At 47.4% G+C, this 138,398-nt stretch overlaps 7 protein-coding genes and 1 long non-coding RNA gene across 34 annotated transcripts in view; 5 read left to right on the top strand and 3 right to left on the bottom strand.

Annotated features, from left to right (window-relative positions):
- Eif4b (eukaryotic translation initiation factor 4B) overlaps positions 1-8,847 on the top strand; it is a 31,475-nt gene extending 22,628 nt beyond the window's left edge. Inside the window, exons 9-15 of one of the 2 annotated variants that reach the window (XM_087209733.1) lie at positions 1,263-1,491; positions 2,065-2,162; positions 4,026-4,239; positions 4,809-4,864; positions 5,681-5,786; positions 6,079-6,151; positions 6,626-8,847. In XM_087209733.1, coding sequence (XP_087065859.1) covers positions 1,263-1,491; positions 2,065-2,162; positions 4,026-4,239; positions 4,809-4,864; positions 5,681-5,786; positions 6,079-6,151; positions 6,626-6,694 — 845 coding nt within the window. In that variant the 3' untranslated portion in view covers positions 6,695-8,847. Of the gene's footprint in view, positions 1-1,262; positions 1,492-2,064; positions 2,178-4,025; positions 4,240-4,808; positions 4,865-5,680; positions 5,787-6,078; positions 6,152-6,625 lie in introns of both variants that reach the window. The other variant, XM_087209732.1, reaches the window with a different exon arrangement.
- On the bottom strand, positions 2,266-6,626 carry LOC147828495 (uncharacterized). The gene is made up of 2 exons (XR_015450697.1): positions 6,175-6,626; positions 2,266-2,812 (listed from the first exon to the last, which is right to left on the bottom strand). It is a non-coding gene; the product is annotated as an uncharacterized LOC147828495 (long non-coding RNA).
- Positions 8,848-10,345: 1,498 nt separating the features above from the next.
- Tns2 (tensin 2) lies at positions 10,346-29,206 on the top strand. 6 transcript variants are annotated; one of them, XM_087209730.1, is made up of 30 exons: positions 12,701-12,846; positions 15,493-15,714; positions 17,260-17,368; positions 17,756-17,793; positions 18,676-18,714; positions 18,980-19,018; positions 19,171-19,220; positions 19,471-19,642; positions 19,929-19,979; positions 20,357-20,479; positions 20,563-20,627; positions 21,527-21,610; positions 22,384-22,496; positions 22,588-22,648; positions 22,927-23,002; positions 23,251-23,380; positions 23,463-23,558; positions 23,633-23,746; positions 23,914-25,113; positions 25,260-25,410; positions 25,520-26,109; positions 26,221-26,310; positions 27,013-27,138; positions 27,289-27,381; positions 27,504-27,581; positions 27,738-27,815; positions 27,958-28,126; positions 28,216-28,284; positions 28,395-28,424; positions 28,576-29,206. In XM_087209730.1, the coding sequence occupies exons 1-30, from the start codon at positions 12,772-12,774 to the stop codon at positions 28,712-28,714; spliced, it is 4,470 nt and encodes a 1,489-aa protein (XP_087065856.1). In that variant the 5' UTR covers positions 12,701-12,771; the 3' UTR covers positions 28,715-29,206. The 6 variants fall into 6 exon arrangements, with proteins under 6 accessions (XP_021106290.1, XP_087065857.1, XP_021106288.1 ...); XM_013068478.2 differs by having other exon boundaries at positions 12,703-12,846; positions 23,493-23,558; XM_021250631.2 differs by lacking the exons at positions 12,701-12,846; positions 15,493-15,714 and adding an exon at positions 10,346-10,517.
- A 230-nt stretch (positions 29,207-29,436) lies between these two features.
- Positions 29,437-45,820, bottom strand: Spryd3 (SPRY domain containing 3). Of its 7 annotated transcripts, none has more exons than XM_004872711.4 (11): positions 45,584-45,814; positions 44,091-44,237; positions 42,899-42,974; positions 42,132-42,256; positions 41,713-41,848; positions 40,580-40,765; positions 32,837-32,986; positions 31,999-32,056; positions 31,366-31,485; positions 31,111-31,283; positions 29,437-30,662 (listed from the first exon to the last, which is right to left on the bottom strand). In XM_004872711.4, exons 1-11 carry the CDS (start codon positions 45,604-45,606, stop codon positions 30,642-30,644), a joined length of 1,215 nt encoding a protein of 404 aa, XP_004872768.1. In that variant the 5' UTR covers positions 45,607-45,814; the 3' UTR covers positions 29,437-30,641. The 7 variants fall into 7 exon arrangements, with proteins under 7 accessions (XP_004872768.1, XP_004872766.1, XP_087065862.1 ...); XM_004872709.4 differs by having other exon boundaries at positions 29,437-30,835; positions 45,584-45,801; XM_087209736.1 differs by lacking the exon at positions 45,584-45,814 and adding an exon at positions 45,250-45,518 and having other exon boundaries at positions 29,437-30,835.
- An 8,224-nt stretch (positions 45,821-54,044) lies between these two features.
- Igfbp6 (insulin like growth factor binding protein 6) lies at positions 54,045-59,263 on the top strand. The gene is made up of 4 exons (XM_004872712.3): positions 54,045-55,377; positions 58,077-58,213; positions 58,334-58,453; positions 58,946-59,263. Exons 1-4 carry the CDS (start codon positions 55,047-55,049, stop codon positions 59,066-59,068), a joined length of 711 nt encoding a protein of 236 aa, XP_004872769.1. The 5' UTR covers positions 54,045-55,046; the 3' UTR covers positions 59,069-59,263.
- Positions 59,264-60,416: 1,153 nt separating this feature from the next.
- Positions 60,417-70,411, top strand: Soat2 (sterol O-acyltransferase 2). Of its 3 annotated transcripts, none has more exons than XM_004872714.3 (15): positions 60,417-60,800; positions 61,450-61,505; positions 62,229-62,365; positions 62,646-62,705; positions 63,018-63,125; positions 64,636-64,912; positions 65,328-65,397; positions 66,111-66,195; positions 66,655-66,700; positions 66,919-67,048; positions 68,100-68,197; positions 68,603-68,701; positions 69,164-69,299; positions 69,549-69,694; positions 69,875-70,411. In XM_004872714.3, the coding sequence occupies exons 1-15, from the start codon at positions 60,707-60,709 to the stop codon at positions 69,926-69,928; spliced, it is 1,596 nt and encodes a 531-aa protein (XP_004872771.2). In that variant the 5' UTR covers positions 60,417-60,706; the 3' UTR covers positions 69,929-70,411. The 3 variants fall into 3 exon arrangements, with proteins under 3 accessions (XP_004872771.2, XP_004872772.2, XP_087065855.1); XM_004872715.3 differs by having other exon boundaries at positions 60,563-60,800; positions 69,878-70,411; XM_087209729.1 differs by lacking the exon at positions 63,018-63,125 and having other exon boundaries at positions 60,564-60,800.
- Positions 70,412-90,591: 20,180 nt separating this feature from the next.
- On the bottom strand, positions 90,592-129,050 carry Csad (cysteine sulfinic acid decarboxylase). Of its 12 annotated transcripts, none has more exons than XM_087209726.1 (16): positions 128,858-128,966; positions 104,154-104,203; positions 103,438-103,574; positions 103,012-103,138; positions 102,837-102,927; positions 102,015-102,121; positions 101,510-101,625; positions 100,956-101,035; positions 100,594-100,648; positions 93,995-94,111; positions 93,855-93,919; positions 93,445-93,526; positions 92,847-93,046; positions 92,672-92,723; positions 92,449-92,538; positions 90,592-91,332 (listed from the first exon to the last, which is right to left on the bottom strand). In XM_087209726.1, exons 3-16 carry the CDS (start codon positions 103,561-103,563, stop codon positions 91,159-91,161), a joined length of 1,482 nt encoding a protein of 493 aa, XP_087065852.1. In that variant the 5' UTR covers positions 103,564-103,574; positions 104,154-104,203; positions 128,858-128,966; the 3' UTR covers positions 90,592-91,158. The 12 variants fall into 12 exon arrangements, with proteins under 12 accessions (XP_087065852.1, XP_021106227.1, XP_004872780.3 ...); XM_021250568.2 differs by having other exon boundaries at positions 128,712-128,957; XM_004872723.4 differs by lacking the exon at positions 104,154-104,203 and having other exon boundaries at positions 128,858-129,048.
- Positions 128,324-137,349, top strand: Znf740 (zinc finger protein 740). Of its 2 annotated transcripts, XM_004872721.4 has the most exons (7): positions 128,324-128,460; positions 129,300-129,613; positions 133,009-133,158; positions 133,574-133,663; positions 134,131-134,254; positions 134,532-134,650; positions 135,687-137,349. In XM_004872721.4, the coding sequence occupies exons 2-7, from the start codon at positions 129,605-129,607 to the stop codon at positions 135,774-135,776; spliced, it is 582 nt and encodes a 193-aa protein (XP_004872778.1). In that variant the 5' UTR covers positions 128,324-128,460; positions 129,300-129,604; the 3' UTR covers positions 135,777-137,349. The 2 variants fall into 2 exon arrangements, with proteins under 2 accessions (XP_004872778.1, XP_004872779.1); XM_004872722.4 differs by lacking the exons at positions 128,324-128,460; positions 129,300-129,613 and adding an exon at positions 129,622-129,809 and having other exon boundaries at positions 135,687-135,960.
- Positions 137,350-138,398: the final 1,049 nt, after the last annotated feature.

Genomic DNA, 138,398 nt, shown 5'->3' with positions numbered 1-138,398 from the left:
ACCAGAGATTGAACTCAGGACCCTGCACTTGGAAGGCAGGCACAGTGCCACTGAGCCCAATCCCTGGCTTTACCTTTCATTCTTTTTTTTTTTTTTACCTTTCATTCTTAAAAGCGTGACTTACCTATTTCTTCAGTAAAGACAACAACAGAAAAATTGGTTTATTGAGCATTTACTACTCTGTACAGGCAATAAGCTGAGTTCTTGTACAAATACTGTATAATATTAAAAATTTTATAATTGTTCATTCAGTCACTGCTGCTACCTTTGTTTGGGCCTTACGGCAGCTGCCTCCTAATGCTTTTCCTGCCCCCAGTTGTGTTGGTTTGTTTTTTGTTTTTTTTTTTGGTACCAGAGATTGAACTCAGGACCTTGCACTTGCCAGGCAGGCTTGGCACCACTGAGCTAAATCCCTGGCAAGTTGTCTTTCTGGAATAAGATCTAATGAAATTGTTCCCCACCTTTTAGACCTTCTTAGTGTCCCCTGTCCTAAAAGGTCTCCTTTTGCCTGTCACACACTGGGGTCTTCACTCTTTGTTTACAGTTTACTTCACCATCCTCTTCTATATCTACCCTTCTGCGTGTACACTCAACTCTCAGAACTGCTCAAGTGTTACTGCTTGGAAGCCTTCACACCTTCACTGAACACAGTCCTAGTCGTGTATCTTTCATATGAATAAATCTGTTTTGTACAACCTAGCTTAAGCAATCTTTACTGGACTGTCCCACCAAATTGGGCTTGTTTTTGTTGTTGCTGTTTTTTGAGATGTGGTCTCGCTGTGTAGTTTAGTTCAAGCTAGCCTTGAACTCAACTGTGTAGCCCAAGCTGGCCTCAAACTTATGGCGAGTCTCCTGCCTCAGCCTTCTAAGTGCTGGGATTACAAGCATGCTCCACTATGCCTGTTGAGACTAGATTCTTGAGCAAAATAATTTTGTTCAGTAATTTATCATAGTTGAAAATTTTTTCCCAAGTAAAAGTAATTGTGATAAAATGATTAATTTACCACTTAAGTGATTATCATTTTTAGTCTTTCTCGACAGTCTGGTTCTGTACTGTGGTTGTGGTAGAAAAGGAAGGAATAACGGAGCTTGATTATTTAAGCTACCCATTTTCTAAGAATCTCCTCTACCTTCTCTGGTGGATCGGATAACCTGAATCCCATGTAGCATTTCCTAAGCACCATGTCTGGAAATAATCAGGCTTTCACCCATCAGCTTCTGATGATTTAGAAAACTATTACTTAGAGTTTCATTTAACTTAGGTCCCCCCCAAAGACCCAAACTGAACCTAAAGCCTCGGAGTACTCCTAAGGAAGATGATTCCTCTGCTAGCACCTCCCAGTCCAGTCGAGCAGCTTCTATCTTTGGAGGGGCAAAGCCTGTTGACACAGCGGCTAGAGAAAGAGAAGTGGAGGAACGGCTACAGAAGGAGCAGGAGAAATTGCAGCGTCAGCTGGATGAGCCAAAACTAGAACGACGGCCTCGGGAGAGGTAAGGTTATTTCATCTGTGGATTGTCTATCTGCAGTTTCAGTGTGTTTAGTGGGGGCATTTGGGAGCTTTGTGTGAGACAGTTTCACACAACAGAATTTTATCTCTGACTTGCAATTTTCAAAAGGCCTACTGTGCTATATCTGTCACCACTATAATTAATACAAAAGTGAGCAAATTAGGGTCTGTGCATGTTTTTGTTAATAAAATTCAGCCCTTCAAGAAGAATTTGCTAGCTCTTAGCTGTAGTATAGAGAAAAGGACCCTACTGTGGTGAGATGAATGGAATCAAACTTGTTGCATCGGTTATTTAACAAAATTAATTTAAAACTACATTTATTTCTTTTCATATTACTGGGGTAAAATAGAAAACGTTTTATGTTATATGTAGGCTAAGAAATTATTTTGTACTTGTTTACCTGTGTATATGCTCATTGTATTATCTAAGTGTTAGTTCAGTGTAGAAGTGTGATAAAATATTCATGTGATGGTTTTTAGGGGATCATCATCATACTGAAGTATCCTTCATTGAGCAGAACACAATTTACTTATTGTTAAGTCTCTTTCTGTGCAGACACCCAAGCTGGCGAAGTGAAGAAACTCAGGAACGGGAAAGGTCAAGGACAGGAAGTGAATCATCACAGACTGGGACCTCAGCCCCATCTGGCAGAAGTAAGTCAGACCAGGGTGGGTATCATATTGCTGTTTTCTATAATAAGCAAAGAATTCAGAGACCTTACAGTATTTCTCAATTATAAACTCTTGAGTTAGTATGAATTGATCTGAGTTTTCAATCATTTATTCCAAAAGTGTCTGAGGAATGGGTACCCAAGTAGACTTAGATGATCTGTTTACTCCAGTAAAGAGTGTACTTGACTGTTAATTTTTTCCCTTCATTTTATGTCTTATTTATTCAGCGGTTAGAAGTAGGCCTGGAGTCTGAGCTATTCCCAGGGCAAGGCTTTTTTGATGTTGTAAATGACTAGAGCAGTGTTCTCAAGTGATGTTACTCTAGTCTGCATTGTTTCTCACTGATTACTGATTGCTTACAAGCACTTCTAGGGTTTTGAAAACCTTAATGTTTTCAGCTATAGTATCTCACTTAGGTTACTGTGATCCAGTGTTTTTTAAGAGCTCTTCCTCCCACCTTTAAATGATTGGTACTTGAACATTTCAAAATAGGAATCAAGAGCCAGGGATTTAGCTCAGTGGTTCCGCCGTCTGCCTTCCAAAGTCCCAAGTTCGATCCCCAGTACCGAGAGGGCAGGTCGGTTTCAAGGCCAGAGTGATTTGGAAATCCATCCAAGTGTTGCAGGAGTTTTCTAGAAATAATTCATACCAGAGTAGTCTCAGTAACAGGCTATAATGCCCCTTTTTGTAGTTGGGTTGATTTTAATGCCTACTTTTGTAGAGCTTCCACTTAAAATGTAGGGAGATTCTGGGCTGGGGATTTAGCTCAGTGGTTCCACCTCCTGCCTCACAAGCGCAAGGACTCGAGTTCGATCTCCGGTAGCAAAAAAAAAAAAATGTAGGAAGATTCTGATAGATAATAGGCTTCTCTTTTCTTTTTCTTTTTCTTCCTTTTTTATGGTACCGGGAATCAAACTCAGGCTTCTCATTTTAAGGAAACACTTACTGCCCTTTAAACTACACACACACCCCTGTATGTTTTTGTTATTGTGTAAGTGTGGTTGTATCACATGTGTGTTGAGCTGGGTTGAAATTGAACATGGTTACTGGAGTTTGGGGTTTCACCATAGGACTCTTCCCACATGCGTGCATACCATTTTCCAGGTAAGGACATTGGCAATATAGATAGGAAGGCTGTAATTCTAAAATAAGAATACTCATTCTTTTCTAGGACAAACCAGATAGTTATCCTTTAAGATATACACTCAACTTATTGTTTTTTGTATTTTTTTGTGTGCTAATGAAGCATTTTTCTCAAAATAACACGTGGAAAACACTGGGTTAGTGATAATTCATTCTGTTGGGAGCCAAAGTAGGGTCTCCATTTAAAAATAATGATAGGGCTTGGGGATTTAGCTCAGTAGTTTCGCTGTCTGCTGCGCAAGTGCAAGGACCCGAGTTCGAGCCCTGGTACCAAAAAATGAAAAATAAAATAATTATAATCCAGGCATGGTGGCACATGCCTGTAATCCCAGGATGAGGAAGGCTGAGGCAGGAGGATTGCTTTAAGTTCAAGGCTACATAGTAAATTTAACACCAGCCTGAACTAAGTAGGGAGACCTTGTCTCAAAAAACAACCAAACAAAAAATAAAAATAATGAGAGAGCCAGGCATGGTGGTGCACACCTATAATCCCAGCACTCAGGAGACTGGGCCAAGAGGATCACTGCAAGTTCAAGGCTGCCGTGGACTGCTTAGTGAGTTGTAACACCAGTCTGAACTAAATGGGGAGAGCCTGTCTGAAAACAAGAATTTTCCACTCCTTTATGATCTGATAGATTATCATGTTATAATGTCTTTGTTTTTTCCCCCTGATAATTTCACCTTCCCATTCTGACTTCACAGATGCCCGAAGGAGAGAGAGTGAGAAGTCTCTAGAAAATGAAACACTCAATAAGGAGGAAGACTGTCACTCTCCAACTTCTAAGCCTCCCAAACCTGATCAGCCTCTAAAGGTAATGCCAGCCCCTCCACCAAAGGAGAATGCATGGGTGAAGCGAAGTTCTAACCCTCCTGCTCGATCTCAGAGCTCAGACACAGAGCAGCAATCCCCTACAAGGTGAGTCGGCTTGGAACAGCAGCTTGTTAGCTCAGAAATATAGATCTCATGTTAGGATGGAAAGCGCCCTGTGGGATGTTGACTTTATACAGCGTGTTATTATAGTTACCTATATTCTTAGTTTACATTCAGTGCTATACTAGAGCTGGTTCATTTAGAGGCAGTCATCAGTTTTCTAGAATTTTGATAGCCAGTTGACATCACTGGTGGATTCAAATTGGCTATTGTGAGAGTATTTGTGCCACCAGAATCTGCAATAAGTCTTCTCTCCAGCATCCATTGGCAGTGGAGGTCACTTCATTTCTCTTAAGTCTCAGATCTCTAAGTCTTCTCTTATTTATAAAAGGATACTGCTATTTAACTTGCACAGTTATGGTGATTGTAAAAATATATGGCACTTGCAAGTGTACAAATTGCTGCTTTTATTACCGTCTTATATTTTAATATTCCAGAACATTAAATATGGGGTTTCGTGTTTGTTTTCTGTAATGCTTACTGCAATTGGTGAATGATTATAAGTTTCTTACCTGTTTTCTCTCTGAAACAACTGATGAATATTTTCTTTCTAGTGGTGGGGGGAAAGTAGTTCCAGCTCAGCCTTCTGAGGAAGGACTGGCAAGGAAAGGTAAGACCATGCTAAGGGAAGTAAGTTTTCATCTAGTTAGGAGGTCTAAATGAAAAGATAGGACCGGGGCCAGGGGTTTATCTCAGTGGTTCCGCCACCTGCCTTGTAAGCCCAAGGTCCCAAGTTTGATCCTCTGTACCAAAAACTAAAATAGTTAACTGGAATCTAAAATTTCTCTTTCCTGCAGTGCTGCAGTTGAACCCAGGACCTTGTCATGATGTAGGAAAGGGTTCTTCCCAACAATTAAGAAATCTAGTGGGCAGGGGATTTAGCTCAGTGCTGCCACATCTGCCTCATAAGCACAAGGTCCTGAGTTTGATCCCTGGTACTGCAAAAAAAAAAAAAAAATCTAATCAATCCTTATATCTTGCACCTGATTTTGTTTTGACCATGCTTTGATTATCTACCTTTTTCTGCCAGTAGAGGGCAGGAGTGGCCTCTTTGGAGAAAGTATGGAATTACTGCCCTATCCTAATAGAGCAAATTTGGAAGGAAATTAGCATGTTCTGTCAAAATTAGAAATGTCACCATCAGTATACCAAAGTTACTATCGAACATCATAGTCCTTATTTCCAGTCTGCTTTTTAAGATAACAATCCTCCAGGGGAACTTTTTATGGGACCTTTTTGGTTTAAGGGTGCTGTGTGATATAGAGGATATGGGAAGAGGGGCTTTGGAGGAAAGTTGCATTGGTGTGAGTCTTAATTTCTGTCAACATGTGTGGGCCCAGTATTGTTTAGCTTAAAGCAAATCTGAAACATAAAGATTGATCATTTTATTTGCCTTTGATTTCTTTTTGCATTTCTGCTCAAACAGATGAAAATAAAATAGATGGGATGAGTGTCCAAAAAGGCCAAACTGGGAACTCCAGCCGTGGTCCAGGAGATGGAGGGAACAAAGACCATTGGAAGGAGTCAGATAGGTATGTATGGATTCTTTATTTGTAAGTCTTTTAGCTAATGTTAGATGCATGGTTCTTTGTAATTACGAATTTTTTTGGTTCTCTAAGCACCACCAAATCTTTTACTGTAAGCAAACTGAAGTCAACCAATACAGAGAGTTATATTGGAGAATCTGGAAATAATGCAATGGCTGGAGAGCAGAGACTTTTGACTGGAGGGGATGTTCCTGTCCAGTGCCTCAAAAGTGCACCTGGGCCTGTGTAAATTGGAGGAGCCCTCCAGTGATGCAGTTTTACATTTTTAAATCTCCAGGAAAGATGGCAAAAAGGATCAAGACTCTAGATCTGCACCTGAGCCAAAGAAACCTGAGGAAAATCCATCCTCTGTGAGTGTTAAAGGCTTACTTACCCTCAACTTCTCTTGTTCACTTTTGCTCTTGGACTCCCCTTCACATTTGGGACTGCAGAGTGGCTGGAAATAAAGTGTAGATGTTTCTTCAAACCAGTGAAGGAAGTTTAGGTAGGGTTTTTTTCCCAATGCCACCTTTCTTCACTCTTACTCCTCCTGCAAGGTAAGAAGTACCATATGGCTGACCCTCTCCGTGGCTGCTCTGGAAGACGCTGTGAGCAAGCACATGGGCATAGTCTGAACTGTCGTCCCTCTTCTGCCAAAGTTTTGACATCCTTTGTTTTGGTTTTTTGAGGCAAGGTCTGGCTATGTAGTCCAGGCTGGCCTCAAACTCTGACCATTCCTCCCAGGTGCTGGGATCACAGGCGTGCACCACCACACCCAGCTATTTCATGATTTTTGACATGAGAATTCAGAGGCTTTATTATCTTGTCACTCTCATCTTTCATAGAAGTTCAGTTCTGCAAGCAAGTATGCTGCTCTCTCCGTGGATGGTGAAGATGAAAATGAAGGAGATTAGACCTCAACATCCTGTGTTTTCTCCTAGTCTTTCTCCACCCTGGGAACATTCGAGAGCAAATCAAACCTCTATCCAGACAAGGCAAAATAAAACTCACCATCTCCTGGAGACCTTTCTTAACTTTTTTTTAAAAAAATGAAATTCTTTTGCATGCTGCTGCAGCCTTTAAAGTATTGAAGTAACTGGATCGCCAGAACAGCCAGAGAGACAGAGACTACAGCTTTTTAATGGGAAAGTTGTGGTGTGTTCTTAGGATACCATGCAGTTGCCTGTGCCTAGGGGCCTCCATTTAGCAGAAATGGGAATGACAGTGATACGATGTCTGGAGTGGTTGGGCAGTAGGGGAGGGATAAGGAACAGTGAGATTTCTGCCTTTTCATTCTTATCCTATTGTGGCATATATGAATTCTCAAGCATTATCTGAATAAATTTTCTATCCTTGGAAAGGTAGAGTTAGCTTCTCAAATTGTTTATCTCCAGGAGGCTGCCAGCCCTGCCTTTTATTTTAATTCTGATCGTCGGGGCCAGCCTAGGGGAAATTTCTGTATTTTTTACCCCCCAGGGGGGTAGGTGGGAGTGTGTCTACAGGCCACTAAAGAATAGGACTGGTTGGGACCAAAATAATGGGGAAATCGTGCTTGGAAAGGAGGCTTTTGGGAGGTGATGGATTATTTTGCACCAGGTATAGGAGGAAATGATAAGACCTCTAGTAAACATGTGAATGGTTATTTCTTCGAGCAGGAAGCACTTAGGGGTCATGGGAATTCCTGGTCTTGTGTCCTGGTTTTGCCCTTTCTCTTACCCTTTCTGAAAGTTGAAATATATTCACATTTTTTTAAACCTTGAAGCTTTAACAAATTCAGACTCTTAGGGCCGGGTGTTGTGGCACACACCTGTAATCCCAGCACTCGGGAGGCAGAGGCAGGAGGATCTGCACGAGTTTGAGGCCAGCCTGGACTACATAGCAAATTTTGAGGCCAGTTTGGACTACATAGTGAGACCCTGTCTCAAAAAACCAAAAAATAATAATAATGCCAGTCTTAGCCATCTCTCATGTTCTTCATGCTACTCTCACCTCCCAAAGACTAGTCTCTAGATAAGTCACAGACGTGACCTCTTGAGCATTTTATATGTCAGCCACTGGATGCTGTGACATCATGAATCAATGCTTTTCACAAACAAATCAGCTCTTTGAGGTCTTGATTCTCATTCCTCCCCTCCATGCATGCTTGCTTCTGCTGCTCTGACCCCTTCTTTTGATCAGAAAACTCTTAGGTTGATCTTTGGTGATGGATTAGGGACAGTTACATTGGAAGCTTTTCTTGTGATCTTGACTGTGGGGTATGGGGTTTTTTGTTTCTTCCAAGTTTCCAGTGAAATCCCACACCAATGCTTGCTTGGGTTTATAATGTGGCCTAGACCAGTGTGGTTTTTTGCTTGGGGGAGGAAGTATGATTTTTAGCTTCCCTTGAAAGAAAAAATGATAAAAGATCTATTTAACAAGGCCCTGGTTTCTCTTGCAACACAATAGCTTCACTTTTATATGCACCTTTGTCTCGGGGGTCAGCCTGGTAGATGGGATCTGTTCCCACTGTAGGCAGCACTGGTGCTGCCCACAGGTATAGCTTGGTCTCTATTTACAAGTCCTTCTCCCATTGGTCCTAGGGTAGAGCCTCTCTGGTCTGCAGGGGGTGGGTGTATGAGAGCTGCAGCAGTGGGCATAATGAGCCATTTATCCAGTGGACTAAAGGTATACCCAGAGAATTACCCTTAAGTGGTGGGGCTGGCTAGTAGCTAGGCAGTGGGCTTTTAGACATACCCTGAGTTGAATGGGTTTGCTTTTTAAACCATTGGTTGTAGATAATGAAAAGGTACAGTTTGCCCTCGTGTCTGCTCTCCTTCCAAATAGTTGCATCAAAAAGGCTATTTTGTCCCACTCCCCTTCCTTGCCCCCACTAAACAGAAACAGGGATTGGTTTATGTCCCACTCCTGAATACATGTAAAATTTGTACAAAAAATATCTTCTATGAAAATGATTTGTAATCTGTAGACTTAACTACCTGGGAGATGTCTTGAGATGTAAAATCCCATCCTTTGGGTTGTGGGGTTTTTTGTTTTGTTTTCTCCAAATAAATCTGATGTTTAAAATTCATTTTAATGCTGGAATTCTTTTGACATACTCCACACTCCAGTGTGTTTTGTTTGACCCTCCAGTGACAGCACTGGGTATGATCTGTGCAAAATCAGAAGGCGGAGCTAAAGAAATTCAGTGCTTAGAAGGCCCAAGAACTAGGTGGGAATCATGGCAGCTCCCCCTCTAGCATATCTGGCATATGCTCATTTTAGTCACCTGCAGGAGCCTGGGGTCCTGTATGTGATGAGATGAGCACAACATTGGTGTGGTGCCTCAAGCCCCCATCCTGGCTTAGGAGCGCATGAGATCATGAACTCCACACTGCTGGCTGCAGTCTGGATGGCAGGCCACTCTGGGTTACCAGGACAGAGGCTTTGTGAATCATGCCCCAGGTTTAATAGGAATTTTCCAGACAGCTGCGGACAGACTGGTCATTGTTGCAAGGCAGGAAAGGGGCTAAGACTGGCAGAGAATCCTTTAGGTCACTGGGAGTGGAGGACAGATCCCTAGGATACCACAATTTGGGGACTTTGAGCCAAAGGGAGGGGGTTTTGTGAGAAGAGGTAGGAATAGTGACTGATGCTTTGCTAGCCAATTAAAGCAGCTCCTTTTCTAGTTTTTACCAAGTCCATTGATTTCCAGAATTGGCAGAGCTGAGTGATCAGAGGCTTAGTGAATTGGGATATGAGAAGCTTTCAGTGTTGCTGAGTGGGGAAAAAAGCTGCCTGTTGCCCAGGTGTCTGTAGTACCCACAAGGCAAAGCTTGCTTGGGGCAGCTACACCCCAGGAGCTGGTCTAGGGCTCAGTCACATCCTCCAGCTTTCCTTTCAAAGCCATTTATAGTGGAGGACAAATTGGGAAAGGCTTATTGAAAGCTTATGTTTGGTGCACAGAAAGGGCAAGCAGGAACAAATTTCCCTATTGTGTCCCAAGAGGGTGCTCTAAAATCGGGAAAAGTTAGGCTCTGGCATGGCTGAGGGCTCAGCAGTGACCACGTGTGGACCCTTTCTTTAGTCCAGCTGCAGGAAGGGTCTGGGGCGGTCAGCCTTCACTGCCAGCCTCCTGGAAATCTTGAGGTACCAGAGATGGGGCAGAGTACAGACAGAGCTGGCTGGCCTGTGTTCTCCAGGCCATGCAGCCTGGCTTAGCAGAATCAAGCTCTGCTCTGGATCCCAAGGGAATGAGGGTCCCAGTTCATGGTAAGGGCGTCACCAAGTGCTATACAAGCTCACATCTGGTTTCTCAGGAAGTGAGCTACACATCTGCTTTTGGGAAGCAGTTATTTGCCAAATAAGCCTCGTTTCTCAGCAACCATTGTAGCCCCCAGGGCCACAAGTAATGGGGAGCCTTTCCTAACCCTCCCTGCCTCCCCAGAAGTTTGGAAGAAACTGCTGCTCCTTGCTCAGCAGCAGCAGCCTTCTGGTTGGACAATACACTCTCTGTCCTGAGCCAGGGGATCCGCCTCTGGAGTCAGCTGTGCCCCTTCCCCCACTCTTCCTGGTTTCCAGTGCCCAAACCCTCCACGAAGTTCTCCTGACCCAGTGGTCCAGCCAGGGCAGCCCCACACTCAAAGCTCCTTCTCCAGTCCTTTTCACTCCAGCAACCTGAGTGCACTGTTTCTGGCATGGGATCATCCCAGGCCATGGAAGAGGGGGTTCTGCATTTGGGCCTCCCTCTGCATAGTCAAGGTAAGAAAACCTGCATGGAGGGAGGTCAGAGGGTGTTTCTGAAATTTGGTTTCACTTTTTATCAATAGCAGCCTGGCTTTCTCCCCTTCCCTTCCCTTCCCTTCCCCTTCTGAAGCTCCCACTGCTCTGAGCTGGTAAACATGATGCCTGGCTGGCTCCTGAACCCCTATTTTTATTCCACCCCACCAAGCTTTTTCCTGTATAATCTACTCTCAATCTTTCTCATCAGGTTCCTGCAGAATTCTTCTCAATACCAACCCTGAGGGTAGAAATTAAGCCTGGAGTGGAAGTTGAGCCACCCATCTTGTGAGCCACTTCTGACTCCTTGGAACCTCAAAAGTTCCTCTTCTTGGTTGGCCAGGCAGAGCAGTGGTACCGGCAGGGGCATGCGCTTCTAGCCCTGCCCACCTCTCTGGGATCCAATCAAGTCCCTCTGTGCCTTTAGATTAGAACCTACTTCCATGGCATGCATCCCAGGGCCCAGCCACAGCCCTGAGAAGTACTGTGAAGGGCCAGGTGTTAGCTGCAGAGTCCAAAGAAATGAACAAATTTCCCCATCTCATGTTGCAGAAATACACACAACGACCTTCAGCCTTGCCCTTTCCCAGTAGCCTCCAATCCCTGCCACTCCTCTGGCTTTCCCTAACTCCTACCTCTCCCAGGGCACCTCCCATGCTTTCCCAGTTCCTCGCTGATCCCTTCCTGCAGGGCCGGGTAACTCCAGCTGCTCTATTGATCCTCTGAAGCTGCCTACTGAGCGCTAACTCAGCCAAGAGCAGTAAAATCAAGGCTTCCTGTCTTGACCATATCCACCCCTCCCAGATCCCAGTCTGGGGGGATCCACACTGGCACCATGCCCTGCCTCTTTCCTGCACCCAGATTAGAATCCAGTCCTCCGCCCCCTTTAAATCAGAACCAGACTTCCCAGCTTTTGCCAAAGACGAGCACAGAAGGGATTCAGCTGAGACAAGGAGGCCCAGAGGGCCTTAGAGCCAGCAGTGCTGGCTGCTTTGGGCAGGTACTGGGCATGGAGCCCTGGGCACTGGCTTCACAGATTCCTCCCCCACCCCTCCAGTTTTCATCATGGAAACTGCAGTGGGGAGGGAAGCATCAGGAGAGTTTCAGTAAATGCTCTCTGCTATCCTGGGAACACAGCTCAGTGGCAGAGCACTTGCCTAGCATGGGCAAAGCCCTGGGTTCAACCCCCACTACTGCCCCCAGAAAAGAAATGCTCAATATTAAAGAACGCTGGGAAATCAGGAAGGGCAATAGGTTCAGAGCTTCTAAGACATCCGATTTCATCCTCTCCCCACCACCTTCCCCTCCAGAGTAGCACAAACCAGCCCTATGGCCCATTAGCTCAATTCCAGAAGTTCCTATCCAGACGCAGACACTGCAAAAGAAAGGCATGAGGTCAAATCATATAAGAACTCCCAGTGGGACTTCAGTTAAAAGTAAGACCTTAGTGATGGCCCAACTCCAAAGCAGGAGACGGGGGAAAGGGGAGTACTGGAGTTGCTTTGGGGTGGAGGTGTGGGCTTGAACCTGCTGTGCAGTCTTGGCTCTGAGTCCTCTTGGGAGAAGAGATGGCACAGAAGTCTCTCATGAGGTAGAGCGAATCAGGAGCGGTGTTCAGCGACCAAGTGTCCTCACCTGCCCCCGACGCCCCCACTAGGTCGGGCCAGATCTCACATACACCCTTGAGGAGGGGCTGCAGGAAGAGGCTGAGGCTTCCAAGCGATTTTCTGCCCCCTTTCTTTTCTCTTTTGGACTAATGTCCTCCTTTCCTTATGTATCTATCTACTGGCTCACGCGTTTCTTCCCGCCTATCCGCCGCCGGTCGGTCAGTCTCTTCCTCGACTGTCGGTCAACCGTCTCCGGGTCTCCCCGTCTCCAACGTTTTCCCATCCCGTGTGCCCTGGGCCCGTCTTTCTCCGTATCTGCCCAGCTCTATTCCCTGGCTTCGAGGTTCTGCCTGACTCAGCGGACTCTGCCAGTCTGCGAGGTCTTTTCCTCCCTGCTCGGCGAGCGCGGCTTCACCGGCAGAAGGTGGGGAGAAGACGGAGAAAGGAGGCGGCCGTGGGCGGGGAACTGCGGAACGGGATTGGAGCCGGGGAAGGAGGGAGCCGCGAGGGCGGGCGGGCGGAGGCGACGGCCGCGGGCGCAGCGCGCGGCGGGGGCGGGAGGCAGCCTGCCGAAAGCCCGCTCCCGCCGCCCCGCGCCTCCTGCGCGTCCCGCGGTTCGGCTGGCCGGGATGGGATGGCCCGGGGGCGCCCCCTGCTGCTGCCCTGCCCCACCGCGCCCCCGCCCCGCAGGGCGCCCCCCGAAGGTGAGTGGCCGCGCCTCCCGGGGAGGAAGGAAGGAAGGAAGGGCGGACGGCGACAGCCTCTGCGTCACACCGCACGGGGAGTGCCTGGGGCGAGCGCCAGGGGGCGCCGGGGATTGAGGGGCACGGGGGGCATGGGGGGCGGGGTCCTCCAGGGCTGAGCCCGGCCCAGGGAGGCTGCAGCGAGCTGGGGGCAGTTGGAGGCTGGGAAGATGACCGGGCGGGGCCGGGGCACGGCCCGGTGCCACTCGCTGGGGCTGTCCCACCTTCCTGCGTCCCGGGCGCACACCCAGTCGGGCTCAGCTGCACTCTCGCACCACGCACTGCGCCGCCACCCCCTTCGCCAGGCGCCGGTCGCATGTTGTACACAGCCTGCTGCAGCTGGCAGCGGCTCCCAGGCCCTGGACTGGCAGAGTGTATGCCAGCATTTTCCTGTGCTCCTTCGTGTCTGGGGACACTGAGGCCGAAACAAGGCACCAATGTGTCTAATCTCAGCCCACACACCAGTCCCCTTCTGCTTCTGCCGTCAAACCCCTAGACCTCTCTGGGCCCACCCGCTTGTACTGCCCTCTTTCTTCCTCTCCTCTGGGCCTCACCCCTCCTCCGTGGCCAGGCTCCCAGCCTCTTATCCAACCACAGCTATTTCTAGGAAGGGGGGTGTGGGCGGGAGGGTTTCTCCAAACAAACCCAAGGCTTGGGCTTCAGAGGGGGCCCAGCTGGGGGAAAGGCTAACAGACTTCAGAATGTTCCTAGCCCTGGCTGGCAGAATGTGAAGGTCTAAGGGGGTCTGATGATGCCTTCCCATCCATCTGCCAGTAGCTACTTTTTCTTCCAGGCTCATGGGGATCCTTTCCCCACCTCCCCTGAGGTGCTCCACAGGGTGGGAAGAGACTCCAAGCCACAGGGATGGTGGCCACCCAGCACCTGACTTAGCCCCATCCTCACTGCAGTCACTGCTTGGGCCTTGCTGGGCCTGGATGGCCAGGGTCTGAGACCAGTGAAGGTCAGAGGATGTTTGGGGACTTCTTCCAGGGGAGAAAACCTTCAGCTCCTTTGGAGACAGCAGGGATAGGAAGCAGCATGCTGCAAAGGTCCTGGTCAAGGTTATGTGCCGGGAGAACAGGAGGAATGGGGGGGTGGGAGCCACCCTCACCCACTGCAGTGCTCTGTTCTCCCCAGCAGGGCTGGGTGCTGGACCAGGCCAGACCCAGTCGCCCACCTGACCTGGGGCCTGGAGTGTCCTGGGGCACAGCCAGGACAAGGTGGTTGGGTGTGTGGAGGTCAGTCGCAGAACCAGCATCCCTCTCTAGTGACAGGCTGGAGGCTCGGATCTTGCCACACAAATGCCACCTCCTGGCCAAAGTACCATGGGGACAGACTTCCTGACCTAGAGAAGTGGAACTTCCAAGAAGAAACTGCAATCTAGGCCCCGTCCAGGCAGGTCCCGAGGAGTGTCTGAACAGGAATCCCAAACCGGGGCTCATCCCAGAAAATGCAGGATTAGACCAGTCCTCCATTGGGACGGACATGAGGAAGGAGGAGGGAAGTAAAAGAACCCGTGGGAGAAGTCAGATCTGAGGGAGCTGCCTAAAACTGGGACATTCAGTAAATACTATGCAAATGCAGGGGCCCATCTGCACATTCTCTCAAGTGACAGCTTCAGCCAGTCCAAAAGGCTGTTGACCAGGACTTGGGGCTGAGGACCCCCTGCCCCAGGTCACTAATCTCTATGCTTTAGGAAGATTACTGCCCCTCTCCAAGGCCCCATCCACCTCTTTCCCTTGACTCCTGGGACAGGAAGTTGGCCATGTTCCCAGGAGGCAGGCAGGAGGCCCTGGAGGGGGTACTCAGGGAGGAAGCCTCCTGTCCAGTGCTCAGGGTCCCGAGGAAAGCAAGCAGAGCCAAGGAGAGCCATGAAGGTAGACTCAGGCTTGGGGGATCAGCCAGCCCTGGGGCCTGGGGTGCAGGGTTAGGGATCTATGAGGTATAGCTGAAACAAAGCCAAGGAACGAGGGGGTAGGGACTGTGGAACAGAGGGGGGGGGGGCAGACCTCAGGAGAAAGGCCTCAAAGGCCTTGGGCTGCAGGAGGAGAATGGATCCTTCTTGTGAGTACAGCAGTTTTCTGGCTGGAACTGGGCCTTGAAGAGTGCATGGGGGTGAGGGCAGGCAGTGCTCTTTTTCCTACTTCACAACCAGCACAACTAAGACAGGAAACTGCCTCTCAGCCCCATATTCCCTGATCCTCAGGACACTGGCTTCTGGAGCACTGTGGGTAGTAGTTCCCAGCTTCCCTCCCTCCTGGGAAGTCCCCGGGGAGCCTGAGAGTTCAAACTCAGGCTGGCTGGGACATAGTGTTCCCCACTGGCCCTTGAGCCCTGCCCTGAGACCTGAATTTCCACCCAGTCCCCATAGGGGCTGATCTCAGGACCAAGGATCCCTGCAGATCCCTGGGTAGGGTGGATTACTGAGTGCAGGACAGCTCCAAGACAGGACTGGGAAGCAAAAGATCCTGGGCTGACACTCCCAGCAGGGTAGATCCTGGGAATCTGATCTCCTGGCCTCCCCCACATCCTCCCCCCCCCCCCACACACACACTTCCTGGAGCAGCGACCTGCCCCCTTCCCGCCTGCACTTCCCTCCACTTCCAGGGCCAGGCTTCTTCTCACACCAGCCAGACAGCCTACCCTCAGCCCAGGGGAAGCGGCTGCCTCCTACCAAGCAGCTTCCAGGAAGCCCCAGGCCAGGCCCCAGCATTGTTCAGGCACCACAGCCAGCACCCCAACCAGCCGGTCACCATGAAGTCCAGCAGCCCTGTGGAGAGGCTGCTCAGAGCCCTGGGGCGGAGGGACAGCAGCCGAGCCACCAGCAGGGTAGGAGTGCCTGGTGACTGGGCAAAGACGGGTGGGTGGAGGTGCGGGCAGTGGGGGAGGGAGGGGCCAGACAGGCCAGACCCTTTCCCAGTTCCAGCTTCCTCAGCCCACTCCCCTTGCGCTGCAGCCCCTCCGTCGGGCCCCTGGGTGGCAGGGCTGCAGGGTGAGCAGATGTTTGGATTGGAGTAGATCCTCCTATCTGTTTTGGTTTCTCTATCCCTTTCCTGGCTGGAGCTCAGGCCAGTCCTTGGGGTCCTGATCCCCCAAACCTGAGCCAAGGACTATCCTAGAGCCCAAGAGCTGGACTAAGAGATTGGGCCCCTTCCCTAGCCAGGGAAGCTCGTGGGGAAATGGCTTGGGAGGGTGGCAAGAAAAGCAGGAAGGAGGCCAGGTCTGCAGAATGCTTTAAACTGGAGGTTGGGTTCCCACTAACATCTGTATATGCTGGTCTGTATACGCTGTTAACTCCTAGCGCACCCAAGTATCCTAGGGGGTCCTACAAGGCTGGCCTAGCCCAGAAAAGGTCCAAGGGCAGTCAGAGACTAGAGGTGCTCCGAGTCCCTGTCGCTCCCTTTCCCCACTTCTTCCCAGCCTTACCCAGAAGCCACTCAGGACAACATGAGATAAAACTCCCAACAGAGCATTAATAATACTGCGCAAAGGAGCTGGCCGGCAGGAGAAAAATGGAAAGGAGAGAGAGCTATTAAGGAAGCAAAGTGTTCCCAGCCAGGATGGGAAAACGGACCTGTGATGGGAGTCCACGAGGGAACCTTCAGTGGGATGATGGGACTGAGCTAGGTCTGGGCAGTGCCAGGATCCCAGCCCCTTGCCTCACTGCCTCTGGCTGGGCAGGGAGTCTGTCACGCCCTCCTCATGGAATCCCACTTGAGAAGTGACTGGGAACTACATCCAGAGGCCGCAAAGCAACTAAACATCTCTTCTGAATGTCATTCCTTACTCTCCAGCACTACAAACCCCCATGCACACATATACACAACTGCTATCTGCCGCCTCAATGCACAAAGAGTAAACATGTTGTTCTGACCATGGGGGAGGGGGCATGTCAGCTGCCTAGAGCATGGGGACAGCAGGAGCCAGAGCAGGGCTGCCTGAGGCCACTCCTGCCTTGGGCTGGCTGGGCTCAGTCTGGGGTTGTATGGCTGCTATCCTGTATGTCTGGACCCCCTGCTCACTCTGCACACAGCCCTCCATCGGGGGAGGCCGAGACCATAGTGTCAGAGCGCAGCACACTCCCACCCAGTGACAAAGGCATCACACAGCAGGGCCACGTGAGGGGCCTAAGTGATCCCTTGGGGAGGAGCTGACCCAGCAAAGGTGATGCAAGGGTCACATTCCAAGCACTGTTGAGGACAGGCCTCATGACTGCCCTGGAATGGCTGTGGCCAAGTGTGTCCCATGAGTCTGGGAGCTAGAAGGGAACAGAGGAAGGAGAGTGCTGCAGAGATAAGGCAAGGCCCCTGCCCAGGCCTGAAGATGGGCCTGCTGGGAACTCATGCCTCTGCCTGTCTGTCCCCCCACCCACAGCCTAGGAAAGCCGAGCCACATAGCTTCCGGGAGAAGGTTTTCCGGAAGAAAGCTCCAGTGTGCGCAGTGTGTAAGGTGACCATCGATGGGACAGGCGTCTCATGCAGAGGTGAGGCTCTCAGCCCTGTGGCTCTAAGACCCTCTGCCCAGCACCACTATGCTGCACAACTCCTGGGGCCAACTCACGTGACAGAAACTATAGTGTGCGCTGCTCCTCCAGCAGACACCAGGGTAGCGGGGAGACAGCCAGGAGACCCAAGACTCTCCACCACTTCCCATCCTGACTTGTGACTGGGGAGCTTCCCTTTCTCTTCCCCTCACTGCTGTCCTTCTGGGCAGTTGTACCCACTGCTACACTTCCCTCAAACCCCAGCCCTGCTCATCTACCCTTGCTGAAATGGGGTTCTGCTTCTAGGGCCTGGGGAGATGGAAGAGGGCGCCTTCCACTACCCCCATGGGCCTCTGTTAACCTCTCTCCTCCCCTTCTCCCCTCTAGTTTGCAAGGTGGCCACACACAGAAAATGTGAATCAAAGGTAGGTATCTGCTTCTTCTGCCTGATTTGTGAGGCCTAGAGTTCCTTCCACCTCCCCAAATAGGCCTCCCCAGCCTGGCATTGACCTTCCAGGGCTCTCTGCTCATCATTGGGCACCCCCTCCTAGGTGGCAGGGGATGCTGTGCTGGGCCCTTTAAGAGCCACCCTACTCCACCTCTGGAGGGTGGACAGTGAGACGGCAGCGTTTGTCTTGGTGCTGTGCCCAGGCTGCAGCTGGCGAGAGAATGGGGGTGGGGGAAGAGGAGGAGAACAAGGAGGAGGAAGGGCGGGGTGGGTGGGGAGAGAGCAGGATTTCAGAGACTGGGCAGCCGGATGGGCTGTGCCTTCCCTCTGGGGAAGGAAGGTCCTCAGGATGCTTGGGAAGGTCTTGGCCTAGGCCCTCCCACCATGTCAGGTAGATGGCACCCATGTCCACTGGGGACTTGAGACAGCCTCATCTCTGAGGAAGTTTCCTGGCCCTCCTCCTGTTGTGTATGTGGTGGTGGGGGGGGGGGTCCCCAGTCCTTGGAGCTGGCTTTGGGGAGCTGTGTGCCTAGGGGTGGGGTCTCCCACTAAAAGAGGCCAGTGTCCGGCCCGGCCGTGGCCTGCCTGTATGGCTCTATATATAACTCCTGTCCTGAGGCTGAATGAATGAGGGTCTGTATGGGCAGGAGGCTGAGAGCCAAGAGCAACAAGTGGGGGCCCAAGGGGTGGGGGACTGAGAGGCCAGAGGGAAGGCTCCCTTAAATAGAGGAACCTCAGCTGGAGCCTGTGCCCATCCGCTGACAGCCCCTCCACCTTCTTGCTGAAACTGAGGAGTTGCCCATCCTCAAGTCCAGGAGAGCTCATTTCTCAGGAGCTCAGCCCCTCCGTCTCCTTCCAGGTGACTTCATCCTGTCAGGCCTTGCCCCCTGCGGAACTGGTGAGTGTGCTGGATGGGGCAGGGAAGGCAGGGAACCCCTGCCCGCGTGTCCAAAGGTCTGGTGGCCTCATAGAGGGCCCCTGGAGGTTACCTAAAACTGTGTGCCATGGGTAGTCATCATCCTGGCCAGAAAAAAATAGCTGAACCCTCTGCTGTTCTTGTCCCCTCTCCCAGGGGGTGGAGGGACCTGCCCTCCCAAGTACCCCCCCCCATTTGTCCTTGCCCGGCCCTAACCACTCCCCTTTTCCCTCCCATTACCCTCTAGCGGCGAAACACGGCCCCAGTAAGGCGCATAGAGCATCTGGTAAGGTGATGCTGGGGGAGGGGGGACAGGTGGCTTTAGGATTAGGGACTTAGGTTTCCTGAGGACAAAAGTACTGTAGATGGAATTCGGGATGGGGAGCCTAGAATACGGGCACCCAAAGAGAAGTCCAGTCACGGCCTCTCACCCCTCAGGGATCCACCAAGTCCCTGAACCACTCAAAGCAGCGCAGCACTCTGCCAAGGTGAGTGCGGCGGGGGTGGCCCCATGTGACCCCTTTCCACCGGCCCCATACCTCTGCCCAGAGCAGTGCCCTCTCCAAAGCTCCCAGGGCAGCCCCCCCCCCCCCGCCTAGAGTGGCACCCTCCCTCTGGACCCACCCACCCGCAGCACTCAGCGGGCCTAATCGCCGGCTGAGATACCCTCCCATCATACTGGCCACCTCCGGGTGCCCTGCTCCTGCGTCCCCTACGGTGGCTTCGTCCCCTCCCCAGGAGTTTCAGCCTGGACCCGCTCATGGAGCGGCGCTGGGACTTGGACCTCACCTACGTGACGGAGCGCATCTTGGCCGCGGCCTTCCCAGCGCGGCCAGACGAGCAGAGACACCGGGGCCACCTGCGAGAGCTGGCCCACGTGCTGCAATCCAAGCACCGGGACAAGTACCTGGTGAGGGGCGCGACCAGCCGGAGTCAGCCAATGAAAGGGCTGGGCGGTGCGTAGGTGGGCGAGGCTACTCCTGCGGAAGGGAAGGACAGGGCCGGGGGCGCGGGCGTGACTGGAGCGCGGCAGGGAGCTGCCGAAACGCGGGTCGTGGTCCGCAGTCTACTGTGCCAACACCTGGACCATGCCTTAGCTACTTCCTTATTTCAGAGGACTCTTACGGAGGGTCCACCTCCAGCGTGCCTCGCTGTCTTGAGATCACTTCCATCTAAAGCCCTCCTCTTCCTTTCAGCTCTTCAACCTTTCTGAGAAAAGGCATGACCTAAACCGCCTAAATCCCAAGGTAGGGAGAATGGCCTGCCCAGCTACCAAAGCAAACCACCCTGGCCCAAGAGCACCCCAGGATCCTCGTTATTAATAGTAGCAGTTGGCATCCATTTCACTCTAAAGCGCTCTTCCACATGACTCCTAAATTACTTGAAACACCACAAAACAAGGGAACAGGTATCAGCCAAACTGTATGTGTAAAGAAAGCGGGCGGGGGGGGGGGGCGTTAAATAGACCAAAAACGAAAGAAAAACCGTTTAAACAGAAAGTGCTGGGACTATTGTGGACAACTAGCAGGCCCTGACCTTACCCTAGACCCCTGCCTCTTGTCCCTTTTGCATCCCCACCGGTCTCTCTGTTCATGTCCCCCTCCTTGCACCCATATGTCTGCAGGTCCAGGACTTCGGCTGGCCTGAGCTGCATGCCCCACCCCTGGACAAACTGTGCTCCATCTGCAAAGCCATGGAGACGTGGCTCAGTGCTGACACACAGAATGTGGTTGTGCTGTACTGCAAGGTGGGCTGGGACCTTGGGTCACAACTGGGACCCCTTAGCCTGCGGTCCCACAACCTCTCCATCCCTGTTTCTCTATCTCTCAGGGGAGCAAGGGCAAGCTCGGGGTCATCGTCTCTGCCTATATGCACTACAGCAAGATCTCTGCAGGGTGAGGCCCCATCGCCTGAGCTCCGCTTTCTCAGTGGTCGTCCTGAGCTCCTGTAGGAGCCTGCCTCTATGTTCAGAGAGCGCCTCACTGTAAACTTGGTGTCTCACCTCCTTTTATGGCTTGTACTTCCCCATAGTCTCCAGCAGGTGGCTTGTATTAGTTTCCTAGGGGTGCCATGACAGAGCACCACAAACTGGGTTGTTTAAAATAATAGAATTCATGATTCTAGAGACCACAAGTCCAAGCATCAAGGGTCAGCAGGCCTTGCTTTCTCTGACTCTGGGTAGAACTGTTTCTTGCCTCTAGCTTCCAGTGGGGGAAGCAACCTTTGGTGCTCCTCGGCTTACAGCTGTCTCACTCCAGCCTCTGCCTCTGTTGTGATGCTCTCTCTGTGTGTCTTCTCTTCCCTTCTACACTTGATCTTAGCCAAAAGGCCAAGAAGCAATACCTCTTCTCTTCTTTCAGTAGTGGGGATTCAACCCAGGGCCTCCTGCATGCTAAGCAAGCACTCTACCACTGAGCCACATTCCCAGCCTCCTCTTCTCTTATAAGGACCAATCGAATTGGATTAAGGGTCCACCCTACTCCTGCATGATCTCGTCTTAACTAATTACGTCTTCAAGACCCTATTTCCACATAAGGTCACATTCTGAGGTACATATCTTTTGGGGGGGGCCATAATTTGACCCATAACCTAGTTTCACTGCCCCATTTTTCAGGTGAGGATGGTAAAGTCCAGGGAACAATTGCCTGAAGCCCAAAAACTAGTCAAGTGACTGTTTTGTGGTGCTTCTAGTTCTCCTATCACCACTCTGGGCTTCCTCCTTCCCTGCATCTTTCGGATGGGTGGCCAAGACAAAGCTACCCATAAACCCCCAATCTGGCCCCACACTCCCCAGGGCAGACCAGGCACTGGCTACTCTCACCATGAGAAAATTCTGCGAGGACAAGGTGGCCACAGAACTGCAACCCTCTCAGCGCCGGTGAGTAGCCTGACCAGGGAGAAGATTGAGTTCTCTCTTCATGCAGCACACCTTAACTGGGCCACTCTTATGTACAGGCACTGTGTCCAGTGCTGAGAAGTTAGAACAGACCATATCCCTGCTCTCATGAAGCTTATATGTTAACAGAGTAGAAGGCAACAAGCCTGGGAATTAGTAGATCATTCTGGATAATGATAAATTCTGTGAAGCTAAGCCTGGTGCAGTGGCTCATGTCTGTAATCCCAGCTACTTGGGAGGCTCAGGCAGGGAGATTACAAGTTCAAGCTTAGCCTGGGCAATTTAGTGAGACCCTGTCTCAAAATTAAAAAGTAGAAAGGGCTAGAGATGTAGCTCAGTGATGCAGTGCTTGCCTAGCATATACAATGTCCTTAGTTCAATCCCTAGTACAGAGAGAGAGGGAGAGAGAGGGAAGAAGGAGGAGAAGGAGGAGGAGGAAGAAGAAAGAAAAGCTAAGCCTTGTGATAAAGACAGACTCTCGGGGTAGGCAAGGCATGCCAGTATAACATGAAGCAGAGATCTAGGAGACCTAGCATTCCAGTTAGAGGGAATGCAAGTACAAACAAAACCTTTAAGGTAACAAGAGAGATTGAAGTCAATGCAAGGAAGAACTTTCCAGTGAGTGGGAAGATGGGAGGAAGAGCTGAGAAGAGCAGGCCCTCCAAGCTTGAGTGGAGAATATGGGTGGTTGAAGTGATTCAAGGAGCCTTCTAGAACCCTCTAGGCTTATGTTCTCCTGGATATTCTCCTACCAGGTATATCAGCTATTTCAGTGGGCTGCTGTCTGGCTCCATTAGGATGAACAGCAGCCCTCTCTTCCTACACTCTGTGCTTGTGCCCATGCTGCCAGCCTTTGAACCCAGCACAGGTGAGCCCACCTGAGAAGTACTCCATAGGGAGGGACCCTCCCATCCCCTCCACTCAGTTCCCATCATACACCTTCTCCTCTGCCCCTCCAGGCTTCCAGCCCTTCCTCAAAATATACCAGTCCATGCAGCTCGTCTACACTTCTGGAGTCTAGTGAGTCCTCTGCTCCCAAGCTCCTGACCCTCCATGGCCTTCCTTCCTCAGCTTCCTGGATGCCTGCTTTTCTGGCCTTCCCAGACCTGGGCTTCTGGCTCTAGCCACTGCACCTGAAAATTAATACCACTACCATAGAACCCATTTTACAGATGGGCAGGCTGAGGCTCAGCTGACCATCTTTCCTGGAGGGTTCACTCTGATCCCCCAGCTCCCTCCTGACTGCATAGCCACCTCTGCTTTACCCAGTAGCTCTGACTTGGTTCTCTCTGCCCCAGTCACATCACAGGCCCTGGTCCCCAACAGATCTGCATCAGCCTGGAACCAGCCCTGCTCCTCAAAGGCGATGTTATGGTGAGAGGATCCTAGCAATAAGCAAAGCCCAGGAATGGGTGGGGGTGGGGTGTGTCCTGCTGGCCACATAGTCACCTGGCAACTCATTAATTCAAGGCAGACTAGAGAGGGAAAGGGGAATCCCCCAGTTGGAATGGTCACCTTGAGGTTGAGGCAGGGCAGAAGCTGTAACCAAGCAGTCCCAGGGCAGAGGCACAGAAGAGTAACGTAGACATGAAGGCCTGACTGTCCAGCTCACCTTCCCCCAGGTAACCTGCTATCACAAGGGAAGCCGGGGGACGGACCGGACTCTCGTGTTCCGAGTTCAGTTCCACACATGTACCATCCATGGACCACGGCTCACCTTCCCCAAGGACCAGCTGGACGAGGCCTGGGCAGGTGGGTGAGGCCAGTGGTATGGGAGCCGGAGCTCTGTGAGGGTGGCCAGGTGGCAGCAGGTAGGAAAGGGTGGTGTGGGCAGGGCCCACACTTCATTGTCCCCTCCCCACAGATGAGAGGTTCCCCTTCCAGGCCTCTGTGGAGTTTGTCTTCTCCTCTAGCCCTGAGAAGATCAAAGGTAAGAGTGAGGACTTGGATGGGGGACTGAAGGTTGTACGTCCCAGCTCCTCAACCCTTTGGTTGCCCTTATAGGAAACACCCCACAGAATGACCCCTCGGTCTCTGTGGACTACAATACCTCGGAGCCCGCTGTGCGTTGGGACTCCTATGAGAACTTCAACCAACACCATGAGGACAGCATGGACAGTATGTGGGGGGGCCCTGAGGCAGGCGGGTGTGCAGGGTCATGGCAGGGAGGGGTAGCACACACCTTTCTCCCCAGAAAGAACTCCCCCGAGACAGCAGGGAGCTCCCACTGGAACCTCCAGGGCGGGCATCCCTGCTCATTAACCGTCCCCGAATTACCCACTCAGGCTCCTTGACCCACACTCGAGGACCCCTGGATGGTAGTCCTTATGCCCAGGTGCAGCGGCCTCCCCATCAGACTCCACCAGCTCCCTCTCCAGAGCCACCGCCGCCCCCCATGCTCTCTGTCAGCAGCGACTCTGGCCACTCATCCACACTGACCACAGAGCCAGCTGCCGAATCCCCTGGCCGGCCACCCCCGACAGCTGCTGAGCGGCTGGAGCTAGATCGCCTTCTGGGAGGCTGTGGAGCGGCCAGTGGGAGCCGGGGAGCCGGGCGTGAGACAGCCATCCTAGACGACGAAGAACAGCCCTCTGTGGGCGGTGTCCCCCACCTCGGAATGTATTCAGCCCACAGGCCTGGCCTCAGCCGACACTGCTCCTGCCGCCAGGCCTACCGGGAACCCTGTGGGGTCCCCAATGGGGCCTACTACCGGGCAGAGGGAACCCTGGAGAGGCGGCGGCTGCCCTACAGGGGCTATGAGGGTCCTCCCCAGAGCTATTCTGAGGCCTCTATGGAGAAGAGGCGCCTCTGCAGATCGCTGTCTGAGGGGCCATACCCCTACCCACCTGAGCTGGCAAAGCCAGCCAATGGGGACTTTGGCTACCGTGCCCCAGGCTACCGAGAGGTGGTGATCCTGGAGGACCCTGGGGTGTCTGCCTTATGCTCATGCCCAGCCTGTGAGGAGAAGCTGGCACTACCCACAGCAGCCCTTTATGGACTGCGGCTGGAGAGGGAAGCTGGGGAGGGGTGGGCCAGCGAGGCTGGCAAGCCTCTCCTGCATCCAGTGCGGCCTGGGCACACACTGCCTCTCCTAGTGCCAACCTATGGGCATCACCATGCCCCAGTGCCTGACTACAGCTGCCTGAAGCCACCTAAGGCAGCTGAGGAAGCACATGAAGGCTGCTCCTATGCCTTGTGCCCTGAAAGCAGGTATGGGCATTCAGGGTACCCTTCCCTGGTGACCTGTGGCTATGGAGGAGCAGTTCCCAGTTACTGCCCAGCATATGGCCGGCTGCCTCATAGATGTGGATCTCCAGGTGAGGGCAGAGGGCATCCTAGCCCTGGTGCACACTCACCACAGGCTGGCTCCATTTCCCCGGGGAGCCCATCCTACCCACAATCCAGGAAGCTGAGCTACGAGATCCCTGTGGAGGAAAGAGGGGACAAATACCCACTGGCTTCAGCAGGACCCTTGGCGTCTACAGGTGAGGGTCACTGGAATGGACATACCTAAGGCAGAGGAAGGTTCTAGAAGACCATGGGGAAGCCAAGAAAGAAGGTACAGGGTACAAAATACTCAGCCAATACAAGAGCCAGTTCCTGCTCACAGTCCCTCCTCTTCCTTCACCAGAGTCACCTGAGCCACTGTCCTGGAGGGAGGGCCCCAGTGGGCACAGCACACTGCCTCGGTCCCCCCGAGATGCACAGTGCAGCGCCTCTTCAGAGTTGTCTGGTCCCTCCACGCCTCTGCACACCAGCAGCCCAGTCCAGGGCAAGGAGAGGTACACAGAGGGCCTGGGCTAAGCTGCCACTTCTGTTTCCAAGCAGGCAGTGCTCGGGTGGGGAGCTCCAAGCAGGGCTCTGCTGACTATTTGTTCTTCCGCCCTGCAGCACCCGACAACAGGACACCAGGTCCCTCACCTTGGCACCCACTCAGAGACTGAGTCCCAGTGAGGCCTTGCCCCCTATTTCCCAGGGAGGCCCTGAAAAGGCTCCTGAGCAGCCAGCAAGAAGTGCCCTAGAGCCTCGGGGCCCCAGCCCCTTCTCCTTACCCTGTTCTCCCAGCTCACCCAAGGATTGGCCTCAGGAAAGGAGCCCAGGGCGTTACTCAGACAGTGCCAGTCCTCGGGGCCCTGTGCCCACCACGCTGCCTGGCCTTCGCCATGCCCCCTGGAAGGGACCTCGAGGCCCCCCAGACAGCCCAGATGGGTCCCCCCTCACCCCTGTGCCTACACAGATGCCTTGGCTTGTGGCCAGCCCAGAGCCACCTCCGAGCTCACCCACACCTGCCTTTCCCCTGGCCACATCCTATGATACCAATGGCCCGACTCAGCCTCCACTTCCTGAAAAACGCCATCTGCCTGGCCCTGGGCAACAGCCAGGACCCTGGGGCCTAGAGCAGGCATCACCACCAGCCAGAGGCACCAGTCACCATGTCACTTTTGCACCTCTGCTTCCAGATAATGCCACCCAACCCCCAGGTATGAGGCCTTGAGAGAGGGTGGGGCAACTTTGAGAGAATCCATTCTATCAGAGAGGGGAACTGGGGACTGGTGAATTCTGGGATCTGAACTCACTCCTTACTGTTCTAGAGCCCCCTGCACAAGAAAGCCAAAACAATGTCAAGTTCGTCCAGGATACATCTAAATTTTGGTACAAGCCACACCTGTCCCGTGACCAAGGTAAGAAGCCAGCTTTTTCCCATCCTGCCCTAACTTCCAGGGCTTCTGTCTTGGCTTGTAAATCCAATCATACTTGAAGCCCTTGGCTCCTCCTGTCTCAGCTTGTTTACCTTGGCCAAATCTCTCACCAGCAGGTGATTCTGGGCTTTGGGCCCAAGAAGGTTAGACTCAACATTGTCAAAGCTCCTGCCTGGCCAGGCATGGCAGTACATGCTTGTAATCCCAGCATTCAGGAGTTTGAGGCAGAAGGATCACAAGTTTTTTGTTTGTTTGTTTTGTTTTGTTTTTGGACCAGGGATCAAACTTAGGACCTTGCACTTTTGAGGCAGGTACCAGCACCACTGAGATAAATCCCTGGCCCCTATTTTTTGTTTTTGGTTTGTTTTTTGGGGGGTACCCAGGATCAAACTCAGGACCTTGCACTTGCAAGGTAGGCTTGGTGCCACTGAGCTAAATCCCCGGCCCCATGGAGGATCACAAGTTTGAGGCCAGCCTAGACTATGTAGCATGACTCTGTCTCAAATAAATAAATAAATAAACAAACAAACAAATAATAATAAAGTTCTGTCTCCAGACTCCTCCCACACTTATAGCCATCAGGGCCAGAGAGGCCTAGAAATTTGTTAGCAGAAGGATGCATGCGGCTCAGCCAGCCACTGTGCCAACTTCTCTTCCCTTTGATCCGTCTCTACTACCCTACAGCCATTGCCCTGCTGAAGGACAAGGACCCTGGAGCCTTCCTGATCAGAGACAGTCATTCATTCCAAGGAGCTTACGGGCTGGCCCTCAAGGTGGCTACACCTCCACCCAGTGCCCAGCCCTGGAAAGGTACAGAATGCCCAAGCCCCAAGGAGGCAGGAGGAGGTGGGAAGAAGTTGCAGAGGCAAGATGCGGGGCTACTCAGAAGAGTCCCATCAAGGGAGAAGCTAAAGAACCTGGGACCTGGTAAAGCCTTACTCTCCTCTCCCCTCCCCTCAGGGGACCCCTTGGAACAGTTGGTCCGCCATTTCCTCATTGAGACTGGGCCCAAAGGGGTGAAGATCAAAGGCTGTCCCAGTGAGCCCTACTTTGGTGAGAAGCCCGAACATGGGGAAGCTTCCACCAGGCTGGCTGCGGCAGAAGCCAAAGGAATTTGGAAGGGTGGAAGAGAACACTGGAGGCACCCAGGACTTTTCTTACCTCCTCTCCCACAGGCAGCCTGTCCGCCTTGGTCTCTCAGCACTCCATCTCCCCCATCTCCCTGCCCTGCTGCCTGTGCATTCCCAATAAAGGTGGGTAATTTGTCTTCCTCACCTCGCCCAGCCCCTCCAGCCAAGGAAGAATCCAGAGCCTGGCTCCAAACTTTCCCTTGACAGAGGGAGTTCTCTAGCTCCTAGGGAACGCTGTTCTTCCTTCTCACCTTCCTTGTTGGCCTTCATTTCCCCCAGATCCTCTGGAAGAGGCCCCAGAGGCTCCAGTGCCCAGCAACATGAGCACAGCAGCAGACCTCTTGCGTCAAGGTGCAGGTAGAGGCACTCTTGTGACTTCTGTGCATTCTGACATCACTGGCTGGGGAAAGTGCAAGAGCTGATGGGGGGTGGGGGAAAAATGAGCACCTGGAAGTCCACAGGGCCATGCCCCCTCAATGACCACTTCCTGGCCCTCTAGCCTGCAGTGTGCTCTACCTGACCTCAGTGGAGACAGAGTCACTGACAGGTCCTCAAGCCGTGGCCAAGGCCAGCTCTGCAGCTCTGAGCTGCAGCCCTCGCCCAACACCAGCCATGGTCCACTTCAAGGTCTCAGCCCAGGGGATTACACTAACAGATAACCAAAGAAAGTGAGTCTGGGCACCTGCCCCAAGGAACCGGGCCTCTGGGGGCCCAGGTCTCTGAGAGTGAGCTTTCTACCCATCATGCCTCCTCACAGGCTCTTCTTCCGCCGCCATTACCCAGTGAGCAGCATCACCTTCTCTAGCACTGACCCTCAGGACCACAGGTGAGCCTCCTTCCAAGCCTCCCCCAGCCCTGAATCCTGCTGGCCCCGGCTCAACTCCTTCAGTAGCCGTGGCTGGGCTGCCCTCCCTCACAGCCCTTCTCCTTTTGCAGATGGACCAACCCAGATGGCACCACCTCCAAGTAAGCATCCTCCATGAGGCCAGCCCTTCCCTCCCAGGACCCTGACACCTCCATCTTCCTCTGCCCTCGCATGAGTCAACCTAGCCATGGCCAGTCAGTCCCCAGTGAAAGGATGCAAAGGCCCCACCCCGTCTTGGATTTGTTCCTCTAGGATCTTTGGTTTTGTGGCCAAGAAGCCAGGAAGCCCCTGGGAGAATGTGTGCCACCTCTTTGCGGAGCTTGACCCAGACCAACCTGCAGGTGCCATTGTCACCTTCATCACCAAAGTTCTACTGGGCCAGAGAAAATGAAGGAAGGCCACAAGCTCAGAGCCAAGTCAACACTGCACCATTCTCAGCACCCCACTGCCCTCACTTTCCCTGGCCTGGACCCAGGTGCCCCGGAGCCAGCACTCTCCCTAAAGAAAAGGGAGCAGGCATCGACCTGGGCCATTGCTCTTCCCCCACCCAGCCTGCTAAGCTAAGTGGATGGGCCCATGAGATGATCTGGTATGTGAGCAGATGGCAGAGACAGGCACGTGAAGGGTGAGGAGGCATCAGCGGTTAAGCCCTGAAGCGGGGTAAGGACAGCCTCACCTGCAGAGCATCAGCCCTGCAGGGGAGCCAGGCCCTGTCAGCTCCACCCAGCTGCAGGTCCCAGCATGGCGGACAGAGGGGAGAGGTAGGGGAGCAAGTCAGTCCCTCCTCTACCTCCCTTTTGAGCAGAGATCAGAGTGGGACCACAAAGATAAGGTGAAAAAAAGAGAGTCTATTTTTGTCTAATAAAGAATTTCTATAAACTTTCATCGGAGCTGAGATCTTACTCATAGAAGGGTCAAAGCCTCCATTGCCCAGGAGCATACCTAGGCTTCCTGGGAGCATCCCAGCCCATGGAACATGTATCCTCCATCCCTGCCCTAGCAGTGTCCACATCTGGAGCAAGCTGCCCTCAGCTGCCCCCCACCTTCTGGCTCTGGCTCTGGCCCTGGCCCTGGCCCCCAAACTGGAAATAATTCCCATTCTGGCCATACTGATAAATATGCAAACTCTGTCTTTATTGGTCTATAAACATCTCTCATCTGTACATACATTTCATACATCATAGTGCAGGGCCTGAAGGGACAGCCACGGGCGCTCCAGCAGCACCGTGGCACACCCACTGGCTCTACCCACTCTGTGCAAACTGAGGCCAACAGCTCCTGCTCCCTCTTCCTCCCTGCAGAAGTCACTGTTACAAGGAGGGCTCAGGGGTTAAGGGGTACAAGGAGAAACGAGTCTATGTAAGTGCTAGCATCAAACACTGAAGCAAACAGGCAACTGGAACAAGCAGCAAGCTGGAGTGCAGGGTGGGTAGAGATAGGACAGGAAAAGAGGAGCGAGGGGCCGAGCTGCCTCTTTGGGCCAGCTCACCACAGCATGAGACATGCCCCAGAGCCTCAGCATCACCCCAGGGAGTTAGGGACAACAGTGCCACGGCTGGACAGAGAGATAGGAGCAAAGGCCCCAGTCCCACACCACCTCACAGAAACAGCCCTCCCTTTGCAAACACACTGGGAAGGGCCAGGGATTTAGCTCAGTGGTTTCGCCGCCTGCTACTCAAGCGCAAGGACCCGAGTTCGATCCCCGGTACCAAAAAACAAAACAAAACAAAAAACACACTGGGAAACCATCGGTGTGTGTTGGTGGCAGGGAGCCAGAGACTTGGGCTCTCTGTGGGATGATGGTGCCTGACTGGGCGGGGGTTGGGGAAGCCAGCTCTCAAGGGAAAGAATAGAGACCCTGAAGGACTGGGGCAGCAGCCAGTAAAGGAGAAAGATGGCCCAAGGGTGGCCCCCTAGTCCGGCCAGGGGGAAGGACAGCAGCAACTGGTTCACACGATGAACAAAAGAGAGGAGAGTTCAGGGAAAAATACTGTGGTGAGGGGACAGAGAAGACTCTCCTCCAGCCTCTGCAAAGCTGATGCCCAAATAGCAGCTGGGGGTGGGGAGCTCACTCCTCTCCACTTACATGGGGCCAGTGAGAAAAAGAGGCATCCAGGTGCCCATGGCAAAGCAAGGGAGATGCACCAATATATCAACACCATTCTTTGGGTCCATTCCTGTCCAACCAGGGACTCAGGCTCAGGAACTGATGATGAAGGTGGCACCAGGTCAGAAAGGCAGAGTTTGACAGGGCCTGGGCTGGTAGGGGCAGAGCACGCACCCTCCAGGACCCACTGGGTAACCAATCCTGGGGGAAGTCAGGAACTGGGCACCTGGCCCTGCAGAGGAAGAAGGGGAGGTTCTGAAGGGGAAGCCCCTAGCCACTCAAGGGATGCAGGTCTACTTTGACTTTCTCCCCGCAGCTCAACATTCCAATGGTGGGGAAGAAGCCTCCAGAAGGTACAACAGCATCCTTCTTCCCAATGATCTTGCCATTCCGGGTGAAAAAAACCTGGAGATGGAGGCAAGAAAAATGGAGGCGGCTCCAGCCTCTCCTCTGAGGATTACACAGGCCGGAGACCTCTCACCCCCCAACCCCTAGCATGGACTTGAGAAGATATTTAGGGTGATATGGGAAGTGACCACGAGAGGGAGACTTGAGCCTGAGAAACAGCCTCCCACCAGACCCTGCCCTTGCCTGCCCTGTCCCAGAGTCCTGCTCCTACTAGCTGTCAGCCCCTGCCCACCTAGGAGCTCTAGAACAAGCCCCATCATCTGCTTACTCACCACCACCTTCTTGCCCTCATGCTCCTGTTCTATCTCTTCCCCATCTTCTTCCTCTTCCTCTTCTTCCTCTTCCTCTTCCCCTTCCTGGTGCAGGTACATGACATTCCGAACATTCCGGACAGCCCGGGCCGTTGGGGACAGGATCACTGTGTCACAACTGTCATCACTATCCCCTAGAAAACCAGAAACCTGAGTTCCTGTGTTGCCCCCCACTCTATGCCCCTGAGCAGCCTAGCTGCCCCAGACCCCACTCACCCTCACTGTCCAGGATATAGTCTCGGGGGAACATGATTCCGCAGCCCATAATGTCCCCTTTGTAACAGCGTGGTCCAAAGGGGTCCCCCACACCACTGCCATGAAAGATCTTCCCATCATCTGTTGGAGGGAGGGGAGAAGACACTTGAAGGAGAGCTGACAATGTAACCCCCGAGTTTGGAGACAGATGTGGGAAGAGGGCACCAGATTAAAAAGGGGGAAGGACACAATCCCCATCAGCCCAAGGGAAAACTGGCCAGAAGAAAGGAGATGTGGAGGGAGTATGCAAGAGAGGGGAGGGGTGGTACCAGAAGCCAAAGCTCAGTCCTCCTCTCAAGGAAGCCCTAAAGGAAACCAAGCAGACCAAAAAAAGAAAATGAAGAATCTCCAAATCTGCAGGAAGGGCGTACAAGGAGCCAGCTCAGAGGCCTGAAATGTCCAGTTTGGACCCAGTTCTCCCACCCCTGTCCTGCTCCCCTAACTTTCAAGGCTGGGAGGAAAACAAAGATGAGGAGAAAGCACAAGAAACCTGGGACGGGGAAAGAAGAGGCTGTTTATGAGGGACCAGGAAAATGGTCTCTGTGTCTCTTTCCTCTCCTACAACTCACTCTCCTGGGGCAGCCGTCTACTCACCTGCATGATAAGCCACAGACCCTCTGCTCCAGCCAGGGTGCCTGTTTTTGGGATAATCCTATGCCAAGAAGAAAAAAGAAAATCTATAGGACCACACATACAAAAAGAAGACAGGCCAGGCTTGGTAGTGCACTATACTCTTGGCCCTTGGGAGCTGGGGCTGAAACAGGAGGATCACAAGTTCAAGGCCAGCCAAGGCTACAAAGCCAGTTCAAGGGTGGCCTGGACTACACAGTGAGACCATCTCAACAAAACAAAACAAAACAAAAGACAGGAAATGGGGCATAGTGGTGCATGCCTGCAATCCCAACACTAGGGAGGCTGAAGCACAGGAAAATGGCAAGTTTAAGGCCATACTCGGTAATTTAGTGAGATCCTGTCTTAAAATAAAAAATAAAAGGGCTGGGAATGTAGCTTAGGGTAGAGCACCACTGGGTTTGACCCTTTGTACCACACACACACACACACACACACACACACACACACACACACAGGCATCCGAATCTGTGATCTTTTGGAACAGACAGCTGTATATGAGCCTCTCACATCTCGAGGGCACTGGGGTGATACAAGTGGGGAAGGTTAGGAAGTTGCTCAGCTTTGAAGGCCAGGACTCCAGGGTGCCCTGCACACACCCAGACCTCAATGTGTGGTATAATGTCTTGGGTAACAGGTACTCTTCCACAGCATATTATATGTACAGCTATTTTCTGTCTCAGCCTCAGAGCCTCCACAGCTTGTGTCCCTACTCCAGGTTCCCCAGGTGCTTCCTGGCCCCATCCCTACAGCCCCAGAGCTGAGGAGCTCTGCAGCAAAAAAGCCCAGCACTCATGCTCACCTTTCGGGCCAGGCCCAAGGCAATGTAGCATTTCTCTCCAGGGTCCACAATCTCTACCTCAAAGTAGTGGCTGCGGGTGCTCAGCGGGTGGCGGGCCTGGGCCAGCCCCACATCCACGATGCTCTTGCCCTTGCCCAAGTACTCCAGCAGCTGTGGGAGAAGAGCCAGGTGGGGTGAGGAGCAGGCTAACACCAGCATGGAAACCTGGTCCCAAGGCAGTTTGGGCATTAGTTTCCCTGGCTAAAAGGGAAAGGATTCTAGAGGCACAATATGGCTTCAAAGTTCTAGGCAGGCATGGAAGAACAGGGATGCAGTGGAGACGCAAAGTTGGCAGCATCATCAAAAGGAGCCCCTTGCTAGATGCCTCCTTGCCTTCCTACTGAGTCAAGACATCCATCTGCTCTCTGGGAGACATGAGAAAGCAGCAAAATGGTGCACCGATCCTGACAGCAGGGAGTGCCAGGAACCACACTGGGGTCTCGAGGCAGGGCATCCCTTTCCTGATGAGCCCACCACCTTCTCTGCTAGCAAAGGGAGGAAGAGCAGTGAAGACTAGGCTGTGAGGAAACCAGACTACCTTCTCAGGGGCTTCATGAGGACTGGAGGATGCAGAAGTCAGGTGCCAACCCCAGATATTTAGGGGAAAGATATGAATGAGCTCAGAAACTTATCTGTCTCGGACTGGGACTGATGTAATTCCTCAAAGTCTTTGTTTTAGTTGGCTGTGAACAGAACTGTTCATCACTGGGTCAGGAGTTGTTAAGGAACCCAGAATGACCAGCTCTACCCCTCATTTAATGTGGGGGGAGAGGTTAAAATGAAGCAGACTTCACAGCTCCCAGCCCCTGGCTGCTCTTTCAGTCTGGAGCAGAGGTGGGGAGCTAGGAGAGAGGAGATGACTGATGCGTTCTCGGGGCTCTTCGGCTCATAATGGTCCTGCCTGGGCATGATGGGGCAGCAAACCCCAATCTGGGAGGATTTATTTATCAGTTGTCATGGTAATCGTGGGGCTATGACTCAACCCTATCCCCTCTTCCCCCCCACCTTCAGCATCACCTGGGATTCCTTAATCCCCTTGTAATTATCCCAACTGCCCCTCAAGACTTTCTCCTACAATCCCACCCCAGAAGCTCTGCAAAAATTATGCTCCCTGGGGACCTCTTCCATTGATCCCTGGCAAGCCTTGGGGCACTGGCCTCTCCCACCCACCTCAGGACTCCTGCCTGAACAGGAAAGGAATTATGCTTGCCGGCACCAGCATGGAAGCCTGTATGTGTATCCAGCAAAGGCTGGTCCTGCCTGCTCATCACCAAAAGAAAGGGGGTTCCCCTGCTTAGCCCTGGCTCCCCATGAAGTCCATCCTCCCCTCATCTCCAAAGAGAGGTGGGGAACATGGTAGGGGTGTCTGAGGTACACAGGAGGTCAACTAAGTCCATGGCCAGTCGCACTCTGCACTTTGTCCCTGGCCCTCAGTGAGCTCCCTTAGCCTGGACTCCGGCTCCGTCTTCTCAGCAGGCAGGGAGGGGTGTGGCTTGGTGCAGATTAGCTTGATTATACTCCACCCAGCCCAAGCAGCCCCCAGCCCATCCTCTCCACCCAGCATTGCAGAACTGGGTGGGGGATCCCACAGCTGCCCTTGACCCACGCTGTCCAACTGGCCTCAGCGTAGGAAACACAGTGTTCTCCAGTCCTACAGCCAAAAGGCAGTTGATCCAGATTCTGATCCTTGGGAAAAAACCAAAGGCAGCTACAGTTTTGTCTATGATAGGGTGGGGATGCTTCCTAAGGCTAAAAGGCCAAGAAGACCTGCACTGACATGGAACTCCAAAACCCATCCCATCCATACCCGAAGAGCACTCAGGCCCACTGCTGACACCCTGGATGACTGGGGTTCTGTGCAAGGTGTGTTCTTCCAGAGTAGATCCACCCTCCCCTGGGGAGAAGCCACCGAAATCACCTGCTCTACTCCAGATCCTAGGTGAGCCCTCTGGTGCCTTCTCAGGACACAGAGAGGGTGGAGTAGGGTTAGCCTCCTAGGCAAATCCTTCCCTGAGCACAGCCAGTTCCTACCCTCCTTCAACTACCTTTAGGGCTAACCTTTAGGGCCTGAGTTGCTAGGACTTGATGCTGGTCCCTCAATCTGTGATCAGATGCCTCTTGGTTTTTTTGATAGACAATCCAAAAGATCTGGGTTCAAATTGTAATTCTTATTACTTAGGAAGCAATAACTTGAGCAAATTAATTTACCTCATTAAAGCTCAGTTTCTTCATCAGTAAAACAGGGTAGTATTGCTTGTATCTCCAAAAACAGGTGAAAGACTAAAATGAAGTGAGTGCTACATGCTTGGCATGGAATCTACAACCCAGTAGGTGATGCACATTCTGCCTCTCTTTAAATCAAAAAATAGAGAAGGCTGGGGATTTAGCTCAGTGGTGCCGCACCTGCCTCGAAAGTACAAGGTCGAGTTGGATGCCCAGTACAGGAAAAAAAAAAATAGGGATGACCCAGGAACTACCAATTATAAGAGAGGACATCTCTCTTATCAGCCTCTAACTCTAACCACAATGACTCTTAGTCCAACAAGGACAGGTGAGCCCTCCCCGTTATTCTACGTCAAACTTCCTTGCGCGCCGCATACACATACACACACACACACACACACACACACACACACACACACACACACACCCCTGGGGTCCAGTCAACAAGAACATCCCTCTGCATTGTTTGGTGGAGGCAGCGGGAACCTTCTCCTTGGGGCCCTAACATAGCCCCACCTCCTCTCATCAGTGGACTAGATACCAGGAAGCAGAGGCTGCAGATCAGAGTGCAGAGCCTCCATACCCCATACCCTCCCTTACCTCTCCTCCCTGTGGTACTTGCCCTCCTCCCTTTGCCAGCAGAGACCCTAATCCTTTTTTGGGGGGGGGGGGTTTCCAGGGATCGAACTCGGGTCCTTGCGCTTGTGGGGCAGGCGGTGGAACCACTGAGCTAAACCCCAGGCCCCCCTAATCCTTTTTGACAGGAGCCAAGGAGGGCTCTTTTGCCAGAGGGCCAAAAGCAACTGAAACAGGAACCAAGTACATGCTCCTCACCAGCCAGCTCAGGCCCCAACAGGGTCTCCGGGGTTGGGTCTGAGGAGGACCCCCAGGAAGGTGGGGCTTCATTCATCTCCTTTTGTGTACCAAAGCTGCTGCCAGTCACCAAGGAGTTGTCAGAGGAGCTTCCGACAGGGAATTAAATTAGAATGAGTCTAATCCCCCAGCTGTACCTATAGCCCCCACCCTTTATACATGACCTCACTTTGCAAGGACTAGGGTGGCAGCAATGTTTCAACATCCTCAGAGTGCTTTATTTATTTTTTGTGGTACTAGGGATTGAACTCAGGGCTTCACACATGTTAGGCAAGTGCTCTGCCATTAACAGCAATTCTTAGCTCAGGAGGAGAGACTCTTTAGGAAGAGAAACTAAGGTCATAGAAGGCATGAAGAAAAATCCACTGAAGAGCCATATCTGTCTATATACAGAGATTCAGATTAAATAAACATGACTAATTTCCTTCTTGATAATGACATTGGAAACTGAATCCATGGTTTTTGCCTGAGTTATATCCCTAGCGCATTTTATTTTATTTATTTATTTTAATTATATATATGTATGCATTCAATCATTCATTTATTCATTTGGTTAGTTTTTTGTTTTTAGGTTTTTTTTATTTGGTTAGTTTTTTGAGACAGGGTCTTGCTATGTAGTTTAGGCTGGCCTTAAACTCGTGGCAATCCTTCCTCAGCCTCCCGAGTGCTAAGATTACAGTTGTGCACCACCACGCCTGGCTTATTTTTTATTTTGAGACAGGGCCTTGCTAAATTGCCCAGGCAGATCTTGAACTTGTGATCCTCTTGCTTCAGCCTGCCAAGTGCTGGGATTACAAGTATCCACTGCTGCACCTGGGTCTTATGACTAAATATTAACAACTGAATCTAGGGAGCAGGCATAAGGGTGTTCACTGTGTTACCTTTTCAACTTTTATGTATGTTTGTAATTTTTTACAATAAAATGTTGGAGGAAGAAAAAGAAATTGAAATTGTTCTTCCTTATACAGGGATCAATAGTGAAAGGAAAAGGAGATCATTGAGTGAAAGGGATGGGAGGAAAAGAACCTAAGTGAGTCCACTAAACTCACCTAGAAGGGCCTTGGTTAAATACACTAGACAAGGGAATTTCAGGGGAATAGGACTTTAAATGTAGAAAGTCCAGATTCATCTCAGGAGGAAGGGAGTGGTGGAAAGATGGACTTGCCACTGAGAAGTGAGCTTGGGGAGAATGTGGGAGAACATGCAGATGCCCTTGGCTTACCATAGGTGACAAGCTCCAAATATCATTACCCACTTAACAGTTTACCCTGAACATCACTCGGGCAGCCCATTTCTTTACATACTGACTATCCCAAGCCAAGCGTCTCTGGGCAGGTGTCATGTCAACCAGTCAATTTTTTTTTTTCCGGTACCGGGGATTGAACTCAGAACCTTGTGCTTGCCAGGCAGGTGCAGCACTACTGGGCTATATCCCCAGCCCATCCAGTCAATTCTTATATTGAATAAATTTGATAAAATTGTCATTTTTATATTTCCTATTATATTATCTTATAAAAATTAATGAAAAATATGCAATTTTTGGTCCTCTTGTATTTAAATAATTGGACTGATAAGTGGTTAAGTAAAAAATGCATTTACTAAGCCAGGCATGGTGGCGCACCCTTATAATCCTAGCACTTGGTAAGCTGAAGCAGGAGGATTGCTGCAAGTTCAAGGTCAGCCTGGACAACACAGTAAGTTCAAGCCCAGTTTGAACTACATACTACATGAAAAAAAATGCATTTATAATATCTAACCTACCAAACACCATAGCTTGGCAACACTGCACTGTAGACTATCTGTTGTTCTCTGTTATGTCTGGGTTAGAGTTTGCGGACCCTGCCCAGGACTGAAAGAGAATATTGTACTACATATCACTAGTTCAGGAAAAGTTCAAAATTCAAAGTCTGGTTTCTACTGAATGCACACAGCTTTCACGTAATCATAGTTGACAATTCATAAATCAAATTACCATAAGCCAAGGACCATCAGTATTAGTGGAAAAGGCAGTTTATATGGGTCAGAGGAATATCTGGGCCTCCTCTAGCTGCTAATTAGCTACTGACATTTGAACAAGTCTCTTCACTTTTCTCTGGGATTCTTTTTTCATCAACAGCAGATGAAGAGGGTGTTTAAAAATATGGGAGCATGCTGAGGGGGTTACCAGCATCCTGTGTTTGGGAGCCAAGGATGCCAAATGTCCTACACATCAAAGAACTGTCCCAACTAAAATGCCAACAATCTCTTGCTGAGAAATCCTGCCTAGGTTAGATCTAAGGCTCTCTCAAACCTTCTTGGTACTAGGGTCCTCTGCTGAGAACATCATCCTGGCCAAGAGAAACAGGTTGCAACAGTACCAGGGCCCCTGGATCCATCCCTCTCTGCCACTCAGAGGGATAAAAAAACAGAAAGGCCAAAGGGAGAAACAACTCTGCTAGATAGGTTTAGAAAGAGGGCACAGGAATGGCCCAAATGACCTCTTCCAGGCGCCTTCAGACTGACATAGCTCTGACTGCTGGGCGAGAAACACCGTGGACGGTGGGAAGGGACAGGAGGGCACAGGCCAGGGACACGCAGGGCGGGGAGGCCCAAAGCCATGAAGGAAATCAGGTAAGTCACCTCACATGAAAGAGGGACAGCTGGCAACCTAGAAGGGGCACATCCCCTAAGAGTCTCGAGTCCAAGTCAGCCCTACAGGAGCAAGTGCTCAAGAGCAATGGTCCCACTTTGCCAGCTGGGCTAAGGGTCTGAGAGTGAGCCAAACTCAACAGTTTATGTCTAAGAAAGAAAAAATTTCTAAGTGAGTGGCCTGAGGGCACTGGGGGAAGGGTGGAGAGTAAGGAAGCCTATTTATAAATGTCTCCAGGATTCTGCATCAATTAGAAAAGATGTCTGGGAGGAGCTGGGAGCAGAGTGGGGACAGGTCCAGCCAGGAAAAGGATGCCAGGAAAAAACTCCTAAGGGGAGATCAGAGATGAGACCTGGAACAGCGCCCTGGCTGGGACCAAGTTCAACCCCATAGATGTTATAAAAAATAATGGTAGATGGGGAAAAGAAAAGAACAAGAGGGCAGTCAAGGAGTGGATGTCTTAGGGCTTCTGGTTCACAGCCATGGCAACCTTCAGACCTTAGGGCTAGAATGGATGCATCACATCGGAAGCAGCAGGAGAGCACACGTTCTGCAATTTTCCCTGAGCTCAACTTACCTTGAACTCCACAGGGGGTAGGACTCCCTCCTAACCCAGTCCCACCCCCCACTGCTTCTGTTTTGCTATCCAATGCTGATTTGAAAACGAAAACAGCCAGGGTTGGGCCGTAGGATTTAGCTCAGTGGTTCTGCAGTCTGCCTCAAAAGTGCAAGGTCCCAAGTTCAATCCCCAGTACCAAAAAGAAAAAAAAAGAAAAAGAAAACAGCCAGGGTTGGAAGGCCAGAGGGTGGAGAAAAAGGCCAGGCTGAGAGCAAGCAGGCAGCAGTGGGGCAATTCCAAATGGGGAGCCTGAGCAGCCCACCAGAGGTCAGTGCCAGACCCAACTCAGTGTCCAGGCATTCCCAACACACCACAAGGCACAGAATCAACAGGAGGACAGCCTCTCTCCAGGTCTATGTGCTTCTAAAAGCCAAGGAGAGCCAGGAGTGGTGGTGCACACCTGTAATCCCAGCACTTGGAAGGCTGAGTTGGAAGGCTGAGGCAGGAGGATCACTGCAAGCTCAAATCCAGCCTGGGCTATATAGAGACCCTGTCTCAAAAAACAAAACAAAACAAAAACACTAAAACAACAACAAAAATCCCAGGGAGAGAATAAATAGGTCTAGGGAGAAGACAGAGAAAGAAAGCCTCAGAGACTCAAGGATTCTTCCTAATTCTTCATCTGTCTCCTTCTCATCCTCTGTAAGATGCAGGGGGAAAAGAGACTGACACTGAAGTTTACTCAAGAAAGATATCTGAGAACCTTCCCCTGAACATGTCGGGTTTCTGACCACACCTGCCCCACAGCACTGTAAATGGAAAGCCCAGACCAGCTCACCTGGGATCAAGACAGAGGGAAATGCAGGAATTCTGCCTCCAAAGCAACCCCCATCCCCTTGAAGACAGGGCATGGGGTGGCAGAGCACACCAGATACTGAAGGAGCTAAAGAGAACAAAGGAGTGGTTCCACTCATTCTAAGAGTCAACAGCTAACCTGAGTTCTCAAATGAAGGGAAGGGAAGCCAAGAATGGGAATCAGCACTGAAGAGAACAGAGATGTAGTCAGATGTGATGTTGCCTGCCTGTAATCCGGGTTCGAGCCCAGCCTGGGCCATTTAGTAACTTGGTGGTGAGACTGTCTAAAAATAAAAAATAAAAAAACCAGAGGATATAGCTCAATGCAGAGGCCCTGGGCCTCAATATGAGACAGAGAGAGAAAGAGAGAGAGAATACACAAATATGGACTCCAATGATCATGTCAAGGCCTCAGGCTAGCCTGCCCAAAACTCCATTTCCCAGAGTGCCACAAAAGGAATTGTCCTTCCTTGCCATGGGAAGCAATTGAGACATGCTAGTGTGCCCACAGCATTTGGCCCAGCCCTCCCCACCTCCACCCCACCACCCACTGTCCCTTACTTACTGTCCCGCAGACTCTGACATCATGCAGCCGGCCCCATTCATCCTCATAACTGTCTACCATCATGACACTGTCGTCCTCATGGCCCAACTCAGCATTGAGGTGCAGTCGCACCTCCTCACCCATGGAATGCATGCCAACTGCTGGAAACAGCCCGTCTGGGGACATGGGCATGATGGTGGAACCCACCTGTGAGGAGGGATGGAGGGAGGATGTTGCTTGCCACTTGGCTCACTTTTCCACAGCTTATGTAATTCTCACAAGGGTACTTTCAAGATGATGCAACCCATAATTATCACACATACACTGACATTAAAAAAAAACAGGCACAAAAAAGTTGAAAACTTTGCTAAGGACGCCTGGCTGAGCCAGGTATCAGTGAGAAGCCAGACCCAAGTCCCTAGACTTGCTGCCAAGTGCTTTCAGGACATGTGCGCCTGTGCTGAAGCAGAGAAGTGCTGCAGCACAGATGCTGAGGGAGCAGGAGCTTACAGCCATGGCCTGAGAAAGCAGTTTTCCCAGGGTGAGCAAAGGAGTTAGTACAGGGGAGAGAGAGCTATCTTCTATTTGCTCGTCTCTTTTCTTCACCACTACTAGTCTCCCTCTGAAGAGGAAAGGAAGAAGTAAAAGGAAACTCAGAAAGGACATATCCTCAACAGTACTCAAGTCAAAACTCATAAAGGCCTTCTAGCTTATATACCCATGCTGTAACCTTTTTTTTTTTTTTTTTTTTTTTTTTTTGTGGTACCGGAGATCAAACTCAGGACCTTGCACTTGCTAGGCAGGCTCAGCACCACTGAGCTAAATCCCCAGCCCTCTTTTTCTTTTTTTTCTGCTCAAAACATTCCCCCCAAATCACCCAGTTCTGGTCCCCACAATTTCTGCTCACAATTTCACTGGCTATACTAACTTTCCCTCTAGTCCCATCATCTGGGACATGCCCCAGCTGCCCCAGGCAGGAAATATGTTATATCCCATGTGCAGGGGACTTCAGTCACATCTGAGACTGAACTAAAGGAGATGGGGATTAAATGCATGGGCCCCTGGTCAATCCCCAGCCGCAGATTCTTCCTAGTCATTCTCACAATCCTTAACCAGCTTCAGGCCACTCAATCAACCAAGGATTTCCCACTTACCCGCTTCCCATTTTTGGTGAAGAAGATCTGGGCAGTCTGCACATCAAAGGATACAGGCTCAATGCCACAACCAATCCGGTCCCCAGAGTTGCACTTTGACCCAAACTGGCGGCCCTTGGCTCGGCCATTGTATAGCCTATGGAGAAATGGCAGACACACAGGACCACACCTACCCTCCCAATCCTCCCCCGGACCCTCCTCAGCTGCTGCCATCACTCTGGGTGTCCTACATGAGCTCCAGCCTCGCCCCCGATCTGCACACTTGCAAGGGTAGTCACTAGTCCTGTCCTGATCAGAAGGGTCTATGGAAATACTCTAAGACAGGTGAAGAAGTGAGAAAAGCCATGTTAAAATAGTCCTTCATGTCTGCGATTCCCAAATCTATAGGAAAGGGGTCAGGTTCCACAAGGGCCACTCACTTGCCATCATCAGCATGGTAGGCGACAGAGTCCGGCAACCAGCCAGGTTGGTGATCCAAACTATAGTACTGAGGGACCAGCCCCACAGCAATGGTGCCCCGGACACCACTGTCCACGATAGACACCTGGAGGGAAGAGAGAAAGCACAGTTAGCAGGGGTGGGAAATGGGATGCATTGCTGGGAATAGAGGGGGGGAGTTAGTGATCAAAGATGACAGAGGCTCAGAGAGACAAAGGACAGAGAAATCACAGATAGGACCCTCAGAGGGAGAACTGAGAAGAGCAGGGGGCCTACTTTACCATGAGTACTTAGACAATTATGTCCAAGCTTTGGAAATAGGAGACAGAGTAGACACTAGGCTTGGGTTAGAGGGCAGGAAAGCATGTGGGTCAAAGTCTGGGATATGTGGCAAAGTCCACTTAGGTAAGGGGCAAAAGAGTAGAAGCAATGGGGGCTGGGGGATTTAGCTCAGTGATTCTGCCGCCAGACTTGCAAGCGCAAGGTCCCAAGTTCAATCCCCCACACCAAAAAAAAAAAACAAAAACAGATTGATTTAAAAAAAAGAGTAGAAGCAATGGGCAACAGGACTCCAAGGCACCCATCTTCAGATCAGGGCACATGCTACCCTGCACCTTTCCTAGTCAAGAGGACAGCCCAGAAGGAAAATTAAAAGGATTAGGTATGAACCTAGGAAAGGAGCTCCTTGAAGCTTAATGCTCTCACCTTTCATCTCACCCTCTGCTCTGCCCACCCACAACCTAATCACCTCAAAATAATTGCTGTCCTTGGTCAAGGGTCGGGAAGCCACGTAGCAGCCAACTTCACCAGAGTTTCCATGGTAACTGAAGGAAAAATGAGGGGGGAATTCCATTAGCTGTCCAGCCCAGGGTGGGGACGAAGGCCTCGGCATTCCAACTCCCACCCTGCAAGGACCACTCCATAGAATGCATCAGGCCACACTTCATGACAGCTGCACCCAAGATACTCAAGGTCACTCACCCCTCCCACTGCTTCCAGCCAGGGTCCAACCCATACTACACCAGTGCAAGCTGATACAAGCCTGGCTTCTTCAACTTCAAGGGAAAAGAATGCAGAGACCTCAGGGTCCCTATTCAAGGTCCCACAACCCTGTCTAATCTCAGTCCTTCATGCTGCAGTTTCAGCCCTTGCCTTTGGCTCTTCTCTCAGTGGAGCTGGAAAACAGCTGGTCTCTGTCCTCTGTACCAAAGCCCTTCACAGACCGGAAGACAGTTAGTTACTCAGTCCCCATTCCTCAGCTTTCTTGCCTCCAGGCTACCCAGCACTACCTCCTTACCCCTTCTGTAGGAGAGTTAGCCTCAGGAGTCAGGAAAAGGGTTCAAAACAAAAGAGAGAAAACAAACACACAAACCAAAGGGTTGGGAAGACACTGGAGGCAGTGGGCAGGGTGCACTACAGAATGGTCATTCCCCTCAGAAGAAGCCCGCTACCTCCGAAATCCTATGCAGTTTTATTTTATTTACTTTGCGGGCAGGGTGCTGGGTATGGAACCCAAAACCTGCATATACTAGGTAATTGCTCTATCAGTGAAATACACTCCTAGCCCTGGCCCACCACCTTTGCAACAGCCAGTGTTCACTGAACCTAGTCACTGAGACATGGGCAGAAGGGGATTCAGACAGCCCACATACCTAGCAGTCTTCTCCACAAAGAACCTGGGGAACTCTTGATACCCTGGCAGCCTCCTATACCTGACATGGACATTTCCCGTGGCTAAACAAGACAGGCCCTTGCCGGGTCCCTTTCTTGCCAAACCAAAAGAAGAGTACATACTGCTTCACTCAGAAAGGCTTCTAAGGTCAAGAGCATTCTCCCTGCCAGTGCAGTGTAGATAATCCCCTTCCTCTGATAAAAAGCCCCCTTTCACTTCTAAGATCTGGAACAGAAAGGAAAATGTGAAACCATTCCCCTAAACGCACCTCAAAGTATCTCCATCTACAAGGATATGTTTGAACCTCTCCTGATAGCGGAAAGCCCGGACCTCTCGAATCTCCCGGATCCGCCGGCGCCAATTCAGAAACCGGTAGTGCAGGTTGAGGTCATCCATCTTGTTCATGAGAACAAACCTGCCAAGGAAGAAGGGACTGAGGAAGAAGCAGGACCCTGAGCAAAGTACCTCAACCTGCTCAACCCTGAACTTGGAGAGGGCACTAGACTTGAGGTGAGTTGCCCAGACAGACCTCAATAATCCCCATCTTCAATTCTTTCATGCAACAAACATTTACTGAGCTCCTACTGTGTGCACTATCCAACAAAATGGATGGGATTCCTATTGTCAGAGGGTTTCTACTCTAGCAGGTTAGGGGGAACAAGACAGACAATAAATAGCCATGACAATATTAGCCAGTGGAGGAAAAAACAAGGTGATGTGACAAACAGGGTGACAGAAAGAAAGGATAGTCTCTTTGAGGAGACAACATTTGAGTTGAAAAGAGCCAAGCACGTGACAGTACAAGAAAAAGGATTCCAGGCACAGGTTATTAGGTGGAAAGAAGCTCTTGTTGTAAAGTAGTCAAGAGAGGCCAGGGCACCTGGCGTGTAGGAAACATGGGTGAGAATGAACAAAATGAGAAGGCAGAAGCCAGACTGAGGCCCTACAGACCATGGTAAGGAGTTTAGATTTTGTTCTAAGTGTGGCAGGAAACCGCTATGGAATTTTAAGCAAGAAATGACACGATTTTAAAGTTTATCAGCTCTTAAAGCTCATTCAGGCTGCCAATTGCTGCAGCAGTTCAGATGAGATGGCATCCTCTGAGTGGCAGTGAAGGAGACAAGAAGGAAGATCTAGCTATTTGAACAACCCTACATGGCAACATATGAATGAATGAATGAATTCTCCCTAGGTGTCAAAAGTGAGAGGAAAAAAGGTGAAGTACTCTTCTGTTCCCTGAACAGTGCTTTACATATAGCAACTGTTTAGTTAACCTAGGCTAGGCTGGGTTCCATTCCCAATGCCCTATTACCACTCTTCTGCAGTAACTACAACCCATCACGCGGCCCAGAAGAGTAGACACCTGTGGTGCAGCCCTAAGGGTTCCCTCCCGGGGCCCGGGCCAGGGCTCGACCCCAAGGACTTGCCTGCGCCTGAGACCTAGGGGCATCTGGCTTCTCAGAATCCCACAGCCATGGCACCAGCGAATGGCAGTCGCACTGAGCCCTGCCTCCGCCCCACTTTGGCCTGGTCACTCACGCGACTCGGGAGCAACGTGGCCTAAACCTGTCACCGTGACAACACCTCGTCTCCTCAGGCCCTGCACTAGGCGAAGGTGCACCAAAGGTTCGCCAAGGGAGACCAGACACCACCAGAGCACAAGGCCCCGCCCCCGAGCTCGGAGCCCCCGCCCAGGACCCCTGCCTGGGGCTCCGGGGAGAACTGAGGCCTCCGGGACCCCGCCCCCTGATCCCCGCCTACCGAGGCCGCCGCGTCCTCCTCATCCATAGGCCTCTCAGCTCCGCTCACAAGCTCTTCGGCCGCCGCCAACACACATCCGGGTCCCCGCCCTTCCTATGCGCTGCGAGGCCCGCCCCTCCCGAACCACCCTGGCCAATCTGCAGCGGTCTCTGACGACGGGCACCTGCAACAGTCAATAGCAGAGCGGAAGCCGGGTGTGGGGTGCGGCCTGGTGAACCGGGTACCTAGCGCTGGGCCGGGGCTGGTAAACCCGGGAGCTAGGAGGGTAAGGGAGGTGAGGTGGCAGCGCGAACGCCGAGCTGGGTGCCCTGCGCACCCAGAGGCGGTCGAGGGGCGGCTCCTGCGTGGGGCGGAGCGCCGCACTCCTACAAGCGTTGCATTTCCTGTGTGTTCATTCTGTGCCAGACAAGATGCTGTAAGCTCTGCAGGAATGTCCTTCTAATCCGGTTACCCTTATAAGATAAATTCTCTTTATCTCTTACGCATGAGGAACCAGAGGCTGACCTCTATAGCCGGTGTGCTTAACAGTTACTGTATGCTTTATTCTCTCCAGAGCTCCATTTCCTGTCATGTTCCTTCATTTTGGGAAGGACGTTCCATGCCGGAGGCAGAGAACTGCAAATATCACAGTGACATGTAAACCAGTGCTTTTCAGGAAAAGGAGTTTGGTAAAACTAAGGGGAAGTTGGTCCAAAACATTAAGGGAGGAAGTACAGTAAATTGAGCACCCACGCACTACAGGGCCTTCATCGTGGGAAGTTTGGACTCTTAAATTAGGACTTACCGGGATTTCTCCCCGTCCCCCCCCCCCCCGCCCCCAAGTATGGAAGGATTTTTTCCTTCCCTATAGCATTTCATTGATAACACGCATTGTAGTTTTTATTATTAAAATAAATATATATGTAGATCTGTCTCTGTTCCTTCACCCCTCAGACCTATCCCATTTTCACCATGACTAGGTAAATTATGGTCACTTGCCATAATGAAAAAGGGTGGTAGAAATAGGTGTAGATGGGAACTAGGAAAACCTGGATTACACCCCCAATTCTGTGTGACTGAAAGGTCAAAGTCTTAGTATTCTCATCTATAAACAAGAATTATTGAAGAGCTGGGCATGGTGGGTCACACCTGTAATCCCTGCAGTCCGGGAGACTGAGGCAGGAGGTTTGCAAATTTGAGCCTACCCCGGGGCAATTTATGGAGACCCTATCTCAGGATAAAAAAAAACAAAGCTGTATTCAGTGCCAAGGTTCTGGGTTCAATCCCCAGTACCACAGTCTGTCAGGAGCAATTCTACATAATTTGGGGGAAAAATCATTTCACAATTAAATTATGATTAGGCCTAATTTTCCTGCCTACAGGTCAGCTATGGCATGTGGAGACATAACTCCATTTTTGCCTCAGGTCAGAGCTGAGACACCTCAATGCTCCTGTGATTCTGTGATACTCAAGATTACATCAACTAAAGACATCCTAGTTCCTGGAAAACCCAGTAGTAACAGAAACGTTTCACTTGGGAAGGGACAAATTCATTACCAGCTTAACTCATCCCACCTATTATTGTAAGACTGCTCTCCTTACAGCCTTCATGGGCACAAGATCCTCAATGATTTAGGATTACCGCTGTCCCCTAAGTCACCTGATGCTCCCTCCAATTATTATGTATACCCAGTAAATAGTGGCTAGCTAGAGAGTCTTTGTCTTTTGTCCACTCTGAGGCACTGACCTTCCTGCCCCCATATACTTTGAAATTACACAAGTCTCTTTTTTTTCTTTAGCCCTCCATGTTCCCCGAGGAAGTGGAAGTCAGTTGTTACCTCCTCTGATAACGATCTTTTTGTTTGTTTTTGTTTTCTTGAGACTGGGTCTTGCTATGTAGTTCAGGCTGGCCTTGAACTCACTATGTAGCCCAGGTTGGCCTCAAACTCACAGCAGTCCTCCTACCTCAGCCTCCTGAGTTCAGGGATTACAAGTGTGTGCCACCACATCTAGCTTTACACAGTTTTATATAGCTCAGCCTAGGCCCAACCCAGCCCCTGGGTCCTGGGTCCTTTGTTGCTTTTCCTCCACTCCTCTTTGTGAGTTATGAAAACACCTCAAGCCTCAGCTCCATTCTTCCGAGAGGTAGCTGTACTGGCTGGGGTGGCTGCCAGAATCATCCATCCCACAACAGGTCCTTTCATAAATGGTGGTTGGCTGGGTCCGATGTGGATAGAGAATACAGAAGAAGGTGTTTCCTCAGCCCAAGTGCCCAACAACTGGAAACTGGATAAAGAAGATGTGGGGTTTTTTATAAAATGGAGTACTATTCAGCCATAAAGAATGAGAAACTAGAGTCATTTAGAGCTAAATGGATGCATATTGAGGCCATACTCTTAAGTGAAATAAATAGGACACACATGTGTAAATACCAAATCGTTTCTCTAGTGTGAGAAACTGAAAGTGTAAATAAAGATGAAAGTGATTAAAATGAGTAATTGATAATTTGAAATAGGAAAAGGTCCAAAGGTGGAGGGGTGGTGGGAGGGGGAGGGGAAGGGGAAAGGGAAGAAAGGAAAGGAAAAATTATGAGAAAGAAAAAAAAAAAAGGAAACAAAGTCTATGTAAATAGGGAAGGGTGGTGGGGGTGAAGGGCGCAGAGGTAATGGGGAAAAAAATAAGAACTAAGATACATCATGTTCAGGTACAAGTACCCAATGATAAATGTAAATGAATTGTATACCTAAAATGTACCAATAAAATTAAAAAAAAAAAAAAAAAGGTGTTTCCAAAGTAGTGTTGATTTAGGGGCTGAGAATGTGGCTCAGTGGCACTGTGTCTGCCTGGCAAGTACAAGATCCGGAATTTGATCCCTGGTTCCGCAAAAAAACAAAAACCCAAAGTAGTGTTGATGGTTGGTCAGTCCACTCGGGACTTCCTCACTTTAGATTTCCAGGTATGAGACTGGCCCTTATGGCTAATTCTCCATCCCTTGGCACACTCAGGGCCTAATTGGTAATTTGTGCTTGGGATCTCCATGTATTTGATTAAATAGCTTTATGGAATATAACCCATACATATTTAAGGTGTAAAACTGTTATGCCAACACCCATGAAAGTATAGCAACAGGGCCTTAGTACTGAGCTACATCTGTAGCCCTTTTTAAATTTTTTTTAAATTTTGAGATGGGGTCTAAGTTGCTAAATCGCTCAGGTTGAAAAAATTAAAATAAGGGCCTGCACTTGTGATCCTCGTGCCTTAACCTCCCAAAGTGCTGGGATTACAGGCTACAGGCATGCACCACCATTCCCAACTTCTTTTGCATTTTCTAAAATTGTATGTAAGAGGGATCATACAGTAAATGCTATTTTCCATGGGAGTGTCTTCTTTTATCTCAATGGCATCACACCTGCCTCACAAGCACAAAGTCCTGTGTTCAATCCCTGGTACCACCACCAAAAAAAAAAATTGTGCCCTTTTATTCAGTGTGATTGTCTTGAGACACTCCCATAGTGTTACTTGTAGCGATAATTTATTCCTTTTTATTGTAGAATAGTATACCATTTTGGATATATCACAATTTATCCATTCATCTGCTGATGGACATTTGGTTGTTTCCAGTTTTGTGCTATTAAAAACAAAGATACTGGACCAGAGATTTAGCTCAGTGGTTTTGCTCCCTGCTGCACAAGCACAAGGACCTGAGTTCGATCCCCAGTACCAAAAAAAAAAAAACGATACTCTGACTATACATGTACAAGTCTTAGTATGGACAGATATTAATTAGTCAGCTCTCAGTTACTGTAACAAAAACCTGAGATAAATTTACTTAAAAAGAGGAAAGGCTTATTTCAACTCAGAGTTTTGGAGGTTTCAGTCCATCCCCAGTTGTCCTCATTGCTTTGGGCCTGTAGTGGCATCATCCATCATGGTAGGAGCCTGCAGCAGAGGAGGCCTCCTCACCTGATAGTCCAGTCCAAAAGAGGGGAAGAGGAAGTTCTCAATATCCCTCCACCAACCTGCACTCATGGGACCACACTTCCAACTAGGCTCTACCTTCTAAAGGTCTCATTTCCCAGTAGCACCACAGGCCGGGGACAGTCTTTAATCCATGAGCCTTTGGAGGGGCACTTTTGCAAACCATAGTGGGACATATGTTCCATTTTCTAGTGGGTATGTATCTAGGAGTGAATTGCCAGGTCACGTGGTAAATACATGGTTTGCTAAAAAAAATAACATAAAAAAACAAAACAAAAAGAAAGAAAGAAAAGAAAAGAAATGTTTGCCTAGCCCAAAGCCACCAAGATGTTCTGTTTTCTTCTAGAAGTTTTATGTTTTAGTTCATATAAGTGAATAATTTTTTTTTTTGGTACCGGCTATCGAACTCGGGACCTTGCGCTTTTGAGACAGGCAGTGGAACCACTGAGGTAAATCCCCAGCCCCTCTTTTTAATTTTTTAAAATTTTGAAACATTTTTAGACTTGCAAAAATAGTACATGGAGTTCCATATGCCCTGCACCCAGTTTCCCCTAATATCAACAGGTTATACAAACATAGTGTAATCATTAAAACCAGGATATGAACTGGGCATAGTGGTGAATGCCTGTAATCTCAGGACTCTGGGAAGCTGAGACAGGAGGATCCCAAATTTGAGCCCAGCCTGGGCAACAACTCAGTAAAACCCTGTCTCAGAAAGAAAAATAAAATGAACTGGGAACAATATATTAACACATGCAGCACTGTTGGTGCAATAATTTGCAGACTTTATTTATTTTGGGTTTTTTGTTTGTTTGTTTTGTTTTTTGGTACTGGGGATTGAACTCTGGTCCTTGTGCTTGTGAGACAGGTGGCGGATCCACTGAGCTAAATCCCAGGCCCTTGCGGACTGTATTTAAATGTCACAAAATTTTCAACTAATATCTTTTTTCTTATACAGGATCCAAGCCAGGATCCCATATTACAGCTACTTAAATCTCCTCGGTCTCTTCAATGTGAACAGTTTTTCTATTTTTCTTGAAGAATACGGGCAGGTTATCTTGTATAACGTTTCTAATTGCATTTTGTCTGATGCTTGGTTTTCATTGTTGTTGTTGTGCTGGGGATCAAACCCAGGCCTTGCATGAGATAGGTAAGCACTCCACCACTAAACTACATCCCCAATGCTGCCAGCTGGTTTTTGTATATGCTTGTGTGCTGATGAGTATTGTTTAGGTAGTATATATATCTCAAAAAGCTAGAAGAAAGGATTGTGACTGTTTTGCCATAAATAAGTGTGTGGTAGATTAACTAATGGTTAATTTGGAACACCCAGCTGAACTGAATCAGTGTGGTTCTAGGTGTGGAAGACCCATCTGAGGATTGTTGCCACCAGCATAAAAAGAGAACTGGAGGGGAAGATCGTTTGCTATTGACTTTTTTTGGAAAAGCTTGCCATGGCTGCTTTTTCTGATGTAAACTTGGCTGTTCTCCTGTCAGAGGAGCTCGGGTCCTCATTGTTGCTGGGAATGGCTGCTGTTCCTGTCAAGGGAACCCAGATATTCGCCTTGAGTGTCACTTCCTGGCTCCAGTGCAGATCCTTCAGCCTGGTGGCATAGATCTTTCACCCCGTCAGCATCAGCGCAGACTTTCTAGCTTCTACTACTGGCCTTTGGGCCTTCTCGGTGCAGATCCTCCATTCGGACTTGTATGGGACATTGCCATGGGCTCTAGGCCTCTGGCTAGACTCATGGAGGACATTGCCTTGTGCTCTAGGCCTTCAGCTGGACTTTTGGGGGACATTGCTGTGGAATCCAGGCCGTTGGCTGGATTCTTCAGGTCTCTAGTGCATGGATAGATCTCTTGCACTCCTCTGCATTTGACCTTTTGGGTGAATATTATGAAATAGTCCTATAAATTTTGTGTCTTGTATTAAATCTCTGCCCTTGCAAACCCTGACTACAACAAAGTGATAAATATTTGAGGAGATAGATATCTTTAACATAATTATACAATGTGCCTATTTATTAAAACATTACATGGTACCCCATTATTTACCTTTTTTTTGGTAGCGGGGATCAAACTCAGGACCTTGCGCTTATGAAGCAGGCAGTAGAAAAACTGAGCTAAATCCCCGGCCCAATGAATTTAATTTTTTAAATGTGTGTATTGGATGGACATATATTAGTCCTAAGCTTTCTGGGAGCACAATTCCCTCTGTTTATGTCCATAATTCCCAGATATATCCACATAAATAGGTGCTGTAAATCTATTGAATGATTGAATATGAGTCTATTGATTTAAATACAAAAACAAACAAGTTCCAAATCCCCATTAGCTGCTTTTTGTTCACCAGTGATTCCCAACCATCTGGCTGACTTTGGCCCAGTGTAGAACAATGCTCCGTTCTCTTCCCAGTGCTCCTTTTCCCATTATCCTCGGAATCCTGGGAAACTAGGGAGATCACACACAGGCACTCAGTGTGCACACATGCACTACTCGCTCCCATGTCCTTTGCCTTCCTCTCTATTATATGAAGTTGTGTCTTCCTACCAGGTTGTCCTCACCCTCTCTTCTCTTCTGCACCCTTCATTTCTTCTCCCAGCTTTATTACAAAGCCCTATTTTCTGGGAAGCCCTCTTTGATTTATCCTGGGGCAGTTTTCCCTTTCCTGTTGAGCCCTAGCCACCTTTTACTCTGCCACAAACTGAGGAAAAAGAAAGCCAAGGTGCTGAAGGGCTGAAAGGGCCAAAAGACCTCCTGATGCAGGCTGGGCTAGCTCAGAGTCCCAAGAACAATGGCAGAGCCTCTGAAGAGTTCCACTGCCCCCCTCTACCTCTCAACCCCCTTGTCCAGGAATACCTTGGTTCTTACACCAAAATGCTAATATTTACTTGTGTCAGTTTCAAACTCCTTACATGGGCTGGAAGCTGGGGCCTCCGAGATAAAGGGGGGGGGTGCTCTTAAATTACTTACAACCTTATTGGAAATATAAGACACAAAAAAAGATAAACAAATACATTTAAAAATGGCAATACAAACTAGGCATAGTGATGCACTCCTGTAATCCTAGCACTCAAGAGGCTGAGGTAGAAAGACTGCTGTGAGTGTAAGGCCAGCCAGGGCTAGATAGTGAGTTCAAGACCAGCCTGGACTAACAGAGCAAGACTCTGTCTCAAAAAACTAAAAAAAAAATAGCAACACAATAATGTAGATCACTGGGCACAATGATGCACACCTATAATCCCAGCACTTGGGAGGCTGAGGCAGGAGGATCACTGCAAGTTCAAGGCCAGCCTGGGCTACATAGTGAGTTCAAGGCCAGGCTGAACTACATAGGGAGATCCTATCTCAAACAAACAAACAAACAATAATGTGCATGGATTCAGAAGGCAAGACTTCAGATGGCCAAGTAGTTGGGAAAGACGCTGATTCTGGCTTGTGATGACAGAAGGGAGGGGAGAGGTCAGGCCTTATGAACTGAAAGCTTGGAGACCTGGGAAAGAAATTGCCTGTGAAAACCAATTATGCCTCTCCTTCACTTCCCCTTATCTCAACTTCCACTCTAAAAAGGAAAACTGCCTGAGAGTTCAGAGGAAGGTGAACCAGGTGGAACCAGCCGGCTGAATCAGAGAGTGTGTTTACAGGGCTGCTGTCCACAGGGCTGAGGACATTCGGGGAGGAGACTGTCACACAGATCAGAACCACACTTCTGCAGGACCAGTTTGGGGACAGACAGCAGAAAACAGGCTGGAAGCCAGACGTGGTACTCCACACTTGTAATCCCAGCACTCAGCTCCGGCAGGGAGATCTCACCATGAGTTTGAGGCCAGCCTGGGCTACATACATCCTGAGTTCAAGCCCAGCCTGGACTACATAGTAAGACCCTGTCTCAGGAAAAAAAAAGAAAAGAAAAGAAAGGAAAAAAAAAAAAAAAAAAAAACAACCAGGCTGGAGACCAGCTGGAGTTATCACAGTATTTAGTTCCCTTCAGGCCCACACCAGACTCAGGCCAACCCCTACAGGTTGGAGCAGTAGGTCACACAGCACTGGTGGAGGAGAGCTGCTGCCCACCCTTTCTCCCTTCTGCTGGTCTAGTCTGCATCAGTTTATCAGGTCAACCAAAAAACACCACTTCTCAAACACAGATCCTAAGGTCCCAAGGTAGCTGTGTGTGTGTGTGTGTGTGTGTGTGTGTGTGTGTGTGTCTCTTTTTATTTTGTATTTGCCCCAAAGTTCAGGAAGCCCTTGCTGGCATTCTTCCTTGGGGGCCCAGAATTTAAACTTAGTCACTGCCCCGAGCCCTTGTTTTAGGAAAGAATGAGATGGCTGTTGCATAACCCCGATGGCCGGTTGCCGGCTGCTGAAGGAAACAGTCTCTCTTCCTTTCTCCTGGAGACTGGGAGTGCTGGGGAAGGATGGGTCAGGAGCAGTGAGCTAGAAGGTGGAGAAAGGGCAGACAAGTGGGTGGAGGCTCAGACCAGTCCCTCCTCAAAGTCCCCTGGGCAGAGCACAGCCTGAGCCTGAGGAATCTAGAAGCCCCACTGGGTGACTGAGGAGAGGGGATAGTCTTCGGGAAAGGAGAACGGAGACAGGCTAACTGGAAGGGCAGAGGTGAGGGTGCGGTGGGGTCTGCTCTCTGGCACTGTCCCCAAGAGCACCCAGAGGAACATCCTGTTCTTTTAACTTTCCCCACCCCACCCCTAGAGTTTCTACTGGCCCATTCCTCCTAGACGTTCCATCAGCTCTCAGCTCTGTGCCTTCAGCCTCTCTCCCAACTCTTCCAGACTGAGGCCCCTCCCATGCTAGGGTTTATGGGAGCTTCCACGCCCAATTTCACCCCTGGTTCCCCTAGGCCGCCCCCTCCCATCTTCTGACCTCGGTCCGGAGCCTCACACACCTGTTTTCTCTACAGACCCCTCTCAGGCCACTCTCTCTGGTCCCCTCCCCAGTCCTCCCCTCGCCCTCCTCTCGGCGGTCTGCCTTCTCCCATCTCATCTCCGTCTTTCCTCTCTCTCCACCTCTGTCCACATCCCTCTCAGGACACCCCCACCCCCTTCTCAGTTCATTCTTGGTCCCCAGCCCTGCACTTCTCACCCCTTCACCCTCCTAACTGAATCGCAGGTCTCTCCTTCCTCCAGCTCCATCTTTCTCTTTTCCCTGCCTCCCCACCCTCCAGTCCCTCCAGCCAGCTGTACAGCTCCCAAATTCCGGGCGAGAGTCCCAGGACAAAACAAGAAAAATCAGAGCAATTTGGGAAGTAAACAGAAACTGGAAAGGAGTGGGGAGAGAAAAGCAAGCGGGGAGGACCCAGGTGGTGGTGTGGGGGGGGACTCTCCGGTCCCACCCAGTTTAGGGAATGCCCCTGCCTTCTCCCCTCTCTCCCCCTTCACCTGGCTCTTAAAGGGCCCGGCCCCTGACCGGCGCTACTTAAGGCAGAGGGGCGGCAGCGGGCAGCAGCTGCGCTTGGACTGCTCTGGAAGGCGTGGACGGGGCAAAACTCCTGACCATGACCCGCAACGGGCTGCTGCCGCCACTGCTGTTGCTAACTCTGCTGCTCGCTGCCTACCCGGGAGACGCCTTGGCACGGTGCCCAGGCTGTGGGCAGGGGGTGCAGGCGAGCTGTCCGGAGGGCTGCGTGGAGGAGGTTGGGGGGCCGCCGCTGGCCGAGAGCTGTGCAGAAGCCAAGGGCTGTGAGAGGAGAGAAGGCCAGCAGTGCGGGGTCTACACCCCGTTCTGCGCCTCGGGACTGCAGTGCCGCCCGCCCGAGGGCCAGGAGGAGCCTTTGCGGGCGCTGCTGATGGGCCGGGGCCGCTGTCGCAGGGCCCGAGCGCCCACGGGTGAGTCCACGACCCGCCCCCGTCCCACCCCCGGGAGCCCAGCAGCGGTCCCCGCGGAATGGGGCACATTTGCGGGAGCAAGGGTAAATGCTGGGGACTAGGAAAGAAATCTGGGGTGTGGCTAGGGGACTTGGAGACAAAGCAGAGAAGTATGGGGCTCTCAACTTTCTTTTTGTTCCCTTTTAATTATCCTTTAAGGGAAAAGGGCTGGAGCCAGGGAATTCAGGGGTTTAGGGGCATCCATGGCCACTCACTGGCCCAGCTCATTCATTGCTGGCCTCCCAAGCTGGAGACAGGACCCAGTTTCCACCTGGAGAAGGGAAGGGGATCCCAGACTCCCCAGTTCTGTCGATGCTGAGAAATGTCTTCCCTTCATCCTACTTTGAAAGCATGGGAGCCTGAGGTCTTAGAGAGAAGATGCCCAGAGCTGGGCAGACAAGGCTGGGATCAGGGGTGGGCTCCTGAGGGCCTGGGGAGGGAGAGGTAGAAAAGAGGGAACTTGACAAACCAGGCTTATAATTTAAACCTGCTCAGAGCCCCCCACCCTCCCTACTCCCGAGAAGAAAAATGAGAGGCTGAGTAAGAGGCACCCCAAAGATGGGGGGCAACGAGATGGGAGGGGGCAGGAAAAGCAAACCGTGCACTGCAGAGGCGCATGAGCTCCTGATTTCTCTCCTGGGAGGGATGGGAAATTAACTTGGAGCTTCTTTCAATCCAAAGAGCCTGAATCCATGCTTATAGGATTCCTCTTAGAAGGGGCGAAGTCCTGTAGTCATGGTTGGGTGCTAAATACAGGGAATGAGGAACAAGACATGAGGTAGGGTGCCTTGGGGGAAAGGGTCAGGGCCAAGACTGTAGGGGAAACTGCTCTTGAGATTTGAGTATAAGGCAATTGAGTGATTGTTTCTGGACATGAAGAGACCAAGAAGGTCCCCTTGGGGGCTCTAATATCTAATTTTATAGCCTGAGCAAAACCCAGCATGATGGCACACGCCTAAAATCACAGTACTTGGGAGGCTGAGGAAGGAGGACTGCCACAAGTTTGATGCCAGCCTGGGCTACATAGTGAGTTCAAAGCCAGCCTGAACTACATAGCAAGACACTGTCTCAAAAAATATATATGGGGGGGCCAGAGATTTAGCTCAGTGGTTTCGCCGCCTGCTGCACAAGTGCAAGGACCCAAGTTCGATCCCCGGTACCAAAAAAAAAAACCAAAAACAAAACAAAATATATATATATGGGGGCCAGGGATTTAGCTCAGTGGTGCTGCTGCCTGCCTCAAAAGTGGAAGGTCCTGAGTCTGATCCCTGGTACCAAAATTAAAAATAAAAATGGGCTAAGGATCAGAGGCACCGGGGCCTGCCCGGCAAATGCAAGATCCTGAGTTCGATCCGTGGTACCTCAAAAAAATATTTTATATATATATATATGCTGGCAAATTCCAGAGAGTGCACGCTCCCCTCCCTGCGTTATCCTAACCTCACCTTATTTCCTCACCCCTTCCCACTCTCCCCACTCCCACCCACCCAACTCTCTCCAGAGCCAGGAGCAACCTGCACATTGAAAACCTCTCATTCCTGGAACCTCTGAAACCTGCTTCAGCCCATCCTGGTTAAGGGCTGAATCCAGATGCTCCCGAGATCACTGATGTTGAACTGGTCTGAGCCACAAGAGACCAAAAGGGAGAGGTCTCCACAGCAGTGGCCCAAAAGTAACTATATCTCAGGCCTGGGAGATGTGGGCTGAGTCACAGCAGGGTCACAGCTAGGACACACATTCCAGTTGGGTCCCTGTTGAGCTCCTACATCTATTACTCTTCTGCTCCATCTCCCTGGTTTGGTGCACCCACTTCTGGCCTCTGGTGGAACAGCTAGTTCTTTTTTACACTAAGCCCGAAGCCTCAAAATAATCAATGGTACTTTGTAGTTGTTCTCAATTTTTTTTTTTTTTTTTTTTTTTGGTACCAGGGATCAAACTGGGAACTTTGTGCCTTCGAGGCAGGCTGTGGAACCACTGAGCTAAATCCCCCGCCCTGTCGTTGTTCTCAAATTCACGTTTTCTTTATTTTTTTTTAAAGAGGCATGAGAAGGGTTTTTAGAGGTAGATATAGGACACACTCAAGGGTGAGTACAGGTGCTCAAAGAAATGAAGTACCTCAATTTTTACTTTTCAAAATGCTTCCCTTTATGCCAGGGGTGGTGACACACACCTATAATCCCAGAACTCGGGAGCTGGGGATTTAGCTCAGTGGTTCTGCCAACTCCCTTGTAAGCACAAGGACCTGAGTTTGATCCCCAGTACAAAAAAAAAAAAATCCCAGAACTTGGGAGGCTGAGGTAGGAGGTTTGAGGCCAGCCTGGGCTACATAGTGAGTTCAAGGCCAGTCTGGACTACAGAGCAAGTCTCTGCCTCAGAACAAAACAAAACACAAACCTGAAAGCAAAAAGCTTCTCCCTTATAAGATTTAAAATTATTCTGGGGAATATTGTCAGGAAAAATAAAATAACTATTTTTCAGAGAAAGAAACTGCAGCAAGGATAAGGTGACAGAGAAAACAGATTCTAACCCTGTCCATTTTCTCCTGATCCATAAAGCCCACTTCAGTGGGTTGGGGTGGGCAAGGCTTTCCTCCACATGGCACTGGTCTTTGGCACCTGGCTGATTTCTGGACTCTTCTCCCATCCCTCCTGTGGCCATAGAGGAGACCCCGAAGGAGAATAAACCCCATGGAAGTGCCACTCGCCCCCAAGATGTGAACCGCAGAGAACAGAAGAATCCAGGAACCTCAACCACTCCCGCCCGGCTGAATCCTGGGGCTGTCCAAGACACTGAGATGGTGCTTCTGGGGCTGGAGGGAGCAGAGGGTGGGAAGCCCTTGGGAGCTTGGAAAAGTCTCCAGTGCCAGTCCTGGGACCCTAGCTAGTGGGGTTCTGAGCCATCATTCTTCCTCCCCCAGGGCCCCTGCCGAAGACACCTAGACTCAGTGCTGCAGCAACTCCAGACTGAGATCTTCCGAGGGGCTCAAACCCTCTATGTGCCTAATTGTGACCATCGAGGCTTCTACCGGAAGCGGCAGGTAAGATGACTCCTCTTCTCCCTAGGACAAGGTCCTGCCTGGAAGTGGAGAAAGGTGCTCACAGAATTTCATAAATAAAGACACTGTCTCTCTGTTTCTGCTTCTTCCAACGTTAGGACCCACACATACACACAGAATAACCAGTCATACATTGTAATGGAGGACTTAAAGTCCCTGAGGAATGATGTTTCCTTGGTTCTCAAACCTGAGGTCTCAGAATCACATGGAAGACTTGTGAGGATGGCTGAGCCCACCCTACCCACAGTTTCTGATTTAATAGGTCTGGGTTAACCTGAGGATTTGTGTTTCTAATACATCCTCTCGTGTGCTGGTGCTGTTGATTTGAGAACACACTGAAAACTACTATTCTTAGTGGGTGAAGAGGGGGGTGCAGGGCGCCTTCCTCAGGGAACTTGAAGGCTTCAGAGTCTCCTTCCATCTCCTCTGCTGGAAGCCTTGGCCTCAACCCTGATCTGTGTGCTCTCCCCACAGTGTAGGTCCTCCCAGAGGCAGCGCCGAGGTCCCTGTTGGTGTGTGGATCGAATGGGCCAGCCCCTGCCAGGTTCTACAGAAGGTGATGGAACCTCACATTGTCCCGCCGGAAGCAGCAGCTAAAGTGGGTTGGGGGCTCCACGCAGCTGTCCTCTAGGGTTACTGGTTGAGTGATGAGTAATTTGGGGGCTCTGGGCCTCATAATTGTCTTCAGGTTCTGTCCCATTGTCCCCCTCACTCCTGGCCCCTTACACATCTAGTTGGAAAGATTGCTGGTGTCAGCTTGAGGTTTTAATAAAGCTATGTTGGGGTCTCTGGTCTATGTCTCTCTGTCCACCTCTCACTGGCCTGGAGCCTGGGCGATTTCCCTACCCCTATGGCAGCACATGCAGAGCCTTTGTCCTTTGTCCCTTCCTGGAGGACCATTCTGAATGCAGGAGACAGTGAATGCTCCAGATAGCAGAGCCACAGGCTCCAGCCCCTCCAGCCTCACCCAGCCACACACTGGGAGTTGGGGATGGGGAGACAGAGATCACGGCCTCCACCAGAGTTTGTGACCTTCTCTCCCACACTGGTCTTTGGACACCAGTGGGGGGAGGAGGAGGAGGATTAATAGTTAATCCCCCGCAGTAAGTCAGCAAGGAGGAACTGTCAAAGCACTTGCATCTGTTACTTCCTATGAAAAAGAAAGGAGGGCCGGGGATTTAGCTCAGTGGTTCCAAGGCCTGCCTCGCAAGCACAAGGACCTGAGTTTGGGCCAGGGATTTAGCTTCAGTGGTTCCGGCACCTTCCTCGTGCAAGCTCAAGGTCCTGAGTTCGATCCCCAGTACCAAAAACAAAAAAGGGGGCCAGGGATTTAGCTCAGTGGTTCCAGCGCCTGCTTCGCAAGCACAAGGTCTCAAGTTCGATCTCCGGTACCAAAAAAACAAAACAAATAAAAAAATAAAAACAAACAAACAAACAAAAAAACAAACAAGGACCTGAGTTTGATCCTCGGTACCAAAAAAAAAAAAAAGAAAGGAAAGTGTTATACAGGCCCCAGAGTGTGAGTTACCTGGACTACCTTATTTCGTGCTGACAAAAATTTGGTGAGATGGAAAATTTTGCCCCTGTTTTTCAGAGGAAGCTTTAAAAGTTTGGGTGCCTTGCTTGAAATAATGAGGTTTGCACCTGGTTCTTCCATAGGTGACAACACCTAGCTCTTCTTCTATGGAGCTAAATAAGTGTTTGTTTGGCCTTCTTCCCACCCCCGTGGTAATTTAGGCAGGTGCAGGGAAGAGCAGATGTCCAGGGGCCCTGGAGGGACTCAAGTATCATGAGTGCCATACCCACAATATTATTGTGCGAATGTATCACACACCCCATCTCATGGTCTCAGGAAGCTGAAAGCAGTGACACTCTCTTCCCTGACCTTTAGCCTGCAGGAGAGGGTGGAGGACGAGCCATGCTAGGTGATGAGCCCTAGAGAGGCAGTCTCCTCCTAGCCACTGGTGGAGCCACTGGTCCTGTGGCAGGGATGACAACAGACTTGGAGCTGGGCAGCTGGGTGGTGGGCAGGGTGTTGAGGGATTCGGCCATCCCTGTGACAACCAGCAGAGTAGAGCCTGGATCTGATAAGCACTGCTTTTAGATAACCTGCTCTGCAGAAAGGACTTTAGTCTTTGGAGCTGACAGATGAGCAGTGTGTCACAAGGGCTCAGCAGGCAGGCAAGCCGTGAAAGATAGAAGAGAGCCAGCCACCGCAGCCCCTCCACACCTGCCATGGAGTCTTGTGGGGCCCGTTTTCGTGTGCAAAGGAGAGAAGGACTGGGAGGGGAGCAGAAGCAGGAGCAGGAGCAGCAACACTCTGGAGAAGGTGAGTCCCCTTGGGAGGGCATAAGATTTAGGCAGGGGTGGGGTAAAGTTGCATTGTTGAGCAGAACCTCCTACTGTCTAACTTCAGTCCTTCCTGCTGAACTGGGAAGTGGTAGGGTGCATGCTCATCTGGCTTCAAACCCCAACACCAATTAAAAAACAAAAACCTTCCTGCTGTCCCGGGAGGCCAGGGAAGGCAGATGCTGGCCTCTGCTTACACTGCCCAGCCAGATGGAGGAGAAAGGAATATTCAGAATGGTGGCCTTGCCTTATAGTTCTACCTCCTTTTTTAGGTACAGGGGATCAAACTCAGGTCCTTGTGCTTGCACAGCAGGTGGCAAAACCACTGAGCTAAATCCCCCGCCCTAATTCTACCTCTTAACTGCAGTGGGTAAAGGGAGCAGCTTCCTGTTCCCTGGGTGCCCTGTTTCCAGTAATATCTTCAGGTTCCCTCTTGTAATGGCTTCCTCACACCCTGCAAAAAGAACTTCCCCTTAGGGCTGTTCTACCCAGGTCACTAGATATTGATTGGTTGGGGGGCAGGGCGGTAGCTGAGTATTCAGAAAGCATTTCCTGGACAGAGGATCCCTCTGGGTCTGCAGAACCGTAACTCCACCCCCTTGAGTGTGCCCTTTGACCCCTTCTCCTAGGAAACACAGAGCCGCCCAGAGCCCCAGACTTGGTGCAATGGACGCAACATATGGAGGTGAGGGACCTCAGAGGTCAGAGGTCAAGATGGACAGGTCATGGGGTGGTAGGAGGCAGGGGTCAAGACTGAGTGACTTGGTGATAAGATGATGCACTGAATTTAAAGATCAGTTTAGAATTAAGGGCCGTGGCTGGGGATGTAGGTCAGTGGCTCTGCACCTGCCCAGCAAGTGCAAGGTCCTGAGTTCACATCCCAGTATGGAAAAAAAAAAGTAGAATTAAGGGCTAATATGGAGGTGTTTGAAACACAGATCCCCAGGGCAAAGACCAAAAGTCAACCAGTATAGTTTCCCTGCTAGGGTGGTCAGAGGTCAGGGATGAGAGTGAGGCTCACAGAGGTGACAGACCCAGAGTAGATCCTTCTGTGCGTGTGTGTGTGTGTGTGTGTGTGTGTGTGTGTGTGTGAGATGAGACAGGGTCTTGCTATGGAGCCCAGGCTAGCTTTAAACTCACAATCTTCCTACCTCAGTCTTCCAAACACTGGGATTACAGACACGCACCACCATGCTCAGCTTACTGCTATTATTCTTGATTCTCACTGCTGCCCCAGGATGCCTGGAGGTAAGTGATGAGCAACACTAGGCAGGAACCATGGCTGCCATCTTTTATCCCTAGCACTTAGCACTGGGCCTAGCATAGAGAGAAGCTTAGTAGATGTTTGGTGAATGAAAGGATGGCTGGATGGGTAGGAGAGTGGGCTCTACCCTGCCTTTGTCCTCAGGCTGTCAAGAGGCAGTTGCTGGAGCAAGCGCAGGGACAGTTGGTGGAACTGCTGGATCAGGCCATGTGGGAGGCTGTACAGTCCTACCCATCACAAGACAGACCTCCATCCTCCAGTCCCTCTGCTTCAATAAACAAGTGAGTTTGAGGATCTAGCAGGCTAGAAAGGACTCTTCCTCCATCACAAGGATCATGAGCCATAAACATGCACCCTTTGGCAGCTTTGGCATGACCTCTCTACTTCCCTTATGGCCTTGTCTTCCTGATACTGGTCTCCACGGTCTGGGCCTTCCTTGTTCTGGCCTGGTCCTGACCTTCCCCTGCTACTACCCTTGGCTTAGAAGTACTGATCTCCCATATGGCCCTGCCCTCTGCCCATTGCTTTCTTCCCTGACCCTGAATAACTGTCTCAATTCAGGACCCGGAAGCCACCCCTTGGGAAACAGAAAGTTTTCATCATCCGAAAGTCTCTGCTTGAGTAAGTCAAGGGTGACGATGGGATGGAACAAAAGAAAGGACTTCAGCTGGCAGTCCAGGACTCATTTCTCATGCCTAGGCTGTAGGTGGTTTGTGGGGAGGTTCTGGAGAGGTTCTCCGAGGCTGTTTCCCCCATTTGCTTGGGCATGGTTATAGAAGATAAGCCGCCAGGATTAGAAGCCTCAGCCACATCCTAGCCCATAGCTGGAAGTTCTGGATGAGTAGGACCCAAGCCCTCATCTGTTAGGGCCTGAGTTAGTCCATTTGACCTTGAGGACTCCACCACACTGACCTTTGTGACCTGTCCCTCCAGTGAGCTGATGGAGGTGCAGCATTTCCGCACCATCTATCACATGTTCGCAGCCGGCCTCTGTGTCTTCATCATCAGCACCCTGGCCATTGACTTCATTGATGAGGGCAGGTAGGCACCCTACCACCCAGACAGGCACACAGATCAATCAGACCACTTGGTCCCTGTACCCCACCTTCCCCTGGACCCAAGAAGGCATATGTCCCTCTTTGATTATTGGACACACGCCAACATGGCTTCCAACAACTTCCCACCTAAAATACTCTTGGATCCTTTCCCTCCCCAGCTTTGGATGGCCCTTGATCTTTCCTTCGAGAGCTAGCTATTATGTAGACATGATGGCCCTCTGAAATTCTTCTCAATGACAATCTTGCCTTGAGGGAGATATAGGTGTGTGTTCCTGCGCGCGGGCACACACACCCACACACCCCCCACACACTCCTTCATTCAAGTAACCTCCATTGAGTATCTATTGAGTACCAGCCCTGGGGGCCAGGGAGGCGATGAGGCAGCCCCCATCCCTGACTATGAGCCAGTTCCAATATTGTGGGGAAAATAGATGTGCACACAGTGCTTTGGCAGGTTGTTTTTCCAACAGAGCACCGTCCTCATTCTGAGGATGAGCCTTGGAAGCTGTTGATCCCTAGGGGCCTGTATTTTTGCATCTACCCACCTCACCCTAAATTGGGCTTTGGAAGCAGTAAAAGGAGGAGAGCCAGAATCTCCAGGTTCAGCAGTAGCATTTCTTTTTGGTAAAATTTTTATTAATTATGAGTTTTACAAGAATAAAATCTCAGTAAAAAAAATCAAATAGGTCTAGGGGTTCAGTTCAGTGGTAGAGCACTTGCCTAGCATGTGCAAAGCCCTGCACAGGGTGGAGGGGAGCGTTGGGGGCTGGGGGAATCTCCAATACACCTTTTATTATAAAGTGACAGTGCTTCACTCCCTCAGTCTATGACCACTCCCTAGCAGTAACCATTTTTAACAGTTTTTTGTGGTTTTTTTGAGGCAGGGTCTCCTTTGTAGTCCAGGCTGGCCTCAAACTCACAGTGATCCTCCCCGCTAAGCTTCCTGAGTGCTGGGATTACAGGCGTGCACCACCATGTCCAGCAAAGAAGCATACTCTTTTTGTTTGTTTCTTTGTTTTTTTTGTGGGTTTTTTTGGTACTGGGGATCAAACTCAGGGCCTTGACCTTGCCAGGCAGACACAGCGCTACTGAGCTACATTCCCAGCCTGAAAACATACACTCTTAACTAGGGACAATCTGTGTTCTGTTAGCTTGAGTCTACAATACAGACACTCCAGAGAAACAAAACTAATGATAATCAAAGTTAAATTCTAACTACCCTATATCCTAACACCTGTGATATACAGAGTATTGAGCCCTTTTAAACACCATAGAACTCACAGAGGGCTCTAAAGGTCATTTAGGGTTTCCTCTGGCAATGCCCTGCCCCCAAAGTCCTGGGTCGCAGAGGCGCCATCCTGAACACCTTGGGAGATGTACCATACAGCTGTATCAAGACACCTCAGATTATCTTCCAAGAGCAGTGACTAAAGAGGAACAGGACAAGGATGAGCTACAGTTTTGCCTACTTTCTCTATTTCCCCTACCCCAAGGCTGGTACTAGAGTTTGACCTACTGATCTTCAGCTTCGGACAGCTGCCCTTAGCACTGGTGACGTGGGTCCCCATGTTCCTGTCCACTCTGTTGGTGCCTTACCAGGCCCTGTGGCTGTGGGCAAGGCCCCAAACCGGGGGCTCCTGGACCCTGGGGGTGGCTCTGGGCTCTGTGCTGCTGGCTGCCCATGCTTCAGTGCTCTGCATCCTCCCTGTCCACGTGGTCGTAAAGCATGAGCTGCCTCCAGCTTCCCGCTGCGTGCTGGTCTTTGAACAGGTGAGGGTGAGCCCTGCTATGGGACTGGGGGGGGTAGGGAGTTGCACCACAAGGAGGGCCCATGTGAGGAAGACAGGGGATACAGTATTGGCAGGAATGGGGCTGACTATGAGGATCTGAGAGAACCCAGGGGCTCCAAGAACACAAATGGAAAGGGGCTGCTAAGCAAACATAATCTGATTCCGCAGAGTTATATAGGATTAGTGATAGAAGGTCCCACCTTGGTCTCCCCCTTTCCCTTTTGTCACAGGCAACTGTCTGTGTTGGGTTATAATTCTACTTGACTAAACCAGATAGGCTCTGACCAGACAGATCTTACACTCTGCTTGCCTTTGCAATAAACAAGAACACAGAGAGGTTGAGTGATTTTCTCAGAGCCACTCGGCAATTTGGCCTCCCTTCCACTCCACTTCAGGTCAGGCTCCTGATGAAAAGCTACTCCTTCCTGAGAGAGACCTTGCCTGGGACCCTTCGTGTCAGAGGAGGTGAGGCCTTCAGCCAGCCCTGTCACAAGCTCAGTCCTCTTAGCCAGTTGAATGAAGCCAGCAATTGCAATGAAGCTCTGCCTCCCCAAGCTATCTTACCCAACAGACCCAGTTCTGGCCTCCAGTTAGGCTCTGTGGGCTTAGTCATTAGGGTTCCCAGGCACCACTTCAGAGAGATGCATTCTGTTACCCAGGACTTTTGATACTTTCCTATTCCCACTCCTGCCTGCAAAGACCCAGGGTTGAGAATGCATATGAGGAAGACAGGAAAGAAGAGCAAACAGAATGGGTCATGGCTCTTGTGGCTGCTAGGTGAAGCTCTGGCCATAGTAGGCTCTGCATTGAAAAATGGGGTGCCTGCAATAGAAGCAAAAGAAAGGGTGTAAACTGGTGTGGTGGCATATGCCTTTAATCCCAGCATTCTGGAAAGCTGAGGCGGGAGGATCACTGGTTCAAATCCTGCCTGAATAACTTAGCCAGACTCTGTCTCAAAATTTAAAAAAATAAAAACAAAGGACTAGGAGTACAACTCCATGAAGGCCCTGAGTTTGATCTCAAGTACTGAGAGAGGGGGAGCAGACCCTCTGTCCAGCCCCTTACCCATCCACCTGTCTACTCCCCAATCTCACTCCCTTTTTCAACAGCCAGCTCACCAACCCCCATGCCCACTCTCTGCCCACCCCTCCTGACCCATCCTTCTCACTCCTCCCCAGGTGAAGGGCGCTGGACCCCCAGTTTCTCCAGCTACCTCTACTTCCTCTTCTGTCCCACACTCATCTACCGGGAGACTTATCCCAGGTGAGACTTGTAGCCCTTTCCCAAGTTCCTAGGCCCACCAGGAACCTTGCTCTTTTGCTTTCCTCTTCATGAGGTCCTTTCTTCTCCAGGCCCTGGCCCCTTGCTCAGGAGGCATCCCCCAATAAAGATGGGAAGGAAACAGGAAGTAGACTACCCCTTCTCCTCGCCCAGCCCATGTCACTAGGATGATCAACTGTCCTGGTTTGACCAGCCCATTATGATTTTAGTGCTGAAAATCCTACACATCCCAGGAAACCCTGCATGGCTAGTCATCTTAGTTGATACCCAAGCTAAAAATTCAGTTGCCATCTTTGTTATGGGAAGTGTTCTAGAGCCACATCTCCCCAGATAGTCCACTCAGGCCTGAGCAACGGAAGGAACTGTAGAGACAGGGTTGCAGGCCTGAGCAGAGAGGGACAGAAAAGGCTGAGAAACATATCAATCCTATTGCTGCTGCAGGACTTCCAGTATCAGGTGGAATTATGTGGCCAAGAACTTTGCCCAGGTCAGAAGACGGGGGAGAAGATGGTCAGCTGTGACTCACAGTGGCTGGGGTTACTCCCAGGAGTGTGGTAGGGGATGCCTGGGAGGGAATGAGGCTGGTTCTGAGGGGCAATGGGGCAGAGCCTGGGCCAGACCCTGGGCCAGACCCTGGGCCAGACTCCAATCCAGAGTGAAGAGCCAGTGTCCCCTCGGAGCTGTGCAACCTGGCTCCCTCTGCAGGCCCTGTGCTGTGTGCTTTATGCCTGCTTCATCCTGGGTCGCCTCTGTGTTCCCGTCTTTGCCAACATGAGCCAGGAGCCCTTCAGCACCCGTGCACTGGTGCTCTCAATTCTGCATGCCACACTGCCAGGTAAGTCCTTTGAGGTGGGAGGAGACTGGCCCTGGGGAGGGCTGGGCAGGCAAGGCCTTGCTCTGTACCTCCATCAATTTCAATGGCTCCTCCTTCTGAATTTCCTCTCCCACCTGTCCCCTCTTGTATGTGCTCATGGCTACCATCCCAGCTCAGCCTCTTAACCTACCTCCCTACCACCTGAAACTTCCCTCTCCCAGCTGTACCTGACACTGCCGCCCAGGTGAACTTCCCTAATGGTACTATGAATTCATCATTCCCTATATTCTTTCAAACAGCAATGATTCCCCACTGCTGGCATGTCCAGATAAAATTTAAACCCTTGTCTGGCATTCAAGGCCCCAGGCCATCTTATCCTACCATAACCCCAGTTTTCCCCTGAAAGACACGTGCTTCCATACCTCAGGACCTTTGTTCATCTGGGTCCTTCAGCTCGAAATTCTCTTCCTCCGTTTTCCAGCCATGCATCTATCTAGTTCCTTCTTAGAGGTCTATGATTGAGTTAACCTCCACCCCTTTGGGAAGCCTTTCTCCTCTTCCTCCTCCCCCCTTCCTCTTCTAATTCTTCTTGTTATCATCCTTCTCTTCTTCCTCCTCTTCCTCTTTCTCTTCATCTTCTTGTCTTTTTCAAGACATTGTTGCTTCACTTAGGCTGGCCTTGAACGCCTTGGCTCAAGTGACTTCAGTCTCCTGAGTAGCGGCACACCACCTTACCTGGCTGTCTTCCTTGTTTACCATAAATTATGATGACCCACCCATACCTTTGCACTCCCAAGCACATCAGTGGCTGCCATGCTTCATTCCTGTTGCATTAATCTTATTGGCGAGTTGGACATGTCTCTCTGTCTCTGTCTCTGTGTGTCTCCCCAGCCAGTCTGTGAGCTCCTAAGGTCAGGGACTGTGTGATTTATCTCTATTCCCAACATCTGGCATGCAGTAGATGCCAAATAAATATTCACCAGCAAATGGATACATTAACAAATACATGAATATGTGAATGACTGATGAATGCTTGGTAAGATCTGATTGTAGCCCTTATCCCCACCGCCAGGCATCTTCATGCTGCTGCTCATCTTCTTCGCTTTCCTGCACTGCTGGCTCAATGCCTTCGCTGAGATGCTACGATTTGGAGACAGGATGTTCTACCGGGTGGGGCCTGGACCAGGGCCAGCTGGGAGCTGGAGTCAGGGAGGGCTGAGAAGGAATCAGAAGAGATGGTGGCTATGTTGGGTGTTACCTTGCTGCATTGTTGGTCTCCCACAATGAGCAGTGTAGGCCCCTAGATGTGTGACGATGCTACCCCTCCACTGCCTGATAGCCAGAGCTAACTGCCTCCGTGTGAATGGAGCAATGGAATCTTCGGCTCCACAAAGACGGAGGCCCTAGTCCTGAAGAGGGAGTCGGGAAAGTGCTGCTGTCTCTATTCAGCCAGAAGCCAGCCCTTTTGGGGCACAGAGGGGCATGGTGTAGGCAGCAGGAGCAGGGAGACTCGGGAGAAGTGGGGGACTGGGATGTTCATCTCCTTTTCCCAACCTGGCCCCATTCCCTCCACAGGACTGGTGGAACTCAACATCCTTCTCCAACTACTACCGAACATGGAATGTGGTGGTCCATGACTGGCTGTACAGCTATGTGTATCAGGATGGGTTGTGGGTATGGGCCCTGCAGACCCCTTCAGCTCCCTCTGTTAATGGGGGCTGTCCAAGGAACCCTCTCCTTTCCTGACTCTTCACCAGCTTCCCTGTCCAGACCCAAGAACTCTGTTGACTTAACCTGTCCCCATTCTACCCAACCCGGTGTGCAGAAAGTCCACCTTAGGTCCATTTTTTCCCTTCTTACCCTTCAAAGAAACATGTATGTAGCAACTCTCAGTTACCAAGGATTTTTACATACATCTAATCAGCACAGTGACCCTGAGGAGTAAGAATTATTATATCCCCATTTAAAAATTGCAGCTAAGGCCCAGTGGGATAATACAATGTCCTTAAGTAAGGCTGATGTTGGCCCTTCTGACCTCCGGTCCCATATTCTTTTCATTGCACCACACTCCCTCCTGGGGACCCTTCATGGAGTGGCTTGGGGAGACTCACTCCTCACTCCCCCTCATCCTGCCAGCTCGTTGGTGGCAGGGCCCGAGGGGCAGCCATGATGGGTGTGTTCCTGATCTCCGCGGTGGTGCACGAGTACATCTTCTGCTTCGTCCTGGGGTTCTTCTACCCCGTCATGCTGATGCTCTTCCTTGTCTTTGGGGGTGAGCTTGGCCTCTGTGCCACTGGAGGGGAGCCAGCCAGAGAGGGGAGGCCAGGGAAGCTGATGGGGAAGCTGCTGGTCTTGAGGACCAGGTGGGGGAGAGTCTGGGGAGCAGCGAGCGAGGCAGCACTGGGAGCCAGCAAGGGAGGATTCTGGGGCTTTCCTGTTCCATTGCTTTCCAGTGCCTGAGAAGGAGAAAGCTGGGCACAGGGACCTGCAGTTGGAGTGACAGCCTTTTCTCCTTCACCAGTGCTGCTGAACTTCACGATGAATGACCGCCACACAGGCCCTTCGTGGAATGTGCTGATGTGGACCATGCTCTTCCTGGGCCAGGGCATCCAGGTCAGCCTGTACTGCCAGGAGTGGTATGCACGACGGCACTGTCCTCTGCCCCAGGTAAGAGAACACAGCCCTCACCACATCCTCATCAAGAGGACCGAGCAGCCAGCCTCTGTTTTCTCCAGTTGAAAACCAGGGTCAGTGTCAGGGACTGGTTTGGGGAAATAGGCTCCCCCATTGTTGGATCTACAACATGGATCACCAGAGCAATCTCCTTCACAATCTACCCTTTTCCAGCAGACAACCTTCTGGGAACTGGTGACACCTCGATCTTGGTCCTGCCATCCCTAGAGGTCAGGGTAGCTGCATTGCCCAGATGACAGCACCAAGCTTTTCTCTTCTCTGCCTGCCACGCCTGGGGCTGGAGCTCTACTCCGCACCTCCAGACCTGCTCTGAGTTGAGGGTCTGCATGGAGGACCCAACCTGGAACCATAGGGGCTCTGATCTGGGTACCTATAGGCCGCTAAGCACGGATCAGCATGAAGTGACTCTGGACCACCCATCTCCATGGATTGGGCACAGGTTACCCTCCCACCTCAAGGCTGTGCAGATCTGGGGAGTCTTGAGGGAACGATAAAGATCTGGTGAATGGGCTGGGGATTTAGCTCAATGGTTCCACTGCCTGACACAAGGTCCCGAGTTCGATCCCTGGTATCAAAAAAAAAATTTGGTGAACATGGGGTGCTTGGAGGAATGGGAGGCACCAAGGATTGAGAAGGGTTTGGTTCTTAACTTTGTACTCCTCTTAACACAATAAAGTCTTTGTCTCCCTTTTTACTTATTCATTTGCCTTTGTGGACATCCCCTTGGTGACAGGCACTGTTGGACAGGGGAGGTCTGCAGAGACAGGACTTTGTGGTGAGCACTGAGGTGTAACTCAGCACTTGCCTTGCATGTGGGAGACCCTGGGTTCAACCCCCAGCATTTCCCCGAAAAACTTTCATGCCAGGGAGGGTCTGAGGGGACAGCCTGCTTACCTGCCTTACCTTCTCTATGCTACCCCCTCTCTCTGAACCCCCATCTCAACCCTCTCCCACCTTTTCTCCTTCTCCAGTTCCAGTCTTGCATTTGTCACTTTCCCCTCAGTGGGACAAAACACCTGAAACCCACAATTTAAGGGAGAAAATGTTTATTTGGCTTATGGTTTCAGTCCCTGTTTAGCTGGCTCCAAGGCAGAAATGGCATGATGCAAGGGCCTGGTGGAAGGAAGCTGCTCAGCCCCTGGCAGCCAAGATACAGAGAGAGAAGGGAGAAACCAAGGACAAGAACATACCTTGTAATCGGCTGTGGGGGCACCCGCCTGTGATCCCAGCACTCGGGAGACTGAGGCAGGAGGATCATTGCGAGTTCCAGGCCAGCCTGGGTTCCATAGTGAGTTCAAGACCAGCCTGGATTACATGTCTCAAAAAACCAAAATAAACAAAGAAGTAGCCAGGGATTTAGCTCAGTGGTTTCATCGCCTGCTGTGCAAGCGCAAGGACCCCAGTTCGATCCCCAGTACCAAAACAAACAAACAAACAAAACAAAACAAAACAAGTAAAAATATTTGCATACAGAATTGTTCCAGAAACCAGACTCTGTGGTCTGTCTTCCCCACAGAGATTTCCTGCATAACCCGGCTCTGGGAAGACCTCTGGGTATGGAAAGGGTTGTGGGGTATTAAGTGCAGAAATGAGGTTTAAACAGCAGAGTCCCTAAGGAAGAGATGGAACACCTATGTTTTCATATTTCAACAGTGCATGTGACATCTTTTCATATCAGTAAGTATAAATCTATTTCATCCTTTTAAATGACTGCATGAGATTACACTGCACATAGTCTATAATTCACCTAATTACATATATTTCAACTATTTCCAGTATTTTGCTTTATAAACAATTCTATGACAGGGGTGGGGATTTAGCTCAATGGTTCCACCGCCTGCCTCGAAAGCGGAAGGACCCGAGTTCGATCCCCGATACAAAACAAAAAACAAAAAACAATTCTATGACAAACATGTTCACGTATATACACATCATTGTGAACTTTCCTATGGGAATTTTCTGGCACCAGAATTACTAAAACACAGGCTTAATTAAAATGTTCACACTATCACACTTCCCTCTAAAAAGCTTATATGAGATTACAGTATGTGATGTTGCCCATTTTCCCATTCCCTTTCAGATTCTGGGTTTTGTCAACGTTTTAATTTTTGCCTATCTGTTTGTTTGGGGTTTTTTTGGTTCCGGGGATAGAACTCAGGACCTTGCGCTTGCAAGGCAGGCAGTGGAACCACTGAGCTAAATCCCCGACCCAACTTTTGCCTATCTGACAAGCAGAAGATTGTATCTTTTTTGTTTGTTTGCTTTTGTTTTAAATTTTAAAAAACTTTATTACAGTACAAGATTGTTGTTTTTATTTTGCATTATATACATTATTTTTAGAGATGAATATATTTTACTTTTTTTAGTTGAATATATTTTCTATGCATACCAACCATTTTTAACTATTTTACTTTTTATTTTGTGTGTTTATTCTGACTAGCTAGGCTTTTACATTTTTACTTATTTATTTTATTTATTTATTTATTTATTTTTGGTTCCAGGGATTGAACTCAGAACCTTGTGCTTACAGGGCAGGTGCAGTGCCACTGAGCTAAATCCCTGGCCCTTTTACTTATTTATTTTATTGATTGCAGTAGTGAGGATTGAACCCAGGGCCTCATAAATGCCAGGCAAATGAACATATAACTGTACCACTTAGCTACATCTGCAGCCCTTTTATTTTATTTTTGAGACAAGGTCTCACTAGGTTGCCCAGGCTGGCCTGAAACCTCTGATCCTCCTGCCTGTCTCCTGAGTAGGTAGGATTACAGGTGTACACCCACAAGGCCAGCTCCTCCTCTTTGTATGCTCTCTTCTCTATTATGATTCCATAGTGGAATAAGTGATACTTTTTTTGTATGTGGTCCTGGAGATCAAACCCAGTGCCTTGTTCATGCCAGGCAAGCACTCTACTACTGAGTTTCATGCCCAACCCTGATTTCATTTCCTATATCATATTGTATATACTTTACTCATTCTATGTTTTTGCTTGTTAGATCAAGTTACCTTTTTTTTGGTACTGGGGATCGAACTCAGGACCTTGCACTTTCAAGGCAGGCAGCAGAACCACTGAGCTAAATCCCTGGCCCAGATCAAATTACTATTAGTTCCACCTCTTGCTCCATTGTTATTTTGGAAATTCTATTATACTTTCCCATTCCTTTAATAATTCCCTTCCCTTCCCAGCACAAATACTCAAACACATATTTCCTTACCATTATTTCAAAATATACCAATTGTTTCTTCCATTAAGATGTGTCAGCTGAGTGTGGTGGTGTACACCTGTAATCCCAGCACTTGGGAGGCTGAGGAGGAGGTCAAGAGTTCAAGGCTAGCTTGGGCTACATAGTGAGATTATGTGTCCACAAAATAACAATGACAAAAAGATGTTTCATTTCTTGCTAGTTCTACCAGTAAGAGATATACTTTTTTTTCCTTCTTTCCTTTTTTTTTTTTTTTTTGGTACTGGGGATCAAACTGGGGACCTTGTGCTTGCAAGGCAGGCAGCAGAACAACTGAGCTAAATCCCAGGCCCAAGAGATATACTTTTGATATACTTTTACTCATGTCTATCTGTCTACTGAGATAATATGCTACTTATGGTTCTGTATATAATTCAATGTCTGTCCATTTGCATGAGCATTTAACTATACCATGTTTAGTATTTATTCATGTTAACAATATTAAATATTAAATTAGCTGCTCACCACTTGTTCTTAATTCTGTTTTTTTCTCCTATCTTGATTTCTCTGGGGGTTTTTTTCCTTAAGAGAAGGTAGAATTTTTCTAAACTTGCTCTTGAGGGCACTTTATGACAATATGACACCAAGAAGAGTGCTAGAGCACTGCCACTTATGATGAAATTATGGGACGTACATATCAATACTTCAGACAAGAAGAAGCACATACAGCTCTGTCTTTCATATTTGGTGACACTCATTGTTCCCCAGTCCAGCGAGCACACCTGTGCCCAGCATCCTGGCTGAGATAGCATCTCTTCCTAGAAACCAAATATCTTCAAATTTTACATGTAGCTATCATGAGTAGTGATTTCTTCAGTTTCATAGAAACTAATACCTATTAATTTCAATTAGGTCATATTCATATTCCACTGTGTGAAAAGTCTTTGAACTATAGTAACAGCTGTGTTTACAATAGTTTGTATTATCAGTTGACTTTCATTGGTTGCGGGGGTTTTTGTTTTGTTTTTTTGGTACCAGGGATCGAACTCGGGACCTTGCTCTTACAAGGCAGGCAGCGGAACAACTGAGCTAATACCCAGCCCCATTGGTTGATTTTTTAGAAGAATTTTGGAAGTATCGAAGAATGTTTTATAATCATTGTGCCATTAAACATTTCAATGTAGTATAAAAGTATCTAAAGATATTATCGATTCATGCTATTTAAATTTTTAAATAATGTTTTACACCAAAAGAATATCAATGTCTTGGTACTTAAGAATACCATGGCCTACTATACTATGAAAACTAATATTGTGATCTCAGTTTCTTCTTCAGAATTCTTCAATTAGGTAAGGCACAGAGATGCTTGAATTGTTACTCTAGTTCTTTTCTCTCTGGGGAAATGACATATAAATTTCTTCCCTTTAAAGAAAAATTAAGAAGGAATATTCATCTTCCTAATACTTTCTCATTATCCTTATAATAAAATACAATTCTTAGGTGGATCACCCCTGTAATCCCAGCACTTGGGAACCTGAGGCAGGAGGATTGCTGCAAGTCTGAGGCCAGCCTGGGCTACATAGTGAGTAGTAGGCCAACCAGAACTACATAGAGAAACCCTGTCTTGAAAAAACCAAAACCAATAAATAAATAAATAAATAAAATACAGGGCCAGGGACTTAGCTCAGTGGTGCCGCCGCCTGCCTCGCAAGCTCAAGGTCCTGAGTTTGATCCCTGATACTAAAAAATAAAATAAATAAAATATAACTCTTTACTCTGGCCGAAAGACTCTCCACTAGCAATGCCCTGGTTACCTCTACAGCCCCATACGGTACCACTCATCTCCTTGTCACAAGGCATCAGCTACTCATCTTTGTGGTTCCTGAATTGCTAGGCTTTTTTCCAACCTCGAATCTGCACAGCCTGATCTTTTTACTAGGAACACTCCTCTTCCTGAGCACTGAAGCCTGGCGCATCTTGCCATTCAGAAGACAATTAAATTCCTACCCTCTAGACAGCCTTGTCCTGGCCATGCCATCTGTTGGAACTCCCTAGTGATTTCCTGTCCCACTACCCGATGTACAGATTTCTCACTTTTACTACTGAATAATTTTTTTCATTTACTTTTTTTTTGGTACCGCGGATCGAGCTTGGGTCCTTGCTCTTGAGCAGCAGGCGGCGAAACCACTGCACTAAATCCCTGGCTCACTTACTTATTATTTTTTTCTTTTGCCCCTCCTGCTGCAATGCCTGCCCTATAATTATGCCATGAAAGGAGGAACTTTGCCTTATTGTTATATCTCCATTCCTAGAATAATTCCTGGCATGTAGCTGGCACTCAGGAAATATTTGTTATTTGGGTGGACGAATGAAATAATAATTAATGATCATTCATATCACTTGTGACAGGAAGGAATTGCATTAATTCTTCCCGTGATCTTGTTCCTCGGGCTTATGCAGATTCTCCTCTCTGGGGCGTTTTTGCCTCTTGCTGCATGTTCACATCTGTCTAAGGTGATTCCATTCTGTGTATCAACTCTCAAAACAATGAAATCAAACATATTCATGAGATGATACTGTTGTCAATTTTTCAGTCTTTATATCGCTTTTTCACTCTTATGAATCCTTTTTTTTTTTTTTGGTACCGGGGATCGAATTTGGGCCCTTGTGCTTTCGAGGCAGGAGATGGAACCACTGAGCTAAATCCCCAGCTCTTTTTTTTTTGGTACAGGGGATTGAACTCAGGACCTTGTGTTTGTGTTTGTGAGGCAGGCGTGGTGCCACTGATCTAAATCCCAGCCCTTAATGAATCTTAATCTAGACAAATATGTCAATGTCTCCATGTATGGATAGTTTATATGTCTTTATGCAGGCACATGATGGTTGATCTATTCCAACATCACAGAGATTCTCTTTCTCTCTCACTCTCTCTCTCTTTTTTGAGACAAAGTCTTGGTGTGTAGTTCAGGCTGGCCTTGAATTCATTATATAGCCCAGTAGCCCAGGCTGTCCTCAAATTCACAGTGATCCACCTGCCTCAGCCTTCCAAGTGCTGGGATTACAGGCGTGTGCCACCAAGCCTAGTGAGATATTCTCTTAGAATTATCCCCAGTGGCCTTATTGTTTTACTCGTTTAATAGTCCCCAAATTTATTTTTGTGGAGGTTATATACAGTTTTTTTCCCATGTAGATATCCAATGGAGCTGTCCATTTCTCACTACATTACCATGTCATATTTTGCATGTATCAGATGAGTTTCTTTCAGGACTGTCTCTCTTATCCTCTTGGTCATTAAATCTGTGTGTAAGCCAACACCACATTGTCTTAATTAGATAACATCGTATATATGAATATGATTAATTATAGTTTTCAACAATCTTGACATCTGGTACTATGAGTCCTCTAGCTTTGTTTTTTTCTTCCTCCTTAGGATTCCCTTGGCCATTCCTAAATCTTTATATTTCCATATAAAATTTTCATTTCAGCTTATCAGTTTCTTTTTTTTTTCTTGATACTGGGGATTGAACACAGGTCCTTGAGCTTGCGCAGCAGATGGCAAAACCACTGAGCTAAATCCCCGGCCTTAGCTTATCAGTTTCTAATCAGTGAACAAAAACCAAAGGACTCTGGATTTTTTGTTTGTTTGCTTTTTGTACTGGGGATCAAACTCACAACCTTGAGCTCGCAAGGCAGGCACAGTGCTGCTGAGCTAAACCCCCAGCCCAAGGGCTCTGGATTCCTTACAGATCTCTAGTGTCATCAGCTTTTGGGTTCTGAAGAAATCCAGATTATTGGTGTCCTGAACAAAGAATTGGACAAGACATGTGGAAAAGGTAGCAAGGGTGTACCTTTATTAAAGGTGGAAAAGAAGCACTGATTTCTCTGTTTTAGAACCAAATCTTCCTTGAGTATTTTCTTCAGGTGAGGTATGGGATTGATATCATTCAGATATCCAAGTTTTTTGGCCTGGGGATTTAGCTCAGTGGTTTGACCACCTGCCTCGCAAGCGCAAGGACCCAAGTTCGGTCCCCGGTACCAAAAAAAAACACCAAAAAAACCCTCAACAGACATCCAAGTTTTTGTGGGGGTTTTTTGCCCCTGACCAGGGAATGCTTTTTATAGCTGAGTGTAAGACTCCTGGGTAGCTAGCCTTTTCTCCCTGTTTCCTCACGTTTAGTGTCCAATGTTGCAGTTGAAAAGTTCTATGCCAATCTGATCTATTTTCCTTTGTAGATAACTTGCTCTGTCTAGAAAGGTGAAAATTTTTTTCTTCAATCTCAGAAGTTAGGAGTTTCATAACTACATGTTTGTTTTTTCATGTATCTTCCTGTCCCCTTTCAGTCTGAAAGCTCAGAACTTTCCTCAGGTTAGCAAGATAGTCCTCTATTCCTTAATTATTGCCCCTCCTCCATCTTATTCTTCTCCCTCTTTTGGAACTAATCTATTTGAATGTTAGGACTACCGGACCTATTCTCCAAGTCTCACATTTTTTTCATTATTTCCATTTCTTCATTTTATTTGCTCTGTGCTTTGAAATATTTTTTCCACTTGTTCTTCCAAGCCACTAATTTGAGTCTCAGCAGTGACCGTTCTCTCTTTCAATACATACACTAATTGTGTTTTTTTAAATGAACAGAATGGTTTTTAGTTCGGGGGGGGGGTTGGTTTCATTTTCCTTTTTTTTTCCCTTAAATTCTTTTATTGGTACATTTTAGGTATACAATACATTTACATTTATCATTGGGTGTTTGTACCTGTACACGCTGTATCTTGGTTATTTTTTCCCCATTCCCTGTCCTCCCTTCACCCCCTCCACCCTTCCCTATTTACAAAGACTTTGTTTCCATTTTTTCCTTTTCTCATAATTTTTTCTTTCCCTTCTTTTCTTTCACCTTCCTCTCCCACATCCCCTACCCATTTGAGCCTTTTCTTCCTACTTCAAATTATGAATTATTCATTTTAATCATTTTAATCCTTATTTACACTTTCAATTTCTCACATCAGAGAAACTATTTGGTATTTACATGTGTGTCCTATTTATTTCACTTAAGAGTATGGCCTCAATGTGCATCCATTTAGCTATAAATGTCTCTAGTTTCTCGTTCTTTGTGGCTGGGTAGTACTCCATTCTATAAAAAAAAAAACCCACATCTTCTTTATCCAGTTTCCAGTCGATGGGCACTTGGGCTGTTTCCAAGCTTTTTGCTATTACGAACCATGCTGATATAAACATGGGTGCACATATATTGCTGTGGTATGATTCTTTTAATTCTTTTGGGAAGATACCCAGGAGGGGAATAGCTGGGTCAAATGGGACCTCTAGTCCTAGTTCTTTGAGGTATCTCCACACTGATTTCCACAGTGCTTGCACCAATCTGCACTTCCACCAGCAATGAGAAGGGTTCCTTTCTCCCCACAGCCTCGCCAACATTTATTATTGGTTGATTTCTTGATTGCAGTCATTCTTTCATTATCTCAGTGTTGTTTTCATCTGCATCTCTCCAATGACTAGTGATGTTGAACATTTTTTCATGTGTTTATTTGCTGCTTTTACTTCTTTGTCTGAGAAATGTCTGTTCATTTCAGATGCCCATTTTTGAATTGGGTCTTTGAATTTGGGGGGTCTGATTTTTTTCAGTTCTTTATATATTCTATATAGTAGTCCTTTGTCTGAGGTACAGCTGCTGAAAAATTTTTCCCACATTGTAGGTTGTCTCTTAGTTCTGTTGGTAGTTTCTCTTGCAGTGCAGAAGCTTTTTAACAAGATGAGATCCCAGTTGATAATTCTTTGTGATAGTTCCCGTGCTACTGAGGTTTTGTTCATAAAGTCTTTTCCTATGCCAATGTCTTCAAGAGTTCTACCTAACTTATCTTCCAGCAAGTTTAGTGTTTCTGTTTTAATATTTAGATCTTTAATCTACTTCGATCTTAGTTTAGTGCATGGTGATAGTTATGGGTCTAGTTTTTAATCTTTGCCAGGTTGAAATCCAGTTTTTCCAACTGCATTTATTAAAGAGGCTATCTTTCCTCCAGTGAGGATGGTTGGCTCCTTTGTCAAAGATGAGGTGGTTGAATATGTCTGGAGTTGTTTCTGGATCTTCTAGTCTATTCCACCGATCCTTGAATCTGTTTCTTTGCCAGTACCACGCTGTTTTTATCACAGAGGAATTAACTTTTCAATATTAAAGTCTGAATGAGAATATCATTCGTAACTTTGAAATACATACTTCGTTCTTTAAGCGTGATCGGGCGGCCTCTTCCTCAGCGCTTGCCACGAGTGAGTTCATGGCCCCAGCTCCGCGCTCCCCAGATCGTCCCCTAGCAGCCCAAGAGACAGCCCATTCAGCTGACGCTGGGCGTGTGCCCTCCTCACAGGAGGGAACTGCAGACACTCACGTGGTCCGAGCTCAAACAGCCCTTCACAACGCCCGCCCAGGGCCTCAGCCCACAGGCTACTGGCCAGAAAGAAGCCTGCGCGGGGGTGGGGAGGGCGAGTGCGCACGCGTGACGAGCGCTGTAGGGTCTGGTTTCATTGTCGTACACTACGCGTGACGAGCGCTGTAGGGTCTGGTTTCATTGTCGTACACTACTTGGATCCCTGTAAGTGCTCCTAGCAGTTTCTTGAGCTGTCTTATACTGATCCAGTGGTCTCTGTGCTTTCTGTTGGGCAGGGAACCAGCTATACTAACCTCATTCCTGTAGGGCCCAGCCTCTGAGTCACGCTCTTCCAGCATTCCCATGGCCCTGATCTCTGCTCAGGAACTCTGCAAAGCTGGTCTCCATGTGGTGAGAGTGACAAAGCTCCTCACCAGCTCTCTACATCAGGCCTCCAACCTGCACTTGCACTCTGCTAAGGAGGGGCAGGGGTCTGAAGACTGGTTTGGAAACAGATAGCAATTCCCTTAGAACAGTAGTACTCAGGAACAAGCACCCAATGATAAATGTAAACGTATTGTATACCTAAAATGTATCAATAAAAGAATTTAAGGGGGGGGGGAGAAACAGTAGTACTCAAACTTTTTTTTTTTTTCATTTTTAGACAGGTTCTCACTAAGTTGCTAAGTTGCCCCTTTTGGGCTTGAACACCCAATCCTCCTGCCTCAGTCTTTCAGAGTGCTGGGATTACAGGTGTGTCACTATGCCTGGCAGTTCTCCAAGAGCCACTGCTCAGGTTTGTTAATATACACTATTAAGGGCCAGGGATTTAGCGCAGTGGTTTCCCCGCCGGCTGTGCAAGCGCAAGGACCTGAGTTCGATCCCCGGTACCAAAAAAAAAAAAAAAGAACAAAGCAAACGACCTCTTTCACCACTCCTTTTCAATATCACACTGGGAGTCCTAGCTAATGCAGTAAGACATGAACAAGATAAAAGGTATATAGATTGGGAAGGAAGAAATATACACTATTAAACTCCACTCTGATACAGGGGAGGGGCCCAACACTCCCCCAAAATGTGCTTTTATTCTGCTGCTGTGGTTGTATCAAACACCCCGTGGCCACTCTGAGTGACATGTGCTTGCCTGCAGCAGGCTTCAATCCCAGACCTAACAGATGGCTCCATCCTGCAGTCTCTTTGGGAGATTCCCTCTGCAGCCATCCTCAGTCAGGTCCACCAGGGGCCCTTTCCTTACCCATGACCATCATATATACACCAGCTCTCAGGGATCAGTCTAGGTCGCTCTGTACACTGTTCCATTAAGCCGCAGTGCCAGAACATAAGTTCTAAGAAATCCTCTGGAGCCAGGTGTGCTGTTACACACCTGTAATCCCAGAACTCAGGGAGTGTGTGTCTGATTTATTTCACTTCAGAGTATGGTCTCAAGATACATCCATTTAGATAGAAATGTCTCAAGCTTATTCTTCTTTATGGCAGAGTAGTACTTCATTGTATTAAAAAAAACACACATCTTCTTTATCCATTCATCTATTGATGGGCATTTGGGCTGTTTCCAAGATTTAGCTATCACAAACTGTGCTGCTATAAACATGAGTGTGCATATATTGCTGTGGTAGGACGCTTTTAATTTTTTCTGGAAGATAATAAGAAGGAGAATACCTGGGCCAAATGGAACCTCTAGTTTTAATTTTTTGAGGAATCGCCACAATGATTGCACCAGTCTACATTCCCACCAACAGTGGAGAAGGGTTCCTTTTCCCCCAGCACTGCCAGCATTTGTTACTGGTTGATTTCTTGATAGCAGTTATTCTTTCTGGAGTGAGATGGACTCTCAGTGTTGTTTTAATTTACATCTCTTGAATGACCAGTGATGTTGAACATTTTTTCATATATTTATTTGCCATTTCTACTTCTTCATCTGAGAAGTGTCTATTCATTTCAGATATCCATTTTTGAATTGGGTCTTTAAATTTGGAGGATCTGATTTTTTTTGAGTTCTTTATATATTCTAGATCATAGTCCTTTGTCTGAAGAACAGCTGGCCAAAAATTTTTCCCACTCTGTGGGTTGTCTCTTCACTCTGTTGGTGGTTTCTTTTGCTGTGCAAAACCTTGAGGACCCTTACTTTTAGAGGGTCCTGAAGAAGACAGAGAATGGTGACAGTTGTCAGCAGGCTCAAGAACCAGTCCATGGGGCCAGGGATTTAGCTCAGCGGTTCCGGCCCCTGCCTTGCAAGTGCAAGGTCCCGAGTTCGATCCCCAGTACCAAAAAAAAAAAAAAAAAAAGAACCAGCTCATGTCTGATTTCTATCTTACATGCAGCTATGCTGCACACTAACCAGTGACAATTCTACCCCTACACACCTTACACACACACACCAGAGTTTCTTATTCATTAAATCTGGAATGGGGCCTGAAAATATACATTTCTGACAAGTTTCCAGGACAGGCTGATTCTCTTAGTTATTTTTCTCATTGCTAGGACAAAATACCCAACACCCACAAGTTAAAGGAGGAAAGGTTTATTTTAGCTCACAGTTTGTAGAGGTTTCAGTCCATATTCGACTGGCTCCAAGGCAGGGCAGCATAGCAGAGGGGCATCAGAGAGGAGAAACAATTTATGGCATGGCATGCAGGAAGCAGCAAGCAGCAGCAGCAAACCTGCCTTCCCTCTCACCCTTTATATTCCATTCATGCTATTTGCCCATTGATTGGTGCCACCCACACCCAGGATGGGGCTTCCATTATCCATACCCAGAACTATGCTAAACCCATTTAGTTATCATGTACCTTTAATCCCAGTACCACACACCCTAGATCCACACACCTCCAAAAAGCCCCACCTATGAGCACATGAGGATTTGAGTGGGCATCTAGATACAAGCCATTAACACTGATGCTGCTGATCTTGAACCACACTTTGAGGATCATTGCTTTAGAACACACTAAACTAAACCCTCTTTCTTCTCACTCTCCTTTTCTTCTTCAAAACTATACTTTGTTTTGGCCTGGCTTTTTTTTTTATTATTGAGTTGTAAGAATTCTTCATATATTCTAGATACAGATTTCTTATCAGATACATGATTTGCAAATCCCTTCTTCTCTTCTGTAGATCGTCTTTTTATTTTCCTGCCTGTGTCCTTTGAATCATGAAAGATATAAATTTTGATGAAGTTCAGGGGATTTATTGTTGTTTTAGCTTTTAGTGTCATAACTAACGCAACCCAAGCTCACAAAGATTTACTCCTACATTTTCTTCTAATAGGGTTATGCTTTTAGCTCTTACACTTAGGTCTATGATCCACCGTGAGTTAATTTGGGGGTATAATGTGAGAAAGGCATATAACTCCATTCTTGTTAGGTGTGGTGGCACACACCTGTAATTCCAGCACTCAGGAGGCTGAGGCAGGATTGCCAAGTGTCCGTGGCCAGCTTGACTACATAGTGAAACCCTGTCTCAAACAAAAACAAAATAATAATAACAATAATGATAATTTCATTATTTTCTATGTGAATATCCAGTTTCCCCAGCACCATTTGTTGAAAAGAGCATTCTTTCTGCAGTGAATTGTCATGACATCCTCACTCAAAATCAATCAACCATGGATGTGCTGGTTTATTTCTGGATTCTCAAGGCTGTTCCATTGATCTACTTGTTCATTCTTGGCATTATTCTGATTTCTATAGCTTTGTAGTAAGTTTTGAAATTGAAAAGTGTGAGTTCTCTAAGTTTATTCTTCTTTTTCAAGATGGCTTGTCTATTCTGGGTCTCTTAAATTTCCATACAAATTTGAGATCATGTCAGTCTTACAAAGTCAAGTGGGATTTTGTGTGCATGTGGAGGGGTGGGTATTGAGATTGAACACAGGGAGCACTAAGCTATATCTCCAGCCCTTTTTTAGTTTTATTTTGAGACAGAGTCTCACTAAGTTTCCCAGGCTGGCCTCAAACTTGTGATCCCCTGGTTTAGCCTCTCAAGTAGCTAGGATTGCAAGTGTGTGTCACCACATTTGGCTTGAATTTATTTACTTAACTTCACTTAGATCATTACTTGCTGGTGTCTAGAAATATAATTTATTTTCATATATTGATCTTGTGTGCTACAAACTTGCTGAATTTTTTGGTGGTTCTAATAATTTTTAGTGGATTCCTTGGGATCTTCTATATATAGTATTAGTGTATCTGTGAAAGAAATAGTTTTGCTTTTTTCTTTCTAAAATGGATATCTCTTATTTCATCTTCTTATATAATTGCTCTGGCTAGAACCTGCAATTCAGTGTTGAACAGAGGTAGCTCCCTCGGATATCTTTATCTTGTTCCTGATCTTAAGAGGAAAAGGTTCATATCTTTACCATTAAGTGTGATATTAGAAACTAATTATTAGGATCAGGGATTTAGCTCAGTGGTGCCACACCTGCCTCACAAGTGCAAGATTCTGAATTCGATCCCAAGTACTGGGGGGGAAAAAAAAGAAAGAAACTAATTATTAAAAAACAACAAAGAAGGGCCGGGGATTTAGCTCAGTGGTTCTGGCGCCTGCCTCACAAGCACAAGGCCCCAAGTTCGATCCCCGGTACCAAAAAAAACAACAACAAAGATGGGCCAGGGATTTCGCTCAGTGGTTCCACCGCCTGCCTTGCAAGCGCAAGGTCCCGTGTTCTATCGCGGTACCAAAAAAACCACAAAAAAACAAAGAAGCTGGATATGATGGTGCATATCTGTAATCCCAGCACTAAGGAGGGTGAGGGAAGAATATCATGAGTTTGAGGCCACCCTGGATTACATAGTGAGATGCTGTCACAAAACAAAACAAAACAAAAACCTGAGAAAGAAACTCAATAAACCTGAAGCTGGTTCTTTGACTCAATTGCAATTGCATTAGTCAGGGTACTCCAGAGAATCAGAACCAATAGGATAAATGTAGATCTATAAGAGGAAATTTATTATGGGACTTGACTCATAGTATGGAGGCTGAGAATTCCCATGATAATGCTGTATAAAAGTTGGTGCCTTAGTTATTTTTTGCATTGCTGAGACAAAATACCCAACACCCAAAGCCAAAGGAGGAGAGGTTTATCTTAGCTCACAGTTTGTACAAGTTTCAGTCCATAGCCAGCAAGGTAGGGAGGCATGGCAGAGGGGCATCACAGAGGAGAAACATTTCATGGCGTGGCAGCTAGAAGGCAGCAAGCCTGCCTTTCATCTTTCCCTTTATATCCCATCCAGGCTACAGAGCTATTGGTGGGTGCCACCCACACCCAGGGTGGGCCTTCCCATTATCCACACCCAGAACTATGCTAAACCAATCATGGACTAATTTAGTACCACACACCCTAATCCACATTCACACCTTTGAAAAGCCCCACCTATGAACACATGAGGCTCCGGGGGGACATCTAGATACAAACCATAACAGCTGGGGAAGCAGGAAAGCCTGTGGTGTAATTCAGCCTGGGTTCAAGAGCATGAGAACCAGGGTGGCCAATGGTATGACTCCTAGTCTGAGGCCAAAGGCCTGAGAACTGGGACAAACTGGGTGGGGACAATGGTGTAAGTTCAGGAGTTCAAAGGCCTGACGACCAAAAGTTTCAGTTTTCCAAATCAGGAGAAGATGATGTCCCACTCAAGAAGAGAGAATTCTGGGCTGGGGATTTAGCTCAGTGGTTCCGCTGCCTGTCTCACAAGCAGAAGGACCCGAGTTCGATCCTCTCTACCAAAAAAAAAAAAAAGAAGCTAGAGTTCTCCCTGCTTGTCTACATCTTTGTGCTCTATTAGGCTTTTAGCAATTGGGTACTGGCCACTCAGGACAGTGAGAGTGGATCTTTATTCAGTCTTCCGAGGAAAATGCCAATCTCTTCTGGGAAAACCCTCATAGATGCACTGAGAAATAGGGTCTTACCAGCTATCCAGACATCTCTTAGCCCAGAAAGGTTGACACATAAAATTAACTATCAGAGCAATAAACCTCTAACTAAAATGAACAGGGAAAATAAAAAAATAAAAAAAGAAGACAAACACACACACAAAAGAAGACACAATCATCACTATTAGGAATTTTTAAAAGGTGACAATACTGCAGATTCCACAAGTACTAAAAGGATAATAAGAAAAAGCCTATGTCAATAAATCCCATAACTTAGATGAAATAGAAAACTTTTTTTCCTTTGTAATACTAAAGGCCTTCACACTGAGCTATGTCCCCAGCCCTTTTAATTTTTTAAAGTTTTGAACCAGGGTCTCCCTAAATTACTAAACTTCCCAGGCTGGGTTCAAACTTGCAACGCTCCTGCCTCAGCCTCCCAGAGTGCTGGAATGAGAGGCGAGTGGCACCATGCCTGGCTTAGACAACATTCTTTTTTTTTTGGTACCAGGGATCGAACTCGGGTCCTTCCGCTTTCGAGGCAAGCGGCGGAACCACTGAGCTAAATCCCAGGTCCTAGACAACATTCTTAAAAGACAAAAATTACCAAAGTTTACTTAAGAAAGAATATTCCTGAGTACCCCTTATCTATTAAATCTATTGAATTTGTAGTTTTAAGTCTATTCTCAAAGAAAGCCCTAGTGTCAATACCTGGTGTACATAATCCTCAAGTCTTTCTACACTGGCAGAGGGGAGCAGCAGCACCACCACCTCCAATTGACATTAAAAACACTGAGTTTCTTGAGCTAACTTGAAAATATGCATTGCTATTAGGAAAAGCTAAAAACAACATGCTAGAAATTAAGGAAATGTGCAAGCTAATTATGTCAGCACTAGAGAATTCACTAAAAATAAACTCAGGAGTAATTTCAAATCCAGGCCATCAGATTGACTGGGTCCCTCTACCACATGAGAACCGCATCTCAAGGACTGGCAAAGCTGGGTGTGGTGGCACACACCTGTAATCCCTGCACTTAGGAGGCTGAGGCAGGAGGACTGCCACAAGTTCGAGGCCAGCCTGGGCTACCTAGTGAGTTCAAGCCCAGCCTGAACTGAATAGTGAAAAAAAAGAGCTAGCAAAATATTGATCTTGGAAAGAAAGCACAGAATTACTGCATTTGCGGGATGAAATTAAAGACACTGTGGCTTATACAGGCAAATGGCATTCTGCTTTACAATAAAATATCTCTTCTGCTTAAGAGACAGACACTTGTGACCTGGTCAGAACCTTAGCTTTCCCCATTCTCAACTTCCTTATTTGTTTTTTTGTTTGTTTGTTGATTTTTTTTTTTTTGGTACCGGGGATTGAACTCAGGTCCTTGAGCTTGCAAGGCAGGCAGCAGAACCACTGAGCTAAATCCCCAGCCCTCAACTGCCTTATTTGTAAAATACAGGTCAATGTGTCAACATGAAGACCAAGGTTACAACAGATGAGTACTTGTCTGGCAATTCCACTCCAAGAGCTATAATTCCATGAAACTTGTAATAGCAATGCTAAATCACAGGTTGTAAGAACATCACCATCTTTATGCAAAACTCAACCTCCTTGCTTCTCAACATTTAAAACTCTCAAAAAGGGGGTAGGTCAACCAAGACCCCAACTCTGTGCCTCATCCCCCATCCTCTCTCCCTAGATTTTATCATTCATCCTCACCAATGCTCTGTGCAAGTCCTTCCTTCTTTTACTTTTTTTCCCATTCCTCCTTTTTTCCACCCTTGGATGAGGTGGTGGTTCACACCTGTAATCCCAGCATTCAGGAGGCTGAGGCAGGAGGATTGCTGTGAGTTTGAGCCTGGGCTACATGGTGGGTTCAAGGCTAGCTTGAATTAATAGTGAGACCTTGTCTCAAAAAAACGAAAACAAAAAATAAGGACAGAAAATTATAATCTAGTGAATAAAACAAGGACCTATACTGATGATAAGTTGATGAATCAATGAATAAAGAGAAATGAAGGTCCTCTTTTTTTATAGTCTAATGGTGAATGCTAAAAGTGGAAGGAATTTTGGAGTTAGAAAAATCACCGGTTTTCAACCATTATGATAAAAATTGACTTGGACAAGAATCATGAGTGGATACTAAATAGGTGTGATAAGCATGAAAAGGACAAAGATTATTTGTACAATCTCAAATATCTTCTCACAGAGTGTTGCAAGGGGGAAAATAGTAACTATATACCTGAGAGAAGTGAGACTACACGGTGACCAATTTTGACCTTGGCCAAAATTAATTATACTAGCTTGATGTGGTGGCACACCCCTGCAGCTCCAGCACTCGGGAGGCTGAGAAAGCCTATGAGTTTGTGACCAGCTTGGGCAATTTAGCAAGACCCTGCCTCAAAAAGTAAAAAAGTAACATCACTAAAAAGGAGCAAGGGACTTTCTTGGCCTTGGGATGTGCTTCCCATGAAAAGAAAACACAATATGACCTATGCCATATGCCATACGCCAACCTAGAATACATAACCCAACTCTAATCATAAGGAAACAGCAGGAAGAAACCAAATTGATGGACATTCTATAACATACTAACTGGCCTTTATTTTTCATGCAAATGTCATTAAATAATAAAGAATGTCTGAGGAACTATTTTAAAGGAATGATCTAAAATATTATAAAATCCAATCCATAATTCTGGACTGGGTTTTGACTAGAGGGTAAAATGGACAATTCTGCAATATAGATCTTAGAAAGTCTATGTTAATTTTCTTGAATTTGATAAGCGTATCATGGTTGTATGAGAGAATACTCTTGTTCTTGGGCAATATGCATTTGAGTATTAACAAAGGGCATAATACATACAACTAACTCTCAAAGAATTCAGAAAGAAATGTATATAGTGCACACATAATGATAAACAGACTTGTCAAGATGTGAAAATTAGTAAATCTGGCAGGACTCTGTAATTATTGTTGCAACACTTCTGTACATTTGAAATTATAGATTTTTTTTTTGACACAGGGTCTTGCTATGTAGTTGAGGCTGGCCTTGAACTCACTATGTGGCCCAGGCTGGCCTGGAACTCACAGTGATCCTCTTGCCTCAGCCTCCCAAGTGTTGAGATTATAGGAGTGCACTACCATGCCCGGCTCTGAAATTATAAATTTTTTTAAAGGTACATAAACAGAAGACAAATAGGCAGATGAAGACCCAGGGTGTATAAGAACAGCCCCAAGAGTCTTGGAAGAGTCTACCCTGACTCCAGCTTGTTCCCTTTCAGCAGCTTTCACATCTAAGGTGAAAAAGCAGTCCGGATACTCATGCCTGAGTTATGTGCACCTGTCGACAGATGCAGGTCTGCTCCATGGTTAGAAGCCAAAGGGAGAAGGTCTAACTTTAGTTTCTGATTCCACCACTTAAAAGTTGCATGACCAGGGCTGGGGATATAGCTGAGTGGCACCGTGCCTGCCTGGCAAGCACAAGGTCCTGAGTTTGATCCCCAGTACAGAAAAAAAAAAAAGTTGCATGACTAAAAGCAAGTCAGCTAGTACCTACAGATCATGAGCCATTCACTCAGCAGCAGTACCCTCAGGGAAGTATCAAACACCATTGGGGAGCAGCAGTACAAACTTCTGTTCTGAGAGCTTGCATTCTCCCTGGATGAAAGGGAAAATTTAAAAATAACTAAAATTGGGCCAGGGATTTAGCTCAGTGGTGCCTCCGCCTGCCCCACAAGTGCAAGGACTGGAGTTCGATCCCTGGTACCAAAAAAAACCCCAAAACATTAAAATTAAAGTAGGCCAAGTACCTACACATGCTATGAAGAAAAACAAAATAAGGAGATAGGACAAGCAAGAAAAGGACATGCAAATGTAATTGTAAGCAGTCAAGGAAGGCATCACAGAGGAGGTGACATCCAAACAAAAACCTAAAGGCAGTGATGTAGATGGAGGAACATGGAGGCAAAAGGAGGACTGGATGTGCAAAGGCCCTGAAGCAGGGACATTGCTTCACTGAGGGATGACTGAGATGAAATCATCACCTCTGGTGGCAGGGAAATGAGTTGTACAGGCCAGGAGCTCCAAGCTAGGAAGTGGGTAGACATGAAGCTTGAATTCAGGAACACAGGAAAAGAAGCATCAGTTTCATAAAGTTTAAAAAAATAGATTGATTGTATGTCCTCTTCTTCTGACCTGCTCTTCTCAAGTGGGGACTAGGCAAGGAATCTGAAGATTTTATTTGTAGCTATGCTTTAAATTAAAAATCAGAATCCCTTCCCTTTTATTTTTAAACCATATTTGAGACATTTTGCAGGTATACAGAATCCTTTCAGATTAGGATCTGGGAATTCGGGGTACAGCTCAGTTAGCAGAGCACTTGCCCAGCATTTTCATGGCTGCCCTAGGTTTGATATTCAGGACTGCCAAAAAAAAAAAAGATCAGTGTTTGGAGTTCATATTGATATTCTCAGAACAATTTTATTATTTGGGAAAAAGTACAATGTCATTTATATCAAGAAAAACAAGTTTACAGCGGAATTATAGTAATTTATTAACAGAAAGGCTTTTTCTCTCCCCAAATGGTCAAGAGAATTGCGCCTGATTTGTTCTTTTGCCATGATTTGCACAGCTTGTATTTGCCTCTTCAAGTAATTTTGGACGACTTTTACATGACCACATTACTGTTTTCACAAGTGATATTTTTAGGAATTGGAAATAACAAAAAGTTCTGGTAGACTTGCCACTTCTTAGTAACTTGTGTAGCTAAATTCCTCTTTCCCCTAAAGTGACTAAGAAGTAGTAACAGCTAGAATTTTAAGTGTTGCATGCATAGGAGTTATTTTTGCTTTGGATTTGGGAGAGGTGTGGTAGAGGGCGAACCCAGGGCTTCGGGAATGTTAGGTAAGAGCTCTACCATGGAGCTGTACCCCATCCTTTAGTGGATGTTTTCATGCAAAATAGCAGCCATTCCAGAGGACAGAACAGCGATTTGATTGCTGGTGCGTTGCGCTGTTACTGTGGTTTTTTTTAAACTCACCTTCTGTTGTTTAACAGAACAATCATTTTTGGGTAAGGGGTGAGGATGTTTTTCAAGAGTGTAAATGAACAAGGCTCTGGTTTTAAGATTTTTTTTTTTTGGTACCGGGGATCAAACTGAGGACCTTGTGCTTGCAAGGCAAGCGGCAGAATCACTGAGCTAAATCCCCGGCCCTTTTGGTTTTAAGATTTGATCAGTCCCCATTCTGTTTTCAATGTCACCAAAATATGATCGGTTTGAGATTCACTGCACTTTTGGGCTTTTCTCTCCCACTAAAGATTTTTTGGGGGAAAATTTATACCTGTATTTATCCTCTTACCTGCCTCTTATTCATTTTTTAAAAAATAAAGTTCTTCATTATTTGGTTTGAGAGTAGTAAACTTCAAAATGCACCAAAATAAAATACTTGAAATTTTAACTTTATTATTTTCCTATTACAAAGTAATTCATATTCCTTACATGACACAAGAGAGGAGCACAAAAGATATAGAGGATTTGATTTAAAAATTGCCTGTTATCCCATCCCAGAGAATACTGCTAACATTTTGGCATAGTTTTTGGAGACTGGGTCTTGCTCAAATCCTCCTGCCTCAGCCTGGGATCACAGCTGTGTGCCACCACACCTGTCCCCTCCTATATATATTTTAGTAGATCTCAGACATCACTATATATAAAGTCTTATATTCAGCTTTTTCCATATAACATTATTTTCTCTTGTATTAATAAAAATTCTCTTTGTAAATATCTTGATGAAAGAGTAACAGTCCATCATATGGATATACTATTTGTTTATTTAAACATTCTCCTAATAGCAAGTATTTAGTTAAGAGAGTTAGTGGGTCAAAGCATATAAACATGGTTAAGGCTACTTTGTTTCCTAGAAAGTCTGTTTTGGAGAGCACAGCAGACAATGCAGACTTGGAAGGGGAGGGATGGCATCAAGGCAGTCACAAGAGGGCGAAGGCTCACAGGTCTTGGCCAAGCCTCTCCAGCTCGTCGAGGAGGAAGTCTATGTCTGTATGGGTCAGCATGGGGTTGACCACGATCACGCGGAAGAAGTTGCCCCAGGCCCCATGGGGCTGGTAGCCGATCATCATGGAGCCCGCCTTCACCATGCGCTCCTTCAGTACGGGGGCCACCTGAGGGAGAGGCAGAGAGAGTCCGGATGCAGGCTGCGCTCGGTGGGAAAAAGGCTCCCAGATCTGTTTGCCTGCCCGCTCACCTCCCTCTGGAGGTATCACTCACTGCTCAGACCCTCATCTTATCCCACTTTACTTTGTCCACCACATCCAACCTGCCTGGCCTTCTCTGCCTTCTGCTTTATTCTTCATTTCCCCTCTTCCCAAAAAGCCATGGCAAAGGCCATCTTCTGCTACTCCACAACATTTTTCTGATTCCCAACACTGCTTCAGTCTAACTTCAAGTCTTAGTCATCTCAAACACCTTCTCCCCTCTCTTAATTCCTGTAGTATTTTTGATCTGTGCAATAGGATCTAGTAGGTAATTTCTGAAACTGCCTTGAGCATACTGGCTTCAAATAGGTAACGCTTGGGGGAGGGGAAGGGGAAGTAAAAAGAATTAAGATGTGTCATGGACTTATACCAATTCCCATGATGAATGTAATCATTGTACTGCAAACATGGACTAATAAAAATTTTTTTAAATAGGTAACTCTTGATTTTTACATATAACTGCATGAGGGCAAGAACACCTGTCCTTTCAGGTCATCCACAGCACCCTGTACCAATCCATTCTTAGCAACCAAGACACGACACCTCCTTGCCTCTAGAAAGCATGTGTGTACTGGCCTTTCCAGGTTGCTCTGTCCCTAGCACTGTGATAAAGCTCTTCCTGATTGTTCTCTCTCCCATCTCTGCATGGGCCTGAGCTCCTAGGACAGTGATGGCAAACCTTTTGGAGATTTCAATGATACAAATAACCCACTGTGGCACGTGTGCCATAGGATCATCACCACTGTCCTAGGACAACTCCCAGCACAGGAGTCTTTGTGCTGCACCTGGTGACTGCTCTGACTCCTATAACATCCCTCTCTTCTCTCTTGCTTCAAAGAAATGTTCCTTGTTCCCTATCCCTACCCTCACAATAAAGGACAAACTTGTCTTTTAGCTGATGTCACCTTAGGAACCAGACCCGAGCAAGGACTTGCCATACTAGTCACAGCCAGCAGGGGGCAGAAAAACAACAGCTGCATCAGTTGCTGAAACAGCTCTCAAAAGAGCCAGGAGAGAGACTACCTGAGATAGCCTTTGACTGTAATCCAGACTTTCCTGCTTTCCTCGAAGGCTGGGGGGCACGAACCAGAAGCACACGTTGACAAACTCAGGCTGAGGGAAATGAGACAAGGGAAGGTGTCAGCTAAGGAAAGGTCCTTTTATGCACACTGCCGCTCTTCTTCCACTAGGGCTTGGTGTATGGGGCAGGCCGGGGCAAGGAATGCAAAACAGCATGCGGCCATACCTCCATGACCAACTCAAACCCTTCTCGCTTTTTGATTTCCTCCACCAGATACCTGGGAACAGAAGCGACACATGACAGATGGATGAAAGGCAGAGACACCAAGAGGAAGGTAACCCTGAGGGCAGGGAAGGTGAGGGGTGGTCTCCAGAGAGGGGAACCGGGACCCTACACCTACTGGGAAAGGGCAAAGGCCCTGTTGATTCGCTGCTCCAGGCCTTGCCTGCCCTGTGCCTTCCACAGGAGCCACAGTTTCAGACAGTCCACACGGCGGCCACACTGTACCACCTTGTCTCCCGTGTCCAGAGCCACGTCGTAGAACTTGTCCTGCTGGAAAAGGTACCTGGCCTGGGACTCATGGCAGCGCTTGAGCAGGTTCTGTGTGGAGAGCAGGACACTGCTGAGACCCTGGCCTCGTGCCTTCCAAGGCTTTCTCCAGGCTGCACTGGGGTCTCAGCCCAGCCCAGCCCACCCTTTCCTTCTGCGAGCCAGGCACCACTGTGGGGCTGGCTGCTACTCATCAAACTCTCTCCAGGTTTTCTCCCAACACCCACAGCTCTTTCCAAACTCTGTCTGGCACCCCTCAAGCCACAACTTCAAAATGGAAACCTAGTCCTTTGCATGAAGACTGGGAGAGTGAGGGAGCCCATGCAGGGGTTAGGGGTGGGATGGTAAAGAGAACAGTATGGCAAGACACTCGCTAAGGTGGCCAGGGAAGAAGACAGCATCCAGAGAGAGAGGTGGGCCGGGGCTGGGCAGAGACAGGGCAGACCCACCGAGGTGTCCTGGAGAAGAAGAGCAGAGCACTGCAGGCCTGCGCCCAGCAGCTTGTGGGGGTTCCAGGCCACGGAGTCAGCCCTGGTGAGGCAGAGCAAAGCCAGGTCACAGGCTCTTCTACACTTGATCTTAGCCAAAAGGCCGAGAAGCGATACACAGGCTCTTCTTCCAGCTGCCAAGCCACAGCCTTCTTCCTCTTTCAGAGGCCCAGCAGTGGGGGTAGGGGGTGTCTCACCCCAGCCCAGCCATCAGGAATTCATATGTGACCTCCAAGACCCAATCAACTATCTCTCCCAGCCCCAGCCCACCAACCTCCTTCTCCCACCCCCACCCTAAGCTCCACAGTCAGACTCTTCTGAGGATCAAGGATTTGAAGGGTGGGATGTGGGAAGAAGGGAGCTGTATGCACCTCTGGATCCCATCCAGGAGATGCCTGTGTGTCTGTGACAGCAGGACGCTCCCACCCCAGGCAGCCTGTAGAGCAGGAGGAACAATGGGGGTCTCAGCCATGGCTCAATTCACCTCACCCCAGGCCCAGGTCCTACTCACGTCCACGTGTAACCATAGTCCATGGCGCTGGCAAACATCAGCAATTGCATTCAGGGGGTCAAAGGCCCCAAGGACAGTGGTACCAGAGGTGGCACTGACCAGGAATGGCACAGCACCCTGTTGCAAAAATATGGAGGAAGAAAAAGGCTTCAGAGTCACCTCAAAAACTACGTAGCGGGCAACCCATATGGGATCTCTCCTGTCTCTCAGAAGCTATTCCTATTCCCCAATAAATTTTCCTACTTTTTCTTTCTTTTTTGGTACGGGGATCGAACTCAGGACCTTGCACTTGCAAGGCAGGTGGCGGAACCACTGAGCTAAATCCCCAGTCCCTAATTTCTCCTACTCTTAAAAAAAAGAAAAGTTACCTAGGACCAGGCATGGTGGCACACACTTGTAATCCCAGCACTCAGAAGCCTAAGGCAGGAGGATCACCACAAATTTAAGGCCAGCCTGAGCTACACAGTGAATTCAAGGCCAGACTGGACTCTGTAGAGACTCTGTCTCAAAAAAAACAAAACAGGGGGCTGGGGATTTAGCTCAGTGGTTTCGCAGCCTGCTGTGCAAGTGCAAGGACCTGAGTTCAATCCCGGTACCGGGGGAAAAAAAAAAACAACAAAAAAACAGGGCTGAGGATTTTGCGCAGTGGTGCCATACCAGCCTCGCAAGTGCAAGGTCCTGAGTTTGATCCCTGGTACCAAAAAACTCTAAAAAACGCCCCCAAAACAAAAACAAACAAATAGAAGCTACCCAGGGCCTGGTACTGGGGCCCAGCTGTAAGCTCTCTGCATGACAGACCTGGGCCATCAGCTTTACAACACTGGACTGCTGTCCTCTTTGTAGGGAGGGACCTAAGATTCAGAGATCCAAGCAGAAGCTCCAGAGATGGAATTTGAACCTAGGTCTGTCAATTTTCCAAAGCTTGTGCTCTATCAAAAATTTTAATGTCTTACTGGAAAATCTAAATGCTACTGGAAAAATTCAAATGGTACAAAATTTATACCAACATTGAATTAGGGTGAAAAAAAAAACAAACCATAAAAAGCCCTACCACAAAGAAAAGCCCAAGCCCAAATGGCTTCACTGATGAATTCTATCGAACATTTTTTTTTGGTACCAAGGATCGAATTCGGGACCTTGCACTTGCAAGGCAGGCAGCAGAACCACTTATCAAACATTTAAGAAACAATTGATACCAGTTTACAAACTCAAAAACCATAATACTGTATATAAAATCAACTGTATTTCTATTAAAATGATCTCTTAAAATAAGACTGAAGAGTCTTAATGAGAAGACACTCATTTTATAAGGACATCAAAAAAGGCCGGGCATGGTGGCACATGCCTATAATCCTAGCACTCAGGAGGTGGAGGCAGGAAAACTTCCTTGAGTCTGAGGCCAGCCTGGGCTACATAGTGAATTCAAGGCCAGCCTGAACTACACAGAAAGACCCCCAAAACAAAAAACAAACAGATGAAATCCTAAGTTTTTTTAAAAAACTGGTAAGCTGATTCTAAATCCATTTGGAAATTCAAGAGAGGTATAGCCAAAGCCATCTTTAAAAAGTACAAAGTTGAGAACTCACACTTCCAAATTTCAAAACTTACTGCCTCACAAGCACAAGGTCCCGAGTTCGATCTCTGGTACCAAAAAAAAAAACTTATTACAAAGCTACAGTAATCCAGACAATGTCAAGGACAGTCACACAGAATAATGGAACAATGCAGATAATCCAGAAATAAATTCTCACATCCAATTGATTGTGTTTTGTTGTTCTTGTTATTATCGTTTTGTTTTTTAATGCCAGGAATTAAACCTTGGTCTAAAGCAAGCACTATACCACTGAATTACAACTCCAGCCCAATCAACTGATTTTCAACAAGGATACAAAAAAAAAATTCATTGGAGAAAGAATAATCTTTTGAACCCATGGTTATGGGAAAACTGGACATCCACATCCACAGAATGAAGCTGAATAGCTTTTTCACATCATATCCCAAAATTAACTCATAATACATCAAAGACCTAAATATAAGAACCAAAATGAATTATAAAACTCTTAGAAGAAAACACAGGGGTAAACCATTGTGAGCTTGGGTTAGGCTAGAGATGATACCAAAACCACAAGCAACCAAAGGAAAAATAAAAAAGCTGAACTTCATCAAAATGTTAAACTTGTACTTCAGAGGACACCGTGGGGGGAGTAAAAAGACAATCTACAGAAGAGGAGATTCACAAATCACATATCTGATACATGTATCTAGAACATATTAAGAACTCTTTACAAGTCAATAATAATTTAAAAGGCCTAATTTGAAATATTGGGCAAAGGATTTTAATAAACATTCTCCAAAGAAGATACACAAATGCCTAATAGGCAAACAATAAGATGCTCAACATCACTAATCATTAGAGAAATGTAAATCAAGATTACACTGAGATACCACTTTGCACCCATTAGCATAGCTGCTAGCAAAGTCACAGAAAATAACAAGTGATAGAGAGGATGTGGGAAAATCAGAACTCTTGTGCACTGTGGTAGGGACCAACACTGTGAGGCAAAATAAACCTTTCTTCTTTATACTGTTCAGTTTCAGGTATTTCATTACAGTAATGAAAAATGAACAAAAATACATGGTCTTTAGGAGATATTTGTCCATCTGTGTTCATATCAGCATCACTCACAATAGCTAAACTGTGAAAACAATCCAAGTGTCCACTGACTGACAAACAGCAAAACGTGGTAAATGCACACAAAGGGATTAAATCTCAACCCACGTGGGGGAGGGGGCACACTCAAACAATATCTCAATCATATTGCATTGGTTCCTTTTCAATAAATCAGGAACGCCCCTGTCACTGTCAAGGACAAAGCAAAATAAAACAGCTCCACTGGGCCGGGGATTTAACTCAGTGGTTCCGCTGCCTGCCTCGCAAGCGGAAGGACCCAAGTTTGATCCCCGGTACCAGAAAAAAAACAAAAAACAGCTCCACATACTTCTAGACACTCCCTTGATGACCAAGAGAAGCCTGGATGACAAGTACCCCCATGGGGAAGGCAACAGGCAGGGAGTGGAAACATCCCTGGCACAGATGGGAAGCTGTCTCCATTCCACATCTTCAACTCCAGACATCTCCTGTGGCTGTGCACAAGCCTGGGACGTTCCTGCCCATCCATGATACCCACCACCTGGTCAGTTCCTTTTCTCCCTTCAAGTCTCAGCTCAACTGTCACTGCCAGAGGAGCCTCCCCCACATCCCTTACCTCCTGATCTAGTCAGCTGTCCTGGGCTACACCTTTCAGAGCACCACTGACCTCGCCTTTACAGCACATATGCAGTTCATTTACAAGCACTTACATCAGTCTTCCCTAGTGGAACAAATATGAAAATAAAATGGAAAAGATCTGAATAGACAGTTCTCCAAAGAACATCCACAAATGTCCAACAAGGACAGGACAGGATTCTCAACCTCATTAAAGTCATCAAGAAATGCAATCAAAACTACAATGAGGGGCTGGGGATTTAGCTCAGTGGTGCCACCGCCTGCTTCACAAGCACAAGGTCCTGAGTTCAATCCCCACTACCAAAAAAATCCAAACCAAAACCACAATGAGAGACTGCCTCATACCCACCAGGCGACTGTAATTAAAAAGTGAATACACCAAGTGCTGGTGAATCAGTGGAGAAACTGGAAGCTCATACACTGCTAGGATTTAAACTCATGAAGTTGCCAGGCATGGTGGCGCACAGCTACAACCCCAGCACTCAGGAGGCTGAGCAGAAGGATGGCTTCGAGCTCAAGGGCAACCTTGGCTACATAATGAGTTCGAGGCCATCCTGAACTACATAGCAAGACCCTGTCTCAAAAAAACCAAACCAAAACAAAAAACTGGTGAAGTCACTTTGGAAAATAGTTTAGAAGTTCCTCAATGGTTAATTAAATAGAAATTAACATATCACCTAGCAATTCCATTACCAGTATATAACCAAGAGAAATGAACAAATATGGTCACACAAAAGCCTGTGTTCACATCAGCATTATTCACAATAACCAAAGATAGAACTCAAATGTCTGTCAACTGGTAAATGAGTAAGATGTGCTACATTCATAAAATAGAATGTTACTCAGTCACAAACAAGGAACAAAGTACTGCTACAGGTGACAACATGGGTGAGTCTTGCAGTTATTATGCTAAGTCAAAGAAGCTTATCACAAAAGGCCATCCGTGGTGTGATTCCAGAATAGGCAAACCCACAGAGACATTAAGTGGATTACTGGTTCCCTCCAACTGAGAGGTCTGGGAGAACTGGAGAGCAATAACTAAAAAGTATGGCATTTCTTTTTGGGGTGATAAAAATGTTCAAATTATAATTGCAGTGATGACTATACAGCTCGGTAAATATGCTTAAAATATTGTTTTCTGTGATATGAATTATATCTCAATAATATAATAAAAGTACTACCAAAAATGTTTAAGTGGGGCATGGTAGCACATGCCTATAATCCCAGAACTCTGGAGAGTTGAGGCAGGAGGACTATGCCCAACTTCATGCTCAGCTCAGGCACTTTGGTGGCTTAGTGAGACCCTGTATCAAAATTTAAAAATTTTAAAAAGAACAGGGGATGTTGCTCATGTGAAGGCTCTGGGTTCAATCCTCAGTACCACACACACACAAAAAAGTTTTGTTGTTTTTTTTTTTGGTACTGGGGATCGAACTCTGGTCCTTGTGCTTGCGCAGCAGGTGGTGAAACCACTGAGCTAAATCTCCACCCCACATACAAAAAAGTTTATACAATAAAAAGTGGCAAGCTGGACATGGAAGTGCATGCCTGTAATCCCAGCACTCAGGAGACTGAGGCAGGAGGACTGCTGCGAGTTTGAAGCCAGCCTGGGCTACACAACCAGACTGTCTCAAAAAAACATAAAACAGAGCCAAGGATATAGCACAGTGGCACTGCGCCTGCCTGGCAAACACAAGGTCCTGAGTTCAATTCCTGGTACCACAAAAAATAAAAGAATAAGGTAGAAATATATACATTTGAATATGAAAATGCCTGTACTATATATATTAAATATATATTGCAAGAGCAGTATAGAATGGATACTATGAGCCTTTTTGTTTTTTTGGTACCAGCAATCAAACTCAGGACCTTGTGTTTGCCAGGCAGGTGCAGAGCCACTGAGCTACATCCCCAGCCCTACCTTATTCTTGTACTATATAGTACTTAATAAATAAATGACACACAGCTGCTCATGTTTATACAGAGCATTTACATGTCAGGCACTGTTCTAAGGGCTTTACATATGAATTGATTTTAATTCTTTAAGTTCTATTATGTCTCTGTTTTACACAGGAAGAAACTGAGACACACGGATATGCCATAATTTATTTTATCTGCTGTTGAATATTTAAATTTTTTTTTTTGAACTCCAGTCCTTGTGCTTCTGAGGCAGGTGGCAGAACCACTGAGCTAAATCCCTGGCCTGAACATTTAAGTTTTTAAAAAAATTTATAGATTTTGTTCCAGGAAACATTCTCATGCACAGAATTCTACACACTTGTGATGATGATTTAGAGCATAAATTCTGAGCAGTGGAACTCTGAATCAGTAGATAGGTATATTTAAGAATTGCAAAAAAAAGAAAAAAAGAATTGCATAAACCAGGGGATGGTGGCGCACGCCTGTAATCCCAGCACTTGGGAGGCTGAGGCAGGAAGACTACATGAGTTCAAGGCCAGCCCGAACTACACAGAGAGATGCTGTCTCAAAAAAAAAAACAGAAAGAAAAAGAAAAAGGGCCGGGGATTTAGCTCAGTGGCACCGTGCCTGCCTCACAAGCGCAAGGTCCTGAGTTTGATCCCTGGTACCAATGCAAAAAAAACCCCTAAATGAATAAATGGATGAAAATTAAAATTAAAGGGCCGGGGATTTAGCTCAGTGGTTCTGCCGCCTGCCTTGCAAGGACAAGGTCCAAGTTCAATCCTCAGTACCAAAAAAAGAAAAAAGAAAATTAAAATTAAAAAGGGCTGGGGATATAGCCCAGTGCAAAGGCCCTGGGTTCAATCCCTAGTACTAAAAGAAAAAATTAAAAACTATAGAGGGCTGGGGATGTGGTTCAGTGGTAGAGAGCTTCCCCAGCATGTGTGAGGTCCTGGTTTCAATCCTCAACACCACCACCAAAAAAATATATAGATAATGCTAACCCACCCTCCCAGATGGCTGCAGCAGCTTATGCAGCCCGCTCAGTAGAGCTGAGTGTTAGGGTCCCCAACCTCTCCTGCCCACATCCTCATCATCTGCCCACACAGACCCCAGCCCACAGAAACCTTCACACTTTGCTTCCGCCCCTAACTCCTCCTGCTGTGTGGCCAGGACTCCCTTTGCACTCAGTGCCCCTCACAATCGCATCCTACCAACTACAACTGTGTCTCAGCAGAGTCCCTAAGAGCAACGCCCTGGCCTCTCAGGCTTCAGCCTTCGGCAAGTTGGGCATGGAGATGGAGGGGAGCCACATGGGGTGCTCAGTGCGAGAAAGCACAAACAACCCTCTAGGGGTCCAACTCCATCACCCCACCGGCCCTTAATCACCTACCTTGGCTTCTGCTAGGCTGATCTGCCTTTCCAGATCCTTAGGGATCATTTTCCCTCTGAAAAAGAAACCTGAGTGAGCAGAGAAGCACAGGCCCTCCGGGCACAAGGCGTCATCCTGCTTAAGGCAGGGCACGGGTGGGTCAGCAACACACAGGCCTTCATGCTGATCCTTGTTAAGAGGGGTGAAACAGATCTCAGGGCACGAGGGTAGTGGGAGACTGGCAGGCACTGGGAGATAGGAGTGGCTTTTCTGCAGGAAGAGAAGCCCTCGAGGATGCCTGGCCCGAGGCTGTAGCTTGCTGGAAGCAGGAAGATGCACTGTGCCAAGCTGGGTCAGGGTCATGTTGGCAGAAGGACCTTCACCTCTCATCAGCCTTGACCACTCGGACACTGTCAGTGCCAAGTCCCAGAAAAGCCGCTCCCTTGTTGACGGAGTAGTGACACTGTGGAAGAATACAGAGGGCAGGTTAGCATGGCCCCAGCCAGGGATCAGAAGGCAGCGGTAATGGGCAGGAGAGAGACTGGTAAAAGTCAAGTGTGAGCTGGAGGAGATGGGACCTGCAGGCCAGGGCTTCTCAAATGTGCATGTTCCCAAAGTGCCTGTGTGGCTAGCTAACATGCACATGCATTTTCAGGAGGCTTAGTGGGGCTGAGGTTCTGCATGTCTAAGAAACTCTCAGGCAGCACTGATGCAGATGGGTCAGGCCCCACACTGAGTGGGAAGAGGGGGCCGTGTCCACTGCCCTCTCCCACCTGGAATGCAAGACAGGCATGAGCTCCTATGCGGCCTCTCTAACTAAAGGAAACATATCAGCTTAGGGGTGGGGAGGGGCAGAAGGAAGACCTGAAGAGTCTCTGACTGAGCTGGCTCAAGATCAGAATCAGGAGCCCAGGGCTGCGCCTCTGCTCTTCCCCACCTCCTTTGATGTGAAGATGGCCAAGGGTGGCAGTGCCCGGAGGCCCCTCTGCTTGCAGTCTGGGTAGCGCTGATAGCGGGCAAGGTTCATCGCATACATGTTAGAAATGGAGCCACCTGTTAAAGGGGGAGGTGGTGGCAAAAGGGAGGGGTGATGAGTCAGACCTGGGGCTCATGCCCCTGACCATTTCACCCAGCACTGATTAAAGAAGTAGGCTGACTGGCTCCTCAGCTGTGACTCCCAGGGCTGTACAAATGCACAGGAACCCACAACCAGTGCTGCCCCAGGAAATACCCCCCCACCCTGAAAGAAGGCACTTGAGTGCACATGCCAGTAGCTGTTGGCAAACACCAGGATAAAGGGGACTCAGCAGCCTCCTCCGTGGTATGGCCCTGGGCCCGTGGAGAGAGAAATCACCACTCCCTGCCCACTGCTTAGAGTAAGGGAATGGTGGGGAGGAGGAGCCCTCACAAGGCCTAAGAAAGGCCCCCTCCTTCTCACATACCAGGGCAGAAGACCCCATCCCCAGAGCTCCAGCCCACCAGGGCTCGGAGTTTCTTCAGCACCTCCTCTTCCATAAGTACAAACACAGGGGCGATCTCATATGTGTACCTGCCAGAAGAGCACCGATGAGAAAGGCAAAGAGACACAAGGGACTTCCAGGCCAGACCCTTCAACTACAGGAGTCAGAGAGGGGAGATGCTGAGATGTGAAGGAAGGGTCCCAGCTGAGAATGAGCTGGTGACAAGCATGAAAGTGTGCTCTGTGCCAAGAGGCCAGGCCCTGCAGGGGGTGGCTTTCAGAGGAGTCTGGATCTGCAGGTGATAGTACTGAGCCTCTGCCCTGCTGCCTACATGCAGCAGAGACCAGTGTCTGACTGCTTCCCCATTTACCAACATGAGTGGGGACAAGCCTCAGCTTGGGGGGTCACCACGGTCTGGGGTTTACAGACAGAGGGGCCTCTGGAGTAGGGGGGTCAATCTACAAACCCACAAACTATAAGGCTGGACAGAGAGGATTGTGACTTGCTTGATTCCAAGACTGCAGGTTCTGGAAAGAAACCAATCATTTGGAAATACAGAGGAAGTTTTGGGGGGCAAAAAAAAGGGGGAGGAGGCAAGCACAGATGAGAAAAACCTGGGCTCTGGAGGCCAGGAAAAGCTTGGAGAACAGGACCTCAAAGGACAGGATGAAAAACATCGCCAGCAGGTATTCCCAGAAAACGGCAGAGAGGGGCAAAAACCATTCTCCTCTCCTACCCCTGAGCTACCTCCCCAGAAAACCTAAGTCCTCTATGGGATGGAGGGAGAGGCCTTGGGTGGCTCACTGGCTGGTGTTGAGGCTCTCAGTGATAATGCGCCCGGCCAGAGCATGAGGGTCCAACCCAGAGAAGAGCTGGTTGAAGAACCGGGGGTGACCTGGAGAAGGGGGAGCAGGGAATGGGGCTCAGCATGGAGCTGGGAACAAATACCAGAGTCCTCCCACCAGAACCCACCTCGCACCGGTCTTGACGCTGTAGTGAATCACAGCGCGGCAGCGCTCCAGGATCTTCTCCTGTGTCTCGCCATGGCTCTGCAGCTCCAAATCCAGCAGGCTTTTCAGCTCCTCAGGCTCCTTCCACTCACAGACCTAGGTAGAAGGAGCGAGGGATTTGGGGACCTCACACCCTGTGGACTGGCTGGCCCAGCTGCAGCTCATGAGATGCAAGACATCACCAACTTGGACTTAAAGCAATTCCACAACATTATTAAAGTGATGCATAACAGGTGGGTAAAAAGACATAAGACTCAGAATGCAAATTCCTGAGACATACAGGGACAGGGATAAATTCTGGGGCAAAGCCTCATCAAAGGAGAGAAGTTTGAAGCCAGGTGTGGAAGAGAAAGAGAAGGCTTGATGGGCAGGGGGAGGAGCGAGAAAGGGCGTACCTTCTCAGAGGCCCTGGTCCCTTTCCGAATGGCCTCATCCACAATGATCTCAAACACATCCCGGAGCCAGGCCTCCGCAGCCACTGGGTCCCCATCGAGGGAGGGCAGTGGTTTAGAGTCAGCCATTAGGATAAAACCTGTGTGCAGAGCAAGAGTCACTCCCCACTCAGGCTGGACCTAAACACCAAGACCCTCCACCTCACCGGGCCCAAGGGCCCAGGCCCTGCAGCTGAGTCCCCAGTGCACAGATAAGGGCAAGGACAACATCCAGAGGGAAAACCAGTGGAAATAGCTGGGACAGAAAGGTGGCTAAGCCGAGCAGGTGGACTGAGTGGCCACTGTCCTCCTGAGGCAAAGAGGAGAAGTTTACCTTTCTGCTCAGGTTTCTGTTCAGGGAAGGTACACAATGAGCTTTCCAGACTAGTAGGACCAAGACAGCAGAGGGAGGGAGGTAAAGCCAACTGTCACATGGCCATGGCATATCACTCATAACCCTTGCCCGAAAGAGAACTTTCACAGACTTGGGACAGGGACAGCAGGTTAAGTTCCCTGAATAATCATTAGCTGACAGAAGAAGAGAGGGGGACAAAAGACAGGCAAAAAGGGCAGATGGCACATTAACCTCAGGGTTAAGAGGGGCAAGGAGCCCATGCGCAGCACAGAAGAGGGCACCAGCACCACGAATCCCAGCACTCAGAGTGGGGTGTGGAAGATACCTGAGGGACAAGGTCCAGCAGCCTCCCGGGACACTGATGGGGGAGGGAGCCTGAGATGCAGAAATAAAATGGGTTAAGCAGCCCTCAGAGGCCAATGTCTTCTGCATCCCAAGCCTAAGTCTTTACAACTGTCCTGATTTCTAAGGCCCTCTGCTAGAGCAGGAAGGAAAGATGGTCATATTGAGGAAGGATTTTACTATACAAATCCTGGGCTATACAAGCTGGCACTGAGCTCTCCTGTCTCTCAAGGATACAGTGCACACATGACAGTTACAGGCCGGGGCAGGACTGGATGCAGACCCTAAGTGTCCTCAAAATTCAGGAAAGAAGACCTAGAAAGTGGAAGACCGAGGGAGACCTGCAACAGGATGGAAGCAGAGTCTGGAGAGCAGGCAGGAGAAGTGGGACAGGTGAAAGAGAGGAGAGGAGCACAGGATAGGGTGAGGATTGCAATCAGCTTTCACACCAAGTGAGGAGGGCTGGTCCTGAGGTCAGTCAAGGAAGGTGCCGCTGGCAGGAATATGGGAGCCAATGCAGAGTGGGCAGAGCTACGTGAGACAGTGGTGAGTCTTGGGTGCCAGCCAGGCCAAGGAATCTAAGTTTTATCTTGGAGAAAATTGGAACTCACTAGGAAGATTCTCTGGCAAGGAATTATGTGATCAAACTGATGCTTTCAGAAGAATGTGTTATAGCAGCAGGATGCCAGAGAATTAACAGGAAAGAGGTGATCTATACTTGCATAAGGGTAGGGTGGGTAGGAAAGCACAGAAGGCTTGGTCATTCCCTACATTGCACTCAATGGAAGCCTTTTTCCTTTTCTTCAGAAACAGGGTCTTGCTATATAGTCCAGGCTAGCCTTGAACTCACTGTGTAACCCAGGCTGGCCTCCAACTGGCACCAATCCTCCCAACTTAGCCTCCCAAATGCTGGGATTACAGGCATGCACCACACCCAGCTCACTGGCAACACTTTTAGAATCTATGGGTTTTTGGGGGGTTTTTTGGTACTGGGGATCAAACTTGGAACCTTGGGCTTGCAAGGCAGGTGGTGGAACCACTGAGCTAAATTCCCAGCCCAGAATCTATGTTGAAAGAGAACGAAGAGCCAAAAATAACCCTGGAGTTTCACACCTGGGTGACTGGGAAAAACGGTACCCCCGCAACAAATATGGATATAGACATCTGGTTTTTGGGGGTTTTTTTGATACCAGGGATCGAACTTGGGTCTTTGAGCTTGCGTAGCAGGCAGCGAAACCACTGAGCTAAATCCCTAGCCCAAATATGGATATAGAAAGGAGAAACTGGATGGAAAATAAAACAGTGATTTCTTAGAAATGTTCATCCAAGTGGAGGCTTTCTGCAACTACAGATAGTCACAGGGAAAGTCAGGCCTAGAGTTCTGATGAGATGCGAAGGGAAAGCAGATGTGAGAGTTGGGGTTAGCTGAGCTTTGGGACGGGCTCCATCCACCACAGGAGGGATGGTGGGAATAGATCAGTAAACACCAGGTCTAGAAGACTCCACCCAAGAGGAGAGAATCCAGAACAGGGCCACCTTCCTCAAGGTGGGCTGCTCAGACATAAGCCTCTGTCAACAGCTACTAGGATTCACACTAGGTGGAAACACAGCCTCAAGAAAGCCTGGTGGTCTGACCCCTTAGAAATTTTGGGGGCTTTTTTGCGATACTGGGGATTGAACTCAGGACCTTGTGCTTATGAGGCAGGCACGGTACCACTGAGCTAAATCCCCAGCCCTAGTAACGCTGGGTTTGAGAACTGGAGCACCAGCCCGGGCCTTGAGAATGGAAGAGCCAGTCCTTCCCAAGCAATCAGGCCAGCACTCCTGATGGCAGTAGCTATGGAATATGGAAATCAACAGGCTAATACAGATTGGCCCATGCAGAGCCAGGCATGGTGGCACACATGTGCAATTCCAGTTATTCAGGAGGCTGAAGTCAGAGGATGACAAATTCGAGGCCAGCCTGGGCAACTTAGTGAGATCCAGTCTCAAAATAGAAAATAAAATGGGGTAGCAATGTAGCTGTGACAGAGCATCCCTGGGTCCAATCCTCAGTACCATAAAAAAATAAAAATGAACCAGGCATGGTGGAGTAAGTCTGTAATTCCAGCACTCTGTGAGGCTGAGGCAGGAGGATTGCAAGTTAGAGCCCAGGCAAGGCAAGTCAGGGACTTACCAAGACCCTGTATTAAAATTTAAAAAGGTCTGGAGATGTAACTTAGTGCAAAGGCCCTGGGTTCAAACCCTAGCACTGAAAAATAAAACTAAAACTGGGGCCAGGGATGTAGCTCAGCTGCCTGGCAAAAGCAAGGTCCTGAGTTCAATCTTCAGTACCAAAACACAACAACAACAACAAACTAACACATAGTCCCTATGGGCTGGGGTGTAGCTCAGTGGTAGAAAGCTTGCCTAGCTTGTATGAGACATTAGGTTCTATCCCTGGCATTGTTAAAAACAAAGAAAAGTCCCACTTCAGTCCTTACCACATGATACTGTCTGTATTTAAAATGCATCATGCTAACCTTCAAAGCCATTCAATGTCAACTTCCTCCTTCCACTTAAAGGAGGAAACTGACTTTTAGAGATACTGTGTACTTTGTCCAGGTCACACAGCCAGTGCATGGTGGAGCTGGGTGTAGACACAGGTGTGTCTGGCTTTGAGACCTTTAACCATTGTGCTTTGTTACCTCATGTTCGGCTTTGTGTGTTTAGCTGTGCCCTCCTTCTGACTTCCAAGAGAGGGAGCCAGTGCTTTCCCTCCAGATCTTTCTGGGCTTCTGCCCTAAGCACCAGCTTGTTTCCTACTGGGCTTCTGCAGACATTCTGTACTGGCCTTGACTTCCCGCTGTTGACCAAACCAGTTACCACTTTTCCTCTGCCTTCTGTCTTCAGTGATCATTGATAACTCTCTTACCTCTTGTCTTCTCATTTGCCTTATTTTTCTGGATCTCAAATCTTGCTGAAGTAATCTTTGTGGGCCTTCAGAAGGAGTGGTGGCAGATGTTGTAATTTAATCTGCTGTGTTTAACTGGAACGAGTGCACTGACCATGAATTTATCGCGACACCCGTTTGAAAATTTATGTGTTTTACTTTTTTAAAATTTTTCAGTACTAGGGATTGAACCAAGGGTTTGCGCACTGAGCTACATCAACAGCCCTTTTTAAATTTTTTTACTCTAAGACAGGGTCTTGCTAAATCGCTAAATTTCCCAGAGCAGGCTAGAACTTTTGATCCTCTTGCCCCAGCCTCCCAGAGTGCTGGGATGAGAGGTGTGCACCACCACATCTGGCTTAGTTATATGGTTTTGCCTAGAAGCATCCACCAGGCCTGGTGAACTTGGTGAGACAAAGACAGGCCAGTTGGATGGGGGGTTTTGCCAGGTGGATTTGGTGGAAGGACAGTAGGGCCAGGGAGTTCAAAATATTGGGAAGAAAATAGGTAAAACAAGAGACCATGCAATCTAGGTTGGATATATAAAGGCAGGAAAGATATGAGGGAGTTTGTGACTAGACTATATGGGCTAGAGATCCCATAAGCCAGATAAAATGGCTGCATTTTAAAACAAAACGAACTGCATGAACTGCAAACATGTACTAATAAAATTAAAAATAAATAAATAAAACAAAACAAACATTGTTTGGTCCTACTAGCATCTTCTCAGCTTGGGGCCAAGTGCAGTTTCTAACTCTGTTCACAGTTCTTTGCTTATCTACCTTATGGAGAGTAAATGAAAATCTGTATCAAACAGTTACTCCCTCATTCTCCTCCCCCTGCCCATTTAGCCAGCAACGCCCCTTCTATCTCCCTTCCTAAAGTCAGATTATAGTATCAGTCCTGGTCAATGGCGGATCCCAAGATTTCCCGAGACAATGGAAGCCCCAAAGACTTCCCAAGACGAAACAAACAGACACCAGGTCACAGGCAAAAGACAGAGGGTCAGGGGGCTGCACTTTTCTCCAACATGTGGACAAGTGTGACAATTCCTAGGACCATAATGAAGTTAATAACTGTCTTCAGAGGAAAAAAGTAGTGGCTATGCTCAGCCAGAAATGCAATACCACCTGGCAACACTACTATTTTTGGTGATGGCTCTATCACAAATTCTCTTAGCTATTTCAAAAATTTTTCATGCCTCTTGAATTATTGACCCACTAACCTTCTTCCTCCTTGTCTCATTTCTCAATTTTCCTAGAGAAAATAAAGCCATCAAAACTCACTCAACTAGAAGGTTCTGTTCTACTTCTACTCTCCTGATAGCTTTTACCATGAACAGCTGTAGAATTTAGTCCAATAATTTTTCTCCACCTAGTGACAGGATCATATGGCTTTTTCCTTTCCTCTGTTAAAATGATTACTTTTGGGGGTGGATCTTCCAATGCTGAACCAACACTGCCATCCCAATAACAAAACCACTTTCTACATACTGCCAGATCTGACTTCTAATTGTTTTGTTAAACAAATTTCTATCTATGTTCATACTTTTTTCTTCTATTATCTTCATCCAGTTTTAGGATTAGCACAATGTTGATTTCCTAAAATGAGGGGAGAAGTGTTCCTTTTATTTTCTGCTTTAAATGTTTGCTATAATTTATCAGTTAAAATGTATATGAGCCTGTTGTTGTCATATAGGTAGGTTTTCAAGCTAGGAATATACTTTCTTTAATAGGTGCTATTCAAATTTTATATTTCCTCCAGAGTTAGTTTCATTAATTTGTCTTCCAAGGTACTTCTTAGAAGTTGTCAAATTTATTTCAAAAGATTTTTGTAATATGTTTTCCAAATCCTTTTAAATTCTGTAAAATCTGTGGTAATGTCTCCTAGATCTTGATATTGTAATTTTAAAAATGTATAACTGATATTATGTAATAGGAAGTAAAGGTCTAAAGGAGCAGGGGAAGTGGGAGAGGTAGGGAAAAGGAAAGAAGGGAAAAGAAAAAATATGAGAAAAGGAAAAAAATGGAAACAAAGTCTTTGCAAATAGGGAAGGGTGGAGGGAGTGAAGGGAGGGCAGGGGAAGGGGAAAAAAATAAGAACCAAGATACTCATGTAATGGTACAAGATCCCAGTGATGAATGTAACTGTATTTTATACCTAAAATGTACCAATAAACTTAATGGGGGAAAAAAAAACCTCACTCAACTTTATTTAACTCCCTGCACTCTGAATCAATCATTCATTCATTCAATGTCTATTCAATACCTAGCATGTCCCATGTACTTTGGTGCCACTAAAAGGGCAATAGTGAGCACAAGACAGCTCAGCCTCTTTGAAGTCCACAGTCAACAGCACAAGACACAAACTAAAACATGAAAAGGGCCAGGGATTTAGCTCAGTGGTTTCGCTGCCTGCTGCGCAAGCACAAGAACCTGAGTTGGATCCCTGGTACCAAACAAACAAACAAACTAGAACATGAAAATGATGAGCCAAATCCCATCCATAGACAGACATGGCTTTATTTGGCAGACATACTATACTTAAAATTTTTGGGGGGGGTACCAGGGATCAAACTCTGGACCTTGTGCTTGTGAGGCAGGTGCTGGAACCACTGAGCTAAATCCCCAACCCTACACTTACAATTTTTTAAAAAATAATTATTGGTGGGGGAAAAAATAAGAACCAAGATATATCATGTAAAGGTACAAGATCCCAATGATGAATGTAACTATATTGTATACCTAAAATGTACAAATAAACTAAATGGAAAAAAAAATTATTGGGAGAGCTGGGCAGGGTGGTACACACTCGTAATATCAACACTCAGGAGGCTGAGGCAGAAGGATCACTGGGAGTTTGAGGCCAAACTGGGAGACATAGTGAGTTCAAGGCCAGCCTAAACTACATAGCAAAACCCTATCTCCAAAACCCAAAATAATGGGGATGTAGCTCAGTGGTGCAGAGGGCCTGCATTGGACCTCCAGCACCACACACAAAAATAATAATTACAGGGCTGGGGATTTAGCTCAGTGGTTCCGCTGCCTGCTTCACAAGTGGAAGGTCCCGAGTTCAATCCCTGGTCCAAAAAAAAAATTAATAATAATAATAATAATAACAAAAAGAATGTTCAACAATGAAAGATATTTCACAAAAAAATACTGACATCCAGCTTCTTGTGGAAAAAAAATCAAAAGAAGTGGCAACAATTAACCTGAATTAATAAATAGGAACAAGCAGCTATAGTTGAAGCTTACCTTTTATTATTATAGTTTTACATTTCATCATGCTTTCTTTTCAGTTTTTAACTTAAGCAATATACTCACAATTCAAAAATCAAAACAAAAATATTAATATAGCAAGAAACCTAATTCCCATACCACTCCGTTTCCCCTATTCTAATCCACACAGCTAACCATTTTTATTAGTTTCTTAGATGTCCTTTTATTATACACAGCTAAATTATTCAGAAATATTATAGGCAGTCAGACAGGGCTAGGCCCTCAAAAGAAGTCAGTGCAGAAGACATCTGTGGCTGGAGGCGCATTTGTTGACGGTCAGGCTTCAAGATAAAGAAAAATGACTACACCCACATACTTCCCCTAGGGACAAACAGCAGTGACTGACATTCTAATAAGCATCAATACACTTGCTAGCTTGCTACATGACTTGCTTCCCTGTTTGATCCCCATTTAATCAATATTACCTAAGTGACTACACTTGGAATCTCATTAGTTGACTACAGTTTTGTCCGACCTTGTACTCACCTCATGATTTCATCCCCACCTCATAATTTTGCTCTATAAAGCCTCCCCTGTAAGTGGAGTCAGCAGCCATTCACTCAGGACCCCTTCTGTTTCTTAGATAAAAGCTGTATTTCTCTCAATAAATACTTCCTACTTTTAACCTCCACTGTTCCTAGAATTCAGTCTTTGATTTTAGAGAACATGAACTCTGTGTACCAGGCATCTAACAGGTTAAGAGTTATATTTCCCTTATATTATTAGAGGTCCTATATCACCCCTATATCATTTTCAGAGTTTTTAATGCATTGTTTTTTTGGTGGTATTGGGGATCGACCTCAGGACCTTGCGCTAACAAGACAGGCGGAGCACCACTGAACTAAGTCCCCGACCCAGCACCTTGCTTTTTTCAGTTAACAAAATACAGGTGGCCGGCTGTGGTACTGCACACCTGTAGTCCCAGCACTCAGGAGGCTGAGCTAGGAAGACTGCCATGAGTTCAAAGCCAGCCTGGGCTACATAGAGAGTTCAAGGCCAGCCTGAACTACAGAACGAGATTCTGTCTCAAAAAAAAAAAGAAAAAGAAAAGGTGATCTTATCAGTGTATATAGAACTTCCTCATTTTAAAAAAATATAACAGCTTTATTGAGATATAATTTACACACCACAAAGTATATCCCTTTAAAGTACATAATTCAGTGGATTTTTGTATATTCACAAACTTGAGCAACCATTATCACTAACTCCAGAACATTTTCCTTACCCCAGTAAAAAACTCTGTTCCTCTCACCTCCATCTTCTGCAACCATTAATCTACTTTCCATCTCTGGAGACTTGTCCATTCTAGACACATCACATATAAGGAGTCAGCATATGGTCTCTTCTGACTGGCCTCTTTCATTTAGCACGTTTTCAAGGTTCATTCACATTGTAGCATGCACCAGTACTCCTTTCCTTTTTATGACTGAACCATAGCCATTGTGTGAATATATTAATTTATTTATCCATTTATCAGTTTATGGGCTATTATGAATGCTGCTATGAACATTTGTGTGCAAGATTTTGCGTGGATGTGTTTTCAATTCTCCTGGGTATACCCTGGTAGTGAAATTACTAAGTCATAGGGCTGGGGATTTAGCTCAGTGGTTTTGCTGCCTGCTGCACAAGCTCAAGGGCACAAGTTCAATCCCCAGTACCAAAAAAAAAAAAAAAGAAATTACTAAGTCATATAGTAACTCTATGTTTCACTTGTTTGTTGTTGTTGTTTGAGACGCGTGTGGTCTGGCTATGTATTCCAGGCTGGACTTGAACTCACTGTGTAGCCCAGCCTAGCCTTGAACTTTTGGTGATCATCCTGTCTCAGCCTCCTGAGTGCTGGGATTACACGCATGTGCCACCACGTCCGGCTTCTCTGTTTCACTTTTGAGGAACAGCCAAACTATTCCCCAAAGTACATTTCCACCACCAATGCATGAGGATTCCAGTTTCTCCGTATCTTTATTTATTTATTTATTTATTTTTTGGTACCAGGGATCGAACTCGGGTCCTTGCACTTGCAAGGCAAGCGACGGAACCACTGAGCCAAATCCCCAGCCTATCTCCATATCTTTATTGACATGAATGACTATGTTTTTACCATCATCATATGCAGGTCTAGGTTTGCTATGGATTGCCAGCATCCATTAAGGTTTTATTGATTTATGAAAACGGCCATGTCCTCAGCCTCACAAAAGAGCATGATGTCAAGCTTCTGAAATTGAAGAGTGGCAAATGATATCTCAGGGCAGGAGGTAGTAGTAGAGTACCTGTCTAGCAGGTGTGAAGCCCTGGGTTTGAGCCCAAACAGTGAAGAAAAAGATATCTCAGTATAGTTCTGCTTGTTTGTTTTTGAGGTACTAGAAATCTGATCCCAAGGACTCATGGTAGGCAAGCAAGGTCTCTACTACTGAGCTAAATCTGAGATCTTTTAATTTTGAGCCAGGGTTCACTAAATTGCCTAGGCTGGCCTTGAAATTGTGGTCCTCCTGCCTCGGCCTCCCAAGTAGCTGGTTTGCACTGGTGGTGGTGACGGCTGCAACTGATTCATGAGCTGTTATTCCAAGACCCAGGCTGAAAGAACAGCCCCTGTCCCATGGCAGTGGGTGAGGGATGAAATCTGGCAAGATGGCTGGGCACAGGCCCTTGGGGGGTTTTGCTTTCTGTTCCACCTCAGTCTGCACTGGCCCACTCACTCATCTGAACAACCTACCTGGCCCGGGGGATATGTGAGTCAGAACCACTGGTCTAAAGGTTTCCTCTCCCTTTCCCTCAGGGAGACTCTCCGCACACCTAGGGGTGCTCTATCACTGAGCTATATCCAAAGCCCTTTTTATTCTATGTCAGGGTCTCGCTAAGTTGCCAAAGCTGGCCTCGACCTTGCAATCGTCTGCTTCAGCCTCCTGGGTAACTAGGGATTACAGGCAAGCGCCATCATGCTCAGCTCACAAACACTTCTTCATTATCCCCTCTCATTTCTTCAACCCTTGTCTTCTACCTTTTCTTCACAGCGTTTGACACTGCTCACTTTTCCCAGCATGCTCCCCTCTTTGCCACCTCCACTACACAGCCAATGTTCCAGAAAAGGAATCATGACTCCCCACCTTTACTTCTCTCATATTCTCCTCAGCTCCCTACCATGCAGTTTCCTCCGTCAAGGTCACCAAGAATTCTGCCTCCAAAGCTAATGGACACAGTTCATCTCTATCCTCCATGACCCCTCCAAACCCATCTGACGGAGTGTGCCACCTCTTCTTGAGATGTTTTCTTCCACAGTTACCATCCTGGTCTGCCCCTCTCTCAGGCCACGCCAGGCTTCCTCTGGCCCTCCTAGAAATGCTAGGGTACCTCAAGGTCTGTCTCTGGCCTCTTCATTCCACCCTCCATACATGTCACTGGGAAATCTCATCCACTGCCAGGGCTGAATGAGGTGAGCCATGTGTCTCACACCATTTTCCCAAGCCCCAGATCCCTAAAGCCTAACTAAGAAGTTCCACTGGTGCACCCATCCCAAACCAGCTCATTTAAACCTACTCTTCCTCTTGGGGTGCTAGGTGCATAGCACACTCTTCTACTGGTTGCTCTAACCAGAGATTCTAACTGATCTTTGACTGTTTTTTTTTTCTTTTAGTGTGTGCGTGCATATGTGTGTGTATGTGTGTATGTACAACGGGACAGAACTGAGAGTTTTCTGCAAGCTAAGGAAACACCCTACCACTGCGCTGTTACATCTTGGCCCTAATCTTTTTTATTTAACCTTTTAATCTAATTTTCAAAGGATGTTATATCTTTCTCTCCTTCAACACAACCCTATAATCTATCAATAACAACACAAAAACCTGGGAAAAGCTTCACTTTTTTCCTCTGGGCTATGCTGTAATATTTTTTCCCCCTTAAAATACTTCAAAGGGGAGCCAGGGATTTAGCTCAGTGGTTCTACCACCTGACTCGCAAGCGCAAGGTCCTGAGTTTGATCCCTGGTATGAAAAAAAAAAAAAACTTCAAAGGGAAATGGGTAACTTTACTGTGGTAAAACCTAGTGGATACTACTTTATCCAAATGATCAAGACTGACATCACCAGCAGCGGGACAGACTGACACCATGGGCCTTGAGATATGAAGCACCGAGAAACACATCTTAGGTAACATTTCTGCCACAGACACACAATCCAAATTTAACTGTAGGGTAATAAATATACCTCTGCTGGGGGGTCCATCTATGAAACAACTAGCCTGTACTCTTTGAAAATGTCAACATTGGGGGCTGAGGGTGCAGATAGTGGTAGAGCGTTTGCCTAGCATGCGGAAGGCTCAAGAGTTCAGTCCCCAGCACCACCCAAAAAAAGTCATGAAAATAAAAGAGAAGCTGAATACCTGTTCCAGATCGAAGGAGAATAGAAGCAATACAACCAAAAGGAACATGAAATTTGAGAATGGCTCCTAGGTAAGGAAGAAAAAAACTGTTATAAAGACTATTATTGGCTGGGAGGTTGGATCAGGAGGATTGCAAGTTTGAGGGCAGCCTGTACTATTGAGACTTTGTCTCAAAAACAAAGGAAAGCAGGGGCCCAGGATTTTTATCAGTGGTGCCACCGCCTGCCTCACAAACACAATGTCCTGAGTTCAATACCTGGTACCAAAGGAAAAAAAAAAAAGAACATTATTCAAAATCTGGTACATAGTCTGACTTGGATAATATCGTAAATATTAGTATTAAATCAGTGTTAATATCTTTTTTTTTTTGGTACCGGGGATAGAACTTGGGTCCCTGCGCTTGTGCAGCAGGCTGCAAAACCACTGAGCTAAATCCCCGGCTCAGAGTTAATATCTTAATTAACAACTGTATTGTGCTTATGCAAAAGAATAATCTTATTGTTAAAAAATATACTGAAACATTTAGTCATGAAAGAACATGAACTGAAATACTTTCAGATAGTTCAAAGACAATACCATAGTTTTTTTTGTTTGGTTGGTTTTTGAGGCAAGGTCTTCCTTTGTAGTTCAGGCTGGCCCTGAACTCACTATGTACCCCAGGCTGGCCTCAAACTCATGGCGGTCCTCCTGCCTCAGCCTCCTGAGTGCTGAGATTACAGGGATGCACTACCATGAATACCACAATTTTAAAGAGTAATTTTATTGAGATATGATTTACTTACCATGACATTCACTTTTTGAAAGTAACTTAGTGGTTTTTAGCATATTTGCCAAGTTGTACACTGGTTACCACAATTTAATTCCACAACATTTTCATCACCCACAAAAGAAACCATACCTATCAACAGGGACTTGCCATGCATTTTTTTTAAAGACTGAAAAAGACTTCTAAATATTAACTGTGGTTGTTACTGGGCACTGGAACTATGGGTGCTTGTAATTTTCTTATTTATATACTTCCATATTTTTATAACTTTATGCAATAATTTTGTATTACTTATATAACTAAAGGGATATTTAAAAACAAGAACAAAAAAGATTATAGGGCAATTAAAAGGCCACAAGAATGCCAAAATATAACATGGGCATGGTGGCACATGTCTGTAACACCAGTGACTCAGGCCAGCCTGGGCAATTTATTGAAACCCTGCCTCAAAAAAAGGGAAAGGGGAGCTGGGAGTGTAAATAAGAATGCCCTAGGTTAATCTCCAGTACTGGAAGAGAAAAGAAAACAAAAATGCCAAAATATACACACTACCAGGCTCAAAGAATGTTCCTTGTATAGCATTTGGTTTCCCAACTTCTCTATCCACCATCATCAAAGGTCTCACAGGTATCAAAGGGAGCCAAACACTGCTCGTTTCTATTACACAATCCACACTGGCACTCAGAGGGGAGGGTTCAGCTGGTTCAGCAAACCCTGACAGTTTACTTCTGCTTCCTGGCTGGCACTGTTCCAGTGCTGCTTCTGCCTGGGGGCTTTAGCTAGCCTGCTGGCAAGGGAGCCCACAAGTAGACTGAAGGCATGAATGCTGCCACAGAGACTAACAGGGCTGGTACACCCTGCTCCATGGCCACTCGAGCTTCTAGGAGAAAAGACATGCGTAGAAGACTGGTCAGGAGTCCTTATACCACTAATGGAATCAGTGATGGCGTAGGGGAGGTCACAGAAGGGGAGGCCTGCCTGGGGCAAAAGGATGTGGGGAACTGCCTCTTAAGTGCCTTTTCTTGGAATTGGGGTTGAGACAGGGTCTCACTATGTAGTTCAGGCTGACCTTGAACTAAAAGCAATCCTCCTGCCTCAGCCTCCAGAGTGCTGGGATTTCAGGCATGTGCCACTAATATCCAGCCTCTTAAGTGCTTTCAACCAGGCCTATAAGAATGTAAAGAGCCGGCCTGCCTGTAATCCCAGTGCTCAGGAGGATCTCAGTGAGTTAGAGGCCAGCCTGGACTATATGGTGAGTTCAAGGCCAGCCTGGGCTATATATCAAGACTGTCTCACCCCCATCCTCCAAAAAAAGAAAAGAAAAGTTAAAACCTTGGGTCTGGTTGAGGGTACAGCTCAGCGGAAGAGCATGTGCTTAGAATGCATGAGGCCTGGGTTCCATTGCCAGTACCAAAAAATCCAACACTGGCTTCTGTGCTAGTTAACTATCTACACACTGAGTCCACGACCATACGACTAAAGGCACCAGCTCTCCTTACATGCACAAGGTTTTTCCCAGTTCTAAACTGTCCACCTGGGTGGTAAGGACTAAGAGGTAACTTTCATTGAAAAAAGCAGTAAATATAAAATAGGCAACCCTCAGAATGTTAGTTTCCATCTTCCCCACTCTCCTCTGCCCTACCCCAGGGTCTTGCACAAAGGCAATCTATAAACACTGGTTGAATCTATCAACTACTGTACTTATACAAACTGGAAATAATGCTTCGCTTGCATTTGATTTGCATAAACCAGGAATCTCTACTAATAGTAACCTAGATTTGAGAAGGATTTTTTTTTTTCCTGTTCAAAGTATTCTCATCAATTGCTTCATTTAATCTTGAAAACAGTACTAGAAGCCAGGTGTGGTGGTGCACATCTGTAATCCCAGCACTCTGGGAGGCTGAGGCAGAAGGATCACAAGTTCAAGGCCAACTTAGGCACTTAGCAACTAAGCAAGGTCCTGTCTCAAAAAATTAAAAGGGCTGGGGATGTAGCTTAGAGTGAAGGCTCTGGATTCAACCTTTAGTACCATGAAAACAAAAAAGGTACTGGGGCCGGGGATTTAGCTCAGTGGTTCTACTGCCTGCCTCCCAAGCACAAGGATCCGAGTTCGATCCCTGATACCAAAAAAAAAAGGTACTAGAAATAAGCTAGAATATTTATTTATTTCTCCTTATCTGTCTCTTGGGCCAGAGTGAACTAATTTGTCCAAGATTACAAAGGTGATATGGAGCAATCCTGGGTCACTGATTTTCTGACTTCTAGGCTAGGTTCTATTATCCTCAGCAATGGTTTGTTTTTTTTTTTAATTCAATTCTTTTATTGGTACATTGTAGGTATACAACACAATTACATTTCTCATTGGGAATTGTACCTTTACATAATGCATCTTGGTTCTTATTTTTTCCCCATTCCTAGCCTTCCCTTCACCCCCTCCACCCTTCCCTATTTACAAAGACTTTATTTCCATTTTTTGCATTTCTCATCATTTTTCCTTTCCCTTCTTTCCTTTCCCCTGGCCCTGCCCCTCCCACTACCCCTACCCCTTTGGACCTTTTCTTCCTATCTTACATTATCGACTATTCATTCTAATCATTGGTACATTTTAGGTATACAATATAATGACATTCATCATTGGAAATTTGCACCTTTACATAGTCTCTCTTGGTTCTCATTTTTCACCCTTGCCCAGCCCTCCCTTCAACCCCTCCAGTCCTCCCTATTTACAAAGATTTTGTTCCTATTTTTCCATTTTCTCATATTAATCCCATTCCCTTCTATCCTTTCCCCTAGCCCTCCCACGTCCTTCCCCTTTGCCCCTTTTCTTCCTATTTCACATTACCTATTATGCATTTAGTCCTTATTTACACTTTCAGTTTCTCACACCAGAGAAACTATTCAGTATTTATACATGTGTGTCCTATTTATTTCACTTAAGAGTATCACCTCAATGTGCATCCACTTAGCTATAAATGTCTCTAATTTCTCATTTTTTATGGCTGAGTAGTACTCTGTTTTATTAAAAAAACACATTTTCTTTATCCAGTCTCCAGTTGATGGGCATTTGGGCTGTTTCCAAGCTTTAGCTATCACAAACTGTGCTACTATGAACATGGGTGCACATATATCACTGTGGTATGATTCTTTTAATTATTTGGGGAAGATCCCCAGCAGTGGAATAGCAGGGTCAAATGGGACTTCCAGTCCTAGTTCTCTGAGGTATCTCCATACGGATTTCCACAGTGCTTGCACCAGTCTACACTCCCACCAGCAGTGCAGCAGGGTTCCTCTTTCCCCACAGCCCCGCCAGCATTTGTTACTGGTTGATTTCATGATAGCAGCCATTCTTTCTGGAGTGAAGTGGAATCTCAGCATTGTTTTCATTTACATCTCTTGAATGACCAGTGATGTTGAACATTTTTTCATGTATTTATTTGCTATTTCTACTTCTTTGTCTGAGAAATGTCTGTTCATTTCAGATGCCCATTTTAGGATTGGGTCTTTAAATTTGGGAGGTCTGATCTTTTTAAGTTCTTTATAGATTCGAGATAGTAGACCTTTGTCTGAGGAAGAGCAGGTGAAGATTTTTTCCCACACTGTGGGTTGTCTCTCCACACTGCTGGTGGTTTCTCTTGCTGTGCAGAAGCCTTTTAATAAGAAGAGATCCCACTTGTCGATTGTTTGTGCTAGTTCACAGGCAACTGAGGTCTTGTTCATAAAATCTTTTCCTACACTGATGTCTTCAAGGGTTCTACCTAACCTCTGTTCCAACTGGTTCAGAGTTTCTATTTTAATATTTAGATCTTTAATCCATTTTGATTTTAGTTTAGTGCATGGTGAGAGATATAGGTCTAGTTTTAATCTTTGGCAAGTTGAAGCCCACGTTTTCCAGCACCATTTATTAAAGAGGCTATCTTTCCCCCAGTGAGGGTGTTTGGCTCCTTTATCGAAGATGAGATGGCTGAGTTTGTCTGGCGTTGTTTCTGCATCTTCTAATCTGTTCCACGGGTCCTCAGGTCTGTTTCTTTGCCAGTACCATGCTGTTTTGATCACAGTAGCTTTGTAGTAGAGTTGCAGGTTGGGGATTGTGATACCCCCTGCCATATCTCTGTTACCTAGAATTGCTTTTGCTATTCTGGGTCTCTTCTTCTTCCAAATGAATTTTTGGATTGTTTTCTCAAGGTCTATGAAGTATGCTGCTGGGATCTCAATTGGAATTGCATTAAATCTATATAGCAGTTTGGTAAGTATGGCCATTTTCACTGTATTAATCCTTCCTACCCAGGAGCAGGGGATGTCTGTCCATTTTCTGATATCATCTTCAATCTCTCTTTTCAGAGTGCCATAGTTTTCAGAGAAGAGGTCTTTGATTTCTTTCGTTAGTTTGATTCCTAGGTATTTCAGTTTTTTGGATGCTATTGTGAAAGGAATTATTTGCCCTATTTCTCTCTCAGTGAGTCTGTCATTGGTGTAGAGGAAAGCTATTGATTTTTGTGTGTTGACCTTGTAACCAGCTACTTGAGTGAATTTGGTTATTAAGTCTAGAAGACTTTTGGTGGAGGTCTTGGGGTCTTCTATATAGAGTATCATGTCATCTGCAAATAATGACAATTTGACTTCTTCATTACCTATCTTTATTCCTTTTATTTCTTTCTCTTGTCTAATTGCTGAAGCTAATGTTTCCAAAACTGTATTGAACAGGAGTGGTGATAGTGGACATCCTTGTCTTGTTCCTGATTTTAGTGGGAAGGATTTCAGTTTTGGACCATTTAGTATGATATTGGCTGTTGGTTTTTCATAGATGGCTTCTATCAGTTTGAGGTAGAGACCATCTATTCCAATTTTTTGTAGGGTTTTTATCATAAATGCATGTTGGATTTTGTCAAATGCTTTTTCTGCATCTATGGAGATAATCAAATGGTTTTTGTCCTTGGTTCTCTTGATATAGTGTATTACATTGGTTGATTTTCATATATTGAACCATCCCTGCATCCGTGGGATGAATCCCACTTGATCAGGGTGTATGATCTTCTTGATGATCTTCTGCATTCTGTTTCCCATTATCTTATTAAGGATTTTTGCATCTATGTTCATTAGTGAGATTGGCCTATAGTTCTCTTTTTCAGTTGGGTCTTTCTCTGCTTTGGGGATCAAGGTGATGCTTGCTTCCAGGAATGAATTTGGGAGTATTGCTTCCCTTTCAATTTCATTGAAGAGCTTAAACAGTAGTGGCAGCAGTTCCTCTCTAAATGTCTTGTAGAATTCAGCAGTGAAGCCATCAGGGCCTGGGCTTTTCTTAGTTGATAAGTTTTTTATTACATTTTCAATTTCATTGGTTGATATTGGGCTGTTCAGAATTTTTAGGTCTTCTTCATTCAATTTTGGTAATTCATATGTATCTAGGAATCTGTCCATTTCTTCCGTGTTGTCCATCTTATTGGCGTATAGGTTCTGGAAGTAGGTATTGATGATCCTCTGGATTTCTGCTGGGTCTGTTGTAATTTCATCCTTTTCATTCCTAATTGCATGGATTTGGGCCTTTTCTTTCCTTTTTCTGACAAGGTTGGCTAAGGGTTTGTCAATTTTGTTGATTCTTTTGAAGAACCAACTCTTGGCTTCATTGATTTTTTGTATCGTTCTCTTAGTCTCCATTGCATTGATTTCTCCTCTGATCTTTATAATTTCCTCTCTTGTATGAGCTTTGGGGTTGTCCTGCTTTTCTTTTTCTAGAAGCTTGAGGTTCAGCATCAGGTTGTTTAATTGGGCTCGTTCTGTTTTCCTAATATGCGTATTCACTGCTATGAATTTCCCTCATAAGACTGCTTTCATTGTGTCCCACAGATTCTGGTAGGTTGTATTGTCATTGTCATTTAATTGAAGGAACTGTCTGATTTCTTCTTTAATTTCCTCTGTGAGCCACTGGTTATTCAGAAGTGTGTTGTTCACTTTCCACGTGTTTATGAAATTTTTTGAGTTTCTTTTGCTATGGATCTCCAATTTCATCGCACTGTGTTCTGATAATATACAGGGGATAACTTCAATTCCTTTGCACTTAAACATGTTCTATGTGTGCGTATGTGGTCTATTTTGGAGAATGACCAATGTGCAGCTGAGAAGAATGTGTATTCTGATTTTGTGGGGTGGAAGACTGTAAACATCTGTTAAGTTCATTTGTTCAAGAGTTCGATTGAGTTCTAGTATTTCATTACTTATTTTTAGTCTAGTTGATCTATCTATTTGTGACAGTGGGGTGTTGAGGTCTCCCACTACAATTGTATTAGTGCATATATGACTTTTCATGTCTGTTAGTATTTGTTTTATATAGTTGGACACATTAGTGTTTGGTGCATAGATATTTATGATTGTCATCTCTTCCTCTTGGATTCTTCCCTTTACAAGGATGTAGTGTCCTTCTTCGTCTCTCTTAATCAGTGTTGGTTTGAAACCTACTTGATCTGCCAAGAGGATAGCTACTCCTGCTTTTTTTCGGGTTCCTGTCGCATGCAGTATTGTTTTCCACCCTTTAACTTTCAGTCTATGAGTTTCCTTGTGAATCAAGTGTGTTTCTTGTATGCAGCATACTGTTAGATTTTGCTTCTTGACCCATTCTGCCAGTCTATTTCTTTTGATTGTTGAATTGAGACCATTAACATTGATGGTTATAACTGAAATGTATTGACTTGTCATTGCCATGACTTTTTCTTTTTGTTGGGTTCTCCCCGTTTACATTTAATTTCTTGTCATGCCAGATGGGTTCATTCTGCTTTGCTTCCTGGGGTTGTGATCCTCAATGTCTGTTCCTAGGATATTGTGTAAAATTCTTTGGAGTGCTGGTTTGGTATTCATGAAGTTCCTAAGGTGCTCTTTGTCATGAAAGTATCTTATTTCTCCATCCATTTTGAAAGATAGTTTTGCAGGGTACATCAATCTGGGTTGGAGGCTGTTTTCTTTTAGGGCTTGGAATATGTCACTCCAAGCTCTTCTTGCCTTGATGCTTTGTGTTGAGAAGTCTGCTGTGATTCTGATGGGCTTTCCTTTGTATGTGATTTGTTTCTTTTCTCTGCTTGTAGAAGTTTGTTCTTCTGTTGAGTTTCTGGAATCTTAACAATTATATGCCTATGTGTAGATTTTTTTTGATCAAGGCTATTTGGAGTCCTATATGCCTCACTTATCTGTATGTCAAGCTCTTTTCCCCTGCTTGGGAAGTTTTCTGACATTATTTCTGTGAAGAGATCTTTTATGTCATCTGCACTCTCTCCTGTTTCTTCATTGACTCCAATCAGTCTTATGTTATTCTTCTTTGCATCATCTAGCAGCTGCTGGATTGATTTCTCATGTTCCCTTCTAATTTTGAAGCAATTTTTCTTTTCCTGACCACTAACTGCAATCTTATCTTCTCTATCTGAAATTCTGTCCTCACATTGGCTCATTCTGCTGTGTAGACTTTCAATGGAGTTTTTCATGTCCTGGAAATCTATTTGCATCTGTTTTATGGATTCCATTTGGTTCCTATGTTGGGATTCCATCATGTTCCTGAGCTCCTCTCTAGATTTATTAATCATGTCTTGCACTAGGGACACAATTTCTCCTGTTATCTGAGAAATTATTTCTGATTTCATTTTTTCCAGATCCCCTTTTGTTGCCAGTTCAGTGGGTCCAGGTGGTTGAGTATCAGAGTGTTCCATCTCATTTCCCTTTGGGGTTGCTGTGGGTGATCTGGGAGTCTGGTTTTGAGACTTAATTTACGAGTTTTCTCATTTGGACGGGGGGGGGGGGTGCTGTTGGCACCTGCACGGATTACCTCCTCTGAGGTGGGAGAGGTGGGACAGGGGCCGGGAGCAGCGGTAGGGATGGTGGACCAAAAGCCCTTTCCTGTGGGCTGGGAGCAGCGGGAGGGATGGTGGCCGGGAAGCCCCTTCCTCTGGTCCAGGAGCAGTGGGATGGCGGCTCAGAAGCCCCTACCTCTGGGCCGGGAGCGGTGGGAAGGATGGTGGCCCAGAAGCCCCTTCCTCTGGGCCAGGAGCGGCGGGACAGAAGGTGGCCCAAAAGCCCTTTCCTCTGGGCTGGGAGCAGTGGGAGGGATGGTGGCCGGGAAGCCCCTTCCTCTGGACCAGGAGCAGTGGCCTCTGGACCAGGAGCAGTGGGATGGCAGCTCAGAAGCCCCTACCTATCTCTGGGCCGGGAGCAGCGGGACTCAGTAACGTGGTCTGGTGGTCTGGTGTCCTCTGCGTCTTTGTAGTGTGGAACTAGGTGGCTGTACAGAGGAGCAGGGGCTGGGAGGGGGGATCCAGTGGATTGTTGCCGGGGCGCGGGCTGATTCGGCGTCTTCTGCGCGACTCGGGACCTCAGCAGGGCGTGCGCAGACCTGCCTGACTGCAGCGGGCTGATTCGGAGTCTTCTGCGCGACTCCGGACACGCTAGGTTCTATTATCACTGGTCGCTTTTAAACCTGACATTTGGGGGCTTTCGGCTCTGAAGCCCCCTGCCACATCATGGTAGCGGTCTATTCTCTTTCTTTTCCACCTTTTCCCATATAAAACCATCTTTTGTTTTGTTTTGTTGGTACCAGCGATCGAACTCAGGACCTTGCTTGCAAGGCAGGTGGTGGCACCATTGTGCTAAATCCCTGGCCCCTAAAACCATCTTTTGTTATATTAAAAACAAATAAATCTGACATTTCTCACTACTTTTTCTCATATACAAAAATAAACAGTAGTTACGATAAAGATATATACTGAAAATCTACAACTATGAGAATATCAGAAGGAAGTAAACTTTTTTTTTTCCAGTACTGGGGATCAAACTCAGGACCTTGCACTTGCCAGGCAGGCGCAGTACCACTGAGCTACATCACCAGCAGGGAAGTATTTTAATTAAAAAAACCTAAAAAGCCACAGGCAGATTTAGCAACCTAAAACTTAAATTTCTTTGTAAGGATAGACACCATTAAAATGGTTAAAGATAACTCCTGGCTTTATCTTTCTTATTCGTTTTACCCAGCACTTTTCAAAATGGTCTTTGCAGCGAGGCATGATAGTGCACGCTTGTAATCTCAGTTCTTGAGAGGCTGAGGCAGGAGGATCACCACAAGTTTGAGGCCAGCCTGGGCTACACAGTGAGTTCAAGACCAGCCTGAACTACGTAGGGAGACCCTGTCTAAAACAAAACAAAAAACAAACAACAATAACAACAAATGGGCTTTGTTCTCCTTGCAATTACTCCTTTCCAATGTAAATTTTAAAAACCAATTTAAGGGTTAGCAATGTGGCTCAGTGGTATAGTACTTGCCCAGCATGTATGAATCCCTGGGTTCAATTCCCAGGACAGAAAAACAACAGAAGCCTGTAATGCCAGCTACTCAGCAAGCAGAGACACCACAACGACCGGCAAGTGTAAGGCCAGCCTGGGAAACTTACCAAATCCTTATCTCAAAACCAAAAATAAAAAAGGGCTAGGGATAGTGCAGAGGTAGAACACTTGCAGGGCTGGTGCTGTGCCTGCCTGGCAAGCGCAAGTCCTGAGTTTAATCCCTGTTCTACGTGGGAGGGGGATAGAACACTTGCTTAGCACATTCAAGACCCAAAGCACAGCCCACCACTAACCACACCCCCATCCATTCTGCCCTCGATCGGTACCAAAAAAAAACAAAAAAAAAGAAGCTGATAGATAAGAAGAGTAATACCGGGCTGGGGTTTTAGCTCAGTGGTTCTGCCGCCTGCCTCGAAATCACAAGGACCAGAGTTTGATCCCCAGTACCAAAAAAAAAAAAAGAAGAAGAAGAGTAATATCTACAAGATGAAGAGGATTTTTGTCAATCAATAACAAATGATCTACTGTATTTTCATGGGCAAAGAATATGAACAGGCAGTTTACAAGAGCAATTAAAATGAGCAGATACTCAGGAGGCTGAGGAAGGAGGATCTCACAAGTTGAAGGCTAGCCTGGACAATGTAGTAAGACCCCCCATTGCAAAACAAAAAATAAAAAAAGGGCTGGGGACGTAGCTCAGTGGTAGAGAGCCCCTGGGTTTGATGGGTGGGAGAGAAGAGATGGCTAACTTCACTATTAATGACATATTAATGACATGCAAATTAAAATAAAATAATATTTTCACTTATCAAATCAGTAATTGTCAATGGGCATGGTGGCGCATGCCTATAATCTCAGCACTCAGTAGGCTGAGGCAGGAGGATCACTTCAAGTTCAAGGCCAGTCTGAACTACATAGCCAGACCCTGTCTCAAAAGAAGAAAAAAGAAAAATCACTGTCTACACAAAGCACAACATCCAGTTTTGCCAAGGTAGTAAAATTCACACATGGTCCTAAATGAGCATGTACATTCACTTTTACTACAAACTTTGCAAGTTTGTTTTTTTTTTTTGTACAGGGGATCAAACTCAAGATCTTATGTTTGCAAGGCAATTGTGGTGCCACTGAGCTAAATCCCCAGCCCTGCAGCAAACTTTTGAAACTCAATTTCAGACTCTATTAAAATTTAAAAGGCACATATTCTATCCATGAATGCAAAAAATATAACTGTATATGGATGTTCATTATAGCATTGTTTAAAAGAAAAAAAAATACGGGAACTAACCTAAAGGTTCATCAGATGGGACTATGTAAATAAAATAAACATAGGCCGGGGATTTAGCTCAGTAGTGCCATGCCTGCCTCGAAAGCTCAAGGTCCTGAGTTTGATCCCTGGTACCGGAAAAATAAATAAATAAATAAACAAACATAAAGTGGAATTATGTGCAATTCTTTTTGATTTTGGTGTTCTGAAACAGGGTCTTCCTATGCAGTTCAAGTTTTCCTTGAACTCACCTGACAGCCCAGGTTGGCCTAGAACTCACAGAGATCCTTTTGCCTCAGCTTTCTGAGTGCTAGGATTACAGGTGTGTGTCACCCCACCTGGCCAGTTCTGTGCAATTTTACAAATTTTTTTTTCCTTTCTGAGAGAGTCTCACTATATTGCCCAGGCTCATTAGTTCAAGCACTCCTCCTGACTCAACCACCATGTATAGCTGGGACTACCGGCATGCAACACTTTGCCCAGCTCTTGTTATGAAATAATTTTTAAAATGTAGGAGATTGGGGGTATGGCCCAATGGCAGACCTCTTGCCTAGCATAGGCAAAGCATGGGTTTGATTCCCAGCATTACATTCCCAGCACAGAAGGGAAAAACAGTGAATGGATGGGCTAGAGTCCTAGCTCCATGTGCAGGCAAGAAAGGTCTTGGGTTCATCTCCAATATCATAGGGTAGGGGAGAACTGGCATACATGTCCAAAATACACTGTGGCACCTTATAGGTACTCAATAAATATGCACCAGATAAAAACATTTTTATATAAATAGAAGTCTGGAGGTATACAGTATACCAAACTGATAAGATTAGTTACCAGGAGCATAGGATAATACAGGGGGAGACTAAACATTTTTAGATTTTATATTTTTGTACTGGATAGATCAGTAAAAGTATGAACTTTTTTTCCAATTAATTTCTATCCAGGTGTGATGACCCATACCTGTAACCCCAGCACTCAGGGGCCTGAAGCAGGAGAATCGCTGCAAGTTGCAGGCCAGCTAGACTACATAGCAAGTTCAAGGCCAACATGAACTACACAGCAAGACCTTGTTTCAAAAAAAAAAAAAAAAAAAAGAATTCTGGTGACTCTCTCTTCATTTTATCTCAACTTTAGGATGATCCTGAGAGTACAAGAAAATTCCTTTTATGTCTCCAAGTGTACAAAGCTCAGGAAAATAAAATTTATGTACAAAATACCTGTTGGTAAGACTTTATTATAAAGATTTTTTTTTTTCCAATATCATTGGTTTTCCTAAACTCACAACCTGATAGTGCCTACAGGAGAAATTAGGACTTTCTGGGGATTTAGCTCACTGGCGCTGCACCTGCCTCGAAAGCGCAAGGTCCTGAGTTTGATCCCTGGTACCAAAAAAGAAAAAAGAAATTGGGACTTAAACGAAATCGACATTTCCATCTCTAGGACCCCTCCTAAGGGCCAAAGGTGGGTGGCAGAATTTGAAGATGGGCTCAATTTTCCGTTTTCCTAATGCAACCTGGCGCAAGGTCCAACCCACATAGCAAAGTTTCCAACAAGAGTAGTCTACTGCGAGGAGGCCACAATTAGACCACAATTTAGGCTACCTAAAATAAAGGCGGAAAGGTAAAAGACAACCAGATGCCAGGACCTGAGCCGGGTGGCCTCAGGCTATTCAAGAAACACCTCTGAGAGAGCACTCATTTTCAGATTGTGGTTGATCCCAAAAGGCAGGGCTTTGCAAAGAAAGTTCACTTCGCTTCAGCCGACCCCAACATCTACAGGGCAAGCTCCGATGACAAGCTTAGAGAATGACAAACCTGGCCAACTTCAGTGACAAGATCGGGAATACGATCTACTCTGGCTTCTACTTGGGGCGATTGGCCCAGGAATGATGGAAGGCAGAAGAATGGAGATTCTTCAAGAGCTTTTAACTGGCTCACCCACCAAACCCACACTGAAACAGCTTTCAGTGCCACGCGATTTCCGGATCCTGGTTCTTGCCCTCATTCAAGATGGCGGTCGGGATTCGTCCACATCACTGCGCACGCGCCGGCTCTCAGCACGCCCCCTCCCATCCTCCCGCGCGCGGCCCCACCCACTCGCCAGCTGCTGCACTCCGCGTGTCCCCAACCTCACCTCCTTTCTGCCTGCCCCCGCCTGTCCAGACTCCCAAGCCCGGAAGTGGATGTTGCCGCTCGGCGGAGAGGACGAGGGGGAGGGGGAAGTGCTTCCGGGGAAACGGGCCCCGGGTTGGTGTTTGTAAACTTGCCTCGGTCCCGGCGGGGGCAGCGGCGGACGCGGGGTTGGCACTGTGTGCTGGGGCCTGGGGGGAGGCGCCGCGCGGCGGGGGAGACGGCGGGAGGCCGTGCCTCGCAGGTAAGCGCACGCCTTGGGAAGCGCACCGTCGTCCGACTGGACGACAGCGCTTCAGCTGCTCGCAGGCCGTGGGCGCCGCGCGGGAAGGGGGAGGGGAGGGGAAGGGAGGAGGGGCGCGTGGCGGAGGGAGGGAGCCTCGGGCGCGCACCGCCTCCTGCCCGCCCGCCCGCGCCGCCGCGTCCCCGTGTCCCCGTGTCCCCGGCCGGGGAAAGGGGGGCTCGCCTTGAGGGGACGCGGGCGCGAGCACGCACCTCGCGCGCTGCTCGGCCTCCTGCTTTCTTCCCTGTTGCTGCGGCTGGTGCTGTGGCTGCTTGGCTGGCAGGAGGGAGGGACGTGCGGCACAGCTCTTGGCCTCGGCTGCCCGCCCGCCCTCCACTTCCGTAGCGAGTTTCCGTACCTTCGGGCGAACTTGGAGAACGCGCACGTGGGGACACTGCAACTCCGGTGCCCACCGCCTCAGCACTCAGTGATGGCCTTCCTCCACCCGGGCTCTGCCCGCCTCCTTGGAGTACCAGCTTTGCGGGCCGGCCCACTTGGCACAAAAACCCCGAAAGGCCTCCGCCCCCTTCTTCCATTCCTAAGGTGGCAAATCTGAGCAGCTAGCCTGTTGTCGGAGTTCTTCCTTAGGAGGCCCCAGTTACCTTTGCTCCTGTTGGCTGTCGCTTCTTGCCCAGGAGTCCAGTTTCTTCTACTCACCTAGAAAGAAATCTCTTCCTGACTCGTTCTCTTTATGAGCGTCACAGAGTGCCAGAGTGACCCGCAAAAAAGTTCAGCGTGTTAAACGGCGTGTGGCCTGAGAATGTTGCACTTAAGGGCCCCGTCTCCCTTTCTGATTTCAGGTTTCTGGAGCAGCTCAAGAGCTTCATCAAGAGAATTCAACTGGAAAACTAAGACTGGCAGACTTTGCTTTCTTCAGACAATAGGCAGAAGGCAGACAGAAACCAGGGATTCTTGGAACACCTGTTTTCCTTTTGGAGGACACTAAGGTCTTTTGGAAGATAAAAGCAAGTCAATATGGAAGCAGGACTAAAAGGACATGAAGGAGCCATTACTGTGATTTGGTGACAGTTCTTCAAACAACAGTGTCTTAAGGAAAGGTGGATCAAGGAACTCCTGAACTTTTGGGTTCCATTAAGTAATCAGCATGGCTCAGGTAAAAAGCTCTAGAATCCTTCAAGATCACTGGGATACCTGTTTGCAGATTCACTCTTGAATGCTGCCTTAGTCAACAATATTGACCAACCCCAGTGAGCCAAGCTCTGTATTAAACACCAGGGGGAGATCTAGAGGAAGGAAAGGAGACAGGCCACAGCCCCTGCCTTCAGGGAGCTTCCAGTCAAATGAAGGAGGTAGGCCATACTACATCCCAGACACTGGGGGCGGGGGGACTCAGTATCCATTTGGTACATTAAGTGCTGAGGGGAATAAGGGAGTGGAGAGTTGGGTGAATGCTTCGTTTTTTGTTTTTTTTTTTAAACAAGGATTTATTGAACTTTTGTTACATGCAAGGCATTGTGCTGAGAATACAAAGATGATTGTCCTTACCCCAGTAAACCTCCAGGCTAATTGGGGTGGGGGTCATCTATTTTTATATTCACAAGCCTTTGCATAGTGACTTGCCAATAGTAGAGGCTATGAATCTGTTGATTGAAGGAATGTGTAATAAGAGTTGTGTATACTGCGGAGTGGTACTTCTGCCTGGATGGAAAAATGAGAGGAAGTTTGAGGGATGCACAGGATTTTGCTAAACAAACAAAGAAAGGTATTCGCCCAAGGAAAACTGTGGGCAGAGGCTTAGAGGTATAGAAGTGTGTGGTGAGCAAAGGGGTACTGCAGGTAGTTCAGTGCTTACAGAGCAAAACATGTAAGTGAGGGTTGTGAGGGAGAAACATAGTAGATGACAATGGTAGGGGAGTTGTTCCTTGGTGAGGTAAGGCAGAGTACAATCCGCAGGCCTTTTATGCCTTGCTAAGGAATTAAGCTTTGGGCTGGGGATTTAGCTCAGTGGTTCTACCACCTGCCCTGAAACCGCAAGGTCCCAAGTTCGATCCCTGGTACCAAAAAAAAAAAAGAATTAGCCTTTGTAGGGGATGAGGACTTCCTAGAGAATGTTAAGCAACAGAATGTCAAATTGGGCTTTGTTTTGTTTTTGGTACCAGGATGGAACTCAGGACCTTGCGCTTTCGAGGCAAGTGTAGTGCCACTAAGCTAAATCCCCGCCCCATCAAATCAGTATATTTAGAAGGTAATTGTAAGTAAATTTGCAATCCCACCTTCTTATAAGACTGAGGCAGAAGAATCAAAAGTGTGAGGCCAGCCCGGGTAACTTAGACCCCATCTCAAAATAAAAAGGGTTAAAGGGGATGGGGCAGGGGTAAAGGTATAGCAGAGTGGTAGAGCATTTGCCTAGCATGTACAGGACCCTGAGTTCAATCCCTGCCACCACCAAAAAAAAAAAAAAGGAAGCAAAAAGTATTGTCCTGGAAGTGGAGGATGGATTAAAGGGACAAGATAACCAAATACAGTGGTTGATTTCTAGCAGCAAACAGAGTTAGATGCGAACCACATCAAATTCAGTGTTGACCTTATGGGAAAATTTGGTGTGGTTCTCATCCAGTTCAGTTTGCAACGAGAATTGGCTTGATGAACCAAGGTCCTACATAGGCTGTTACAGTCCTCTGGGTAGAAAAGCTGTTGCGCACACATTCCCAGAGCTGCTTCTAGCTTTCTTCCCAGGAACACCCCTACCAGCCTCACCAGTATGGCAACCTGATTATAGTGTAATTGGCTTTCTTCCAGCTGCTTCTGCATGCACAGCTTCCTCCTCTCCATAAAGAGTAGGAACTCTTTGGCTTCTTCTTCCTTTGTCTGTGCAGCCCACTCTACTACATCTTGTTCTGAAAAGGCTGCCATTCACTAAGCACTAACTTTCTGCTGAGCACTGCTGACCATTTTACATCTTATTTTAATTCTCATTGACCCTGTGAGGATGGGCACTGTGACAGGTATCTTGCATTTAAGAGCACTGAAGCTTAAAAGATGGAGTAACTCGTCTAAGGTTACACAGTGCAAATAGCAGAGTTAAGATTTTCAACTCCTGATTTTTCTCTCCAAAGTCTCTGAAAGTGGGAAAAGGGGGTCCCAAGATGCACTGATCATCTGAAAGGAATTTATAAATTTGGGAGTTTCCTGACCAACTATTTTTTCAAAGTTTGTCTTAAGCTGGGAATGATATTACATCCCTGTAATCAGCACTGTAGGAGGCTGAGGAAGATGGCAAATTCAAGTCCAGCCTGAGCAACTTAGCAGAACCCTCTCTCAAAATCTACATTTGTTTTTCTTTTTGTTCTTTTGAGATAGGGCCAGGGATGTAGCTCAGTGATTCCGGTGCCTGCCTCGCAAACACAGCGTCCCAAGTCTGATCCCCTTGATCCCTGGTACCAAAAGAAAAAAAATGTACTCTCTCTGTTGTTCTTTTGAGATGGTCTTGCTGTGCAGTTCAGGCTGGCTTGAACTCACTGTGTATCCCAGGCTGGCATCCAACTCACGGCAATCCTCTTGCCTCAGCCTTCTGAGCATTGGGATTACAGGTGTATGCCACCGTGCCTGGCTAAAATTTAAATTTTTTAAAAAGGGTTGGGGGTATAGCTCAGTGCACAGGCCCTAGGTTCCATCCGCAGTACAAAAAAGAAAAACAGTTTTTTCTTTAATAAAGAGAGTCGTTTTTTTTAAGCTGGCTAAGCAAGGTCTGAAGAATATAGCAGTGAAAAGAGGTTACATTATTGGCTTACACATCCGGTAAGTAGCCAGACATTGTGACACACACCTATAATCCCAGCACTTGGGCGGCTGAAGCAGAAGGATGGCCATGAGCTCAAGGCTAGCCTGAATTATGTAGCAAGACCTGTCTCAAACAAACAAAATCTTTAATAATTTTTAGCTTTAGGTTGTGTGGGGGGAAAAAACATGGACATACATGCAGCCATATTAATGGTCTAAAGAACTCAAAAGAAATTGTATGTTCAACTCCAGGGTTTTTCTAGGTAGTTTAAATATATATGCTGTAATCAAGGGCACTTAGGAAATTTAAAATCTAAAGATGAGAGAGAAATATGGGTATACAGTTGGCACCAACAAGGTCCACCAGTCAGAAGTGGGCTCTGAAGCTGAGGACTATTGAAGGGAGGAGGAGAGTCCCCGAGGAATCTCACATTCAGTTGGTCAGCCAGGCAGACCCTTACACCTACTTGCAGGTGAGACCTAGAAACACCATCAGAGTAATGTGTAGCCAGACACACTGTGCTGTCACGGTTTCAGTAACAGAGTGTCCATAACACTTGATTGTCAACTCAAACCTGTATCTCAGTGGTAAGGAAGACAGAAAGGGAGCTGCTTCCTGGTGAGGAGAGGTAGGGATGACTCTTGCAGGATGCAGGTGGTGAGGAGGGACATCCCTTGGAGAGATGCCATGTGGGTAGCTGGGTATGAGATTAGTCTCGCCCTGCCCCACCCCACCCTTGACCCTCATCTTATCTCCTATCGACACAGGCAAGTCTGCTGGCTTGTGAAGGCCTGGCAGGAGTGAGTTTGGTCCCCACTGCGGCCAGCAAGAAGATGATGCTCAGCCCAATCACCAGCAAGCAGGCCGAGAATGGCGAGCGGGCAGGCAGCCCCGATGTGCTGAGATGCTCGAGCCAGGTACAACACTTGAGCCCCTTGTAGCAGCTGGGTTCGGGGGGACACTGCCAGGAGATGCCAAGCTTGAGTTTTTGGTGCTTCCCTTTAGGGAACCAGGAAAGAGCATCCAGCTGGGTAGCAAGTGAATGGACATTTTAGAAGTGAAGGAAGATCTCTGCTCATGGAGCTCTTTTTTTTGCGGTACTGGGGATCAAACTCAGGATCTTGCGCTTGCTAGGCAGGCATGGCACCACTGAGCTACATCCTCGGCCCATGCACTTGGAGCTCTTCAGACCAGGGTGCAAGCAAGGAGACAGATGGCGTGCCTTCTCTCCATCTTTGGGGCTCACACTTTCATTTATAGATTGTCAGAACGCAGCATTTGGCCTTGTGTTTTGAAATGGACTGTGAGTTTAGATTTGATTTGTCTTCAAAGGGCCACCGAAAAGAAAGTGATAAGTCCCGGAGCCGTAAAGATGACGACAGCTTGGCTGAGGCCTCTCATTCAAAAAAGACTGTTAAAAAGGCAGGTAATGGGGTACTTCCCCAAACTGGTACAGTTTGGGAATGGGGTGATCTTCCTCTTTCTTCCCACCGTGACTCACCCTGGAGCTTTCTCTGAACACTCTGGTCCCTCATAGCCAGTGTGTGTTCCCTTGATTTCACCCAGAGTCCACTTTGGTAGTTGATGTCTATCCTTGCCAGAACATCCTTGGTACAAGTTGGGAGCATGGCCTGTTCTGTGCCCCTGTGGCAAAGATGTGCCAGCTCTAGCTGCAGCCATCCTTAGAGTATTTGCTGTGACAAGGAAGGCAGGTTACCTACTCCACTTCCTTCCCCGGACATGCTCTAAACCTAAGGAAAATGGGTGATGGCAGCACCTTTAGACCACATCAGAATGAATCTTCATCTGGCAGCTGAAAGTCAACCCAGAGTAGAATGGTCTCTAGGAAGAGACCAACATGACATGACATGCCTGATTATTGCCCCCAGGTGGTGGTAGTGGAACAAAATGGTTCTTTTCAAGTAAAGATTCCAAAAAATTTTATTTGCGAGCACTGCTTTGGAGCCTTTAGAAGCAGTTACCACCTCAAGAGGCACATCCTTATTCATACTGGTAAGTCTCTTGCTTGTATTCAAAGGGGCGAAGAGTCCATAGCTTGTATTCTGTGTGAATGTGTAGCGCTCAGGTTGGGTTTATTTTCCAGGGGAAATATTAGAAGTGGAGGAAGAGGATAAACAAAGGAAGTAGAATGCATGGCTCTGTGCTACTGAGATAGCAGCTTTGGTGACCTTTCACATATACAATAGCCTAGGTATCTGGGAAGATAACTGGAATGTGGTCCCTATCATATATCCCTCCTGACATTTACTTCTCTCTCCACCTGGGTCAGGTGAGAAACCATTTGAGTGTGATATTTGTGATATGCGCTTCATCCAGAAGTACCACCTGGAACGCCACAAGCGTGTGCACAGTGGTGAAAAGCCTTACCAGTGTGAACGATGTCATCAGGTAAGGCTCACACATCACCCATCTCCGCTGTAGCACCACACATAAACTTGACTGACAAGGGAACCACCTGGCATAATAGACTCAGTGCCTCAGGATGAAGTGCATCTCTGGCTGTGTGCAGCTGATAGTAGAAATGGGTCACTGGAATATTGAGAACATGTTTATGGATTTTTTATTTTTTTTTTTTAGTTAATCTTCACATTAGCTGCATAAGGTAGTTGTACTGTCTTCATTTCACAAATGGGGAAATTTGGATTCAGAAAAGTTAAGTTTCTCAGGGAAACTGCAGATCAAGGGGAGAGTCGACCTGGAAGAAGAGATAGAATCTTTGCCCTGAGGGTCGGTGTCCGATCTGATGGGAATGGTGTCAGGACCAAAGTAAGACAAGAACAAGAGATAAATGATATTAGCTGATACTTTTTGGATGCGTTGCTAGGTTTTAGGCTTTGTTCCATACTCTTACACTGAATCTTCACAACACTAGAATGAAACCCCCTTGAGGGAGGCTTTTGTCGTTCTCCACCTTGTCCTCAGCAAGGACAAGAACTGTTTCTGCTTGAGATAGATACTCAATATATATTCATTGGCTAAGCAGCTGTGCCATGAGTAGGGACTTCTAGCATCATGTTACAGATCATGTACAGATTAAGGGCCTTTAAATAACTTACTTGGGTTCACTACTAAGTGACAGAGCCAGGCATGCTGGCTCCAGCACCTGCATTTTCTGTTTTGTTTTTGCTTTTCTGAGATAGGGTTTTGTAGTTCAGGCTGGTCTTGGACTTACTATGTAGTACAGGCTAGCCTCAAACTTGAAGTAATCGTCCTGCCTCAGCTTCCGAAGAGCTGGGATTATATGCATGAGCCACCATGGCAGGCTGTTACACCTGCATTCATAATCACTTTGTGCTCATGCATCTGCACATGCTGAGGGGGCATAGAATGTGACACGTGTGCTTTTAGGTAGTGGGGGTTATAAGCCGGTTAACAGGCAGCTGAGTTCCTCCTCTTAGGCACTTAATCGTCCTTTTCTTCTCAGTGTTTTTCTCGGACAGATCGATTACTCAGACACAAACGGATGTGCCAAGGGTGCCAATCCAAGACTTCCGATGGGCAGTTTTCTCTATAGGTGCAAGGGGCCCTGGGTGGTGGGAGTGATCAGAAGAATCTACTGAAGAGTGTACCCTCTCTGGTCTGATGGTCCCACCACCACCTCTGCTGACCTGTTCCCCTCCTGTCGAAGCGGATCCAGGAGACCAGAAGAATGCTTCAGGGGACAGTGACTCCAGAGCCTGCGCTCTGTAAATAATCTGAGACTATAAGTATCTCGGGAAGTTTCTACAGCATTCCTGGGTAGGGGAGTTAGTCCCTGGACCCTTGGCTGAGGTCATAGATGGGGACTTAACAGTGTAGGACCAAGACTGAAGTGTGGTTCCCACAACCTTGGACTCCAGCTGACAGCTGAAATGGAAAAGATTGGGAAGGGAGTTTGTTCTGTTCTTGTTTTTGTCTGTCCAAAAGCAGTTTCAGCAGGTAAACTGTGGATGCAGGTAATCTGGAGGCATAAAGTCCTGGTCCAAAGTAAGGACTATGGCTGCCCTCCCCCAAAATTGAGTTTTTAGTTACAGTAAATCTTCAGTGTTCCACAGACCTGCATGTCACCTCCTCTTTGAGGGAGAATAAGATCAGGGTTGGCATACGAATTTACTTTGGCCTTCTTATACACTGTAGAGACAAAATTAAAAATGAGAGGAGCAGACAAGGGCTGGATCCGAGAAGAGTGGGCAGCACCTCTTATTCCTCAGAAGAGCAAGATTTGTGCCCATGGGTACTGTAATGCCCCACGCCGCACTGGTACTGATAAGGTCAGCTCAAGTGCCTTTTGGAGGAAACTTGGGTGAGAGGGACCCACGAACCCCTTTCCTTCTCTCTGGGCCGTTAGTCTTGGATACGGTTTGTGGCTACCTCACTGTCATTGATTCCTAAAGCCAGACAGAAATGTTGAGCAAGGAGTCATGAATTTCAAAGGAATTCTGTCCTTGGTGCCCCCTTAGAGACAACCCAGGACTAGTCCCAAGTTGGCTAACAGCTGTTTAAGAAACGGGGATTTGGTAGCCCCTAACACAACTGCTGAGCAGTAGGTGTGGTTCTTCCTGCCAAGTCCTAACACTGTATTCAGGTAGAGGAGTAGGGGTCTGGCCTTTGGTCTCAAAGAACAAGATCTTGGCCTCCTTAGTAGCCATCCCACCCAGCAAAGAATGGGGACATGAGGGATGCTGCAAAGAAGGGGCCACAGGGAGAAACCTAATGTGGATTTTACTCTTAACCACATTCTTTGCTCCTCTCTGCTGCAAAAGCACCACCATGTCCATCTCCCAAAAAAGTGATGAGGTGTGCGTGTGGAACACGAGTGCTCACGTCTGTATGTTTGGAGAAGGTGTTGTATTATTAAACCAAACCTTTCTCTGGCCCTTGGCCTAAGGGAGATGAACATAAAGCAGCCACTTCCCACCCACACTTGAAGGGAGCTTGAGGTCCCAGCAGGAGCTGAGGAATCCATTTAGAGAACAGAAGGGCTTTGTTGAATAAGAGTTTTTTTAGATCAGTTCAACAGGCTAGTGGTTAGGGTGTTTCTGACCCGAACCAGGATTTGTGTGTGTGAATTTTCTAAGGTGAAATAAAAGACCCTTTTTCTTCCTGCTAAAGAAAGGATCCTTATGACAGATTCCAGGGTTTGGTTGACCACCCCGTGTCTTACTCTGACAGGTGAGAGTGGGGAAACTCTCTTAAGAGTACTCGTGGAGACTGGGTGAACCTAAGCCCCAAACTGTTGATGAGATCCAAAATGGCAGCCTCCAGGAAGTGTGATTCATTGTCTATAAAATGTAGGAAATAGGCAACAGCAGCAAATTTCTGGTCTCTACCTATTCTGGGGATAGGTGGAGATAGAAGCTCTCCATTCCTCCGAGGTAGAGAGATTTCAGGGAAGAATAAAGGAGACATGGCATCCTTTAGCTTTTCTCTGATGGCATCTGAGCTCCTTTGGAGAAGATGCTGAGGAAGATGTTCATGGCCATGTGTTCTAGCTTTATGCTGACATTCTCATTTGATGTCTACAACCTACACCTTGGTCCTTGGATCTGCCCTGTGGTTCCTGCAAATGGGCAAATTTCTGCATGTGAGCCAATCCCCTTCCTGTTAGAGGCCTCTTCTAGGGTTGGAGTTCTGTTTCAACTCTGGGAAAGAGGATACACTAAGAAAGTTATTCTCCTAAAAGTGCTTTTGAAAGTGGGAGCCCTGTACCTGCCACTTGGAGCAGGTCTTTTTGGGATGGGGGTGTGTGGAGAGAATCATATGAGTGACCTGTGCCCCTATGTGTATGAATGTGTATGCTAGATCAGAATGTCCTCTGGCCCCTGAAGACATCCACTTCCTGCCTGGGTGGATGGGTGGGAACTTCTGAGCATGTGTGCAAATGGCTGTACCATAACCACTCCTGCCAAGGCTTGGGCATGGGGAACTCGGAAGGAGGTGGTTAGTCCAGTTGTTCAGGTGCTGGTGTTCCAGGGCAATGGATGTGTGAGGAGACAGCCAAAGGGGTGACAGAGGGCCCAGGAGCCCTACTTCTACCCAGAGAACCCACAGTCCAAGACCACTGCAAAGGCTCCTGGGCCCTGTGCCCACCCCTCAGCCGGGGTGAGGCCATGCACTGGAGAGATGCCTCAGGGGTGTGTTGAATGTGCAGAAGTGG

Source organism: Heterocephalus glaber, unplaced genomic scaffold, assembly GCF_053883595.1.
Source record: "Heterocephalus glaber isolate CG9 unplaced genomic scaffold, H.glaber_assembly_v1.0 deba00001060, whole genome shotgun sequence".
Taxonomy (NCBI): Eukaryota; Metazoa; Chordata; class Mammalia; order Rodentia; family Bathyergidae; genus Heterocephalus; species Heterocephalus glaber.
This window is presented reverse-complemented; position numbering and strand designations above follow the sequence as displayed.

Excerpts from the sequence above, each read along its gene's own strand:
- Tns2 (XM_087209730.1), top strand. The coding sequence starts at position 12,772 with ATGGGATGGCCCGGGGGCGCCCCCTGCTGCTGCCCTGCCCCACCGCGC. Across the intron at positions 26,311-27,012 it reads ACACCTGTCCCGTGACCAAG|CCATTGCCCTGCTGAAGGAC; the intron begins GTAAGAAGCCAG and ends ACTACCCTACAG. Across the intron at positions 27,382-27,503 it reads TCCCAGTGAGCCCTACTTTG|GCAGCCTGTCCGCCTTGGTC; the intron begins GTGAGAAGCCCG and ends CCTCTCCCACAG.
- Znf740 (XM_004872721.4), top strand. Across the intron at positions 133,159-133,573 it reads TGCTGAGATGCTCGAGCCAG|GGCCACCGAAAAGAAAGTGA; the intron begins GTACAACACTTG and ends TTGTCTTCAAAG. Across the intron at positions 134,255-134,531 it reads GCACATCCTTATTCATACTG|GTGAGAAACCATTTGAGTGT; the intron begins GTAAGTCTCTTG and ends CACCTGGGTCAG.
- Soat2 (XM_004872714.3), top strand. The coding sequence starts at position 60,707 with ATGGAGTCTTGTGGGGCCCGTTTTCGTGTGCAAAGGAGAGAAGGACTG. Across the intron at positions 66,196-66,654 it reads TACCGGGAGACTTATCCCAG|GACTTCCAGTATCAGGTGGA; the intron begins GTGAGACTTGTA and ends TTGCTGCTGCAG. Across the intron at positions 67,049-68,099 it reads TCTGCATGCCACACTGCCAG|GCATCTTCATGCTGCTGCTC; the intron begins GTAAGTCCTTTG and ends CCCCACCGCCAG.
- Igfbp6 (XM_004872712.3), top strand. The coding sequence starts at position 55,047 with ATGACCCGCAACGGGCTGCTGCCGCCACTGCTGTTGCTAACTCTGCTG. Across the intron at positions 55,378-58,076 it reads CAGGGCCCGAGCGCCCACGG|AGGAGACCCCGAAGGAGAAT; the intron begins GTGAGTCCACGA and ends CTGTGGCCATAG. Across the intron at positions 58,214-58,333 it reads CTGTCCAAGACACTGAGATG|GGCCCCTGCCGAAGACACCT; the intron begins GTGCTTCTGGGG and ends TTCCTCCCCCAG.
- Spryd3 (XM_087209735.1), bottom strand. The coding sequence starts at position 45,272 with ATGCCCCTAGGTCTCAGGCGCAG. Across the intron at positions 40,766-41,712 it reads TCACCAAAAATGGGAAGCGG|GTGGGTTCCACCATCATGCC; the intron begins GTAAGTGGGAAA and ends CCCTCCTCACAG. Across the intron at positions 30,836-31,110 it reads ATGAGGGCAAGAAGGTGGTG|GTTTTTTTCACCCGGAATGG; the intron begins GTGAGTAAGCAG and ends CTCCATCTCCAG.
- Csad (XM_021250566.1), bottom strand. The coding sequence starts at position 129,035 with ATGGAAGAAGGGGGCGGAGGCCTTTCGGGGTTTTTGTGCCAAGTGGGC. Across the intron at positions 103,139-128,711 it reads GAGGCCGAGCAGCGCGCGAG|GTCTGTGAGTGGAAGGAGCC; the intron begins GTGCGTGCTCGC and ends CCTTCTACCTAG. Across the intron at positions 93,047-93,444 it reads TTCTTCTCCAGGACACCTCG|AACCTGCTCAAGCGCTGCCA; the intron begins GTGGGTCTGCCC and ends CTCTCCACACAG.